The sequence below is a fragment of the Nicotiana tabacum genome, chromosome 11 (assembly GCF_000715075.1).
Source record: "Nicotiana tabacum cultivar K326 chromosome 11, ASM71507v2, whole genome shotgun sequence".
NCBI lineage: Eukaryota > Viridiplantae > Streptophyta > Magnoliopsida > Solanales > Solanaceae > Nicotiana > Nicotiana tabacum.
In genome coordinates, this window is record NC_134090.1 from 4407335 (window position 1) to 4540632 (window position 133298).

The 133298-nt window shown below is 36.5% G+C and overlaps 4 protein-coding genes, 1 long non-coding RNA gene, 1 other non-coding gene and 2 pseudogenes across 7 annotated transcripts; 6 read left to right on the top strand and 2 right to left on the bottom strand.

Annotated features, from left to right (window-relative positions):
- Positions 1–3873: 3873 nt before the first annotated feature.
- Positions 3874–4446, top strand: LOC142166476 (uncharacterized). Its single transcript, XM_075225870.1, has one exon. The coding sequence runs from the start codon at positions 3874–3876 to the stop codon at positions 4444–4446; it is 573 nt and encodes a 190-aa protein (XP_075081971.1).
- Positions 4447–35835: 31389 nt separating this feature from the next.
- On the bottom strand, positions 35836–38662 carry LOC107816593 (F-box/FBD/LRR-repeat protein At1g13570-like; annotated as a pseudogene).
- A 4011-nt stretch (positions 38663–42673) lies between these two features.
- Positions 42674–45209, bottom strand: LOC107816591 (F-box/FBD/LRR-repeat protein At1g13570-like). The gene is made up of 4 exons (XM_075225871.1): positions 45206–45209; positions 43862–44520; positions 43618–43764; positions 42674–43342 (listed from the first exon to the last, which is right to left on the bottom strand). Exons 1-4 carry the CDS (start codon positions 45207–45209, stop codon positions 43046–43048), a joined length of 1107 nt encoding a protein of 368 aa, XP_075081972.1. The 3' UTR covers positions 42674–43045.
- A 1968-nt stretch (positions 45210–47177) lies between these two features.
- Positions 47178–60038, top strand: LOC107816594 (NADH-cytochrome b5 reductase-like protein). Its single transcript, XM_016642321.2, has 14 exons — positions 47178–47435; positions 52077–52106; positions 53892–53934; positions 54509–54584; positions 55541–55600; positions 55752–55802; positions 56691–56745; positions 56866–56936; positions 57037–57088; positions 57842–57919; positions 58444–58533; positions 58622–58735; positions 59563–59631; positions 59720–60038. The coding sequence occupies exons 1-14, from the start codon at positions 47289–47291 to the stop codon at positions 59774–59776; spliced, it is 993 nt and encodes a 330-aa protein (XP_016497807.1). The 5' UTR covers positions 47178–47288; the 3' UTR covers positions 59777–60038.
- Positions 52638–52740, top strand: LOC142166705 (small nucleolar RNA snoR74). The gene has a single exon (XR_012697105.1). It is a non-coding gene; the product is annotated as a small nucleolar RNA snoR74 (small nucleolar RNA).
- Positions 60039–63605: 3567 nt separating the features above from the next.
- Positions 63606–65258, top strand: LOC142166200 (uncharacterized). The gene is made up of 2 exons (XR_012696376.1): positions 63606–63745; positions 64283–65258. It is a non-coding gene; the product is annotated as an uncharacterized LOC142166200 (long non-coding RNA).
- Positions 65259–87302: 22044 nt separating this feature from the next.
- Positions 87303–93293, top strand: LOC107781552 (uncharacterized). Of its 2 annotated transcripts, none has more exons than XM_016602271.2 (3): positions 87303–87801; positions 87928–90042; positions 90634–93293. In XM_016602271.2, the coding sequence occupies exons 2-3, from the start codon at positions 89505–89507 to the stop codon at positions 92070–92072; spliced, it is 1977 nt and encodes a 658-aa protein (XP_016457757.1). In that variant the 5' UTR covers positions 87303–87801; positions 87928–89504; the 3' UTR covers positions 92073–93293. The 2 variants fall into 2 exon arrangements, with proteins under 2 accessions (XP_016457757.1, XP_016457760.1); XM_016602274.2 differs by having other exon boundaries at positions 87303–87686.
- An 18916-nt stretch (positions 93294–112209) lies between these two features.
- Positions 112210–115122, top strand: LOC142166201 (F-box/FBD/LRR-repeat protein At1g13570-like; annotated as a pseudogene).
- Positions 115123–133298: the final 18176 nt, after the last annotated feature.

Consider the following 133298-nt stretch of genomic DNA (forward strand, 5'->3'; position numbering starts at 1 on the left):
GTGTTCTTATATATATACGGCTATACCTACACACACACACACACACACACACACACACACACACACACACACACACAAAAACACACTTCACTGTAATACTTTAACTATATATATAGCTTGTTATAGTATATGTTAGTGTGTATATATATAGCTTGTTAAAGTTTGACCATGTTTGACCTATTAATTTAACTCGTTTACTTAATACTAATAGCTTCTTTCGTTTATTTAATTTGTGATCCATATATATATATATATATATATATATATATATATATATATATATATATATATATATATATATATATATATATGTTAAAGATATTTAGTATTAATTCTTTTATTTTTCATTCATTCATCACTAATAATGCATGGCATAGCTAGATTAATCGATATAGGTCGAGACGTTTTGTTTTTACTATTAGTCGATATAGGTCAAACGTTTTGTTTTTAATATTCATCGATGCATCTAAGTAAGTTATAAGTCGATGAATCAATTTACAAATAGCATGTTATATATAGTATATGTTAGTGTATTCATTATTTCTATTACAAAAGTGTTAACGAATTACATTTATATTATTTAGATAGTAAATATAAAAGTAATTCGAAAGTTTGACCAATGTTGACGTAATAACCGACCAATTTTGGTCGATTATTTTGCAGAAAATAACAATTACCGACGAAAGTTGGTCGGTAAATGCTTTCCATATATTAACCGACCAACGTTGGTCGGTAATTTTAAATATAAATTCTTAAACTATATTAGGCGAAAAAAACAACCATATACTACTGCATCGTGTCTCTATAAAATTCATACTCATCAAGTACGACTACTTCAGTTGTATGTGATGTCAGTTAAATTTTTGTTAACTATGCCAGTACCTTGTCTCTTCTTTCATCATAGTCATCAGATGTTGACTGATCAATTAGCATCCTCACCAGCATCGAGGATTTGGTCAGTAGAAGCTTGATAAGCTTGAGTATGTGCGTGAGTTCACTATCTTAATGCTACAAATTCCGTCGTTGTTCGAGAAAGATTTCGTCTTTTATTTCATGGATGGATTGCAAAATTGGGTAAAGCAGGAGTTAAGAATACATCAAGTAGCCAACATGGACGAGGTCATAACGGTAGCCAAGTCGTTCATTGACTTCAAGATGGATCCTGCCAAGTGCAAAGAAGGCAACGCCAAGAGAGGTGGGGGGGATCATGACAAAGACAACTAGAAATGCATAGCTGGGGTATTCAAGGGCAGTGGTAAGGGGCCACCCCATGACGGATAGAGGTCCAAGAAAAATGGAAAGGGGCTGGAAAACAGTACCGAGTAAGTGCCTAAGGGAGGGTGCTACTTTTGTAAAGGATTACATCGGGCAAGTGAATGCCCAGAGTTGGGGAAGCTTGCAACAATGATCGGGAGCTTTGCTCAGGCACACAAGGGTGACAGAGAAGGGACCGCCTGCATTGGGGTATGCGCTTGAAATCTAAGCTGAAAGTAGGGGATTTGATAAGTGGGGCTTTTGACGGCTTATTAGCGCCTTTTAGCTTTTGTTTTAGTCTAAAAGCATTAAATTGTGTTCCCGAAACTAATAAAATTGTGCAAAATTACAGGAATGCTGGAAGTTAGTCTCTCGAGATGAAATCTTATTCAAAAAGGAGTAATCCGAAGCACAAAGTAATAAAAGGCGTAGAAGCACAAATATACGGACCGCAGAAGAGTTGCCTTGCGGCCGCAGTCCAGAAATGTGCGGTCACAGGTCATGGTCAAACAGACCTAGGCTTTTTATCGATTTGTAAAAATCTTAAAAACAACTATCTCTAGTCCTCTTTCTTTATTTTGCAATCATTAGAGTAACATTAGAAATAGAAAATAAATCGTTGTTGTGGAAGTGCAATCTAGATAATCCATTTGCTCAAATTGAAATATACACCCCTAACTCCTATCTTAGCTCTCAATGGATTCGACGTCGACTCTTAGTTGGATTTCTATTATTGCATACGACCATTTCATATCTCTTTAGAGGTATGCTTTGGATGTGATAAGGATTCCAAAGCATATCTTTGCACTATGCAAATAGAGCATGGTGGCAGCAAGAAAGGTTGTGCGGACATAGTTGAAGAGGATGGCGAGTTATAAAGTGATGGCACGCTATCAGACTTAGACGATGCACCAAGCAGAGGGGTCAAGTTTGCTAGCAAGGCTGGGACCATGGAGGGTAGCCAAATAGGGAGTGGAATCATGGACCCGATGCTTGAGAAGATGTTAGACTTGATTGAGTCATGGGGAGATTCAAACCAAGAGCAAGGAGAGGCATCTGATGGGCGGCAGATCCAGGCCATCATTGCTAACCGTCCAAAGTACAAATGGGGAAAGAATAAAGGTGACCAGTACCTTGTGACATGGGAAGGTGAACCGTCCCATAAAACATCATGGCTAATAGACAAAGATCTCCAACGACGCCAAGGTGAGGTGCGCGTGTACGTGTCGATGCTTTGTGTCGAGGGCACCACAAAATTGGGTGGGGGAGAGTGCCACGGCCCGCCACATCATTATTCCACGTAAGTTCCACTTGGCATATATTGTTGCCATATGGAAGGGTTACATAAGTTAAGGACTAGCTCTTGGTGGAAAATTCTAAAACTATGGAGAGTTTCTTTGGGAAATTTCTAGATATTTATGGATTTGATAGGAAGACTCTTTTGGAAAACCTTGGAATGTTCTAGTAATCTAAAAAATTTTAGAAGGTGTACTTATTTGTAAATATGAAAGGACTTATAAAACAATTATTATTTACACACTAGCCCCTAGGTGACTAGTATAAATATGGGTCATTCATTTGTAACTCATAAAGTAAAACAATCAAATTCTCTCTAAGGCTAACTTGACATAGTAAGAACATGAGCAAGTTGTGCAAGATCGCGAGCGAGTTGTCAAGTGCTGCACGTATACTTAGTTTAAGTCTAAGGACATGACAATTGGCACTTTATTTCTAAAAACTGTGAGCCTTTTTCAGCAAATTGGAGAAGATCAATTACACCTCTTAAGTTTTGTTTAAAAAATCAAACTCCCCCTCCAAGTTTAATATCATTTCTGTGTAATACTTTTTTATATTATCTAATAATATTTTTCTTATTCTAGTTATATTAGCTATGTTAGTATTATTAATCTTGTTAATGCAAAACCAAAGATTTCTTTGTGGTCCCTTTTTTCTTTACTTCTTTGTCTTTTGTGAAAGACAAAGTATCCCTCATTGGTGATGGAAAGTCTTTCCTTCTCTTTATATTGAATTGCTCTTTGTTGGGCTTGTAAAGAGCTAGTAAAAGGGAGTGTTCTCGCGCACATGAGAATTTGGTTCTGAAGGCAAAACAGGTTGATTTTCCCCCCTCCCCCCTGCACGCGAGATATACGAGAGGCCTATTCCAAATCTGGTTTTGCTAAAATTATTTCTTCATTTTTTAGCTTAACAGAATATGTCCAAATTCATTCTCTCTTGAATTGAATTTTGTAACGTTCCATTTATTTCTTTGTAACTCTCATGCTTTAGTTTCTGCAACAGTTGTGTTAATTCTTGTAACATCTGTGGTTAATTTTGGCAGTCTTCTTTGTGAATTATTAAACAAAAAAAACACCTTCAACTCTCTTCTTCTTCAACCTATATCTAGGCAATTGTCACGTGTTTGGAGGTATTGTGGAACCTTGGGGAGCGATCGATCTTAATGATTTGTACCCAGTCGGACCAAAATCGCTTTCAAGGCAGTGGCTTGCCACGACACAGTTTGTTTATAAGTTGTTCTTGTTTACTTCTTGTTCTTAGTCAATATTATCTACTCATTTTTCTTACAATTTAAAAGCGAATTTCGCCATATAATATTGACTAATGGCTACCACTATGAACAAAACACTTCCTGATCTGTCAAAACTTGAACCTTTAGATGGAAATAATTATAAGCATTGGTCCCAGAAACTTTTAATTTTCTTTGAACAGTTAGAAGTTGATTATATTTTGTTTAATGAACCACCTGATGATGTGCTTGCTGATAGTTCTAATGTTGCTACTACTGTTGTTGCTGGTGATGTTGCTAAGAAGAAAGTTGAAAAGGATAACAAAACTGTTCGAGGGCATTTGCTTAACCATATGACTAACCATCTCTTTGATTTGCTTATAACTTATAAATCTGTTAAAGTCATATGTGACAGCTTGGAGAAGAAATATGGTGCAGATGACGCGAGGAAAAAGAAGTATGTGGTTGGAAAGTGGATCAAGTTTCAGATAGTTGATGATAAGACAATCATGGGGCAGGTTCACGAGTATGAGAACTTGACTGCTGATGTTTTGAACGAAGGAATGGAGATGTGTGAGATTCTTCAAGCTAATATTCTGCTTGAAAATTTTCCACCTTCCTGGACTGATCACAGGAATCAACTGAAACACAAGAAAAAAAAACTTTAACTCTTCAATAAATAATCAGTCACATGAGGACTGAGAAAACAAACCATCTCAAAGATGTGGAGTATGAACGGTTAAGGATAAGATGAAATCTCTCTCTCTTAATTCTTCTAAAGCTAACCTTGTGGAATCTTCTAATACTTTTGTGAAAGGCAGGTTTAAAGGAAAACAGGAGAAAGGACATGTGAAGAAGCAGAATTACTTCAATAAGCCAGAGGGCCAAGGACAAAGCTCAAAGAAGGGAGGAAAAGCTCCAGTCCAAGCTAACCTTACTGAGGGTGATGATGTCATTGCTTATGTGGTCGTTGAGGCGAACATGGTGGCTAAAAAGACTGACTGGATAATGGACATAGGCGTTTTAAGGCACCTTTGCGCCAACAAGGAGTTGTTCATAACTTTGAGGAATCTGCTGATGGGGAGTGTGTCTACATGGGTAACTCCACTACAATTGGAGGTATGGGTAAAGGAAAAATTCTCCTTAAGTTAACTTCTGAAAAAACCTTAGCTTTGAACAATGTTCTGTATGTACCCTCCCTTCGTAGAAACTTAGTTTCTGGTGCGCTTCTCAACAAAGCAGGTCTTAAACTTATTTTTGAATATGATAAAGTTGTTATTTCTCGTGGGAGACTTTGTTGGGAAGGGTTACCTTAGTGGGGGTTTATTTGTACTGAACATTGCTCAAGATATCACTAATAATGCTAGTACTTTCAATTCTGCTTATATTGCTGAGTCTATTGATTTGTGACATGGTAGACTAGGTCACATTAATATTGCTTCTATTAAAAGACTTAGAAAAATGAAATTAATTCCTATAGTCAATGTTGATAATTTTTCTAAGTGTCATGCTTGTGTAAAAATAAAACATACCAAAAAGCCTTTTAAGAATGTAACTAGTAGAAAGACAGAATTGCTTGAAGTAGTGCATTCAGACTTAGCAGATTTCAAGAACACTGTTAGTAAGGATCGAAGGAAATATTACATCACATTTGTAGATGGCTTTTCTAGATACACTAAGGTATATCTTCTTAAGTCAAAAGATGAGGCTGAAAGCATATTTTTGAAATACAAGGCAGAAGTAGAGAATCAATTAGTTTACAGCAAAATCAAGAGACTTAGGTCTGACATGGGTAGTGAATATAGTACTAATACTCTAGAAGTATTTTGTGAGGAAAATGGTATTATACATGTGGTTAGTGCTCCATATACTCCCCAAAACAATGGTGTAGCCGAACGGAAAAATAGAACCCTTAAGGAAATGATGAATTCTATGCTTTTGAGTTCGGGTTTATCTGATAATATGTGAGGGGGGCTATTTTATCTGCATGCTATATTCTTAATAAAGTCCCTAATAAGAAGTTAGATAAAACTTCGTATGAGTTATGGAAAGGGTTTGTCCCTAACTAGAAAATTCTGAAAGTGTGGGGGTGTTTGGCTAAAGTTGTCTACCTGATGTTAAACAAGTAACTGTCGGACCCAAGACTTTTGATGCTATTTTCATTGGTTATGCTCAAAATAGTGTTGCATATAGATTTATGTCTTTGAATGATAGTTCTATTTGTGAATCTAGAGATGCAAAATTATTTGAGCTTGACTAATAATGCTTCTACATCTATAACTATTAATTCTCATTTTGTGCCTTCTTCTAGTGTTACTGCTAATGAGCATGAAAATGAACATAGAAGGAGTAAGAGGTGTAGAATTGAAGCTAGCTTTGATCTTGACTGAAAATATTGATCTTGATGTTTTGAATGATGAATTAGTGTCTATCTATTTAATATAAGAAGACCCTAAGACTTATAATGAAGCAATGAGGTCAATAGATGCTAGTTTTTGGAAAGAGGCCATTAAAAGTGAATTAGACTTTATAGTTTCTAGTCACACTTGTGTTACACCTTATGTTTCTGTACGTGAAGTTTCGTCGTAAGTTAATCGACGTAAGTTCGGGAATGAGATTATTTTGAGATTATAAGCATTATGTTGTTTCAAACAAGTGATAAGTAAATTCGTGAAGGTGAGAGGGTAAGCGAATCGAAGAAAATGAGTTTCGTCGAAATTTGAGAATTTGGGATAAAATATGGTCCGAGCTATAATACCCGATATTTATAGACTAGTACCATACAAGGTACCACATGACCATGATAGTAAGGTGTATAAAATGTGTTAAAAGTGAGTAGTATTTTAAGTAATTTGAGATAATTCTTAATTATGTAGATAATTGAATAATTATAAATTTTTCAGTGGGAGATTAATTTGTAAATTGGATTTTTCGGATAATTATTTGGGTGAAGATATTGGATAATTCTAAGTGGACAACCTTCACGTGGGTTTATGAAGACTTGGCAGCAAGTTAAAGTCAATTTAATGACTCTTAAATTTATGTGAAAGGTGATATTTTAAGAGATTTTTAAGTGACAAAAGTAAGCCTTATAAGTGGGGCCCATACCACTATAAAAAGGGACCTTTCTAATTCATTTCATTCATTATAAGAAAGAATATCATACGGATTTACTTTGGCAAAGTAAACTGCTTCAAACAAAATTCAAGCAAAGATTTCTTAGCATCTTAGCAACGTGGGATTTTGCAATTTTAAGAAAGTACGGTGCAATCTTTATCAAGAACATCAAACAGATTTTTCCCTACTTCGATCTGTCGTTACGTGTTTTATCACAAAAAGACATGTGTTAGAGGGATTGTCAAGAGAATCGGCTCAGGTATGTTAAGGCTATCCCTTCTTTCTTTTGGCATGATCAATACGATGCAAACGAAATGAGCAAATGCACAACTTTCATAAATGACTCTATTCATAGAAATACTAGGGGTGTCTAAGAGAGTAAAGAAGATTTTGAGACGATGTAATGTCTCGCTTGATTTTTCAAAATAACATAAGGAAATCTATGGTGAAAGCAAGTTAAAGGAAGGTTGCGAGTAGTATAACTAATATGTGTAGGTCGCAAGCTAAAGTATGGTAGAGCGATAAAGTTTTAGGAAGATATGAGTAGGGATGAGAAAAGGTGAGTGAGAAGGTGACCATAATGGATAAATCCTCGGGATTAAGCTAATGAAAATAAGAGAGTTGATGGTTTCTCTAAGTTATAAAAAGCTTAGTATAGCCTGAATGAACTCAAAGGAGTCTTAAGACTAATAGCATTGAGAAAAGATGAAATGATACCCTGGTAGTAGAATGAGGTGTAACTGTGATAGATAAAGGATGACATTTGGACCTTCGATTGAGTAATGATTTGAAGAAGAAAAAAAAAGAGAAAAGAAAGGGATTTCATGAATTGTACAGGATTAAAATACCCATATAAGGTGAATCACATTGGGATGCTATGAAATACGGTTATGAAACCATGGTATCGCCCCAGGTGGATCAGTCTAATCATTTCAGATATCTCCCGATGAGACGTGAGCGGCGGTATTACATAGAAGGTCAAGTTATCAGTGGTAGAATATAGATCAATATTGAGGTGAACCAACAATGGATGGATAAAAGTTATAAAGTATGAGATGAGATTAGGTCGTCATTCTTAAGATGAACAGTAATTAAGAAGTATTAAAGGACTTAGATTTATGCATATAGGATAAGCAACGAGAGTAACCTGGAGTTTGGTAGAAAACCTCAGTAACGAGATCAAAGTAAGAGTTATGGCAATAAGGTCATACAGATGGATAAACAGATCTATGAAATAAGATATAGCAATATTCGTAAGTTTGACAAAGTACCGAGCGAAGAACTTCGGTGTACCTATAGATGCCCATAGGGGCATCTTATCAAACTCTGTATATGTTTACAAAGTAAGGCCTAAAGATTGGCTAAAAACTGGAGGAAAAAGGAGAGAGGAATAACATGCTGCATGGTAGAAGATAGCAACAATTACGAGATTAGAAGGATTCCGACCACAAGTCATGGTGTGAGAAAGAGGCCTAAAGGGGGGAATGCCCTGACCTTCGGAATTATTCACAGTACAATTGCCTAGATGTCAAGGAGAGTACTAAAGTATTTGCAAGAGCTATAGGTAATGATAATGATAAGTGCATTGGTCAATATTCGAGGACGAATGTTCCAAAGGGGGGGGAATGATGTTACACCCCATGTTTCTGTACGTGATATTTCGTCTTAAGTTAATCGACGTAAGTTTAGGAATGAGTTTATTTTGAGATTATAAGCATTATGTTGTTTCAAATAAGTGATAAGTAAATTCGTGAAGGTGAGAGGGTAAGCGAATCAAAGAAAATGAGTTCCGTCAAAATTTGATAATTTGGGATAAAATATGGTCCGAGTTATAATGCCCGATATTTATAGACTATTACCATATAAAGTACCACATAACCACAATAGTAAGGTGTATAAAATGTGTTAAAAGTGAGTAGTATTTTAAGTAATTTGAGATAATTCTTAATTATGTGGATAATTAGGTAATTATGAATTTTTAAGTGGGAGATTTATTTGTAAATTGGATTTTTCGGATAATTATTTAGGTAAAGATTTTGGATAATTCTAAGGGGACAACCTTCACGTGAGTTTATGAAGACTTGGCAGCAAGTTAAAGCCAATTTAATGACTCTTAAATTTATGTGAAAGATGGCATTTTAAGAGAATTTTAAGTGGCAAAAGTAAGCCTTATAAGTGGGCCCCATACCACTATAAAAAGGGACCTTTCTAATTCATTTTATTCATTTTAAGAAAGAATGTCATACGGATTTACTTTGGCAAAGTAAACTGCTCCAAACAAAATTCAAGCAAAGATTTCTTAGCATCTTAGCAAAGTGGGATTTTGCAATTTGAAAGAAATACAGTGCAATCTTTCTCAAGAACATCAAATGGATTTTTCCCTACTTCAATCCGTCGTTACGTATTTTATCATAAAAGACGTGTGTTAGAGGGATTGCCAAGAGAATCGGCCCAGGTATGTTAAGGCTATCCCTTCTTACTTTTGGCATGATCAATACGATGAAAACGAAACGAGCAAATGCACAACTTCCATAAATGACTCTATTCATAGAAATACTAGGGGTGTCTATATTCTTGATTCCCCATGTGTCTTATTATTCTATCATCTATTCATGGGTCTCAGAAAATACGTAAATTGATAAAGTTTATTTCATGACATTAATCAAAGGCATAATGGTCTTATGATGTTCCGAGAGATTTTATTGACGTATTTCATATGCATTTAATTAATTTATACATGTACATTGACCCATGACTAGATGGAGTTTATACGCATATATTATATGTATATGGGATATGGAAAAAGGTTACAGCGTTATATACGCACCACCACCTGATCAACTGGTATACGTTGATGATTTGCCCACAGTGGCCGAGATGATATTATGGGATGCCCTCATAGGCTTGATGATGTTATGAATGCATATACCTAATCATGGTATGACATTTATATGCATATGCATGACATTGTAAATGCTAATGATTCACAGAGCTATTCAGACTTACATGTTAAGTCTTTTACTCTATGTTTCTATATGTCTTTTATTTACTGATTTTTATTCCTTACATACTCGATACATTATTTGTACCGACGTCTCTTTTGCCTGGAGACACTGTGTTTCATGCCCGTAGGTCCCGATAGACAGGTCGAGGGTCCTCCAAGTAAGCTATCAGCTCAGCGAAAGATGTTGGTGCGTTTCATTTGCTCCGGAGTTGCTTATTTGGTCAATATGATTAAGACATATATTGATTGGTATGGAGGGGATTTGTCCTGACCTTTATGACAATTATGTATTCTTAGAGGCTTGTAGATAGATGTCATATACGTAAAAGATTGTATGGCCTTGTCGGCCTATGTTCAGTGTACGAGTGGTTATTTTGGTCTTATAGGCCCGTATGTCTTATGTATAAGTTGGTATTACATGTTTTATTCTACATATCTCATGGCAGTCTCTCTGGCTCAGTTATCTATGATAGTATGGTACGAAAGATACATTATATCGGTACTCGGTTGAGTAAGGTATCGGGTGCCCGTTGCGGCCCATCGGTTTGGGTCGTGACAACTTGGGACTTGTCTGATTTGCCTAAAGGTTGTAAACCCATAAGTAGCAAGTGGATATTTAAGAAAACATTGAGACCTAATGGTACAATTGAGAAATATAAGGCTATACTTGTTATTAGGGGTTTTAACCAAAATAAAGGCATTGATTACTTTGACACTTATTCTCATGTGACTAAGATAGCGACTATTAGAACTCTTGTTGCTTTAGCCGCTATTCATAATTTAGTGATACATCAAATGGATGGTAAAATGGCTTTCCTAAATGGTGATGTAGAGTAAGAGATCTATATGTCTCAAACTGAGGGATTTGTGATACAAGGAAAGAAGAATAAAGTATGCAAATTGAGAAAGTCTCTGTATGGTCTAAAGCAGGCACATAAGCAATGGTATGAAAAGTTTAATAGCACATTAGTGGGTAATCTGATACTTGTATTTATTCCAAGATGATGGGATCAGATTGTGTTATTATATGTTTGTATGTTGTATGGCATGTTAATCTTTGGCCCTAATGTGAATGTTGTTAATAAGACTAAGAATTTTGTCTTCTAAATTTGAAATAAAAGATCTTGGAGAAGTGGATGTGATTTTAGGGATTAAAATCAAAAGAACTTCTAATGATTTTTCATTATCTCAATCTCATTATATTGAGAAAAGGTTGAAAAGGTTTAATTGTTTTGATGTAGCACCTGTGAGAACTCGTTATGATCCTAGCATACACTTGAGAAAGAATAAGGAATCTAGTCTAGTGTTTCTCAAATTGAATATGCTAAGATAATTGGTAGTGTAATGCTTCTCATGAATTATACACGACCTGATATTGCTTATGTTGTTAGTAGATTGAGTAGATATACTCACAACCTAAGTAGTAAACATCTGAATGCTCTTCATCGTTTGCTAAGGTATTTGAGAGGTACTATGGATTGGTGTTTGCATTTTAATAAATTTTCTGCTGTTTTAGAAGGATTTTGTGATGCAAACTGGGTTACTGACAATGATGAAGTTAGCTCCACTAATGGCTATGTGTTTACTTTGGGTGCAGGTGCTATTTCATGGAAGTCTTCAAAACAGACTTGTATAGCACGATCTACTATGGAGTCTAAATTTGTTGCTCTTGAGTTGGCAGGGCAAGAATCCGAGTGGTTGAGAAACTTATTGGCATACGTGTCTTTATGGGGAGACAAGCTTCACCAGTTTCTCTACATGGTGACTCACAGGCGGCAATTGGAATTGCCAAAAATAGTGTGTACAATGGAAAAAGAAGGCATATCTACATTAGACATAGTGCGGTAAAATAATTGTTGAAACATGGTGTTATTTCCTTGGAATATGTAAGATCCGAAAGAAATTTGGCGTATCCTTTAACCAAGGGTTTGGCAAGGAGAGTTATCCTTGAAACGTCGAGGGGGATGGGGCTAAAGCCCATGGATTGAGGAAGTATGGTAGATACCCGTTTGTGGTAAAATGAAGCCATATGAGACCTCAATATGCACTATATTTCCTATCACTATGGCGTGTGGTAGTTCTTTATAAGGTTGAGCTTATTTTGCTCTGTAACGACCCGAAATTTCCCACCGACGAGACCATGATAGCGCCTAACATTTCACTTGCCAGGCAAGCCAACGTTAGAGAATCATTAAACCAATTCCTTTTTTCCATTCATTAAGTAATAATAATTAACTAAAATGAAATATAATAAGTGTGGAATATCATAAAACTGTATTAATTACTACCACCCGGATCTGGAGTCACAATTCACGAGCATTCTAGAATTTACTATAAGTAATAGTCTGAAAGAAATACAACTGTCTGAATGAAAGAAAACAGTAGGACATAAAAGATAGACGGGGACTTCAAGGTCTGTGAACGCCGACAGATCTACCTTGAGTCTCCGGACAGCGGACCAGTAGCAAATCTCGATCAACCTGAGCCGGTATCAAAATCTGCACAGAAAGTGCAGAGTGCAGCATCAGTACAACCGACCCCATGTACTGGTAAGTGTCGAGCCTAACCTCGATGAAGTAGTGACGAGGCTAAGGCAAGGCACCTACAAATCAACCTGTACAATTTAACAGTGTATATGCAAATAACAGAAATGAAGAACTAAATAGGAAATGTCGGGAGGGGAACATACTGAGGGGAATACAAGATAAAGAACTACAATAGAATGATCACTGGAGCAGTCAATATACAATGAATCAACAGAAATAGTGAATACAGTAAGGAAAAATGCACGGCATCACCCTTCATGCTTTTACTCTCAATCTCACCATAAAATTAATAGAAACAGCACGGCATCACCCTTCGTGCTTTTACTCTCATATCATGGCACGACATCACCCTTTGTGCATTAACACTCACAATATGGCACGACATCACCCTTTGTACATTAACACTCACAATATGGCACGACATCACCCTTCGTGCATTAACACTCATATCATGGCACGACATCACCCTTTGTGCATTAACACTCACAATATGACACGACATTACCCTTCGTGCATTAACACTCATAATATGGCACGGCATCACCCTTCGTGCATTAACACTCTCCCTTACCATAATGCAATGCATAAATAACAACAGGGAGATAGAATAACAAGTACAAACCTTACTTCAACATTTGGTTCCATAATATCAATCTCAACTTTGAAATAAAAACTCAATTATCACCAGAAAAATTCGTAAACATGATAAGAACGATAAATTGAACAACACTAGTATAACACGTGTCGTGATGGCGCCTATCATGGAACTAGGCAAGCCGACTCATTTCCAAAACAACCCGATATATTCATTTCAAAGATAATTTCAAGGTAAAAACCTCCATTTAAAGAGTTCAAATCAAAGAAAAACAGAAGTGCGGAAAAGAAAAGTCTGACATCGGGGTGTCACTAGTCATGAGCATCTACTACAATCTGTTTAACAATGTCAAGGCTAACTCATGTTTAACATGAGCATCTACTACTAATGCAGGCGGGCAGCCCAGATCCACACTCATCCTCACAAATCAGGCCCTCAGCCACACTCAGTCACAAGTATGCTGCAGGCGGGTAGCCCCGATCCACACTCATCCTCACAAATCAGGCCCTCGGCCTCACTCAGTCACAAGTATGCTGCAGGCGGGCAGCCCCGATCCACACTCATCCTCACAAATTAGGCCCTCGGCCACACTCAGTCATAAATATTTCAAGCCACTCAGGCATTTCAGTAAAACAGGGCATTCGGCCCAAAATATTTATATGCATCAAAATAGAGTCATAAAAATTGAGTTATGCGGTAAACAAGCATAAACATGACTGAGCATAGATTTTCAATCGAAAACAATGAGAGGATGGTAAGAAATAGCCCCTAAGGGTCCATACAGCATTGGCGCAAGGCCCAAACATGGCATTCAGCCCAATTTACAGAAATTCTTTCTAAAACATATAAGTATCAAATGGTTTCAACAAAGTATGCAACTTTACAGTTGCCACGGGACGGACCAAGTCACAAATCCCCAACAGTGCACGCCCACACGCCCGTCACCTAGCATGTGCGTCACTTCAAAATAATAGAATGATACAAAATCTGGGTTTTCATACCCTCAGGACTAGATTTACAATCGTTACTTACCTCAACAAGATGAACCCAACATCGAGCAAGCTAATCAATACTCAGGAAATTTCCACTCCGTGCGTATCCACCTCTGAATGCTTTCTTGTCTCCTCAATTCAATGCCAACGATCCGAAACTGAAATTCACCCCTTAATGATAATACAACGATCTACTTTACTAAGCAACTTCAATCTACAATATCAACATCCATTGGGACCAACATTAGTAACCCATTCCATAGTTTCATTGTATTCATAAATTTCATCGCCAAGATTACCATTCACCTTCTCTCTTATTTTCTCAAAAGTACTATTCATGCCATGAACTAGAGTTTTATAATCCAATCTTTCAACCATTAAAACTTGTAACAAATACTTCAAATATTTCTAACTACTCATAATAAACGAGTTTGAAGCATTGGAATTACCTCTAGTAGATCAATCTTGAAAACTCACAACTTTGGTGATTTTTGTGTTCTTGAGGATTTGATGACGAAATCTTGTATTTAGATGTAAGAATGATGTAAGAAATCATGTATATTGAGTAATAATCAACCCAAAACATCATTAATAGCTTACCTTGGTTGATTGGACTTGATTTGAGCTCAAAATCATCCCTTCACCTCAAGAACCCTAACCCCCAAATACTCAAAATATCCCCCTTCCCCGACCTTGTATTTATAGGCCCAGATTTCTGGGTTTCAGATGCGGCCCTGGATGCTTCGCATCCCCACTTCACTCCTCTTTGAAGGTCGGATGCGGACCTGGACGCTATGGCAACACTTCACTGCCAGCCTCTCTTTCGGACGCGACCTCGGATGCTTCGCATCAGCAGGCTCCTCCGCCAGCCTTTGGTAATTTGGTCATAACTTCTTATAGGAATGTCCAAATGACGAACGGTTTGAAGCGTTAGAAACTAGACTCAAAGATCTTTCATTTGATAGGTAATAAACCATATAACACTTCGTATAATGAGAGTTATGCTCAATGGAATTTAGGTCTTATGCGAACTCACTTGAAACTTTAATCTTATGATATTTCCAACTTCCAAACTTCTCATTAACCATCCGCAATCATCCCGAGCCCCTCAGGACCTTAACCAAATATACCAAAAAGTCCTAAAATATCATACGAACTTAGTCGCATTCTCAAATCACCTCAAACAATGCTAAAACCATGAATTACACCCCAATTCAAGCCTAATTCCTCTACGGACTCCCAAATAATATTCCGGACACGCTCCTAAGCCCAAAATCACCATACGGAGCTATTGAAATCATAAAAATTCAAATCCGAGGTGATTTACATATAGGTCCATATCCGGTCCACTTTTCTAACCTAAAATTTTTAATTATGAGACTAAGTGTCTCATTTCACTCCGAGTTCCTTCCGGACTCGAACCAACTAACCCGATATAACCTAATATTGTTGAATAACACCAAAAGAAGTAGGAATGGGGAAAACAGGGTTACAACTCTCGAAACAACCGGCTGGGTCGTTACATCCTCTCCCTCTTAAACATCCGTTCGTCCTCGAACAGGTCTAGAAACATACCTGGAGTCTCGAATAGGCGTGGATATCTGCTCCGCATCTCCCGCTCGGTCTCCCAAGTGGACTCCTCCACAGGCTGACCTCTCCATTGCACCTTCACTGAAGCTATATCCTTTGACCTCAACCTTCGAACCTGCCGATCCAAAATAGCCACCGGCTCCACCTCATAAGTCATATCACCCTCTAACTGAACCGTGCTGAAATCCAAAACATGGGACGGATCTCCAATATACTTCCGGAGCATGGAAACATGAAACACTGGATGCACACTCGACAAGCTGCGTGGCAAGGCAAGCTTATAAGCCACCTCTCCTATCCTCTGAAGCACCTCAAAAGGCCCAATGAACCGGGGGCTCAACTTGCCTCTCTTCCCAAACCTCATAACACCCTTCATGGGTGATACCTTCAGCAAAACCTTCTCCCCAACCATAAAAGACACATCACGGACCTTCCTATCCGCGTAGCTCTTTTGCCTAGACTGCGCCGTGCGAAGCCGCTCCTGAATTAATTTCACCTTATCTAATGCGTCCTGGACCAAGTCTGTACCTAGGATCCTAGCCTCACCCGGCTCAAACCATCCAACCGGAGATCTACACCTCCTCCCATATAAATCCTCGTACAGAGCCATCTGAATACTCGACTGATAACTGTTGTTGTATGCAAACTCCGCGAGTGGCAAAAACCGGTCCCATGAACCCCCAGAATCAATGACACAAGCACGCAACATGTCCTCCAATATCTGAATAGTGCGCTCGGACTGCCCGTCCGTCTGAGGGTGAAAAGCTGTGCTTAACACAACCTGAGTACCCAGCTCTCGCTGCACAGCCCTCCAAAACCGCGATGTAAACTGAGTACCCCTATCTGAAATGACGGAAACCGGGACACCATGTAGGCGAATGATCTCTCAGATGTAAATTTCAGCTAACCGCTCTGAAGAGTAAGCAGTACCAATTGGAATAAAGTGCGCGGACTTGGTCAGCCGATCCACAATAACCCAAATAGCGTCGAACTTCCTCGAAGTCCGTGGGAGCCCAACTACAAAGTCCATAGTGATCCGCTCCCACTTCCACTCTAGGATCTCTAACCTCTGAAGCAAGCCACCTGGTCTCTGATGCTCATACTTAACCTACTGACAGTTTAGACACCGAGCCACAAACCCAACTATATCCTTCTTTATCCACCTCCACCAATAGTGCTGCCTCAAATCATGGTACATCTTCGCGGCACCCGGATGGATGGAATATCGCGAGCTGTGGGCCTCTTCAAGAATCAGCTCTCGAAGCCCATCTACATTAGGCACACATATCCGGCCCTGCATTCTCAGCACCCCGTCATCACCAATAGTCACATCCCTGGAATCACCTCTCTGAACCCTGTCCTGAAGAACGAGCAAGTGAGGGTCATCATACTGACGCTCCCTGATACGGTCATAAAGAGAAGACCTAGAGACCACACAAGCTAATACCCGACTAGGCTCCGAAATATCCAATCTGACAAGCTGGCCTGCCAAGGTCTGAACATCTAATGCCAAAGGTCTCTCTGCTGCTGGAAGATAGGCTAAACTCCCCAAACTCTCTGCCCGACGACTCAAAGCATCGGCCACCATATTGGCCTTCCCCGGATGGTACAAGATAGTGATATCATAGTCCTTAAGAAGCTCCAACCATCTCCGCTGACGCAAATTAAGATCCTTCTGCTTTAATAGATACTGGAGACTCCGGTGATCAGTATAGATCTCACAATGAGTCCCATACAAATAATGACGCCAAATCTTCAAGGCGTGAACAATGGTTGCTAACTCAAGATCATGGATAGGATAGTTCTTCTCATGGGTCTTCAACTGGCGCGAGGCATAGGCAATCACCCTACCCTCCTGCATCAAAACACAACCAATGCCTATCCTTGAGGCATCACAATACACGGTGTAAGAACCTGAAGCTGATGGCAAAACTAACACTGGAGCTGTGGTCAAAGCAGTCTTGAGCTTCTGAAAGCTCTCCTCACATTCATCCGACCACCTGAATGGAGCACCCTTTTGGGTCAATTTGGTCAAGGGCGATGCAATAGATGAAAATCCTTCCACAAAGCGACGGTAGTAACCCGCCAAACCAAGAAAGCTCCTAATTTTCGTGGCTGAGGACGGTCTGGGCCAACTCTGCACCGCCTCTATCTTCTTCGGATCCACCTAAATACCCTCACTGGACACCACGTGCCCCAAGAATGCTACTGAACTGAGCCAAAACTCACATTTAGAGAACTTTTCATAAAGCTTCTCCTCCTTCAATCTCTACAATACAGCCCTCAAATGCTAAGAGTGCTCTTCCTGGCTACGAGAGTACGCCAGGATGTCGTCAATGAATACAATGACGAATGAGTCCAAATAGGGATGGAATACACTGTTCATCAGACGTATGAATGCTGCTGGGGCATTAGTAAGCCCAAACGACATCACCAAGAACTCATAATGGCCATATTGGGTCCTGAAAGCTGTTTTAAGAATATCTGAATCCCAAATCTTCAGCTGGTGATAACCGGACCTCAAATCAATCTTGGAGAACACCCTCGCTCCCTGAAGCTGGTCGAATAAATCATCAATACGAGGCAAAGGATACTTGTTCTTGACTGTGACTTTATTCAACTGCCTGTAATCAATACACATCCTCATGGAACCATCCTTCTTCTTCACAAATAGAACCGGTGCACCCCAAGGTGATACACTAGGCCGAATAAACCCCTTATCAAGGAGTTCCTGAAGTTGTTCTTTCAATTCCTTAAACTCCGCCGGTGCCATACGATACGGTGGAATAGAAATGGGCTCAGTGCCCAGCACCAAATCAATACCAAAGTCAATATCCGTGTCAGGCGGCATACCCGGTAGGTCTGCAGGAAACACATCCGAAAAATCACGTACCACTAGAACAGAATAAATGACAGGAGTCTCTACACTAATATCCCTCACAAAAGCCAAATAAGATAGGCAACCCTTCTCAACCATGCGCTGATCCTTCAAATATGAAATCACCCTACTTGGTACATAATCTATAGAACCGTTCCACTCGACCCTCGGAATTCCCTGCATAGCCAACGTCACCATCTTAGCGTGACAATCTAGAACAGTATGACATGGAGATAACCAATCCATACCCAATATCACATCAAAGTCAACCATACTGAGCAACAATAGATCTACTCGGGCCTCTAGATCCCCAATAGTCACCACACATGATCGATATACGCGGTCCACAATAATAGTATCGCCCACAGGAGTAGATACATATACAGATGAAACTAAGGACTCACGGGGCATATCTAGAAAATGGGCAAAATACGAGAAAACATATGAATACGTGGAACCAGGGTCAAATAAAACTGAGGCATCTCTGTGGCAAACTGAGACAATACCTGTAATCACAGCATCTGAAACAATAGCATCTGGTCTGGCAGGGAGGGTATAGAGATGGGCCTGACCACCCCCTGATCTGCCTCCCTCTCTAGGGCGACCCCTAGCTGACTGACCTCCACCCCGAGCTGATTGGGCGGATGGTGAGGTAGCTGGGGCTGTAGTCGAAGGCTGACTCCTCTGCTGAGATAGACCTCCATGATGACGAGGACACTGCCTCCACATATGCCCAAGCTTCCCACACTCAAAATAACTCCCTGGTACTAGCGGAGGAAACTGAAGGGAACCCCTAGCACCGGGATGACTGGTAGAAGAACCTGGCATAGAAGAGCCCTGAACAGGTGGAGCACGGGACGAACTCTGAACTGGAAGGGCACTAAGTGATGAGTGGCCCTGATGAGAACTGTGAGAACCATAGCCAGATGATGCACCCCGAAGAAATGGCCGAGCTGACTGAGCCCGTTTGAAATGACGACCTCTACCGTGCTGGAACTGACCCCCAAAAGGAGCACCGCTGAATCCACCCCTGACCACGAGGCCTCTTGGCCTCCCTCTCAATACCCTCCTGACCGCGAACCATCTCAATCTGCCGAGCAATGTCAACAACCTCATCAAAGGTAGCACCCGAAACTCGCTCCCTGGTCATGAGCAACTGTAGCTGATAAGTGAGGCCATCAATAAACCTCATGATCCTCTCTCTATCCGTGGGGACCAACCAGATAGCATGACGGGCCAACTCAGAGAACCGCATCTCATACTGCGTCACAAACATATCACCCTGGTGTAGCCGCTCAAACTGTCTACGCAGCTCCTCTCTGCGGGATCGAGGCACGAACTTCTCCAAAAAGACCACGGAGAACTGCTGCCAAGTAAGGGGTGCTGTGCCAACAGGCCTACGCCTCTCGTAAGTCTCCCACCATCTGAGTGCAGCCCCAGAAAACTGAAAGGTAGTGAACGAGACCCCACAAGTGTCCAAAATACCAGCAGTACGGAGTATCCTCTGACACCTATCCAAAAAGTCCTGAGCGTCCTCTCTCTCTGTGCCACTGAAAGGTGGTGGCTGAAGTCTCCCAAACCTCTCCAACCTACGCTGATCATCCTCAGGCATAGCAGGAAACACATAATCCTGAGCAACAGCAACCGGATGGGCTGGTGGTGCCTCTGGTGTCTGAAGTCCCTGAATAACCTGCTCGGGTGTGCGAGCGATGGGAGTCTGAGTGCCTCCCCTGGCCTGAGAAGTGGTTGCGGCCGTCGAAATAGAGACCGCCTGAGCAAGGCCAGTACACGCTGTCAGAATCTGAGCTAAGGCCTCCTGAAGGCCTGGAATCACAATAGGCACATGTGGTGACTGAGCTGGTGCATCAACAACTGGAACTTGTTCCTGATCTGGGACAACCGGTGGATCTGTAGGTACTGCCCCAACTGTTGTACGGGCTGCACCTCTGCCCCTACCACGGCCTCTACCCTGGCCTCGGCCTCTCGCGGCCCTGGCTGGTGGTACTGGTAGCTGGCCCTCCTGACCGGTAGCACGAGTCCTCACCATCTGTGAGAGAATGAAACAACAGATGTTTAGTTACTAGAATCAACAGATTCGCACGACAAGAATTCAAGAATATGGAGTTTCCTAAAGGTTCTGCAGCCTCCTGAAGATAAGTACAGACGTCTCCGTACCGATCCGCAAGACTCTACTAAACCCGCTCATGACTCGTGAGACCTATGTAACCTAGGCTCTGATACCAATCTGTCACGACCCAAAACTAACTCTATCGTGATGGCGCCTATCATGGAACTAGGCAAGCCGACTCATTTCCAAAACAAACCGATATATTCATTTCAAAGATAATTTCAAGGTAAAAACCTCCATTTAAAGAGTTCAAATCAAAGAAAAATAGAAGTGCGGAAAAGAAAAGCCCGACATCGGGGTGTCACTAGTCATGAGCATCTACTACGATCTGTTTAACAATGTCAAGGCTAACTCAGCCTGGAAAATAGCTAAATATAACTAGAGGAAGATAAGAGGGAGAAGAGCAGGGGCTGCGATCGCCAAACAGCTACCTTACTATCTCCGAGAAAAACCTGCAACCAGAACACTCAATAATCGCTACCGTGTCCAGCTACACCTGAATCTGCACACAAGGTGCTGGGAGTAACGTGAGTATGCCAACTCAGTAAGTGACAACAATAAATAAAGACTGAGCAGTAGTGATGAGCAATAAAGCATATAACGTTCATATCAGGAAATCTCAGTAAAATACCACATGCTTTTAAAAAATCAGGATTTAAATCAAACATCTCGTTTAAACCCAGTTCCAATAAAAATCATTTTAAAGACATTTTTCCAATAATTTTTCAAACAAAGGCTCAATGCAAAGGTGAGCAAAAATGATGAAATCATAAACAACCTCTCGGGCAAACCTCACAGTCACTCTTACCACTCGGGCATACCTCACAATCACTCTTGCCACTCGGGCATACCTCACAATCACTTAGCTGTCGGCACTCGGCACTCGCACTCAGTAGGTACCTGCGCTCACTGGGGGTGTGTATAGACTCCGGAGGGGATCCTTCATCCCAAGCGCTATAATCTGTATGGACAACTCACGTGCGATAATAATAAAGTATGTTGCAGGTGGGCAGCCCAGATCCACACTCATCCTCACAAATCAGGCCCTCAGCCATACTCAGTCACAAGTATGCTGCAGGCGGGCAGCCCCGATCCACACTCATCCTCACAAATCAGGCCCTCGGCCTCACTCAGTCACAAGTATGCTGCAGGCGGGCAGCCCCGATCCACACTCATCCTCACAAATTAGGCCCTCGGCCACACTCAGTCATAAATATTTCAAGCCACTCGGGCATTTCAGTAAAACAGGGCATTCGGCCCAAAACATTTATATGCATCAAAATAGAGTCATAAAAACTGAGTTATGCGGTAAACAAGCATAAACATGACTGAGCATAGATTTTCAATCGAAAATAATGAGAGGATGGTAAGAAATAGCCCCTAAGGGTCCATACAGCATTGGCGCAAGGCCCAAACATGGCATTCAGCCCAATTTACAGAAATTCTTTCTAAAACATATAAGTATCAAATGGTTTCAACAAAGTATGCAACTTTATAGTTGCCACGGGATGGACCAAGTCACAAATCCCCAACAGTGCACGCCCACACGCCCGTCACCTAGCATGTGCGTCACTTCAAAATAATAGAATGATACAAAATCTGGGTTTTCATACCCTCAGGACTAGATTTACAATCGTTACTTACCTCAACAAGATGAACCCAACATCGATCAAGCTAATCAATACTCAGGAAATTTCCACTCTGTGCGTATCCACCTCTGAATGCTTTCTTGTCTCCTCAATTCAATGCCAACGATCCGAAACTGAAATTCACCCCTTAATGATAATACACCGATCTACTTTACTAAGCAACTTCAATCTACAATATCAACATCCATTGGGACCAACATTAGTAACCTATTCCATAGTTTCATTGTATTCATAAATTTCATCGCCAAGATTACCATTCACCTTCTCTCTTATTTTCTCAAAAGTACTATTGATGCCATGAACTAGAGTTTTATAATCCAATCTTTCAACCATTAAAACTTGTAACAAATGCTTCAAATATTTCTAACTACTCATAATAAACGAGTTTGAAGCATTGGAATTACCTCTAGTAGATCAATCTTGAAAACTCACAACTTTGGTGATTTTTGTGTTCTTGAGGATTTGATGATGAAATCTTGTATTTGGATGTAAGAATGATGTAAGAAATCATGTATATTGAGTAATAATCAACCTAAAACATCATTAACAGCTTACCTTGGTTGATTGGACTTGATTTGAGCTCAAAATCGTCCCTTCACCTCAAGAACCCTAACCCCCAAATACTCAAAATATCCCCCTTCCCCGACCATGTATTTATAGGCCCAGATTTCTGGGTTTCGGATGCAGCCCTGGATGCTTCGCATCCCCACTTCACTCCTCTTTGAAGGTCAGATGCGGACCTGGACGCTATGGCAACACTTCACTGCCAGCCTCTCTTTCTTCGGACGCGACCTCGGATGCTTCGCATCCGCAGGCTCCTCCGCCAGCCTTTGGTAATTTGGTCATAACTTCTTATAGGAATGTCCAAATGACGAACGGTTTGAAGCGTTAGAAACTAGACTCAAAGATCTTTCATTTGATAGGTAACAAACCATATAACACTTCGTATAATGAGAGTTATGCTCAATGAAATTTAGGTCTTATGCGAACTCACTTGAAACTTTAATCTTATGATATTTCCAACTTCCAAACTTCTCATTAACCATCCGAAATCATCCCGAGCCCCTCGGGACCTTAACCAAATATACCAAAAAGTCCTAAAATATCATACGAACTTAGTCGCATCCTCAAATCACCTCAAACAACACTAAAACCATGAATTACACCTCAATTCAAGCCTAATTCCTCTACGGACTCCCAAATAATATTCTGGACACGCTCCTAAGCCCAAAATCACCATACGGAGCTATTGGAATCATAAAAATTCAAATCCGAGGTGATTTACATATAGGTCCATATCCGGTCCACTTTTCTAACCTAAAATTTTCAATTATGAGACTAAGTGTCTCATTTCACTCCGAGTTCCTTCAGGACTCGAACCAACTAACCCGATATAACCTAATATTGTTGAATAACACCAAAAGAAGTAGGAATGGGGAAAATAGGGTTACAACTCTCGAAACGACCGGCCAGGTCGTTACAAATAAATTGAACAACACTAGTATAACACGTAAGAATTTGGCATAAGAATGCGACAATATAAGAAAAATAGAGAAACATGGAAAACAGGTAAATTGGCGGCGCATAAGTACTCGTCACCTCACATATACGCCGCTCACATGAATTTTATTTAGCAAGTAATCTTAGGTTCCTACCTCGCTCTCAAGGCCACTTAATTCTCAATCACAGTTTTTCCTTTGGAATTCACCTCCAAACCACTCGTATCTATTCAAAAATTATTCAATAATATCAAATATTGCTAAAGGAATTAATTACATTGCATAAATTTAGATTTCCTAAATTTTCCTCCAAAAAATCAAAAATCGACCCCGGGCCCGCTTGGTCAAAACCCGAGGTTCGGACCAAAATCCATTCACACATACACCCCCGAGCCCGAATATATAATTGGTTGTGGAATCCGACCTCAAATTGAGGTCTAAATCCCCAAATTCCCGAAATCCCTAATTTCTACCCTAACCCCTAATTCTACCATAAAAACTCTAGATTTTAGGTTGAAAATTCGAGAAATGTAATAGGTAATTGAAATAAAATGGTTTAGAATCACTTACCAACAATTTGGGGAAGAAAATGACTCTTGGAAACACCTCTACCCATTTTGTTCTTGAATACTATTGAAGAAATGGCTCAAACCCGTGTTTGAAGTCTGTTTTAAGTCACTCGACAGGTCTTCATCTCGTTCACGAGAGGCCTGCCGCGATCGCGATGCACAGCGACCTAAGGCCTTCACGTTCGCGAGTCTTTCTACGTGTTCGCGTAAGACAACTCCCCCCAAGCCTTCGCGTTCGCGACCCAGTGGACGCGTTCGTGTAGAAGAACATAACCCCCTCCCCCAGGTCCCTTGAACTATCGCGTTCGCGAAGGGTACCACCCCCAACGCTTCGCGTTCGCGAAGAAGAAATTTCCCCTGCCCCTATTTTACCTTTCGCGTTCGTGACACTACCTACGCGAACGCGAAGATGGGCACACTAGAACAGTTGCTGCAGCAAAAATCTCTGATTTTCTAAGTGCAAATCACACCGTAGCCTATCCGAAACTCACCCGAGCCCTCGGGGCTCCAAACCAAACATGCACACAAGTCTAAAAATATCATGCGAACTTGCTCGAGCGATCAAATCACCAAAATAACACCTAGAACTCCGAATTTAGCACCAAATCGAATGAAATTCTCAAGAACACTTTAAATTTTCTATTTTCTCAACTGGATGTCCAAATAACGTGAAATCAAATCCATTTCTCACCAAATTTCACAGACAAGTCTTAAATATCATAATGAAACTGTACCGGACTCCGGAACCAAAATACGGACCCGATACTAACAATGCCAAACATCAATCAATTCTTAAAAATAATTAATTTTCAAACTTTTAATTTTCATCAAAAATTCATAACTTGAGCTAGGGACCTCCGAATTCGATTACGGGCATACGCCTAGGTCCCATAAGTTGATGCAGACCTACCGGGACCGTCAAAATATGGATCCGGGCTCGTTTACCAAAAATATTTACCGAAATCAACTAAAATCAACTTTTAAGACAAACATTCTTATTTTCATTAGTTTTCAACATAAAAGCTTTCCGGAAACCTATCCGGAATGCGCACATAAATCGAAGAGGGTAAAAATGAGATTGTTTTAGGCTTAAGAACGCAAATTCGAGTTCTAAAATATAAGATGATCTTTTGGATCATCACATGCTCTTAATGATTTCATAGCCTTAAGGTGGTCTATGTGTAGATAGACTTGATGGAATCACCTACGTGAGTGTAAAGGTGCGGTCGCCTTTTATGAAAGACTTGGAATGTCTTTCTAGAGCATTCATGAGACCCAAGGTATGTGCATGACCATAAAAGCACTTTGTTAGTATCGCGGAGTTAGCATAAAATTAAGGATATAGTATGTGTTGTATGGGTCTCAACTAATGTTCATTCAGTTCAAGAGTACTTCACTTTGTGGATGTTAGTTGTTGCCTCATTTCACTACGTGCCAATTCAAATCGAAAGATATTGACACTTAAGTGCGTGTTTCTTCTTTTGCCCAGAATTGTTCTTATTCTATTTTTTTATTTGCATTAGTGGGGGATTGTTGATTTTATTAATCTTGTTAATGCAAAGCCAAAGATTTCTTTGTGGTTCCTTTTCTTTCTTTACTTCTTTGTATTTTGTGAAAGACAAAGTGTCGCTCATTGGTGGTGGAAAGTCTTTTCCTTCTCTTTATATTAAATTGCTCTTTATTGGGCTTGTAAAGAGCAAGTAAAATGGAGTGGTCTCACGCACATAAGAAATTGGTTTTGAAGGCAAAACGGATCGATTTACCTCCGATTTGTCGCCCCTCTCCCCTATGCGCGAGATATACGTGAGGCCTATTCCAAATCTGGTTTTGCTAAAATTATTTCTTCATTTTTTGAGCTTACCATAATATGTCCAAAGCATTCTCTTTTAAATTGAATTTTGTAACGTTCCATTTATTTTTTTGTAACTGCCATGCTTTAATTTCTGTAACAACTGTGTTTAATTCTTGTAAAAGTTGTGGTTAATTTTGTAATAGCTCCATTTTAATTTCTATAACAGCTACAAATTAATTCCTTCATTTGTAACTGTCCAACAACTTTGCCAATAAAAGGCATTCTTCTTTGTAAATTATTAAACAAAAAAAAAAACTTCAACTCTCTTCTTCTTCAACCGATATCTGGGCAATTGTCATGTGTTTGGAGGTGTTGTGGAACCTTGGGGAGCGACCGGTCTTAACGATTTGTACTCAGTCGGGTCAAAATCGCTTTCAAGGCAGTGGCTTACCACGACACATTTTTTTATATAAGTTGTTCTTGTTTCCTTCTTGTTCTTAGTCAATATTATCTACTCATTTTTCTTACAAGCTATAATTTGAACAATGTCATATCTTATTATAAAGTTAATTTTGAGTTCCTTAACGTTATAAATAGAATAATCATGTTACGAATTTGTTAGAAAATATACCACTACTTTTTATGCTCATGATTTCAATATATTATGTGCATCAAGTGTGTACATATGTCTCTGCGGGAGTGTGTGGTTTCTTTGAGTTCTACATTCCCCCCTATTCTTTATTGTGGTTTTTTGAGTTTTGATTATCACTAATGAAATATTTGTGATGTATTATTTATGTGAAATGTAAATAGATAACTTTTAGTGGTGGAGTTTTATAAACACAAATAATTTAATTGTGAAATTATAAATAACTCAGTATGCAAATGTTTTTTACTCTATTAGCATATAAACTTTAAACTCGTAACAATCAAGGGCGTATGTAGGTTAATGTATGGGTTCACGTGAATCCATGCTCATTTCTCAAAATCATGTATAACAATGTTATCTTTCTTCAAAACTACTAAAATATATGTGTGTGCACCCATGCTCAAAGACACTTATGGTGCAATAATTACTTGATGCACCTCTATAAGTGAAATTGGCGGTTCAAATCTCACTCTAGACGGTCTTATGTTCTACACGGAGTATGGGATATATAAGTGAAAATCACAAAAATTTCAAAAATAAAATAATTTTACGCCTATAATTTCAAATGTGTAATGGGTCATGGTAAGACATTATACGTGAAATAGGATACGAATTTTCTTTTTAAAATCGTTTCACGTAGACGTGGTTAGTGCAAGTCTTATCAAAAGATGTTGTAATCTCTTTTCCCAATTTCTGGCACAAATAATGCTTCACTTATTTAATTGAGAATATATAAGCATATGGTTTCATAAAAATTAAAAAAAAATAAAAAAGAAAGAATACTTTTTCTCAAATGTCGTTGTGAGAGGCGGATTCAGGATTTGTTAGCTATGGGTGCCACTATTTTAAAGCAAGTCGATCACTAGCGAAGGAGATAACGTTAGGGTGTACATTTAATCGATTTGATCCGTTTTCCATTAATTCGGTTTGGTTCGATCCATTTTAAATTAATTAAATTTAATTTGAAAGATTTTTTTATGCATAAATGGATACGTAATACGCCTTTTCGATCTGCATATAGTTGATTAACACCATGTCTTTGATGCATCACTCTAAAGAAATTCAAAAATTAATAAAATAACATTAGATGGTCAAATGTGGTTGTGAGAGGCGGATTCAGGATTTGTTAGCTATGGGTGCCACTATTTTAAAGCAAGTCGATCACTAGCGAAGGAGATAACGTTAGGGTGTACATTTAATCGATTTGATCCGTTTTCCATTAATTCGGTTTGGTTCGATCCATTTTAAATTAATTTAATTTAATTTGAAAGATTTTTTTATGCATAAATGGATACATAATATGCCTCTTCGATCTGCATATAGTTTATTAACACCATGTCTTTGATGCATCACTCTAAAGAAATTCAAACATTAATAAAATAACATTAGATGGGCAAAATAGAAAATTATAAAAAATTTATCCAAATAAAATTTGAAGATAAAAAAATAAAGGAAGAAACATACAATTTAAATAAATAATAAAAATGAGATTGCACAAAAAAGTGAATAACAAAGATGAAGAAAATGAGCATAAAGAAAAGAAAATAAAGGTAACAAAGGGAACAGCTAATAACCAAACAACCCAGCGAGACTCAACCGGTCGTTTTGACTTTTAGAACCCCGTTCCCCTAAATAAAACTTCTCGTATGTGCTTTAAATGATTTATAACTTGTGGGATGGTTGGTTCGGGATTTAAAAGTGTTTGGGTTGAAATCGGAACAATTGTTTCCTTAAGTTGGCTTTAAAAGGCCAAGTTTGACTTTGGTCAACTTTTTGAGCAAACAAACTCAGATCAGTATTTTGATAGTTTTGGTAGGTCCGTATCATGATTTGGGACTTGGACGTATGCCCGGAATCAAATTCCGAGGTCCCTAACCCGAGATATGAAATTTTGATTAAAAATAAAATTTAACTTCAAATAGTGACCGAATGTCGAAAGATGTTAAAATGACCCCGGAATAGAATTTTGATGATTCCAACAGCTCTGTATGGTGATTTTGGACTTAGGAGCGTGATCAAAATTTTATTTGGAAGTCCGTAGTGAAATTAGGCTTGAAATGGTTAAAACAAGAATTTAAGTTTGGAAGTTTGACCGGGGAGTTGACTTTTTGATACCGGAGTCGGAATACAGTTCCAAAAATTTTCATAGCTCCGTTATGTCATTTATGACTTGTGTGCAAATTTTGAGGACAATCGGAGTTGATTTGATAAGTTTCGACATCGAATGTAGAAGTTGAAAATTCTTAGTTTCCTTAAGCTTGAATTGGGGTATGATTCGTGGTTTTAGCGTTGTTTGATGTGATTTAGAGGTTCGACTAAGTTCGTATGATATTTTAGGACTTGTTGGTATATTCGGTTGAGGTCCCGAGGGCCTCAGGTGAGTTTCGGATGGTTAACGGATCACAAATTGGACTTAAACAGCTGCTGCAATTTTTTTTTCTCTTCTGCTGAAAATTCTGGGCTATGATCGAGCCCAAGATCAAGACCCACAATCGAGCTCCCAAGATCGAACTAGGCAGATATGTAAGTTATAAAAACAGAGGCATTCGACCTATTTGTCATTTTTGACAAACTTGAGCTTGAGCAGAAGCAACGTTTGGCAGATGTTTCAAGGAAAGACATTTGAGCAGAGTGACATGTGTCTCTATATCAAGCCGGATGTGTTCATTTCAGCATAAAAGCTCCCTATGTTGGAGTATTCGGACGTGGGATATCGTTTTATCGTCGGTTATTTCATGTAATACTATATTGTGCCGTGTGAGTTATGAAATGGCTTGATAAATTTCTTATGTGATGAGGTTCCGCATAGCGATGGTGTTATGTGAGTAGGATGGCTCTCGAGATTCAGATCATATATTGTACCTTAGTTGTGCTTGAGTTTTGTAGCGTATGGCGATGTCGGTCCTTCCAGGGATGATATTATGCACTGAGCGTGCTTGTGTCCGATATTCGGATATTTTGTAGTAATGAGCATTTTAGCTCGGTAAGTATTTTCTTATAGATTCTTTTTGTGCGGATCGGGTGGCACGCCGCCACGGGTATGTTGTTTGGATCGGGTTGCACGCAGCAACGGTATCATGTGTGGATCGGGTTGCACGTCGCAATAATGTGATGTTGAGTACAGTCTCCTATATTCTATTTTGTGTGTTTGTGTCCCTTTTTCTAAGGAAGGTTCATGACACCTTTTCAGTTGTCTAATTAGTCACGTGGGTTGAGAAATCCTTTACAGAGTTCGTTTTTCTTATGTATCGTAATCGAGTCTGTAGCTTATTAGCTCATTATGGCGACATATGAGGCTTTTTGATCGCGTCTGAGGTGGTTTATTGCCTGAGCAGCTTATACTTAGTGAGACGAGATTATTGGATTCAGGATCAGTGCGATCGGATTATATGAAGTGTAATAAATAGCAAATACCATTATTTGGTTATAATGAGGCAATAGTTCTTGTCAGAAGGAGAAACTCAATAATTGTTGACTCGGCAGTTGATTATGAATTTCTATACATTTCTTCCATCGTGGAAGCATTTCAATAGTTGGAACATGACTTATATGTATCATGAGGTGTGTTGTGAACATCAGATTCATGAAATTTTGGCTATTGTTATCGGAGGATGTTATTATAGTCATGTGAATGATGCGGTGCATGGTCTAAATTCAACAAAGGTATGCAATCCTGTATTAGTGCATCGTGTAGTGATTGTTACGACATTTATAGGTTGGAGACATGCATGGTGGAGAATTCTGGATGTTAGAATTGGGCTCTAAGGCTTATTTGCCTAAATAAATGGGAGAATATTAAGATTGGCTCGAGTTAATGTACTCAACTGGGTGTGGTAGCACGGGTAGGTGCACGAGGTGTTCAACAGTAATTTTGGATAACTCCGGAACACTCCTTAGCACGTTCGAGGACGAACATATATTTAAGTGGGAGAGAATGTAACGACCCAACCGGTCATTTTGACTTTTAGAACCCTGTTCCCCTAAATAAAACTTTCTGTATGTGCTTTAAATGATTTATGACTTGTGAGATGGTTGGTTCGGGATTTGAAAGTGTTTGGGTTGAAATCGGAACAATTATTTCCTTAAGTTGGCTTTAAAAGGCCAAGTTTGACTTTGGTCAACTTTTTGAGCAAATAGACTCAGATCAGTGTTTTGATAGTTTTGGTAGGTCCGTATCGTGATTTGGGACTTGGGCGTATGCCCGGAATCAAATTCCGAGATCCCTAGCCCGAGATATGGAATTTTGATTAAAAATAAAATTTAACTTCAAATAGTGACCGGATATCGAATTATGTATGAAAACGACCCCGGAATAGAATTTTGATGATTCTAACAGCTTCGTATGGTGATTTTGGACTTAGGATCGTGATCGGAATTTTATTAGGAAGTCCGTAATGAAATTAGGCTAGAAATGGCTAAAACAAGAATTTAAGTTTGGAAGTTTGACCGGAGAGTTGACTTTTTGATACCGGAGTCCGAATACAGTTTCGAAAATTTTCATAGCTCCGTTATATCATTTATGACTTGTGTGCAAACTTTGAGGACAATCGGAGTTGATTTGATAGGTTTCGACATCGAATCTAGAAGTTGAAAATTCTTAGTTTCCTTAAGCTTGAATTGGGGTATGATTCGTGGTTTTAGCGTTGTTTGATGTGATTTAGAGGTTCGACTAAGTTCGTATGATGTTTTAGGACTTGTTGGTATATTTGAGGTCCCGAGGGCCTCGGGTGAGTTTCGGATGGTTAACGGATCACAAATTGGACTTAAATAATTGCTGCAATTTTTTTTTCTCTTCTGCTGGAAATTCTGGGCTATGATCGAGCCCAAGATCGAGGCCCAAAATTGAGGCCCAAAAATCGAGCTCCCGAGATCGAGCTCCCGAGATCGAACTGGGCAGATCTGTAAGTTATAAAAACAGAGGCATTCGACCCATTTGCCATTTTTGACAAACTTGAGCTTGAGCAGAAGCGACGTTTGGCAGATGTTTCAAGCAAAGACATTTGAGGTAAGTGATTCCAACTCGGATTTGGTCTATATACACAAATATATCATTTTTTTCATCATTTAATTAGTGTTTTGAGATTGAAATTTGAAAATTTTTAGAAATCTCATAGAAACGAATTTTTAAGATTTCGGTATCGATTCTGAGTCGGATTTGAGTGAAACTGGTATGCTTGGACTCATAATTGAATGAGTTATCGTATTTCATAACTTTCGCCGGATTCCGAGATGTGGGCCCCACGGATGAATTTTTATTAATTTCGGAATTTTTATTAAAAATATAGTATTTTCTTATAGAATTAATTCCTATAATTTTTAGTGATTGTATCAAATTATTTTGGCTAGATTCGAGCCAGGCAGAGTTGGATTATCGTGGAAAAGGCCTTATAGTGGATTAAATTGGAGTAAGACGAGGTAAGTCTCTTGTCTAATCTTGTGAGAGGGAAATTACCTCCTAGGTGATTAAAAATTAAATAATTGTTGCTAATTGTGGGGGGCTACGTACGCACGAGGTGACGAGAGTCCGTGCGTAGCTACTATTAAATGCTAAAGTTCGGGTAATTTAGGACTCAAAGCATGCCTTACTTGTGTAGATTGTATTCTTTGATTTATTTATATTAATTGATATCTATATGAATATATTGTGAATTGTTAGATAAAGATATTAAAGGATGAAAATCTCATATGCTTAATTTTTGTTTAAATCAATTAATTGTTAAAAAAAAATTGTTCTCCTCCCAAATTTATCTTATAATAAACATATTGTCCTTCCGGAGGCACATAAGAAAATGTCCTCCTTTCTTGTGGAGCGGGCCGAACGCCTCGGCAGGATAGATGCATCTATGGATCGCGCCGCACGTCCCTCGGCAGTGTACACGACACTCTGGAGCGGGCCGTACGTCCTCGACAGAAATCGTGCTTAATAATAATAATTATTATTATACGATACTTGGACAGTTCATTACAGCTTGTAAAGTTATTTGATAAATTGAAAATTTATTGAAATTAAATTGTAGCTTGTAAAGCTATTTGATAAACTGGAATTTTTATTGAAATTGAAAGATTTACTTAATAGATTAGAAATTATTTGAATTGAAGGAATTTAATTATTATACTGAGAATTATTGGAATTGAAGGAATTTAATTACTTCTACTGGTTCAATAAATTATTGTTAATTATGTGAATCATCGTTGATATAAATATTTCTATTTTCATGATTATTTAATATTATTGACCCATAGTGAGTGTCATAGTCGGCCCTCTCATCTCTAGCTCTTCGAGATTAGGCTTGATACTTACTGGGTATACGTTATTTTCGTACTCATATTGCACTTGCTGCACATTTTATTATGCAGGTACATATATGTATAGAGGCCTTGTGGGCGCAGAGGTGTTATAAAAATTGTGGGGACATATGTGAGCTGCATTCTATATTACGATCCGCAGTTAACAGAATCTCCTTCAGAGTTATTATATTTTCCTGTCTAATTTGTATTCTGGACAGATGCTGTATTTTATTTTAATTCCCTAGTAAATGCTCATGCACTTGTGACACCGGATTTTGGGAATGGTTGTGAATTGTTTAGAAATTTAGCTGCAAAAATATTTATCATTTACTCTATCAGTTTTTATCTCTACAATTTTATTAAAAAAAATTTTATTTCAAAAATACTAAAAATGGGTAATTAAGTTAATTGATTATGGTTGGCTTGCCTGACAGTGGTGTCCGGCGCCATTACGACCTTTTGAATTTTGGGTCGTGACATTATATATGTAGAATATTTTGAGAAAAATATTAGTATATATATAAAATTTATCCAGAGTGACTAGGTAGCATCCCACCCCCACTCCAATAAATAGATCAGCCCCTGGTTGTGCCTGTGCATGTCTTGCATTAATAAATTCACATGTTATTTCAAATTTTCACCTTTCCCTATTATTCCACCGTTTTTTAATTCTTCTGCAATCTATCTTAAATGCCTATCCAATTTCATGGCTAACAAGAATAATTTAAAAATTCACAACCTGCTACCCACCACTTGACACCACAACAAATCGATTAACGTTTGACTGCTTTCGAATTTTGTTTCTATTTCGCCGGACATGCTGTGATTCACGAAATTAAGTTTGAGCACTTTTGAAATTGTTTGATTTTGAGTTGAATAGTCCTTTTTGATTTTTGAGTAGGCGGAATTATGAGGTTTCCCTACTGGGTTACTCTCTTTGTTATTTAATATTGTGATAGTTTTGCCTCTGATTTATGGGATAAAGTAGGCGACTTTGAAGATTCTCAGATTCTTGCATTTTGAGCTTTGGTGAGGAAGAAGATTGTGGGTTTTTTAATGGGATATTTTCGCTTTTAGCTCGCGCCAGAAACTATTTACATCTGGTAGCCGAAAAAGTATATAAAACTTGTATAATTTTTGTATATAATATGTATGTATGTATGTATATATATATATATATATATATATATATATATATATATATATATATATATTCTTGGATATTAGTTTTACAACGGCTATACAATGTCATTTTTTCTTTTTTTGGGTATCTTCATGGATCCCAAATTAATCTTTGGGAAAAGATGGTGAATAGTGGCGGTCATGGATGAAGAGTGGTGGTGATCGGGTGGTTGCACGATGGATATGGGTGGTTGTTTCTTCCTTTTCTTCTCCAACGTGGATGGTTGTTATGTAGGGGTGGGAAGTAATGTTTTGAAAAAAAAGGAAAAGAAATGATCATTTCACGCGCCTAACATAGGTGCAGTTCACACAAATATGTCATGTCATCATTTGTGTTTTGGAGGGGAAAAAATTATTTGTGTTTAGGGTTGACAAAATGATTAAAAGAAAACAGTTAACCACTCATATTATCCACTAAAAATGGGTTGGATAATGAACTATTTAAAAACGGGTCAAATATGGATAAAAACCATATTATCCATTTAGAAATTGGATAACCAATAGATACCTAATGAGTTTAACTTTTATTTGTAAAGCCTCAAATTAGATGTTTCTCAAGTTTGGGAGACTAGAAATTCTCCCAAAGTGATCATATTCATGAAGTCATGGATAATATGGTTACCCATATTGTCCGACGGTTAACCCATTTTTTATCTGTATTAAATATGGGTCGGGTCGTATAATTTATCCGTTTTTCACTCGTTTTGACACGTCCCATATCCGAACCAACCCACCCGTTTGCCAGCCCTATTTGTGTTTAATAGGAACACCTTTATTTGAGATAGAGTGTTCAATAGGTATTAGATTGAGTTTAAGTGGTAAAATAAAAATTAGAGCCAAGTTTAAGCAGCGGTCTAGGTATTTGGCCAAAATTATTAATAATGAATCATAACAAAATAAAAGCATGTATTTTGGGTATGTCAACTGTTAAGCACACCCTTTTCAGCATATCAAAGGGCTAACCAGCTATTTTAAAGCAGAAAAAAATCGCGTGATCAAGAGGTTATTGATTAAACCCGTGAAATAATATTGTCATATAGTGACCAATAATATCAAGAGATCAGGGATTGACCGTGAAAAGAATATTGTCGACCAACAATATATGCACCCAAATGAAGCAACGGAGAATAGTTTTGGTTCCAATCACAGCAAAATTATATTTTACTATGATAAGGAGGTAAAAGAAGAACTTGGTAAGAGCCAAATCTTAGTTTTGGCTCAGCTTTTATTTGGGATTAGGATCATATTTTATCCAAACTTGGTTTTTAAATCTAAGTTTAAATTGATTATAATTCTAACTTACCCAGAATTTATTATTGATGGTTGTTTGGAAAATAATAGATATAAATTGAGATATTACTCAATCATACTTCATTAATCTCAATATGTGCTACCACCAAAGGATGTGGTGCAGCGAATAAGGCTGTTCTTCCCTTAACCAGAGAAAAATCCTTGATATGGAACGCTTCCCCCCAAATGAGGATCTACGCGGCGCAAATTCGGATATTGTCGGACTCCAATGCGGATACCGGACACCGGGTGAAAAATCATTCATGAGTAGGTAATAGTAAATGTGTGAATCCTTAATCATGTAATGACAATATTATTACAGAACAAACTAATTGAAACATCCATCCAACAATGCCTCTGAAATAGATACAGCAAGGGAAAACACTGTTATACTGCTACATCAACACTTGTTTCTCTCTATTCAATATTAATTTCTAAGCTAAGGATCCTGATACATAAAATCTACATAGACTACTTCTGCTTTAGGTGATGCACGCAAAAAATTTGATACCTCAGCGAGTATTTTTAATCTTGTGTCAAGAGGTTCATCATCTAGAAACCGTCGATCGATTAGCATTCTCACCAACACTGGAGAATTGGCCAACAAAAGCTTTATAAGCTGCATCTCAGACGTTCTTCCTGTAAAGAGTTCTATCTTAACTTCCCTTAGGTGATTAAATGTCACGTCTGACAAATGTTTGAGTTCAAGGGATTCCTCAGTACCACTATCATCTTCACTGTAAACCTAAAAAAGATAACAAGAAGTCAACTCTCAGATTATTGAGGATCTAAGAAATACGAAAAATAGCCACTAAATAAGAAAGAAAGAACCAGTATTTCGAGATATTCTAAACATGGGAAGCTTCTTATCAAGAAAAGAGCAAATGAGAGCTTATGTGAATCCGCCAGCATAATATGAGGCAGGTAAAATCGTTTGACGCTGTTAAGAGCAAAGGGAAGCCTTGTTGGCGCTTCAGCGTAATCATCAAAGAACTAGGAAAAAAATAACCAAAATTCAAGACCAGTCAGCCCAAAAGAAGTTCCATCTGCTAAAGTGCATAACAATGAAGTCATGAAGTAAAATCTACCATGGTATTAAAGAAGTCCAAGTAGAGGTGCTCGAGAGCAGAACATGACTCGAAAACCTTGGCAAAATCAAGATTCTCTGCCCTCATATCGTCACCTACCAGAGATACTTTTACCAGAAGAGGGACATTCTTTAAGCAGATAGAACTTATATCGCCTCTGAAATCAAACGATCTCAGCATTGGGGCATTAATTTCAATAATGCTTAAAATGTCTGAGATATTCAGAACCAACTGCCCAAGCACTGGACAATGAGATATTAAAGTCTCCAGCAATACAGAAGAAATTTTGACATTACATAGCTCCAGGCTGGTTAACATATCAAATCCTTGAAAAGCTGATGGGGGAAGCATTAAGCAGTTACGAAGAGTTAGATGCCTCAGCTGCGAACAAGTGAAAAGTGAAGAAGGCAATTTGTATAGCATTTTCCACGAAAGGTGAAGAACAAGATGTTGAATGTCTTTCCTAGAGAGGAAAGATACGAAGTTGCCAATCTCAGGACAACTTTCTAGAAAACCAATGTTCAGGGTAAACTTAGTAATGGGTCCTTCATGAAGGGGCAAAAGCTGGTAGATAATCTTTGTAAATTTGACTGTAGGGCTTAGTAAATCTTTTTTTGTTACCCACAGAGATGAATCAAGCGTCAACTTTGTAAGTCTACACCAGTGATACCTCCATTTCTTCGATAAGATGCTTGTCCTCACAGCATCTTTACAAGGCAAACACATCAGAATGACATCGATTACATTATCAGGAAGGTCGCTAAGGACGTCAGGAGGTAAACTTCGACAATACTTTATTCTCTTAGGAGGCATCATATAACAACAATCACCAAGAACCTGCAGAAAATAAGCAATAATACGAAGTAAGGAATCTCCAACTATTTGGACGCTATACACATGGTCAAAGCAAAGGTGCATTCTAGTTGAAATCAGTCAATTATGTCCTCTTATTATCTATATTATTATACCGATATTCTGATTTGCCTTGAGATACCCATATCAGGCTAAGACGGCATGTATATGTACCATAAACAAATCCATGTAACATAGCTTAATATCCATTAATTGTATTCCTACAACAGGAACAAGAAGGGGAACCTTGGCGTAACCCGTGGCGGATCTAGAGTGCAGTTGTTGGGTTCTCGGGAACCAAGTAACTTTTGCTTAGACCCTGTATTTCTATTAAAAAATTCAGTAAATATTAATAAATATCTAACTATGAACACAATTATTATTGTATATTAATTTGAAATTAATCCAGGAACCCATATACTATAAATCCTAGATCCGCATCTGGACGTAACTAGTAAAGTTGTTGTCATGTCACCAGGATATCACGGGTTAGAGCCGTAAAAATAGCCTATTGCAGAAATGCAGCATAAGGCTACGTACAATATACTAGTCCGGCCCTCCCGGGACGCCAGGATAGCGGGAGCTTTGTACACCGGGCCGACTTTTTCTTTCTTCTTCCAATTCATAGAATACATTTTGACGGTTCAAAAGGAAAAATCAAATGTATAGAAACCCATAATCACATTATCTGTTTGCTTCAATCTTCTAAGCTTTTATCAACCATAATTACTAACAATAACGAGAAAAAATTAATACACAAACTTGGTCTCAGTTTTTAACTCATAAATAAACATAAGAAGCTGTTTTTGCTAGATCAGAACATCAAATTAGTAGCTTTACTATATAACTTCAGCTAGCATACAACAATTGCAACTACTATTGAAAGTTGTGAGCGTACATACCTGAAAAAACAACATTCTAAAATGAGACAAAAAGGAAAAACAAAAAACAGAAGATAATATCATCAAAAAGGGAAAGTGATGATTCTAAATAGTAATAAAAAAAGGAGAGAGATAACCTTATGAATGGCTTCAGCAGTTGAGTATTATTTGGACAAGTCTTGAATCTCAATCTATGGCTTTAGTCTTTAGAGAGAGATTTATATAGAGATATATATAGAGAGAGGGGGGAATCGGGGAAAACAGCAATAGAGTGAAGTTAAAGGGAATGTTTGGTGACCACTTCTATTCAGTATTATTTTATGCATGAACCATCGTGTTATTCGTTTCAAATGATTGAATCTATTTCTTTAACAATTTAACTTTATACATTAATTTATATTCACACAATATATATATATATATATATATATATATACTTCATTTTACACTACGAGTTCAAAAGTTTTCTTTTCTTTTTTTAAATTTTATGTCCAATTAAATAATTTACATAAAATTAAACGGTGAAAGTATTATTTTATGCTACATTAAATGTAGTATAATAATATCATAATTAGTTATAATTAAATAACTACATTAAATCAAATAAATTCATATTTATTGCGATAAACTTAAAATTATAAGCTTTATTTTTTTAAAATGAAAGAATGATAAGATATAAAATATTATTACTAAGACATTAATGAGGGAGATTAGGGATAATAATAAAGAATTTCCATTTGTTTATATTTAATTCGGTCATATCTTTTTGAGAGAAGCATAAGTCTTTGTTTGTGGGTTCGAGTTAACAAAACAGTAATAGCTCCAGAATTTAAAAAAAATAAAAGCAAAAAGAAAAAATCGAAACTTGAAAAATAAAAACTGTGCCCATAGTAAAAAGCAGATTAGCACCAAAAATGTGCCACGCAATGGACACGTGGCTCACGAATTAAACCCACCGAAGAGCTGAAGCAGCACATAGTAAAAAGCATATTATTGGTAACGTGGCTTATAAATTAAACCTACTCATGTACTACTACGGTCAACCTCCTATATAACAACCTTATTTATTTTTATATTTTTTAACTTTTATTATATATTTATAACAATATTTGATATTTAAATATTTTTTAGCTGTTAATAAATATAAATTATTCAAAAAATAATTAAATTTCTTTTTAAATATTATATATAAATAATAATAAAATTATTCAAAATTTAAAATCTCAAAAATATATGCATATTTCACTAGTTAAATATTGAAGAAAGCTAATACATTATTAATAAATTCATAACTAAACGTATAAAAATTTAAACTCCAAGGCAGAAATTTTAAAGTTACCTAAAAAAATAAATTCTTTCAAGATTGATGGAATAACTTTGTAATTGTAGCTTGTTTCGTCGATTACATTCTCTTACTAGCGATATAGCGCTTGAATTTGTGAAAATTCGTGTCCAATTTTTCAGCAAAAAAGTATCAATATCTTTCTCTTGAAGACAATCTAAGAGTTTAACAGTTAATTTTTTTTATCTAAATATTTTTTGCAATTTGTCTAATGGAATCATGTATAAATCTTCAAATCTTATATCTTATGCAATATAGAAACTTTGTTTAATGAAAAAAGATTGTGGGCATATTTTTAGAATTTGTTGGTAATAACTTTGAATATTATCATTTATAACAAAATCATTACACCTAAAGAGCACTTAAATCCAAAATCACCTTCTAGGAAGGGTGCTATGGAAATTAAGCCTCTAGACAAATACTACTTACGATCTTCTGCAGAAATTCTCTACATGTATGAGCCTTTTTTCGAACTATCTATTGTATCTATTCTCTCTATAACATCCTGCTTAGTTTGTTTTACTACTTCCTCTACATTGACACCTTTGAACATTCTCTAGCTTATAGCACTCCACGTATGGTAGAACATTGATCCAAAGATTGTAGCTATTCTTGATCTGCTTCCCGTTTTTCCTCTTTATACACTCCAAGGTCTTCCTAATGTCTCCCTCTTGTATTTGAATACCAGCCCAACTTGTAATTGCTCGTCTAGGTGTTGTGATCCAGCTACATGCAACAAATAAATAAGTGTTGTCTTCTTCTGTTCCTGCATCACATAAACAACAAGTTCCATCCTCAACTTGGATATGCAGTTTAGAATTATTATTAGTAATTTTAAAGATTCTATATAGTTGTTATATTGAAATAATTTTACAAATAGAAATATAGCTTAAAAAATTGGTTCTAAAGCAAAGTTGACTGAATGATTGTTATATAAAAATGATATTATAAAAAGGTGTACCATATTTCTCTTTCTTCCGAGCAAAAATATAGTATAAAGTAGATTAACACCAAAAAGTTGCCACGCATTGGACATGTGGCTTACAAATTAAACTCACTTGTTAACTGTTATTTTAATTTATATGACACACTTTTTTATTAATATGTTTAAAAAATGACATATTTTTACAATTAAAAATAATTTAATTTTAAACTCTTCATTTTACTCTTAATGAGAATGTTTTATAACCACACAAACTCATGACTCCACAAAAACCTTTATTCCTTAATATTTTAATATCATAAGTTTCAAAAAAAATTAACTCCATATCGAATCAAATTAACTCCATATCGAATCAAATTAACTCATCTAAATTGAAACGGAGGAATTACTACCGTCCCAACAAAAATATACTACTCCTTCAACTTAAATTTCAATTGAAATGATGGTAAAATAAAAAATTTAACGTTAAATTATATATATATATATATATATATATATATATATATATATATTAGAACATACTAATAAAAAAAATATGTAATATTATAATTAAAATAGAGAAAAGTAAAAACCAGATTAGCACCAAAATTTTGCCACGCATTTGGACACGTGGCTTACAAATCAAAACCATTTCTTCCAAGCAAAAGTCATATTCTACCATCCTTTACCCTCCCCAAGAGCTGAAGCAGCACACAAGTAGGATTCGAAGAGAAAAGGGCAGATCCTATCATCAGCAAAATCTTCTTACTTGGTAAGCTTAAAATCTTCTTCCCATTATTTTGTTTATTTATTTTGTGCTTTTTATTATCAGAAAAATTAAGTCTTTTATTTTCTGTCTCATACTTTGTTTTAGTTGTTGTTTCTCTTGGATGTGTATATGTGTATTTGTTCTTTCTTTTAAGTCAATAAAAGTGACTTTGAAAAAAAATTCATTTTGGAAGCAAATAATTAGAGAGAAGTACTATATGAAAATTAATGCCTAGATTAAACAACAACAACATACCCATTATTACCCCACACTGTGGGGTCTGAGAGGTCTGAGAGTATAGCTTGCACGCATACCTTACGGCTAACTTGTGAGGATAGATTTTCAATAGACCCTCAGCTCAGAAAAACATTAAAATTATCATATTTCTTCCCATCTATTTAGCACCTAAATATAGGTGAAATAGTATAAAATGTGAGTAAGCTAATTCAAACACCATGTTTAGTAACGAGATACAAAGAGTTCTTTTCCCCCTTAAAACGGTGATGCCCCGGCTATGATCCCACAAGTAGGGTTTGGGAGGGCGGGGTATGCAGAACTTATTCCTACCTCACAGAAAGCATGTTGTTGATAGACTATCGCTCGGCTCAAGAAAAACATAAAGAACTTTATCCATTACAGTAATATTTAAGCGGATAGAACGAAATCACCTAAATCTTGATTTGAACCCTATCTCCTATGGTTTTAGGTCTGCCTTCATTAACCGATAGGCCACACCTTGCCTAAGGAACGCATAAGGCAACACAAGTAGTTGTTCCTTCACCAAAAATCTTACGTCTTGGTAAGCTGATTTATTATTATTGTTTTATAAAGTGCTTTTAGGTGAGCCAAAAATTACATTAATCCATCATTGGTAATTAAATAGAATTTAACTTGATACTTAATAAATACTAATGTAAGTATTAGGTTATTGGAAATCTAATAGTAGCTGATTTGATGTCGAATCCAGCAAAAGTGTTAACAGCTGCTGAGCTGCTTTTAAGAGTGACAATTACCCGACACTGGTCAATTTTTTGAAGCTTATTAGCGGCAAAATACAATGTGATTCTTGTATGTGTTGTTTTGAATTTTCCTTTCCAATAACAAATCTGTATAATCCACTGTATTCTTGAAGTATTTATGGGAAGGTATTGTTGCTCTAAAGAAATGCAATTTATCGATATTAGGAGGAGATGGATGAGTGTCATTTGTGTACTATATGCAGATAATGTGGATATTACTTACCTTTGTGTTCTTGTTTATTTTCTGTAGATTCCTCTTGGCATTTATGATGCCACCTAGGACTACCGATCTACCTGATAATGTAGTCAATGCCATTCTGATGCGTTTGCCTTTGCGAGATGCTGTGAGGACAAGCATCTTATCAAAGAAATGGAGGTATAACTGGTGCAGACTTCCACAATTGACACTTGATGATAAACTTTAGCAATCTCACCAACACTGGGGACTTGGCAAACAAAAGCTTAGTCGAGCCTGTTACCGAATTGTTAAACGCAAAACAACAGAAGAAATACCATATCAATATAATGCTTTGTTAAGCTTTTTCACAACCTACAGCCTTTTAGTTCAAAAATTGAGCATGAAAATTTCAGGCAAATGACATCATATACTACTGCATCCTCCTGACTCAATTCCATTTCCTTTCTAGCTGACATACAATTTCAGCTTTACGCGATGCCCGCTGAAATGTCGATAACTCTGCAAGTATCTCCGCTCCTTTTTCTTTGTTTACCCAATATAGGTCTGGCTCAATTAGCATTCTCACAAGCATTGGGGATTTTGCCAATAGAAGCTTGATAAGCTGCATATCAAGCTTTGTGCCTGTTATTCCTTCAACTTTAACCGTCCTAACGTGATTCAATGTCACATCTGAGAAGCTTGTAGAAACTTCATCAACTTCATCATCCGATTCATCAATAGATACCTAAGAAAGATTAAGAAGATTGAAGATCTAATGAGTATTAAAATAAGGAAGCCGTCATTACATACAAAAGAAATAAAAGGACAGTCCGGTGCACTAAGCTCTACTATATGCGGGGTCCGAGGAAAGATTGGACCACAAGAGTCTACTGTATGCAGTCTTACCCTATATTTCTGCAAGAGACTGTTTTCACAGCTTCGAGTCGTGACCTCCTTATCACATAACAACAATTTTACTAGTTACAAAGGATAAAAGGAAATATAAACATCATTAATCACCTTCACTTCAAGATCTTGTAAATATGGGGAGCTTCGTAGCAAGCAAAGAGCACAGGAAAGATCATCTAGTCCATCCAGAGATACGTAAAGACATTTAAGATAGTTAAGAGCTGAGGAAAGCCTTCTTGGTACTTCAGCAACCAAGAACTACAAATAAAATGAAAAATCAAGATAACTCAAAGCCCAAAAAAGATGGTACATTCCATCAAAATGCATTGCAATGAAGTTCTAAAGCAACACTTACCTGGACACTCCCGTATTCCATGTGGAGATGCTCAATAGCAGGATGTGACTGAAAAAATTTGTCAAGATCACATTTTTCTGATTCCTCAAATGATTCTCCATACAAAAGAGAGAGCTTAGCAAGATGAGGAACATTGTTTAAGGAAATAAGTTTTAGACAGCCTGAGAAGTCGAAGGATCTCAACTTGGGAGCTTTAATTTGAATGTGGTTTACAGTATCTGAGATTTTCAATACTAAATTCTCAAGAAACGGGCTAGAAGAGATTAAACTTTCTAGTGACTTGGAAGAAATTAAGACATGACACAGTTCCAGGCTAATTAACATATCAAATCCTTTGAAGACTGGTGGGGGACATACTAGACAATTTTGTTGGGTTAAATACCTCAACTGTGAACACGAGAAAAATGATGAAGGCAATTTGTATCGGTTCCACTCCGAAAATTGAAGAACAAGATGTTCAATGCCGTTCCTAGAGAGGAAATATATCAAGCTGCCAATCTGAGGATACTTTTTCAGTTCAGACATGGAAAGGGTAAACTTAGTAACTTGTCCAGAATGAAGGGTCAAAATGTTGTACATAATGTTTGCAAACTTAATAGAAGGGGATGGAAAGTTATCTGTCGTCTTCCTAATCCATACATGGCCTCTAGATGATGAACCTATTGACACAAGATTAAAAATACTCGCTGAGCTATCAAAATGTTGGGAGCCTTGGCGTAACTGAGATTACGGTTCAAGTCGTGTAATAGACCCTTGTGGTCCGGCTCTTTTTCGGACCCTGCGTATAGCGGGAGCTTAGTGTACCGGCCTGTAATGGAGAGGTTCAACAATTGCAAAAGCGATTAGTGTTACTACTACATCGATATTTGTTACTGTCTTATTCAATTTTAACTTCCATAACATTTCAACCAAACTTCATGATTTGATTAAATCTACACGTTCATAAAATTTTACGTAGACTACTTCTTGCTTTAGATGATTGCACGCAAAAATCTTTGATACCTCAGTGAATATTTTGGTCTAACACTTCATCTTCATTGATGAGCAAGCTTTTCATGGCCAAGAACTTGAGGGCTTGTTTGGTACGACAGATAAGGGATAATTAATTTCGGGATTAAATTTAAAATGGGTTTATTCTACATTTGGTTGGAATAAAATCGCGGTATAACTAATCCTAAGATTAGTTTTTTCAGAATGATAGTGTAATTATATCACTATGAGAGGGTGGGATCAGGGACGGATTTATAGGCAAATATATGGGGCATGTGAACTCATATCTCTCCGTCAAACTAGATATTTTATGTACATATTTTTTAGAATTAATCTAATGTTATATGCTGGCACCCATCTCTAAATAGGGTAAATGGTGCACTCATTTGAATGCTGAATTATTTACCTTAAGGATTACATATCAAATCCACTTAGTACTTTTTTTTATCTTTTCTTTAATTTGTTCACCCTTGTTTTTATAAACTAGCTTTATGGTACGCGCTTTGCGCGTGTATTTATATTAATTGAATATATAATTTAAAATTTAGAACAATATTTTTGAATAATGTATTTGAGTTATAAAATAAAATTATATTATAAAATATAAATTTCAGAAAATGATAGAATATTGATCCCAATTAGCTAGATTGTCTCATGTGAATTTTATTTGTGATGGGTAAAATATCGATCAATACTTCGCGAAGAGCGCCCTTTTAGAGTACGCGCTTTGCGTATCTACCCATATCTCACATTCAATTCTTATGTGTCATTTTGAAAGTATTTGTTGGATTTGATGTTGAGCTAAATAGTATCATAATTATGAATATTTTGAGTTAGTTTACATCTAATTATAGCATTAATGTGTACTTACATTTTAGTACATAAATTATTCCTACTGAGAGTTGCACCTGGACCTAAATTATTCCTAATGTAATTATTTTTTAATAAAGCTTACAGAACTAAATTATGTGTCTATGGGAACTTTTATACCTTTCTAACCACTCAAATTGATTCTAAGGATTCACATCCCCCTTGTTCACGTTGGACCGAGTGGAACTTGCAATAGGATTGGAAGTTGGAACTCTTCCTCGCATGTTAAATGCAATTTGGTGAATACTGAATACTTACTTGAAAATTTAATTGATTTATATAAGGTAACAATATTTATTATTTTGGAATCCTAAATATTAGGACTTCATACATTCAAATAAGGAATAATTTAATGAGCAAAATTTTAGTTGATTTTAATTTCTTAAATATTAGAAAATTAGTTAAATTGACTATTTTGTCCAATATAAACTCTATTATTAAGGGATAAAAAAGACGAACGACATTTCGCTAAGAACTTTCGTGCTTTTAATATAGTACTAGCTTTAAAGTACGCGCGTTGCGCGTGTTCTTCGTATAGTATCAATGAATATAAAATTTGAAAAAATTACACAAAAATTATTAAACTATGTGATGAGTTATAAAATAAATTTTTTAAAGTAAAAGCTTAATAAGAACTATTGATCATATTAGCCAACTTAATAAAGAAAAAAATTATATCATGCAAAAGTACTCTAATACCTTTACATAACTTCGACATATGAGTGCGCATTTGCTTTAATAGCTCAAATAATGTAGAATAATATACTGACTTGTCAAATATTATGTAACTATACTATGTTCTCATAGCCTTAAGAAAATAATTTCTATTTGCTCAAAGTACCTAATCAATTTTATATTATTCCTATTGAACTCAAGTTGAAGAATACGAATGATAATAAGATACTCCATATATTGTTAGATATAATTATCGTAGAAAGAATTTTATTAGATTAGAAATATTTAAATCCAACAATATTTATTTCTAGAAAGAAATAAAATGAGTTAAAATTTGCTTAAACATTATTTTTATTGTTATTGTACTCAAAATAAGTTAAATTATTTACATTGTTAGAGTATTATTTAGCTGTTAAATCATAATGTAGGATCTGGTATTGGAGCACAAACACATAATCTGACATTCATAGATAACTCTTAAATAAAAATTTATAATTTGAGATTTTAACTAATATTAAAAATATGTTTGTACACTTTTTGTTTCGGTTATATACACTAAATTTATAAAATGTGTGCTTTTGCACGTATAGATAGATACTAAATCCGCGCTTCTGATTGGGATAACAATTCCGGGATAATTATCCTTCCAATCTATTATTCTCTTAGTTTTTCATTGTTCTTAATTTTCTTGCTTTTGTTAAGGAAATTTCCTTTTCTAGTTTATAACAAAACTGTATTTTAACTAAAAAACCGTTTTTTAGCCTGTGAGTACGGTGGACTTGACCGCGTAGGATTCTTTCATTTCGCTTCTCTACACACAAAAACCGATCACAGAATTCACATTTTCTTCATAAATCCTATAACCCTTTTTTACTCCTCCAGTGAAGTGAAAATGGCGGCGTTCTTCAGGAAGCTAGCAAAGGCGGCAGCGGCTGCACCCATCGCTGCATTCAGGAGAGAAGGCCATTATTCCAAGTCTAATTTTGCTAACCCTAGCTTCCCCTTTGGAGCTATTGCTGCCGTTGCTGGTTGTGTTTCCTACTATTACTTAGGGCTGTATTTTGTCCCGGGCCCGGGCCTTAGTGGGCCTAACGGGCCGGGCCTCGCGGTCCCGGGCTTCGTGGTCCCGGGCTCTGGCGGTCCCGGGCCTGGCGGTCCCGGTCTTCGTGGGCCTAATGGGTGGAACCGGCCCGTGACGGGCCTAAGCCCACATGGTCCTGTGCTTAACGGGCCGGGCTCGTGGGCTTCGCGGGCCTAGCGGGTTTTTTTTTTTTTTTTTAAAGACAATTTCTTGTAGTATCATGGCTATATTAATATGTAGTATATATGTATATCTAATTATTAAAGTGCTTGACGAAAAAGAAAATAACAAAACAATAGTAAAACACTAAATTGTCATGCATAAATATCACTTCTTGATATTATATTGTATCTTATGTATATATATTCTCTTATATATTTTCTTTTAGTATATATATTGTATCTTATGTATATATTGTAGCTTATAAATATATTTTCTTGTAGTATATATATTGTATATTATGTATATATTGTAGCATAATATATTTTCTTGTAGTATATTATATTGTATCTTATGTATATATATTCTCTTATATATTTTCTTGTAGTATATATATTGTATATTATGTATATATTGTAGCATAATATATTTTCTTGTAGTATATATATTGTATCTTATGTATATATATTCTCTTATATATTTTCTTGTAGTATATATATTGTATATTATGTATATATTGTAGCTTATAAATATATTTTCTTGTAGTATATATATTGTATATTATGTATATATTGTAGCATAATATATTTGCTTGTAGTATATTATATTGTATCTTATGTATATATATTCTCTTATATATTTGCTTGTAGTATATTATATTGTATCTTATGTATATATATTCTCTTATATATTTTCTTGTAGTATATATATTGTATCTTATGTATATATTGTAGCTTATAAATATATTTTCTTGTAGTATATATATTGTATATTATGTATATATTGTAGCATAATATATTTTCTTGTAGTATATTATATTGTATCTTATGTATATATATTCTCTTATATATTTTCTTGTAGTATATATATTGTATATTATGTATATATTGTAGCATAATATATTTTCTTGTAGTATATTATATTGTATCTTATGTATATATATTCTCTTATATATTTTCTTGTAGTATATATATTGTATCTTATGTATATATTGTATCTTATAAATATATTTTCTTGTAGTATATATATTGTATATTATGTATATATTGTAGCATATAAATAATTCTAAGTATAGACAAAGAAATATTGCGAAAAGAAGCTCATGGGTAGAAGCAATAAATTTTATTACCAAAAAATGACATATCTTTCTTAGTCATCCTTCCCCCAATGGAATGAGCACAACAAGGTACTAATACCACCATTAGAAGGAAAAAAACTAAGGAAGATGTGCCAAAATACAAGTTACATATTATTCTATGTATTATCTCTAACAAATCTCATAAATCCTTCAAGGTTCGGAGGAGGTTGCGTTGGTGGTGGTGGAAAAGAAGCTTGTTCATCACCACTTCCGGGCGAAGCCGAATCCTCCGTAAGTTCCGCTATCATTTCTTCATAAGCTTCATCTATCGCCGGTTGTGCTTCTGCAATTCCAAAGTTTCTTCTTTCCGAGCGGATCCAATCTCTAAACAATACTGATTTTTCCAAGCTATCCCTCATAGACGCTCTATGATCACCTATTTGCAGTCTTGCTTGACTGAAAGCGCTCTCTGATGCAACAGTTGAAGCTTGAATTGATAAAATATCCCGAGCCATCCTTGCAAGAACAGGAAAATGTTTTTCCCTTGCCTTCCACCATTCCAAAAGATCAAAAGAGCCGTCTGGATTCTCCTTTTCAAGTCCCTGAGACAAATAAACTTGAAGCTCATTTAGATGTGAAGTTTCATCATAATTTTCACCTTGAGACCCCCTGAACTCCGTCCAAGATTTAAGAGCTTTTAAGCCCGCAACTCTTTTAGAGGATTGTGAGCTAGACGAAGTAGGGGTTGGAATAGTTGGCCTAGCATGCTCTAAGGCAAGTTGATAAGCATTATAAACTGTTTGAGCGTTAATCTTAATTGAAGCTTTTGCATCTGCAAGTGTCGCAATTTCCTCATTTGAAAGATCTAAAGCCTTATAAATATTTGAATACCAAAAATGAGGACCTCCCAATTTCATTGTAGGATTTAGCATTGCAGCAAGACCATAAATAGGAGGGATAGGAAAAAATATTTTTTAAACTTTTGTTTCATTTCATTTATAGCAAGTTCATAAATATCCCCACCCTCACTAAATTCAACAAACAAATCAGATAGTGCTGCAATATAAACTAAACAGTTTGAAATAGTAGGATAATATTGCCCAGAAAATGCATTTGTTGCAATTTGAAAATGTTCTAAAAAATCTAAAAGAATTTTAACATTAGTCCAATCTTGAGTGGTAAGCATTTCATCATCATCTTCACCACCTACCCGAGAATTAAACGTTGCATTAATTGGGTTTCTATATTCATATGCTACTACTAAACTTTCGTACATACAATTCCATCTAGTCGGGCAAGGTTTAGGAACCTTTCTTTCTCTAAGGCCATATTCATCACATTTTTTAAAATACTCTCTAAGTCTACTTCTACGGTTTGAATAAAAAAGCCAATTAAGAGCCATTCTAACCTTTTCAATTTCTATGTTTAATATTCGCATACCATCACCGACAATTAAATGATAAATATGACAAATACATCTAACATGGAAAATATTAGTAAATGCAGGATTTAGTGTTGTTGTAAGCATGCCTATAGCACTGGTGTTACTAGAAGCATTATCCATTGAAATTGCCATTATTTTATCGCTAAAGCAAAAATATCTACAAATATCTGCAACAGTGTTAGCTATAAATTTACCTGTGTGACGCGAATTAATTATTCTATATGCAATTATGCGTTTTTGCATTATCCATTCTTCATCTATCCAATGACTTGTAACAGTTAGGTAATCACAATCATTACCACTTCTACCAATATCAGTAGTAATAGAAATCCGATTAGGTATATGAGTAAATAAATAACGCAAATATTGTTCATATTCATGTTTGAATTTATAAATATCACTCTTAACTGTTGCGCGAGGCCAACCTTTATAAGTAGGATTAAACACTCTTCTAATATAATGAACCCAATTAGGATTAGAAGCAAAAGTATAAGGTAAGCACATAACAGTAATCATCTTTGCTAATTCTTCACGATCTCTATTTGGATCGTAATATAAAATACCTCCAGTGACAGTGTTAATTCCTGGTTGAACTAGATTTGAACCTGTACTAGGGTTAATCGCAGAATCTACACTTGTCCCCTCTAGATGCGCTTTCATTTGAAAAAATCTAGCCTTATCTCTAGGGTGTGTTTTTATGTGCCTAGTCAAACTACCTGTGCCGCTACGGTCTCCTACATATTTATGCGACATTAATTTCCCACAAGTTTTACACTTAGCCTTATTTTTTTCTCTTACTTGAGTAAAAAAATTCCAAACTAATGATGTTTCTAAGCGTTTAGCAGGTTCTCTATTAAAAGTAGGAGTTTCTACAGGTGGGTCGACCGGTGCATCACTTGGGTTATTAAGAGGACTAGTAGGTGTATCATCTAAATCCGGTGCTTGAGTTTCATCATCATCCTCATTTTCCTCATTATTTTCTAAGATGGTTTCATTAGGATAAAGAGCATTCATAATTTCATCATCTAATCTATCACCTGGTGCAACATTATGATAAAATTCACTATCGGTAAATTGAAAACAAGGGTGATCACTATCAAGAATTACGGAAGGAGGAGGACGTCTAGGTTGGCGACTACTTTCAACTTGCTTATCTTTTCTAGGTCGGGGAGCCGGGGGAAGGGTAGTTGGTTGGCCACTACTTTCACCGGTTTTATCTTTTCCTTTACCAAACATTTTTTTCAAAGTAAATGCCATATTAATTATAATTATGCAAACTAAACCACACAAAAATATATTATAAAAACGTAAGAGTTGAAACGAGTTTACCGGATTGCCGAACAACTTCTTGAAAATTGAAAATCGTTGAACACTTGAAAACTTCAATTCAACAACTTCACAATTTTTCACGAAATTTCAACAATAAATTAAGTAATTGTAGTAGAGAGATTGAGAGAGATTGAGAGATATTGAGAGATATTGATGAATTGGTGAATAAAAATGAAAGAATGAGGGGGTATTTATAGTTGAGAAATGGGGAAAAGTGTAATTATATAAAGTTTGGGGTTAAAATAAAGTTTGGGGGCCAAATGGCCATTTTTTTAACTTAAAAAACGGTCATATTTTCAGCCCAAACGGCTAGATTTTAAATATGGCCGTTTGATTTTTTTTTTTTTTTTTTTTTTTTTTTAAAATAGCCGTTGGGCCCGCCAGGCCCGCCAGGACCGGCCCAGGCCCGCCTGCCGGTCCCGGGCCAAACGGTCCCGGGCTCGTGGGCTCAACCATGGAGACCAGCCCGTGACGGGCTCAGAGGCCCACCAAGACCGGCCCACCCAGGACCGGCCCACCAGGCCCACCAGGCCCGTTAGGACCGCGGGCCCGGTCCGGTCCGGTTCAGGCCCGGCCCACCGAGCAGCATTACTATTACTCCTCTTCTTCTCCTCATTTGGTACTTTTCCCCATCTCTCTATTTCAATATATGGTTTCATTTCCAATTTTTTTACAATGTCCATGTATGTTCTGTTTTTATGTCAGATCTTGTCCTATTTTAGCTGGCTTTTATCTTCAGCATTTTGATACTTCCCCTCAGGTGTATATGATTAGTGGTGGTAAAAATGCAGCGCGTGAGTGTAGGTTAGGCAGAAGCGGATGTAGCATAAGAGTATCGGGTTCATCCAGTACTATCAATGCGGATCATAACTTTACGTGTAAAAATTTACTAGGATTCTAACAATAGTAAATATGAACTCATAATCTTAAAAATATAATGTGTTCAATACTAAGAACCTCAAAGTTTGAAACCATAGAATTTAAATCCTGGTTCTGCCTTTGAAGTTAGGCGCGTCTCACGAATTTGAACCCATAGATATAAGTTTGGTGTTAAGTGGAGAAGAGTACCATGTTTCGAATTGTGCACCAGGTGATTGAGATTTCTAGTTATCAAAGAAATAAAAGATATATTACTATGATATGTACAAGTAGAAGAGAATAAGCTTCGCTTGTGAAATCAGAATTGCATTGTTATTGGGTGAACCACTTGACCCTTTTCATGATGGAATGGTTCAGTAAACGATGATACATATTTTAGATACTACTGTTCCTTATCAAAAATAAGCTTCTCTTGTGAAAGTGGAAAGATGTGACTCGTTAAGGATTATTTTATAAGATATGTAAATGTGTATATTGGAATGCTAATGTCATTGCACAGTACTGATCAGAATCTATTATAATTTGTTATGTTTAGGATGGAAGTAACAGGAAGTTACTATAATCGTTTGTCTCCTCTCCTTTGCTTTGAAATCGTTCCGTCCAAATATAATTGCTAATGGTGGAACAAATGAAAGAAAAAAAAGCGACTTGAAGTTGCTTGCACGCCACATAGATGTCATTACTTGGACTCTAGAGGAACAATCTGACAGGTCTCCCCTTCGGGATTTAACCATTTACTGGCCTAACGGCTTAGAATGTTAAACCTGTAAGGTGCTACATATTATTTAAGGCATATGACCATGCATCTAGAATATGCTAAGTTTTGTTAAGTTTGCGTAAGGAGATGCTTGGTGAGGATAAACTTTTCCTTATCATCCTATAATTGCTGAAGTACGTCTATGTAATATGCTTTGTACTGTATATGTTTATGTATGCATTTGTACATCTATATGTATTATAATTTATTTGCATTAGTATAGCGTAGGCAAATGGCAGCACATTACTTTCATTTTCTTTATCTAATATTTGTCTATTGCAGACCAACAGAATTTTTCTTGCTATATTTTTAAGAACTATAGCGGAAACAATGTTTGTATGAATGGTGAATTTTTGTTAAAAATAATATAATCGCTATTGAGTCCTCACCAGGTAAGAGGTAATTGGGTATGATGTTATGTTTACTAATTCTGAATTACTCAACAGTGCCCCTGAAATAAATATATACCTCATTGCAGTAAAACTGGTGAGAACTTTTTGCTTGTCTTTCCTTCACCTTAATTGGTTTGAAATGAAAATTAAATTATTAGATCCTTCTTGTTTTACAACCTAGATTATTCGTTTTCCTTTTCTTTTCAGGAGTTGATGTTGACTAGCTAACAGAAAACATATTTTCTCTCTTCATGATTTTTATTTCTGTGATTTTCAGAGTGCCTACATTAATTGATTAATTCGAGAAATTTTGTCATCTTAAGGTTAGCTGTTTTACTATATCTTAAATAGAAAGCTGAAATTTTTCCATATACAGGTGTATTTGGAGCAAATCAATGAAGATTCTGGTCAAAAAGTTGGTTAGTTCCTCTATTTACGCCTTCTGTAAGCTTATGCTTTAGTCAAGATATTCATATTTGGCTGGAACACCAACTCAATCAAAACACTATTTCCTGTTTAGCCATTAGTGCTGATTTCATTTTAGTCTCTGTGATATAAGTCTACTGTGGATGCAGTTAAGTGGGAAGTTGAAAATGCGGGCATTCATATTCATAGACTTCGATGTAATGAATTATAAGTTCTATCATTTAAATTAGTTAAGGAAGAAGGGGAACCAGAGATAAAATATAAGGAACTTTTTGGGTGTAACAGGTTAAAGGAATGACTTCAGATAACTTGTAGTATATACTTTTGTCTAAAAATTTGCACGGTTTTCTGCTGATAAGATAATTTTTTTGCTAGATCCGAGCTTTGTTGTTTCATTAATCTGTCTATATGTACCCTCTCTCTCTTACACTTCTGTTTTGGTTCATGTTTTTTGATGACCTTCCAGTTTAACTGCTTCAGTAACATCAGCTTATGGAAGATTTGTTTCTTTTGATAGTTGTTAAGATCAAGAAATTAAATTGATTTTACTGTTGTCTTCGTTTTCAGCTCTAAATCCTGATAAATGGATTGAATTTAAGCTGCAAGATCGAGCACCAGTTAGCCACAATAGTCATCTGTTCAGGTTATTTTTATCGTAATAAGATTGTGGCTTTAATGCTTTAATAGTGATGTTACTCATTCAATGATGACCTCCCTGTGATATTCCATTTTGTATAGATGATTGGGTGTTGTTCGTAGAAGACCATTTCATTTTGTAGGTTTCTTACTTTTGTATACAGGCGTTTTCTTTGCCCAAACATTAATAAAATTATTCTGTTATCAAAAAGAAAATGATGACTCTCCCTGTGATCTAAATCTGGCTTGTTTGGTCAAAAAACTGTGTAGGCAAATTGAGTTCATAAGACCACCAATTAAAATATGAAAAACCAAGCTTTCTAGCCTATCTGTATCTAAAGAAGGTGGTTGAATATGTGAACTTTAGCTTTTGGGAAGCACTATTTCCTTTTTATCCTGCATCATAACATCACCTGAATCTTGTTTTTGCATACTATTTTAGAAGATTCTAATAAAAGGCTGGGAATGCAGATTAAAGGAAAGAGTCAACTAATAAGTTTGCTTCTTCAACTATCTGTTCCTTCTCAATTTTTTTTTCCTTTACCACTCTTTCGTTAGATTTATGGGAGGGGGATTATTTAGAAAATTCTAGCTGGCTGGGTGGAAAAAAAACCTTTGCTTTTGTTGCCATCGGTTGTTTCTGCTAGTACTAAGTAGATAATTGTGGACTTCTGTGTAATTTTGCTTTCGTTGCCACACACTATGTTTACTACTAAATATATCGTGTTGGACTTTCATGTTATAACTGGGTAGACTTTACATTGTAATTATATCCAAAATTTTCTTGCTATGTGATTTATGTGATACATGGTAGATAGACTAGCCTCCCGAGCTGGGTTCGTATATTTGGTTTTATGACTGTTGAAATCCCCTTCAAGTTTTGCATTCAGATATATGAAGAGTAGTTAATGGCCGAGTTTGGTTATACTATTGATCTGCTCTTTCTTTCCTCCAATATTGTAGGTTTTCATTCGATCCTTCTTCAAAGTTAGGTCTTGATATTGCATCTTGCATTCTTACGAGGTAAGTTCCATTACATTTGAATCTCATTTGCATAGTGTCTTTGTTTCATGAGAAAGTTCAGAAGTTTTGTACTTGTGTTACAAGAATTATGGAGAATATGGTTTCTGGATCATTACTTCTGACATACTAATACATTGTTTCCTTCATTCAGGGCACCGATGGGAGAAAATGCCGAAGGAAAACCAAAATATGTCATTCGACCGTAAGTTTCATTTTTATAAATTTTCTTTCTTAGCGTTTCCTTTTCCATGTATAGCTCTACTACTTGATCCATTTGAATGCTTATTGGTTGCTCTTCAGCTGTATGAACTGAAAAATTAATCATGCTCCTTTTACATTTTTATGCTGATAACAATGCTAATTACGAAAATTATGCCTTTCACCAACACAAGTACCGGTAACTTTTTCCATTAAGGGTAAGACGAATGGAAAAAAATTACCTAGCTTTTATTTACCTCTGCTGGGATCTAAACCTTTGTCTTCCATGGTCTATTCCATTTTCATTGCCTACTAGACTACACCCTTGGGTGCTATGTCTTTCAAGTTAATTAAAACCAAAAAGAAACATCTATATGCTTTTCTTCTATTCCATCTATTCCTTTTTTTTTTCTTTTTTTTTATGACCGAGAAAGCCGTCTGGGGCCGATCCTTTGGACCAACCGCAGCCTTCGAAACTCGGTGGATAATGGGCCCTAATTTCATATCAATGTGAAACGAATTCATCTCTTCTCTTGAATGACTAAAATCTTCAGCTAATCACTTACACTCTGTGTCACAATAAGATTGTCATAAGTTAAGTGTAACTTATACCAACACTCTATTGCCTTATCTAAATGGCCAAATTTCCAACTAGTCAAATTCCCTTTAAAAGCCTCTGCCCAGACTAGGTGCCACACTTTACATTACTTCTCATTTTTTTCCTATATCTCTATGCTTTATTTTCATAGACATGTACAGTTAACACACACTAAGTTTATTGTCCCTTCAAAATTGATATTGTGAGTTTAGGCTGGTGCTTATTGTTAGATACCTCATTGGACGCTCTAAATTGAACAGCAAGTAATCTTCTTAAGTATGTTTTTGTTTTCAGTTATACTCCTATATCTGATCCAGATTCCAAGGGATACTTTGATTTGTTAATTAAGGTATATGCTTGTGGTATTCCTGCATTATATATAATCGAACTTACTGTTGACCTAACTTGCAGAACATTTTGTTTAACCTGCTTTTCTTTACATTGTTTCTCGGAACTGTAAAAAATGCAGGTTTATCCTGAAGGGAAAATGAGCCAGCATTTTGCAAGCTTAAAACCAGGCGATGTACTTGAAGTGAAAGGGTCAGTTACAAAACTTAGTAAATTCTAGCAGAGATTCTTTCTTTCGTAATCTTATTATTCTTGTAGTTTACAAGTCAACAATTGCGTTCTATATCTGCAGGCCCATTGAGAAACTGCGTTATAGTCCAAACATGAAGAAACATATAGGCATGGTAAGAGCTTGCATCTAAGTGCTCTCTGTGACACTACAATTTTAGAAAGAGTACAATATGACTAGGTTGAAACTCTAATTCATGGTCTTGATTAGGAAGTTATGTACAAATAACTCACTTTCTGGGATGAGTTTTAAAGGTAGGCAGAGTACTCAGCAGAATTAGTTTATTATGCTTATTAACAAAAATAAAAACAGCAGCAGAGAAAGTACTATCCCTACTGAAAGTTGAAATTGGTGTAAGGCATGTTCATATTCTGTCCAGCTTTGAATACATGGTGTCCTTTACGTGATATTCTTTATGCAATGATGTCACTGAAGCATGGAACTCATGGTGATTACAGGAGGAGTCAGATGTGAAACTTGTGAAGAAGAAGAACTATTTGCTAAGTCTAGTTATATGCAGCTTGTTGATATCAAAACTCAACTTTACCTGTGAATCATAGTGTATCAAGGACTTGATAGTTTAAACTGTTAAATACTCTGGGATCTCTCTGGTAGATAAAGCTTCTATTGTGAATATGAACATTAAGGTTCTTTTGATTGAAAATGTGGGTTGCTTTATCATGTTCCAGTGATGGTTTGAATCAAATCTCCTCTCCCCATTGGGCACACTTTAATTTATAATTCTCACTGTTTGTACAATTCTCAATAGATGTTTCTATCAGATGCTGATTATGGTTGAATTATATTATGCTTCTATTCATGTGTGTCTGAAATATAATAGAATTCAAACTCATTCTTCCAATGCCAGATTGCAGGGGGCAGTGGCATCACTCCAATGCTCCAGGTGATAGAGGCCATTCTTAAAAACCCTGACGATAATACTCAGGTATGTTTATTGATCCAATCTTTTAGTGCGTCGTCCACAAGTCAGTATGCAAGGGGTGTTTATCACTTTGTACTTACCAAGTAAATCGACCGAGTTTTCCATTTTAAATATTTTGATTTTCTGGTTCTAAGGCAAAAACACCGAAATCTTCACAAAAGTTTCCTATTTACTTATTCTAAAAACAGTTTGTCCAAAAATTATTGTAAGTTAATTTTGATTGGAGAGGGCGCGGCAATTAATTTCTACAAATCTAAGGCCAAAAAAAATTTGTATTATGAAGCAATTGATCAAAAAGGCCCAAACTGAAACCAAACTGATCCTATATTGGTTCAGTAATCGGTTTACCTGTCTATTGAGTGAACTTACTAAATTGAACTCAACAATTCAAATTCAACTGAACTGACGAATTCAATACCCATGTAGTAAAGATGTACTTTGCTGGCAGCATTTGCCCCTGTTGTTTTCTGAGTTGGTCTTTTATCAATAAATATACAAGAACACTCATGGGCCTTTTTTTCTTTTAGGTCTCGTTGATTTATGCTAATGTGTCACCTGATGACATACTGCTAAAGAAGAAGCTTGATGTACTTGCGGCAACTCACCCGAATCTCAAGGTACTGGCAGAGTTAATATGAAATGTTGTTCTTCTGCCCTCTCCTTTTCCTCGTTAAACCAACATGTTCTCTATATGGCAATATCCAGGTATTTTACACTGTAGATAGTCCAACCAATGATTGGAGAGGCGGCATCGGTTACGTATCGAAGGACATGATTGTGAAAGGACTACCTCCGCCCAGTGATGATACACTTATCCTTGTAAGTTTTCTGAAAGAGGTTTAATTGTCAGTGCCTCAAAGGCCAACAATTCAATCTTTTGTATGACGTGAAAGTGGATTTTCATGCTTGGACGTTTGTCTCTGCTTTCTGGTCAAGGACTATATAGTAATTGAGAACACAATACCTGAGAATTAGCAAGAAGGAAGATAGCGTCCTAATTGTATGTTCCCTTTCTATTGGCTTCAGTCTGACTGGTAGCTGGTGCAAACCAATAGTTGCGCTATGAAAAGGTGCAAGTTCATGAACTAATAGTGCTATGCGTAAGTATGTGAAAGATGGTGCAGATGGGACATGTAATCAATATAGTAAAATGTGCAACTTTACTTAAAGCAGAAGGGGTGAAACTCTTTACCTGGGGTTTCCATTTGTTAAAGATTTGCAAAATGGAATGTACACTTTGGAGATGTTATAGGTTTGCATGGAAAAGTGGGGATTTCACTTATATGGAAGAAGTTTCCTATAGAGAACTTGTTCTTTCACTTTTCCTTTTCCCTTCAACTTATGTTTACTATGCGTTAGAGGGGCCTTCACGCAGAGGTGCTACAAAGGCAGCTCTCCCGTATGCGGTAACTTTTAAGGATGTAGCTGTTAGTTGGTTTCATGTAGAATATTTTGCTCTTCATGATAATTGAGGGGTGGGGGTGCGGACTGCTATAGAAAAGTTGTTACTCGGTGTAGAGTTGACTGGATTAGGGTAAGTGATCTGTGCCATACTCGGTGCAAGAACAATCACTGATATTCTGAATTTGTTCTGCAGTGACATTAGATTTATGTGGAATCATCCGAAACTTTCTGTTTGTGTCCAGGTATGTGGCCCTCCTGGGATGATGAAACATTTATCTGGCGAAAAGCCAAAACCTCGTGAGCAAGGCGAGGTACTTGTTCCATCTACCAAAAGAATTTAATTACCTGTTTCTTAGTATTGCTTTGCCTCTAATGATGTTTATGTTTGCTTTGTAACAGCTAACTGGACTACTCAAGGATGTTGGCTTTACAGAAAACATGGTTTACAAATTTTAATTAGTTTGTTAACTTTACATCCCCTTATCTTTTTATTGAATAAAAGAATTTTGAAGAAACACAATATCCTACATTAACATAATCCGAGGGTTTGGACGAGCATTCAGGATGTTTTTTCCCAGAACATCTAGAAAATACTTATTTTAGGGGGAAAATAAAAAAAGCTTGATATCTGTCCACTCTTGGTTACCCACTGTAACTGAATTTGTGGAGGTAAATTTCTCTTTTATTTCTTTATATTATACGTCTTTTTATAATTTCACATATGGGATTGTGTACATAGTAATTGTTGAGCATATGTTTGGTTCGACGATTCATTTTATCCCTCCCCTAAACCTAGCTTTGTTTTAACCAAAGAGTAGTCAAATTCTAATATATCATCACCCATGAACCACATGTAGGCTCAGGGTCGGGTGAATCTAGAATGTAATATGTGGATTTACGTGAAGCTAGTAAATTTTGACGTAGATCTTATATTATTAAAGAATTTATTAAATATCCATAAATATTAACTCGAGATTACTATAGTAACTCTAAATTTAAATTCTGTATTTGTTTACTTGCACCTTTTTATTCACGGTTTCAAGAGTCGGTCAATTTGAGGTGGGCATCATTATCTTTCTCCACAAGAACAAAAAAGAGGTAAGAAAACTACAAGAAAGTGAAACCCGGGTGCCAAGCAAATAAAGCAAATTAATGGACTATGCGGTCAAACTTTTTGTTCCCACCATTTCCAGCTATAAATTAATTCAACTTCTTCACATATTCAAGAATCACTTGCACTTGCCATATTCAAACCCTTCTACTAGTTTCATTTTGTGAATTAACTGAATCAACAGCAAGCTGCATCTTCAAGAATTCCAGTTTTGGGTTGTGTTATGGGTGCCTTTTCCAACTCAGCGACATATAAAAGGGGGTTGAGATTATCAACTATTAAAAAAAAAAAAAAAAGCAGCCCGACGCAATAAGCTCTCACAGTGCGCGGGATCCGGGGAAGGGTCGGACCACAAGGGTCTATTATACGCAACCTTATCCTGCATTTCTGCAAGAGACTGTTTCCACGTTTCGAACCCGCAACCTCTTGGTCATATGGCAACAACTTTTTGTGCCAAGGCTCCCCTTCATTTCGTGTAAAGCATTATCAACCATTTAATGTAAAGCATATGCATATTAGTTGACGTGCACGCAAGCTGGTTCGGACACTATAGTTATTAAAAAAAAATTAAGTGTAAAATCATAAAGTATAATTGTATAAACAATTTCTCTGTACTTTTTCTGTATTCTTCCACAGACCCCACTTATGAGATTAAACTGTAATTTTTTGTTGTTCTCGTGGATTGTGAATTAACTACTGAGGAAAGTCATAACTGCTGCAAGACTTATGTCTATCATATGGTTTTGAAGAAGAATTTTGTTAAACGTGCTTATGAATTGATCATTGTACTTCTCACTATCCTTTCTTGACTTCTTTTCTAGTTATTTAAATTTATTATGATTACATTGATGACTAGTGAAACAAATATATAATATCCTCAAGAACCTTGATTTTTCCTTCCTCTTAATACGGCAAGGCAAAACAAAATATTCTTACTATATCGACATTCGTTTCTATCTATCCAATTTTAACATCCAAAATATTTCAGCCAAAGTTTATGTTCTGATTGAATCTACGTGATCTTAAACGCAACAAAATTGGATCAAGTTTGCACCTAGTGTAAATCTGAAATTCTCAAAGAAGCATTTACTCTCTCTGTTTAAAAAAGATTACTATTTGAAGAGTCAAAAAACAAGATTTTATTTGATTTTGCAAATTGTTATAAATAGTTTAAATTGTTTACTAGTGGACAAACTATAAAGATCGTACCAATACCAAATATCAATAGCCCACTTCGAACTTATTTGGGACTAAGACATAGGCCAGGCCGACTTTAACTTGTTTGGGACTAAGGCATAGTTATAGTATGATATCTCCGTGGCTCTAACCTATAAGCATAGCCGAAAAGAAGTGCTTCAAGCTTGCCATATACAAGGAATTACAGGTAGAGAATTGACACACTGAGCCACAACAACAACAACAACAACAACAACAACAATAACAAAAAGTTCAATGAAATTCTATACGTGGGGTTCGGGAGGATAATGTGTACGCAGATCTTATCCCTACCTTGTGAAGCAAGAAATGTTATTTCCGATAGACTATCGGCTCAAGAAAAGTGAAAAGGACACAATGAACAAATAATTACAATGGCAAGGAAATAAGACAACGGAAACAAATGGCACAACGTGTAATAACAAAAATCTAGGAATACGAAGCTAGAAGATAAGTGTGAAAACTACCGGTAATAATGACACATCGTGTAACAACAAGGAACTAGCAATAGGAGAATACAAGAATAGTACTAATACTACTAGTACGACTAGAAGAGACACTCGACCACCTGTTAACCCACAAACCTAATTCTCAACCTCGACACCTTCCTATAGAGCCACAACATAATATTGAAATAAAACCACCACAGTATCAATTCAAGTGTATGTCACATTCCATAAATCATTCATGAGCAGGCACTAAATGTAAGAATCCGTAAACATGTACCAACAATGTAATTACAGAACAAACTAATCAAAACATCCATCTAGAAATGCTCATGTTCCCAAACAAATATACACTCGTCTCTTTATCTTATATTACGGCACAACAAAACACAATGTTATACTGCAACATCGGCGTTTGTTTCTCTTTATTCAGTTTTAACTTCCAAAACATTTCAGCCAAATATCATGATCTCATTTTAAGACTACAATCTATGTAAACTACTTCTGCTTTAGGTGATGCACGCCAAAATTTTGATAGCTCAGCCAGTGTATCTAATCTTGTGTCAAGAGTTTTGTGATCTAGAAACCATGTATCAATTAGCATTCTCAGCGACAGTGGGGACTTGGCAAATAAAAGCTTGATAAGTTGCATCTCAGGCGTTGTTCCCCTAAAGCATTTTATCTTAACTTCCCTGAGATGATTAAATGTCACATCTGAGAAACGTTCCATTTCGAGACATTCTAGAGCAGTAATATCATATTCATTGCCAACCTAAGAAAGAAAACAAGAAGTCAACTCTCAGATTAATGAGGATCTAATTAGTATGAAAAAAGCCATTAAATAAAAAAGAAAGAAAGAAAGAAAAGAGTGAAAGCACTAAGAACCTCAATTTCGAGATATTCTAAATGTAGGAAGCTTCTTATCAAGCAGAGAGCACGAGCGAACTTATATGATCCCTCCAGAATAATCTGAGGCAGGTAAAATCGTTTGACAGAGTTAACATCAAAGGGAAGCCTTGTTGCTACTTCGTCTTGTTTGTCAAGAGCCATCTAGGGCAAAAGAAATACCAAAATTCAAGATGAGTCAACCCAAAGAAGTTCCATCTGTGAAAGTGCATAACAATGAAGTCATGAAGCAACATCTACCTCGTTATAACTGTAGTTGAAGATGAGGTGCTCGAGAGCAGAGCAAGACTCGAAAAACTTTACAAAACCAAAATTCTCTGCCTCCATAGAAGACTCGTCACCTATCAGAGATACTTTTTCCAGAAGAGGGACATTCTTTAGACAGATAGAACTTACACAGCCCGTGAATTCAAAGGATCTCAGCTTCGAGGCATTAATTTCTATTCTGTTTACAACTTCTGGGATTTCCAGCACGAATTGCTCAAGCAACCGGCAATGAGATATTAAACTTTCGAGCAATTCAGAAGAAATTGTGACTCTACATAGTTCCAGGTTAATTAACTTATCAAATCCTTTAAAGGCGGATAGAGGATAATATGGCAAAATAACCGCACTTAATCTCTGCAAAAATTCTCCTAAAATTTTTTCACAAATCCCAATTGATTTTCTATCCCTTTCAAGTTCTAGTTGGAGGTAAAACCTAGAGTTTGAAGAACCAAGATAGGAGCTGAGTTATCCAACAAATAGGTAAGTTTACTGCTCTCTTCCATCCATTTTTTCCTGCTGTAGATGCATAGTAAGTTGTTCTATATTTGTAAGAACTCACGGGACGGCGATCGGAAGCCGTGAGTTCAAGTTATTCACTTGTAGCAGACTGTTTTGTGGACTGTTTGGTGCTGCTGTTGGGCTGCGTGATTTACTATTGTTTTGTGGAGTTTTGGAGGAGGAAGGGTGTGGAGAAATACAACATAAATGCAGGATGTTGGGCTGGTCGTCGTCGTAATATTTTCGGGTTGTTGACACTACTACGACGATCGTTTTGTGTATGAAGAGATTGGGGTGTGTTGGGCTGTTTTGTAGTATTTTATGGTTTACATAAGGTTGAAAAATAATGTATATATGTTTTTATTGTTGTTTTTGGTGTTGTTGCTGTTATCTTGAATTTGGAGGAAGTAAGGATTATAGGGGAGATGATGTCCGTTTTAATACAAAATAAGCATGTCGTTCGTTGTGCGATAGTTGTACCTTCACAACTTAATGATACTATTATTATCGTTGTTGTAGATTAAGGTGAGAAGATGCGAGTTCAACTTGGTGATTAGAAAGATTATGATAAGGTATGTTAAGGCTAAGCCCTTCTTTCATTTTGGCATGATCCCGTAGCTACATGTGTTGATAATGAGACATAAAGAGAAGTTCGTATTCATGAATTTATTCACATTATTCTAGTCTCATAAGTTACAGTATTATTCCTTATCAAGACTCTATATTCAATTTAGTATTGTCTTATTCCAGTCAAGAGAACAGAGGGTCTATATATATATACAGTATTACAATATTTTTACCACCATCGAGCTATAATCGGTGGGCAGGCCTCTATTGGGCAACCTCTGATCAGATGGTAAGTTATATATACCGAGCCTACTGTGGTCGAGCGCCTATGAGAGAGCCCAGGATGGCCGAGATACAGAGCCTAGTATGGCCGAGCGCCTATGAGTGAGCCTGCTACAGCCGAGCAGTTACATGTACTAAGCCCTATAGGGTCGGACATTTATTTTACTTACTATATTGAAGAAGTTGAGTCAGTATAAGCAGGTAAGTATATCTCCAGATCATCTTTGACTCCTAGTTACTTTCAGTTATTATATTATCAGTTCAGTTTCAACTTTCAGTTATGTTATTGCCTTATATACTCGGTACATTATTTTGTACTGACGTCCCTTTTCAGGGGACGCTGCATTTCATGCGTGCAGGTTCAGATAGACAGACAGGTAGACCTCCTCAGTAGGTGTTTCCAGAGTTCAGCCTGATCGGTAAGCTCCACGCCCTTCGGAGTTATCGGGTCTAGGTTTTCGTGTACATCTTCTGTATGTATGTATATATGTTATGGGTAGGTCAAGGCCTTGTTCCGATTACAATACATCCATCAGTAGGTGCTTTTAGACATATCCTGTCAGTTAGTGCAGTATGTTGGGCTTGTAGACCTGGTATGTATATTTTGGTGGTTTTTCAGCTATAGTAGTTATGACGGCTTTGTCGACCCAGCTTTATATTGATGTATAGTCAGCGCTAGTTTCCATTTAGTTTTATATTTTGCTTCGCAAATTGTCTTGCAAGGTGGCCCCATGGCCAAATTATGACATTATATGTTCAGTGTCCCTTAGTCGCAATTTGGTACGCTAGGTTAGGTGAGGCACCGGGTGCCGATCTCGCTCCTAGGTTCAAGGCGTGACAAACTTGGTATCAGAGCAGTTCTGTCCTTGAGAGTCTACAAGCTGTGTCTAGTAGAGTCTTGTTTATAAATGTATTGTGCACCACATTATATAAGCAGGGAACTACACGGAATTTAGGAGTTGGTAACCCTTCTTTTAAATCTAAATCGTGCTGTAGAACTGAGTTATAGGAAATTTGAGTTAAACTTATGTGTTGGTGTTTGCATACACAGATGACGGTGACTAGGAAGACTACGACTATCCAGAGGGGAGATACAGTGTCATGACCCAAAATTCTAACCCGTCGTGATGTCGCCTATCTCAATACTAGGCAAGCCGAAATCTCAATGAACCACAACTTCTATTTAAGGTTGAAAATATAATATTTAAATACAATACAAACACTCCCCAAAACCTAGTGTCACTGAGTACATGAGCATCTAATTATGAATACAAGTCTGAAAAATACGGTCTGTAACAGTCTGAGACCAAGTATAGTAAATAAGGAGATAGGAAAGGAGAGGCAAGGTCTGCGAAACACGGTAGCTACCTCAGAATCTCCGGAAAATCAACTGCGTGAAAGAATCAACACTCGCTATGTCCGGGAATACCTGAATCTGCACACGAAGTGCAAGGTGTAGTATGAGTACAACCAACTCAGCAAGGAACAATAATAAATAAGGAGTTGAAGATAGTAACGAGCTACACAGTTATGGCTCATTTCCAGTAATTCCAGCAAAGAATAGACATGCTATCAAATCTGGCAGTTTAATGTCAAATCAATTTTTTTAATACAGTTCTTGTTCATGTAATCCGTATATCAAAATCTTTCAGAGATTTCACAACAATGACATATAGCAACTAAGTGCAACAACAAATGAAAATCAAGTACAACCTCTTAAGACAACAATCATTCATTGGGCTCCCAGCCCTCATCACTCACTCTCAATTGGTACCTGCACTCACTGAGGGTGTACAGACTACGGAGGGGATCCTACAGCCCAAGCTCTATAATCTGCACGGACAACTCACGTGCCATATTACAAATATCTGGATCCGCACGGCCAACTCACGAGCTGCACGGCCAACTCATGTGCTCTAGTATAAATATCTGGATCCGCACGGCCAACTCACGTGCTGCACGACCAACTCACGTGCTGCACGGCCAACTCACGTGCTGCACGGCCAACTCACGTGATGCACGGCCAACTCACGTGCTGCACGGCCAACTCACGTGCTATAGTATAATATAAGGATCTGCACGACCAACTCACATGCTGCACGGACAACTCACGTTCTATGATATCAATATCTCACAATCAGGCCCTCGGCCTCTCTCAGTCATAAATCTCTCCAGTCTCTCGGGCTCTCATTAATCATGAAATCAACCCAAATAACAATGATATGATGTATCAATAATAATAACAGAGACTGAGATAAAATGTGCAAGTAAAAACTGAGACTGAGTACATATAGCATTTAGCAGGCAATTCAACAAGTACACGACCTCTGCGGGTCCCAACAGTACTATCACATAGCCTAAGCATGATTTCTAACATGATTTACAGTCAAATTTTATCAACACATAGAGAGCATATAGCTAACAACAAATTATTAAACTTTACAGTTTCTCGGGACGGACCAAGTCACAATCCCTTCGGTGCACGCCCACACGCCCGTCACCTAGCATATGCGTCACCTCCAAAATAATCATATGATACCAAAATCCGGGGTTTCATACCCTTAGGACTAGATTTAAAACTGTTACTTACATCAAAACTTGAAACTCTTTACTCTGTTATGCCTTTACCTCACAAATCGACCTCCGAATACCTCGAATCTAGTCATAAATAATTCGTTTCAGTCAATAAAATTCATTGGAATTAATTCCATAAGAAAATAATATTTTTCCATAAAAATCTGAAAATTATCTCAAAAATCGCTCGTGGGGGCCACGTCTCAGAACTCTACAAAAGTTACAAAATCCGAAAGCCCATTCAACCACGAGTTTAACCACACCAATTTTATCAAAATCTGACCCCAACTCGACCCTCAAATCTTCAATTTAAACCAAGAGGGTTTTCAAACTTTCCGAACTCAATTCACCAATTAAATGCTAAAAACAACCATGGATTCGAGTAATTTAACCAATATTGAGTTAAGAACACTTACCCCGTTGTTTCCTCTGAAAATCACCCAAAAATCGCCTCAATCCGAGCTCCAAATCGTCAAAAACTGAAAATGGGACGAAGTCCCATTTTCAGAACTTAAACTCACTGCCCATGCTTTTCTTCTTTGCGAACGTGGTCAGTGCCTCGTGTTCACGAAGTACAAAATAGTTCCCATCCGAATTCCTCATTCGCGAATGCGACATCACCTTCGCGTTCGCGAAGCACAAAATGCCCCTGCCTCAATGCCTTCTACGCGAACGCGATGCTTCGTTCCCCCTCACTACGCGAACGCGACACCCCCTACGCGAATGCGTAGACCAATTTCCTGGGGTCCTTAGCTGCTTCCTCTTTTCTTCGCGAACGCGTAACACCTCTCGCGTTCGTGATGCACACCCAGTCCACCCTTCGCGAATGCGTTCTTCTCTTCGCGAACGCGAAGAGCAAATATTGCCAGCCTCTCAGTTCCTCTTCGTGAACGCGAGGCTTCACTCGCGAACGCGATGAAGGAAACCAGATGGTGCATCAGAAAAATTCCAGCACAGTTCCAAGTCCAAAATCCAACCCGTTAACCATCTGAAACTCACCCGATCCCCTCGGGGCCTCAACCAAATATACCAATAAGTCCTAAAACATCGTACGAACTTAGTCGAACCCTCAAACTATCTAAACAACGCTAAAACCATAAATTACACCCCAATTCAAGCATAATGAACGTTGAAATTTCTAATTTCTACAAACGACTCCGGAACCTATCAAATCATGTCCGATTGACCTCAAATTTTGCACACAAGTCATAAATGACATAACAGAGGTATTCTAATTTTTCGAATCAGATTCCGACCTCGATATCAAAAAGTCAATCCCCCGGTCAAGCTTATCAAAAATTAAACTTTCGGCATTTCAACCCTAATTCCAATACGGACCTCCAAATAATATTCGGACACGCTCCTAAGTCCAAAATCACCATACAGAGCTATTGGAATCATAAAATTTCAAATCCGAGGTCGTTTACACAGAGGTCCATATTCAGTCCACTTTTCTAACTTAAATTTTTAATTATGAGACTAAGTGTCTTATTTCACCCTGAATTCCTTCTGGAACCGAACCAACTAACCCGATAAGTCATAAATAAATTGTAAGGCATAAATTGAGCAGTAAATTAGAGTAACAGGGTTATAATACTCAAAACGACCGGCCGGGTCGTTACATACAACAACAGGTGAGGGGACCAACAGGGTACCCCCAGTAGATGGGTCCCAGTCTGAGGCCCAAGGCGAGACCCCTACTCAGCCATTACCGGCTCCTCCACCACCTAAGGAGATTCCTAGCGATACCGCACATCTAGTTCCCCCTCCACTTCTATCTTATCAGGACTTGAGGAGTGCAGTGCATTTGTTGACACAATTGGTAGCTACCCAGCAACAAGCTAGGGCATCAGCTAGTGCAGGATCTTCTGAGGGGTCTGGGAGTTCAAGGGTCCGAGATTTTATTGCTTTGAGTCCCCCAGAGTTCACAGAGACAGATCAGAGGGAGGACCCACAGGATTTCATAGATCAACTTCACAGGATCTTCCGGGTTATACATGCCAAAGAGAAGGAGGCAGTTGAGCTAGCAGCTTTTTGACTCCGAGATATAGCCATCATTTGGTACGAGGGATGGGAGAGGTCCAGGGCACGTGATGCACCTCCATCTAGTTGGGAAAATTTTTCAGATGCCTTCCTTAACCAGTACTTACCGCGGGAGATCCGACAAGCTCGGGTTGATCAGTTTTTAGCCCTCAAGCAGGGCAATATGAGTGTTCGAGAGTATAGTCTCCGTTTTGACTCATTAGCCAGATATGCACCATCCATAGTTGCTACTATGCGTGACAGGATCCACAGGTTTATAGCAGGGTTAGCCCCAGAGTTGACCGAGGCATGTGCCACCGCTGCATTGCATGATAATATGGATATCTCTCGGATTTAGGCATTCGCTAAGAATATAGAAAAGGGTAGGCGTCGACAGCAGGGTACAAAGAGAATTGAGCAAGGGCATCGTAAGAGGATGAGATTTCCCAGGTCTCAGGAGCAGTCTCAGGGTAGTTATAGGCCCCGGTACTTCGGACGGTCACCTAGGCCTCTTCCACCTCAGTTACAGGGTTACAGGTATGAGCGTTATACTGAGTCAGGACCAGGTGAGAGCTCACGGGCATCAGATTTGCAGCGACGGCGAGGTTCAAGGCAAACATGGTCATTTTTGCCGCGGTGTGACATCTGTGGTAGATGACACTTTGGCCAATGCCGAGAAGGTTCTTATGCTTGTTATATACGTGGGTGTCCGGGGTATATGATGCGAGATTGACCAAATAGAGATTCAAGGGGTATGGCACAACCAGCAAGTTCAGCAACAGGATCATCTATGTCTGTGCATCCTTCAAGGATGTGATGACCCAAAATGTCATCTTTAAATTTAATAAGTAATTCTGTGTTCTAAGACCTCGAAAAGCACCATTTATCATTCCTCGACTTGCGTGCGCAATCCGTACATTTTTCCGGAAAGTTTTTATGTGAAAAATGGATTAAAATGGGAAATAGAGCTTTAAAACTCAACTAAGTTGACTTTGGTCAACATTTTGAGCAAACGGCCCCGGATCAATGTTTTGAAAATTTCGGTAGGTCCGTATCATGATTTGGGGCTTGGACGTATGCCCGGAATAGAATTCCGAGGTCCTAGCCCGAGTTATGGAATTTTGATGAAAAATTAAAAGCTTGAAAGCTTAATGATTTCTAAAAAATTACTGATGTTGGATTTATTGACCTCGGATCCGTATTTTGGTTCTGGAGCTCGGTATAGGTCCACTATAATATTTATGACTTGTCTGCCAAATTTGATGAGAATCGGAGTTGATTTGACGTGATTCGGACGTCCAGTTATAAAAATATAAGTTTTAAAGTTTTCTTGAAAACTTCCTTTGATTTGGTGCCCGATTAGTAGTTCTAGGTGTTATTTTGGTGATTAGATCGTGCGAGTAAGTTCGTATAATATTTTAGAACTTGTGTGCATGTTTGGTTTGGAGCCCCGAGGGCTCGGGTGAGTTTCGGATAGGCTACGGGTGTTTTGGACTTTGAAAATCTGGTATTTTGCTGCAGCAGGTGTTCTAGCATGTTCTTCTTCGCGTTCGCGAAGGTACTCTCGCGAACGCGAAGAGTAAACTGGGCAGCTGAATTTTTCGTCTTCGCGAGCGCGAAGGCTTGGTCGTGAAAGCGAAGCGATGGGGGCATTACCTTTCGTCAACGCGGCCATCTCCTCGCGAACGCATAATGTTAGGCACACCTGGGGGAGGGTCGATCATTCCTTCAGCACGAACACGGGCTATGCATCGTGAACGCGAAGGCCAGGGAGGGAAACGTTCACGAACGTGATGGAGGACTCGCGAACGAGAAAGCCACAGGTCTACTCATCGCGAACGCGACAGGCCCTTCGCGAACGCGAAGAAGGCCTGACCCCTGTGACTTAAAACAAAATCAAAAACGGGATTTTTCCCATTTTTCACAAACCCTCAATTATAACTCTCGACTTAGGGGCGATTTCAAAGGAGTTTTTCACGATTTTGGACTACGTAAGTGTTCTATATTCATCATTTATTTCGGATTTAGATGGAAAAAATTGGAATTTTTGAAACTTTCCAAAAACGAAAAATTAAGATTTGAAGGTCCATTTGATATCGGAATTAGACAAATTTGGTATGGTTCAACTCGTATCAGAACGGGTGTTCGGATTTCGCGAGGTTTTTCGGGATTTGAGACATGGGTCCCACTGCCGAATATTTTAATAAATTTCATATTTTTATCCGGAAAATTTGTAAATTCATATGGAATTAATTCCTATGATTAGTATTGAATATATTGAATTGTTTGTGAATAGATTTGAAGCTTTCGGAGGCAAATTTAAAAGGAAAAGTTATGGTTGAATAATTGATTGGAGTTTGCAAATCGAGGTAAGTGTCGGGGTTAACCTTAACTTGAGGGAATAGAACCCTTAAATTATTTGTTATGTGAATTGCATGTAAACGACGTATAGACGAGGTGACGAGTGTCTATACGTCGTCAAATTAATTGTTTGCCTGCTTACTTGAAAAATCATAAATTATTTTTAATTATAAATTAATTATTATAATAATTATTTCTCTCTTATTCTTTGCAAATATAAATTCTTGAATTTCTGCATTAATTGTTACATGCTATTTGAATTATGTGCCTTAATTGTTATTTGACATTTAGCATAATAAATATTAATCTGTCTATTTGCTCCCTGATTTCCATAATAATTTGTTATTTGTCATTGTTTTCTTCATAATTAAACCATAATTATTGTATGCTTGTTGTCTTGTAATTTTATATTAATTGTTACATTTATTGAGAAAATTTCTTCTATAAGAATTGGTAAATAAAAATGTTGGAGGAGCGTGTTGCACGCCGCAACTTGATTGATTATAATGAATATATTGGAGGATCGGGTTGCACGCCGCAACAAGCTTATTAAAAGTCAATATTGGAGGATCGGGTTGCACGCCGCAACAGAGTTATTAAAAGTCAATATTGGAGGATCGGGTTGCACGCCGCAACCGACTTATTAAAAGATAATATTGGAAGATCGGGTTGCACGCCGCAACAGACTTATTAAAAGTTAATATTGGAGGATCGGGTTGCACGCCGCAACAGATTTGTTAAAAAGTTAATATTGGAGGATCGGGTTGCACGCCGCAACAAACTTGATTAAAATGAATATGTTGGAGGAGCGGGTTGCACGCCGCAACAGAACTGAATAAAAGTCAATGTTGGAGGAGCGGGTTGCACGCCGCAACAGAACTGAATGTGGATATATTGTGAGAGCGGGTTGCACGCTGCGACAAAAATAATGGAAATGATAATTGGTTATGACTGCTAAGTTGCCTTCAGTTATTATAAATGGATTACCTGATTTATTCTTATTATTGTTGTTGTTACTAATATTGCGTACATGTTAATGTAAGTGAACCGCCTTAGCCTCGTCACTACTTCGTCGAGGTTAGGCTCAATACTTACCAGTACATGGGGTCGGTTGTACTGATACTACACTCTGCACTTCTTGTGCAGATTTTGGAGTTGGTCCCAGTGGCGTACCATAGACTTGCTCGGATTTCAGCTATCAGAAGAGACTTGAGGTATAACTGCATGACGTTCGCAGTTCTGAAGTCCCCGTCTATTGTACTTTAGCTGTGTGTTTATTTCGAGACAACTTTATTTTATTCAGACCTTTATTTGTATTTATTCTAGAAGCTCGTGCACTTGTGACACCAATTTTGGGATGGTATTTAGACACCGTAATTATTATGGATAATGTTATTCTAACGTTGGCTTGCCTAGCAAGTGAAATGTTAGGCGCCATCACGGTCCGGAGGTGGGAATTTCGGGTCATGACAATGGCGCGAGCCTCAGTCTTCGGCTGGTAGAGGTCGAGGCATAGGTAGAGGTTCCAGTTCAGGTGTTTATCATATCAGCTGGAAACATATCTGGAAAGTCCCTCACTACTAGAACTGACTCAACTGTAGGGGTATCAATACTGACATCTCTCACATAAGCGAGATACGCGTCACACCCCTTCTCAACCATTCGTTGAGCTTTAAGAAATGAAATAACTCTGTTGGGAGTATACTCTAAGGTACATCTCCACTCTAATCGCGGAAGTCCTGACATAACCAGTGTCACGATCTTAACGTGACAATAAAGAATAGCATAATGGGGCGACAACCGGTCCATGCCCAAAATAATATTAAAATCTACCATGTTGGGCAATAATAAATCGGCTCTGGTCTCAAAACCACTAAGAGCAATCAAATACGACCGATACACGCGGTCCACAACAAGAGAATCTCCTACAGGAGTAGACACATAAATAGGGAAACTCAAAGAATCCCGAGATACGCCCAAATACGGGGCAAATTAAGAGGACACGTAGGAATATGTAGAGCCTGGGTCAAATAATATCGACGTATCTCTATGACAAACCGAAACAATACCTACAATGACAGAATCATAAGAAATTGCCTCTATACTAGCAGGAAGGGCATAATATCTTGCCTGGCCTCCCCCTCTAGGGTGACCTCTACCTTCCCGACCTCCACCTCGGGCTGACTCAGCAGGTGGGGTGGAAGCTGGTGCTGTAATCATAGCCTGAGGACCCGGTGGAGCACGCTATGGCTGAGAAGTATGTGGAGGTGTACCCCTCCTAAACTCGGGGCAATCCCTCACCATATGGCGAGTGTCGCCATACTCAAAACAAGCTTTGGGAGGGCGTGGCTGTTGTGACTGGCTCGGGCCAGGTTTGCTGGACTGGCTGCTAGGAATACCCCGTGTAAGAGGAACACTAGATAATGGCGGTGCATAATAAGGCTCCTGGGGGCCTAGAAGGAGCTGGAACATCGCTGGCGACTGGAAGAGCTGAATGAACGGGGCGACTCACATAACCCCTACCATGGCAAGCTGCTGGGGCACGAGCACCAGAATAAGAACCAGTCTCTTGAGACCTCTTGGCCTCCCTCTCCACTCTATCCCGGGCAAGTATGCCCTCCAATCTCCTGGCAATACTCACAACCTGCTGATAAAAAATATCCATATCCAACTCCCTGGCCATACTAATTCGGATACTGGGGTGGAGTCCCTAAATAAACCGTCGAACCTTCTCTCGAATTGTGGAAACTAAGGCCGGTGCATGTTGGGCCAAATCACTGAAATAGACTACATACTCTGACACAGTCATGGATCTCTAGCGTAGCTGCTCAAACTCCGCACGCCATGAGTCCCTGAGGCTCTAAGGGACATACTCTCTCAAAAACATGTCCGAGAACTGAGTCCATGTAAGTGAAACTACCTCATCCGGACTGCTCAGCTCATAAACACGCCACCACTGATAGGCTGCTCCTCTAAGCTAGAATGTAGTAAAAGAAACCTCGCTCGTCTCCGCTACGCCCATAGTACGAAGAATACGATGACACTCCTCCAGAAAACCCCGAGCATCATCTGTAGCCAATCCGCTGAAGGTAGGTGGGTGGTACTTCTTGTACCTCTCAAGTTTGTGCTGCTCCACCTCAGAAGTTGCTGCCCTAACCTCGGGTTGAGCTGGAGCTACCCGTTGCATTGGTACAATCTCTGGAACATGGTCGACCTAAACCCGCTGCTCTGGAGTACCCGCGATGGGAGTCTGTGCTCCTCCCCTGGCCTGAGATATGGCAGGAGCAAGTGGGATCAATCCAGCCTGAGCTAAGGTGCTGAACATGCTCAGAAACTGGGCTAGAGTCTCCTGGAGAGCTGGTGCAGAAACAGGTACCTCAGGTGTCTGCCCTCCAGCTGGATCTACTAGGGGCTCCTCTGTAGCAGCTCGTGCGGGTGCCCTGGCTGCACAACATGGACATCCTCGGCCTCTACCCCGGCCTCTCGCGGCTCTAGCATTGAGTGTGGGTGCCTGGTCATCAGATCCACATGTACGTGTCCTCACCATCTGTGAGAGAATAGAATACTGAAGTTTAGAATTTTTGAAGACAACAATTTTCGCACGACAAGGAATCAAAGTAGTGAAATTTTCCTAACAGTTCCACAGCCTCCCGAAGATAAGTATAGACGTCTCTGTAACGATCCGCGAGACTCTAAAAAATCGGCTTGTGAAACATGACACCTATGAACATAGAGCTCTGATACCAACTTGTCACGGCCCAATTTTCCCTCCGTATGACGCCATGACGACACCTAGTCTCTATGACTAGGTAAGCCTAACAATATGCTGAATAAATAAAATAAAAACATAAATTTAACAAGTAACTGTAGCAATAACACTATAACTGATTACCATGCCACTTGGCATGTACAATAATCAACTCCTCAATATACTACACAACATTCCCAAACCCGGAACATCGTGAATCACAAACTACAGAAGGAAAATCTAGTGTCCATATACATGAGAGTCTAACAAAAGAATATACCGAAGATAATGGACATAGGGAAAAGTAGAAGGGGACTCCGAGATCTGCGGACGCGGCAGATATACCTTGAAGTCTCCAAAGCTGTCTCGGCTCACCGACAGTGCGATTGATAAGGAGCACCTGGATCTGCACACGAAAAACATGTGCTGAGAGTAGCATGAGTACACCACAATCGGTACCTAGTAAGTGCCAATCCTAACCTCGGTCGAGTAGTGACGAGGTCAGGTCAGGACCCTACTGGTATATAAAATAATAAAGCAAGGGAGGAATAAAATATCGCAGTAAAATAAAGACTGAAATTTAACAAGAAAGAATTCATAGAAGGTAACAACTCAGTACACAGACATACAACAGGGGATCTCGCAAGATACCGTCTCGTAGTCCCAAACGTAAATGTGTAGGAGGATCTCTCGGAATACCGTTCCGTAGTCCCAAAGTAAATATGAAAGACAGGGGGATCTCCCGAAATACCGTTCCGTAGTCCCAAAAGAAATATTCAGTACAAGGGGATCTCCCGAAATACCGTTCCGTAGTCCCAAAGTAAATATGCAAGACAGAGGGATCTCCCGGAATATCGTTCCGTTCCCAAAATAAATATGTAGTACATAGGGATCTCCCGGAATACCGTTCTGTAGTCCCAAAGTAAATATGCAAGACAGGGGGATCTCCCGGAATACCGTTCCGTAGTCCCAAAAGAAATATGCAGTACAAGGAGATCTCCCGGAATACCATTCCGTAGTCCCAAAGTAAATATGCACCTCAACTAAAAGAAATAACAGTTACAGCAGGAAACACTACAATTGAGACTAAGTTCAAGTCAAGGAAAAAGAGGAATTTCACTAAAACATGCTGCACGGAGTTCAGATAAACAATTAAGTCAACTAGGCATGCTATTTTAGTCTAACAAGATACTACACATGTTGATAAGACTCAAATAAGAAGGAAAAGCAGGTTATTACTTAGTGGAAATCAGGTTTTTACAACAATTAGCTTGTGTACGTACTCGTCACCCCACGTACACGGTGCTCACATATCACAATAGTTCCAAATCTTAAGGGGATTTCCTCCACACAAAGTTAGGCAAGCCACTTACCTAGAACCAAGCTCAATCAATCGGTAAGAATGCCTTTTCCACGAATATCCTACTCTGAATGGTTCGAATCTAGCCAAAAATAATTTGATACAGTCAACAGAATCATAGGAATCGATTTCATAAGAAAATACTATATTTTTCAATAAAAATTCCGAAATTAACTCAAAAATTGCCAGTGGGGTCCACATCTCAAAATCCGACAAAACTCACAAAATCTGACAACCCATTCAATTACGAGTCCAACCATACCAGCTTCACTCAAACCCGACTCCGAATCGACACCGAAATCTCAAAAAATCGTTTCTATGAGATTTCTAAAATTTTCCTAAATTTCTATCTCAAAACACTAATTAAACGGTGACAACAATGATATATTCGTGTATATTGACCAAATCCGAGTTAGAATCACTTACCATAATATTTTTCCTTAAAAATCTATCAAAAATCGCCTCTCCTCAAGCTCCAATTTGTCAAAAATGGCAAATGGGACGAAGTCCCCTATTTTATAATTCTGCCGAAGCAGCCCTCGATCCTGCCTCGATCCTGGCCCTCGATCATGGCCTCGATCCTGGCCCTCGATCATGGCTTCGATTATGACCCACGATCCTAGTCCTCGATCATGGCCCTCGTTCCTGGCCCTCGACCCTGGCGTTCGACCCTGGCTCAATTTCTGGGCTTCGATCCTGGGTTCGATTTTCTGGGCTCGCTTTCTGCATTTCCAGCAAAAGAAAATTTGTAGCAGCTGTTTTAGTCACTTTTGATCCGTTAACCATCCGAAACTCACCCGAGACCCTCAGGATATCAACCAAAAATACCAACAAGTCCTAAAATATTATACGAACTTATTTGAAACCTCAAATCATATCAAACAACGCTAAAATCACAATTCACACCCCAATTCAAGCTTAATGAAACTTAAGGATTTTTAACTTCTACATTCGATGTCGAAACCTATTTAATCAAGTCCGATTGACCTCAAATTTTGCACACAAGTCATAAATGATATAACTGAGCTATGAAAATTTTCGGAACTGGATTCCGATCCCGATATCAAAAAGTCAACTCCCCAGTTAAACTTCCAAACTTAAATTCCTATTTTAGCCATTTCAAACTTATTTTAAGTACGGACTTCCAAATAAAATTTCGAACACGCCCCTAAGTCCAAAATCACCATACAGAGTTGTTGGAATCATCAAAATTCTATTCCGGGGTCGTTTGCACATAAGTCGACATCTGGTCACTATTTGAACTTAGGCTTTAAAACTTGGAACTAAGTGTTCCAATTCATTCCAAAACCTCACCGGACCCGAACCGACTACCCCGACAAGTTACATAACAGTTATAAAGTACAAAATGAGCAGTAAATAGGGGAGTGGGACTACAACTTTCAAAACGAATGGTCGGGTCGTTACAAATACATCTCATTATTGTTCTTATAACTAACTAAAAAATGAGAGTTCATCTCTTTTGGTTATATATATGTAGGTAGATAAGTATCCTATAAATGCAAAGCTGATTCAAAAAAAGAGAGGAAAAAACATAATTGTGCAATATTTTAACAAAATTTACAAAAGTTTAGAAGTATGACTTAATTAACAAATGTGGCAGCTACATATTTGCATGCCGCAACATCCTAAATAACTCTTTCCTACTTTTTTGCCCGGCCCATAACTTTCTTCCTAAAAACTAGCCCCCGTAACTTTTTTCCTAAATATTTCTTCCTAAGAACTAGCTAACATAACGTTCTTCCTTTTCCATTATATCCGATAGTGTGTATGTATTGTCAAAACACATAAAAATGATTACTTCCTTCTTAAATAGTTAAAAAGTTACAATTATACATATTTTATGCATATTTGTTTATAACAAATATACAATATTTAATAGATATATAATAATGTATTCCAGACGTTTCAGATATATTTATGAAAATGATATGGATATTTTATACAGATAGTATAATGCTAGTATAATAATAGTATTTTGATGTTCAAATGTGTTATATAAAGTATTTTGCAAATTATAATTTTGGTATAATTATAACGGAATTTTCTTTTAGATGTGTTTTTATGTAAGTTAATTTCTAATGTTATACATGGGATAATAATTATATAATTATAGTATCATGATTCATGGTGAAGGCTACTTCATGTGTTTTTATATAAGTTAATTTCTAATGTTATACATGGAATAATAATTATATAATTATAGTATCATGATTCATGAGTTATGCATGGATTGTTTTAGATATAAAAGAATTTAGACCATACATATACTTCAAATATATATTTTATATGTACTAACATATTTATTCCATAAATTTACCATAAATATGCAAATGTTATCTTATTTATAACAAGAAATATAACGATAAAGATCAACATTAAACAGAAATATAACGATAAAGATCAACATTAGCCGTAATTATATCATGAGTTGATAACTCTTTGATTCAAATCACTAAAGCAGCCTGATCTAATCCCTTCCCCAGAAAAGAGAAAACAAAAAGGATAAAAAAAGATGAAAAAATAATCTATATATTATTAAAAGAAGAGGAAAAAACTCTCTCCTTAAGCCAAGTGGCAGCCTAGAAAAAAGTCTCATGGCATAAGTAGTTAATAATTAGTTATTGGTTATTGGTTATTGTTTTTGAATTTAAATATCTATCTATCTATATATTATTAAAAGGGGAGGAAAAAGCCATCTCCTGAAGCCAAGTGACAGCCTAGAAAAAAGCCACATGGCATAAGTAATTAATAATTAGTTATTTAGATAATAATTAGTTATTGGTTATTGGTTATTGTTTTTGAATTTAAATATCTATAGAATAATAAAATAAAATATTTTATAATAAAAACAAAAATTAAAAAAAACTGTCCATTCAAATTGGAGAGTAGTTTCAAGTTGGAGGTTTTAAATTATTTTAAAATAAAAAACTAAAATTACAAAAAATAAAAAAATGCCAATTCAAAATTTCATTGTTTTTTAAAATAATTTTTGTTTTTATTTTTAAAAATAAAAAGTTTATTTATTCAGAAAATGTTATTGAGAATAATAGAATAAAACAAAAATAAAAAACCCTCTCCTTAAGCCAAGTGGCAGCCTAGAATAAAGCACATGGCGTAAGTAGTTAATAATTAGTTATTTAGCTAATAATTACTTATTGGTTATTGATTATTATTTTTGAATTTAAATATCTATAGAATAATAAAATAAAATATTTTATAATAAAAAACAAAAATTAGAAAAAAACTGTCCATTCAAATTGGAGAGTAGTTTCAAGTTGGAGGTTTTAAATTATTTTAAAATAAAAAACAAAAATTACAAAAAATAAGAAACTAACCTATTCAAAATTTCTTTGTTTTTAAAATAATTTTTGCTTTTCTTTTTAAAAATAAAAAGTATATTTATTCAGAAAATATTATTGAGAATAATAGAAAAAACATTATATCTTCTATTATATTATAAAAAAAAAGTATCATACAAAAATTTAAATAAAGCAATATGCTAATAAAATTTTCTATTAACAATGCAATAATACTAAATACCGGATAATATAATAAAGAAAAATACATAACAAAATAATTATTAAATGACTATACAACTCTCTTTAATTTAATAGAAATTTTATTCATTAAAATTCAGATAATATTATTGAGAACAACAGGATAAAAGTTAAAATAAAAAAATATTTCAAGAGTTATAAAAATTATATCTTCTATTATATTATAAAAAGAAAGTAGCATACAAAAATTTAAATAAAGTAATATGCTAATAAAAGTTTCTATTAACAATGCAATAATACTAAATACCGGATAATACAATAAATAAATATACATAACAACAAAGTTATTTAATGACTATATAACTCTATTTAATTTAATAGAGTTTTTATTCATTAAAATTCAGATAATATTATTCAAAACATTAGAATAAAATTTAAAATAAAAAAATATTTCAAGAGTAATACAATATATATCTTCTATTATATTGCAAAAATAATAGTAGACAAAAATATTAAACAAAGTGATATGCTAATAAAAATTTCTATTAGCAATGCAACAACAACAACAACAACATACATAGTCTTATCCCACACCATGGGTCTGGGGAGGGTAGTGTGTACGCAGACCTTACCCCTACCTTGTAAGGATAGAGAGGCTGTTTCTATTAGCAATGCAATTATATTAAATATTTGATAACATAATAAAGAAAATATATAACAAAAAAGTTATTCGATGACTATATAAGTCCGTTTAATTTAATAGAGATTTTATTCATTAAAATTCAGATAATATTATTGACAACAACAAAGTAAAATTTAAAATAAAAATATTTCAAGATTAATAAAATATATATCTTCTCTTATATTACAAAAAGAAAGCGAGCAGACAAAAATATTAAACAAAGTAATATGCTAATAAAATTTTCTATTAACAATGTAAAAATACTAAACATTGGATAATAGAATAAAGATAGAAAAAAAATATTATTCAATGATTATATAAGTCTCTTTAATTTAATAGAGATTTTATTATTGGGTATATCATATTTACAAAAGTCTACAATTAAAATTTATTAAAGCAATACGATCTAATATGTTTAAACAGGCACGATCACAATTTAATTTAGTTAATATTTTCGCGCATCGCACGGGTATGATTTCTAGTACAATATAAAAGGAAAGAAATGGAAATCGACGGTTTTCTTTTTTTGCTTTGAGAAGAGGAATAAGATAATAAATGCAATCCCTAATTTTGTGCAAGAGAGATAAATGAGTTATTAGTTACGTACTATTTAACATAAATGATAGTTTATTTGAATATGCTGCATTTGTTGTAAAATCTGCTATTGAAATAATAAAAAATGGTAATATAGATATAAATATTTTTTATTAGTGACCTACAATGTTAAAATCTCGAATATTATATTTCTAATAATATTAGAAATTTATTTACAAACCACTATTGTTTAGTAGTTATTAGCTTGCTATAGCTATCATTTACTAAATTACTTCCTATAGTTATGTTTTCAATTGTTATAGACTGTGTTCAATGTATTTTAGCTATTGTATTCATGAATACAGTAGCAAAATTCGGCGAAAAACAGGGGAGTCCAGCTAAGCAGAGAATGTATTCGACTGTATTCGCGAGCTGTATTCATGAATACAGTAACATAAATCTGCGAAAAAGGGTCCTTTCAGCTGTTTAAAAACGGTAAGTGAATCACTTAACACGATAAACTCCTAATATAACTCAACTAACTCAATTATAACACGCATAATTTGTATTTTCAGTTATAGAATATTCTCAACCGAAAATTACCCCAAAACAGAGCAATCTCTAGAGGTTCAATCATGCCTTTCTTTGTTGATATCATTCGTGGAAGTTCTGTTTACTAAATAAACATATGACTACAAACTACAGTATATATACACTACAATCTGCTGAATACATATGAATAAATAATGCTTAATATATAGTGGACTACATACGAATACATATTGTAGATATATTTGAATACATATGAATACAAACTGCAGTATATATACACTACAATCTGCTGAATACATAATGCTTAATATATAGTGAAATACGTATGAATACATACTGTAGATATATTTGAATACATATGAATACAAACTTCACTATATATACACTACAATCTGCTGAATACATATGAATACATAATGCTTAATATATAGTGAAATACGTATGAATACATACTGTAGATATATTTGAATATATATGAATACAAACTTCACTATATATACACTACAATCTGCTGAATACATATATGAATACATAATGCTTAATATATAGTGGAATATATATGAATACATACTGTAGATATATTTGAATACATATATACATCTGATGAATACATTCCATAGTTTACTAAAGGATTATTTTTAGTAAACTGCTGAATACATACTGTATGTATATTTTGAATACATATGAATACATGCTGCATATATATTTGAGTGCTTTGGTCGGTATACCTCTGGTAACTCTCTTGTAAGGAGTTTGAATCAGCCATTGGAGAAGAAATTTCGAGATTTCTGTAAAAACATAACAATGGTGATTATTTCTAAAAAAATAGTAAAGAGATGCAAAAGAATACAGGTGCCAGCGGAAATCTAACAAGTTTAACACTTACCATAACTTTTTGGAGCAATCAATTTTGATATTTGAGAGAGAAAATGGAGATGAACCAGTTGATAATGGTGGTTGTATTCGTGGGAAAGATACTGGGTTGGGAGAGAGATAGTGGAGAGAGATCATGGGTTTAGCAAATTTGTATACTATACGTGTCATGACCCGAAATTCCCTACTTCGTACCGTGATGACGCATAATATTTCACTTGCTAAGCAGGCCGATGTTAGAATAATATTAACCAATTTTTAAATAATTTTTAAATTATTAATAATCAAGGAAACAAAAGCGGAACCAAAGTTTGAAATATAGTGAATAATCCATAAAAATAATGGTGTCTAAATACCATCCCAGAATTGGTGTCACAAGTGCATGAGCTTCTAGAATAAATACAAATAAGGTCTGAATAAAATAAAGCTGTCTGGGAATAAACACACAGCTAAAGTAAAATAGACGGGGACTTCAGAACTGCGGACGCCATGCAGTTATACCTCAAGTCTCCTCTGGTAGTTGAAATCCGAGCTAGTCTATGGTACGCCGCTGGGACCAACTCTAAAATCTGCACAAGAAGTGCAGAGTGTAGTATCAGTACAACCGACCCCATGTACTGGTAAGCGCTGAACCTAACCTCGACGAAGTAGTGACGAGGCTAAGGCAGTTCACTTACATTAACCTGTATGCAATATTAGCAACAACAATAATAATAGAAATAAATCAGGTAATTCATTTATAATAATTGAAGACAACTCAATAGTCATAACCAATTATCATTTCCATCAATACTATTGCAGCGTGCAACCCGCTCTTACCATATATTCACATTCAATTATGTTGCAGCGTGCAACCCGCTCTCACAACCTATTCACATTCGGTTCTGTTGCGGCGTGCAACCCGCTCCTCCAATATATTCATTTTAATCAAGTCTGTTATATATTTATTTCAATCAAGTATATATATAGACTTTTTAATAAGTCTGTTGCGGCATGCAACCCGATCCTCATAAGTCTGTTGCGGCGTGCAACCCGATCCTCAAATATTAACTTTTCATAAGTCTGTTGGGGCGTGCAACCCGATCCTCCAATATTAACTTTTAATAAGTCTGTTGCGGCATGCAACCCGATCCTCCAATATTAACTTTTAAAAAGTCTGTTGCGGTGTGCAGCCCGATCCTCCAATGTATCCATTTCAATCAATTCTTATAGAAGAAATTTCCCCAATAAATACAAAAATTAATATAAAATTATAAGACAACAAGTATACAACAATTATGATTTAATTATGAAACAAACAATGACAAAAATCAAATTATTATAGAAATCAGGGAGAAAATAGGCAGTTTAATATTTAATATGCTAAATATCAAATAACAATTAAATCACATAATTCAAATAGCATGTAACAATTAATGCATGAATTCAAGAATTAATATTTGACAAAGAATAAGAGAGAAATAATTATTATAATAATTAATTTATGATTAAAAATAATTTATGATTTTTCAAGTAGGCAGGCAAACAATTAATTTGACGACGTATAGACACTCGTCACCTCACCTATACGTCGTTCACATGCAATTCACATAACAAATAAATTTAGGGTTATATTCTCTCAAGTCAAGGTTAACCACGACACTTACCTCGCTTTGCGAATTCCAATCAATTATTCAACCACAGCTTTTTCTTTAAAATTTGCCTCCGAAAGCTTCAAATCTATTCACAAACAATTCGATATATTCAATACGAATCATAGGAATTAATTCCATATGAATTTATAAATTTTTCGGATAAAAATCCAAAATTTATTAAAATATTCGGTAGTGGAACCCACGTCTCAAATCCCGGAAAAACTCACGAAATCCGAACGCCCGTTCCAATACGAGTTCAACCATACCAAATTTGTCCAATTCCGATACCAAATGGACCTTCAAATCTTATACCTTTTTTGAAAGATTTTATAAATATCTAATTTTTCTTCCATAAATTCACGGATTCATGATATAAATGAGTATGAAATCATGAAATATAATCAATATAGGATAAGGAATACTTACCCAATGTTTTCCCGTAAAAATCGCCCAAAATTCGCCTTACCCGAGCTCAAATGGGAAAGAATTAAAAATGGGTCGAAACCCTATTTCCAGAACTTAAGTTCTGTTTCTGGGATTTTTACCCTTCGCGAACGCGGTCAGTGCCTCGCATTCGCGAAGCACAATTATGTGTTGTCAAATTTTACTCTTCGCGAACGCGATGCATGCCTGGCTTGGCCTTCGCGAACGCGAGATGCCCTTCGCGAACGCGAAGGCTAATTTTCTTGGCCAGTCTCTTTCCCTTCGTGAACGCGAGGCTTCTATCGCGAAGGCGAAGCTTTGGACCTCAAGCCTTCGCGAACGCGAAGCACAAAATGTGCCAGCCCAATTTTCTCTTCGCGTTCGCGAGAGTACCTTCGCGAGCGCGAAGAAGAACACACCAGAAGCCTCAAGTCTGCAGAAAACCAGATTTCCTAAGTCCGAAATCATCCCGTAGCCTATCCCAAACCCGAGCCCTCGGGGCTCCAAACCAAACATGCACACAAGTTCTAAAACATCATACGAACTTGCACGCGCAATCGAATCGCCAAAATAACACCTAGAACTACGAATCGGACACCAAATCAAAGGAAGTTTTCAAGAAAACTTTAAAAGTTATATTTTTACCACAGGACGTCCGAATCACGTCAAATCAACTCCGATTCTCACCAAATTCGGCAGACAAGTCATAAATATTATAGTGGATCTATACCGAGCTCCAGAACCAAAATACGGATTCGAGGTCAATAAATCCAACATCAGTAATTTCTTAAAAATTATTAAGCTTTCAAACTTTTAATTTTTCATCATAATTCTATAACTCGGGCTAGGGACCTCGGAATTCGATTTCGGGTATACGCCCAAGTCCCAAATCACGATACAAACCTATTGAAATTTTCAAAATACTGATCCGGGTCCGTTTGCTCAAAATATTGGCCAAAGTCAACTTAGTTGAGTTTTAAAGCTCTATTTCCTATTTTAATCCATTTTTTACATAAAAACTTTCCAAAAAATTGTACGGACCGCGCGCGCAAGCCGATGAATGATAAATGGTATTTTTCAAGATCTTAGAACACAAAATTACTTATTAAATTTAAAGATGACATTTTGGGTCATCACAATAGGGTGTTATTGTGAGAGAAAGAATAGAAAGTAGGAGAGAGAAAATTATTTCACAGCGTATTTAAAGGCTTATCGGTAGGAAGTGACCATAAATAAATAATTTTCTATAAAACCTAAAAGGTAGCTATAAAAAATAATTATTTTAAAAGGTATTTATTTATAATAAATAACGTGTAAATGTTTGGTATAAGAGGTAAAATTTCTATTTATTCATCATATTATTCTTGTGAAGCCCAAACTCCAAAGTTGGCCCAACACCATCTTCGGTCATGAAAATTAGGGGTGGGTATCGGTCGGTTCGGTTCGATTTTATAGAATTTCGGTTCGGTTAATTCGGTTTTCGGTTTGTGATTTTAATAACCAAAACCGAACCATAATAATTTCGGTTCGGTTCGGTTTTTTCATGTTCGGTTAGGTTTAATCGGTTCGATTTTCGGTTCAAATTCATATAATTCCCTTTATGATAATCCTTGACTGAGCTAAGACAAAACAGAAGCAGCAGTGGCAGTGGCAATGGCAGTGGCAGTGGCAGCACTATAGGAGAAGCATTGGGTGTTCATTTGCTCCAGAACCAACTCATTATCTCTTAATCTTTTATTAAGAGAACCACTCCAATAAGCTCTCGCGGTCATCAATTGTGTTGGAACACATAGCAAATATGTTTTTGCTTTGGTACATCCTGGATGATGAAATTCGAACGTTCAGCAATGCAGACGAAACACTGTTTGATGTTGTCTATTTCCTATACACGGTACACATATTGCTACAAAAAATATCCAACATGTACTATTAGCTAATAAACTATATTAGTGATAGTAAAAATAATAATATTATAATGTGATTTTGTTCCAAGGCTAATGTACAAATACATTGACTATTTTAACACTTGGTTTCTTTATCGGTTCTTTGGTTTTTCAGTTTAACCGAAAACCGAACTATAAAAACCGACCACCGAACCGAACTCTGAAATTTTTAAAATAATAAACCGCAAACCGACCGAATAAACCGAAAAACCGAAACCGAATAAACCAAAATTTTTGGTTCGGCCGGTTTTTTCGGTTCGGTCGGTATTATGCCCACCCCTAATGAAAATATCCCTTTTCCGCTGACGTTTGGCTAGGCCTGATCAGAACGATCGACGACAGAGATTAAACCTCAGCCTAGGTATAAATTTGGTTAGTATAACGGTATAGTAAATTTGGTGGATAACGGAAATTAAATATAGAACACATGTCAAATTAGAGAGTTATATTTGGCCCTTTTCTTTTTCTGCGCCTCTCCTTTCACTCTCATTCTCTTAAAACGCTAGCCAGCCGCCTTTGCCCGCCTTTAGATTCAGGACTCTCTGGTCAGAATCTTAAGCTGTTTTTCCTTTCTCCGGCAGCATTTTCATTACTAGCATCCAGCGTCTGCAAAATTACTTAAGAGAAACCTTAGCAAGCATTTCCAATCCCATAAAAGACGAATCTTTTCAATCAAATCAATAGGAGAAGAAGAAAAGTCGTAGCGCAAATAGAGAAGCTTCAAAGATGACAAAAAAGGCTAATATTTTCAATATGGAAACTCCAAAGATGACAATAATGGAAAATCTTCTCAGATGCCAACTGCAGCAGCAGAAGAAGAAATCACTACTTCCCAATCGAATTCGCTAAGGTATCTGTTTCTCTCTTTCAGTGTGCGCACACGCGTTTATTTATTTATTTTTTAATTAATTTCAAGGAAGAGAATTGTGAAGCCGTCAAAGCAGATGGATATTGTTGATCATCAGGTTAGTTCTGATTTCACTCTCGAGTTTTGAATTCTAAGCTAGTTTCTGTACCTTTCTTTCTTTAATATTTGTTCTTGTTGTGTGTATGTAAGCTACTAATTAAAGCACTTGCCTTGTCCTATCTAGGCCACTGGAATTCAATTCCAAGACAAATAATTATGGAAATCCTCATCATGTTACCCGTGCGGTCTCTTCTTCAGCTCAAATGTGTTTCGAACTCTTGGCAGGCATTAATCTCTGATCCTTACTTTAAGATGAAGCATCTCAATCATGCCAAGAATAACCACAAACTTCTTGTTTGCCAGTCATCGCTTGATAGGGTTGATATGGAATGTACCATCAAGTTTAGCTTCTATTCTTCTCCTTTATCGGATGTACAAGAACTCAATTGTCTTTCAAAGTATGTACAAGAACTCGATTGCCCTTCAACCTACAAACCAGTTGAGTGCCACTTATTTTGTTTTTTTCAATGGGTTGGCTCTTCTCGGATTTGTTAGTATATTTAATCAACAACTTTTTTTGTGAACCCCTCCACAAGAGAGTCGACACTTCTTTCCCATTCAGAATTTACACGACTGCGTACTATGTTCGGATTGGGATATGACGCAATGAGTGATGGGTACAAGATCCTTAATTTGGACGTGCATGGAGGTGGACAACCATCTGTTGAAATTCTCTCACTAAAAAGTGGTTCTTGGAGAAAAATTTGTTACTATCCAACTGCCATTTGCCCTAGGTGGGGACAGAAAAATGTGATATATCCTTGCCAAAATTGCGGTCTGTATGTGGATATTATGGTATTTGTTCATGGAGCATTTCATTGGCTTGGTAAGACAATATCAAGAACTTATCATGTGGTTTTATTTACTGCTTCAAATGAGGTATACGGAGAGATATTGTTATGAATCAAAATGACCAAAAGACTAAGGCTGTGGGCACATTTGGAAACTTAGCAAATTACATTTGGGATCCCGGTTAGATGGAGCATATACCTATATATACAATTGGAAATATTCTATTAGGGAAAGCTATGAACTTGGTTTATTTTATTTTACTTAGTTTCTTAGAGGATAGATGTGGAACCTCCCTCCCTTCTCCCTTTTTCATTTCTTCTTCCTATGGAAGATTTGGTTACTTGTTTTAAGCATTTGTAATTATTTGAAGATGAACTCTTATATTTGTGTATGTGGTTCCCATAATCCATTTCAATATAATATGGGTTCACTACATTGGTGCTCTCGTTGCTCGTACTCCTTGCCTTTGGACTCTCATGCCATGATCTATACTTCCATCAATACCATACGGGATTTAGTGAAGGAGATGCAAGAGAACAACACTCATATGATCTCTTCTATTTGCCGTATGCAGTCAGTGCTGCACGAAATGCAATTAGACTCCACGGAATTCGTTGATGCTCCAGAAATTTCAGATGCTACAGCTATCACCTTTGCACTAGACTAAGTTGATACAAACACCAAGGTGGCCAATATCGTGAAATCACATCTCGATTCACAACTTCCTGTTTTTGCTGTCGGAGATACAATACCCAAAACAATAGTTCTCGACGGTGTGTTCTATGCTTATATTTCCGTATCGCAGCTTCAATCTTCACCTCTATCATTCTCAGTTAAGCGATCGAGTCTTCCACTTAAAGCCTGCGGACAGGAGCTTGACATGGAGTTTGGATGCAAGGTGTTTGACATATGCCGAAGAGGGATATATTTGCACATTTTTATGGTAATAATAGAGCTATTAGTTCGCTTCCATATGATTTTGGCTTTCACGACTGCAAGTGGGTAGATACTGGGCAAGTAAGGGCTTCATATGATGCAAAAATAGATGAGATCACTCTGAAAGATACAATGGATAGTGCTGCGATAGACTGTACCAGCGACAATCGTTCTGATTTGATTGTCGAAAACTCACTCTTGTTGGACAATTCTAAGGCACCTTCTGAGGTGTTACAAAATCCCATGGCAGATTCATTACCGGGATATTCTGCAATTCTTGGACACCAGCTGTTCGATACAATGTCCAATAGACACTGCTACTCCAAGTCTTGCGAAGTTGTTTGTGCTGCGCTTAGCATTGATTACTCTGACCGATATGGTGATTTTTCATTCCAGCTTAAGAAACTCACTATCTATTATAGCGACATTCGGGGTGTTGCGGAGGTACAAGATGAACTAAAAGAAATTGTTCACTATCTACATGACCCCAAGCGTTGCACTCGTCTTAATGGTCTGTTTGCAAATACAGTATTGTTTACTTGTTTCCTTGAAACTGGTAACACCATATTGGCTAGAAAAATAAACTTGGGTTTTATTTGGCAAACACATGTTTGGCCATAGATTTTGCCTAGATTTTGGCCAAATCCCAAGTCCCAAATCCTAAATCCCAAAACTAGCTGGGCCAAAATATCACTATTATATTTTTTAAAAATTGCCCCAAACTTTTATATTTTATAAAAGAGCCCACCATTTATTATTTTGTAATGATGTTGCTTCATCTTCTTGGTCATCTGATAGTGTATCATGTAGTTTATTATAAAAATGATAATTTTGTATCAAATTTATTTATGTTCACGACTATGGTTTGCGATAATATAATAAATGTTATTAATAATGGTATTGTTGGGTATTTGTGATAGTTTTTAGAACTTGTGGGTATAAGTCATGTTTCATATTTTTTTCAAACCAAACTTCACCCAAAACATATGTCCAAACACATTTTCATCTTCAAACCAAACTTCACCCAAATCAGATTTTTCAGAATAAATATGGGAATCTATGGCCAAACACTAACTTAATTTTCCATTTGATCTCGGTTCAGATGATGGACTCTCACATAACATCACCAAAATGTTCGATAATAGTTTTCAATCGGATCTCCCATTAATTGGATGCCCGACGAGTGAAAGTAAATTGATTGGTTGGTTCTACCTTGTAAAGAGGTTGGCAGCTGGTGAGTGGGTCACAGTTGGAGTTCCTGCTTGTGGACTCTTTCATATTGCTTACTCCAATGCCTCAGATATGTTGACGGTAGACCTCCTATCTACTTACAGTCAAATGCGTCAAGAGGATATGCCCATGGTGCGAAGGTTGGTTGCGACACACTTGGGGAAGTTTGTTGCTAATGTTGCACCTACTTACCTCAAGATTGACATCACATCAATGTTTGATTATCTTACACATGGTACTAAGATTCTTGTACGTGTAGTAGCCCTCGACATTCTATATACCAGGCTGCTATTAGCCTTTGGAGTAAAACCTTATTCTGGAATTTATGAGAAGACTTCAGGCTCACTGAAAGACCAATTGGAAGCTATCACACCAGCACTTGAAAAAGTTTCAAATGCTCTGGGTTCCATTAAAAATTATGATTTCTTGGAGTATTTAAAGAAGTTCCTGGACTGGAGTGTGCAAAGTGAAGCTGTTAGCAATACTGGTAGCTTGATTGGTTGTAGTGTAAATGACCTCGTACTAGCTTTATCAACATATCACATTCAAGTCGGCAATGGCAAGCGACAAAAGAGGGGAGAGCCTTCTGTGGAGATTAGCGAAGAAGACTGTGTCGACAAGGTTAATGTGATTTTTGAGAATGGACAGCAATATACAGGTGCTCTTTTGGTTGGCGTTGATGGTGTATGGTCTGAGGTGTCCGAAATGCATGCACGGATATGCTACAAAGATGGAAGTCCTTTCCAAACTGATTTACACAGGGAACCTGGTACCTGTATTACAGATAACAGAGGCTTGAATGACACTGAATTCACAGACACTGGAGAAAGACTCGAGTATAGTAAGTTATCTCTAGCTTTGTTTGTTAGCATTATGATTGATATACATATGCATGTTAAAAGTAGTTGGCTGGACAACGAGAGAGGTGTATTCGATGATATAATTGGTAGGAACTCGCTCGCCGCGCTTAGAAAAAATTCCACTCAAGTTCTGGCTGTTAAATTTGATCTCTTCAAGAATTGGCAATTGCTGGCCAAATCTCAGATTTCTCATTCTATTAGGCCAGAGTGTCACATTGAGATATTTTCCTTTGTGGAAAAGGTCCATTTGGAACCTCGTGCTACTTGGATACATACAAAGGTTCTATCTGTTGTTGGGCTTCGACAAGATGAAGTCGATGCCGTGGTGTCTATCATGAAGGTTGAAAAACCTCCTTCAGTGTTATATGCTGATTTTGGTGGATCAGACGCGCAGAATAAGGAGATTAAAGAAGTCTTTGAGTGTCCTTTGCCTCACCCCCAAGCTTTCTGAAGACATTGGTATCCAGCCTCTTACATGGATCGTTCTCTCTAGAGAGCCTGAAGTTGGCAAAATAATATTTACAAAGACAGTTGCTCAACCTTACAAATTAGTCCAGCTTCATGCCACAAAAGCTGCTAAGAATACTAATGTGGTTTGTCCATTGTTGCCAATTTGAAGCTATTGGCATCAGGTGCTAGAAATCCTATCCTTGCATATGTGAAAATACTGATATAATTAAGATAAGTGAAGAGGAGAATTACTTTTTGGCACAAGGAGAAGATTCACATTATAACGTTGTTGTTCCTAAGTTGTGCCGTCCAAATCTGATGTTACTTCTTGTCATAAAAGGCCGTAAAGTTTGTTTTCATTATATCAAGGAATTATGTGGACGAGTTAAGGTTTTAAAGCTGGATTCTGTGGACATCTTCAGTGTTGGAGATGTTTTTGTAGCTAGAAGATTGTTACAACTAGTATATGATATCTCTCTGCACCAGGATGACAACAAACTAAGAGAGGCCCTCAAGTTTAACTTTTCGTTTGATGTGCTCAAGAAATTTCATCATGTACTTTGTTAATTCAAATGTCGTTTCTTGACTAAATTTCCATTGGATGTACCAGTAAAGATTCTGGAAGATTTTAGCAGCATTGAGGAGGCAAATCAACTTATCATTGGCACATTTGATGTTACGCACAAACCAAGTGAAAAGAGAGTTCACAATGCTAATGTCGCTTTGGATTCCTTGTTGAATGTTATCATTGTCAGGCGGATATTTCTATATTTCCTCCGTTGGATTGACCAGGAAGACAATGATGATATTTCTCTTGTTGCAACAACTCTCGACAAATGTTTCAGTCTTGACAAATTCAGTTGTACTGTTTTGCAGCTTGGCACTACTGAGATACTCACATTGATCCACTCGAACCTTGAGGACAAGGTTCTTTTTGAGGGTGGAGGAATTGTTATGAATCAAAATGACCAAAAGACTAAGGCTGAGGGCACATTTGGGAACTTAGCAAATTACATTTGGGACCCAGGTTAGATGGAGCATATACCTATATATACAATAGGAAACATTCTATTAGGGAAAGCTATGAACTTGGTTTATTTTATTTTACTTAGTTTCTTAGAGGATAGATCTGGAACCTCCCTCCCTTCTCCCTTTTTCATTTCTTCTTCCTATGGAAGATTTGGTTACTTGTTTTAAGCATTTGTAATTATTTGAAGATGAACTCTTATATTTGTGTATGTGGTTCCCATAATCCATTTCAATATAATATAGGTTCACTACAGATACCTTTGCTAGAGCAAATGCACATAACTAATGAAGATGTGTTGTCTAATTATGGACTTTCATTAGTGAAAGGATTGGTTTGCGTTTATTCACTCATAAACATCAAGGATGGGGCACTTTTAAGTTATGGATAACTATGGTGTCAAAGAATCTTGGACTGTATTGTTTACCATACGACTCAACAATATTGTATATGCCAAATTGAAATATAGATTTGCGAATGGTGAAGTGCTACTATATTTATTTGAGACTTTAGCAAATATACCTTGGAGCGACCGTATGATTACATTTGCATATACTGCACTTAGGACATCCACAGGTCCATTTGGATTCTGGCCTCGATGATTTAGAGTTCATGATGGAATTGCTTATACAGAAAGTTTGATCTCTCCGAAATCAATTATTTAATATTTGCTTATCTATGCAAGAAACTTTTTTATTTCTTCTTTTTGTTTTTTCCGGAAATCATGTAAGGACCTAAAGTATTGTCCATCGCTTGCAAACTTTTGGTTCCGAAATGTATTCATTTAAGTTATCAGCTTATTTTATGTTCTCACTGAACCGACAACCATTTCTTGTACAAGGAAATAAGTGACTGAAACCACCTTTCCTTTTACCTATTATGCTTGTTTTTAAAAAAAATTGTTTATTAACTTCACATTTTTATTGCTCGTCTAATCTATATATTAACGATATACTTGAGCCAAAACATGGGACAAAGAAAATAGTTCCGCGAGAATGATTGGAACATAGGGATGTAACCAAATTTTAATTGATTAAATTTCGTTAATTTGGTCTTGAGCCGAGGCTTTATGGGAAACAGTCTCTCTGCATTCATAAGGTATAAAATCTTTGTCCATACTACCCTTCCCATACGCCACTTGTGGTACCGCACTGAGTATGTTGTTGTTAAGATAAGAAAATGAAGGAGATTGATCAATAAATACCAATATTTTGAATGCGAGAATAGACGTGATAGCTAGTGCAACATACATACCTCCTCTAGTAAAAGTGTTTGAAGATGGTATGAGATTCTTGAATATGTGAAGAAGCTAAATTCATTTATAGTTGAAATGGTGCATATTTACATGGGATCATGAAAGCATAGTCCATTAATTTGCTTGACACCCAGGTTCCATTTTCTTGTCATTTTTCTCTATTGATGAAAAAAGATATTTTTTTTAAATTTTAAAATGACTCTTATCATACCAAATTTTTTAAAAATGACTCTTATCATACCAAACACACGTAATCAGATAATCTTATCGGCTAGTTAGTAACTTAACCCAACTTTGTTTGAACCAAAGCATAGTCAAGTTCTAATATGTCTATCACCCATGAACCACACATTAACCCCTACAAGGTTAGTCTGGGGGAAGTATCTACCATGTAATATGTTGGATTAACATACGTGCATTAATTTTTGCGCAAGTCCTATATATATATATAAATTAAAAAATTTATTAAATATCCATAAATATTAATCCGGGATTGCTAAATAACTTTAAACTTCATATTTTATGTCCGCCCTACTTCGTCAGTTTAAACTTTAAAAGTCAGTCAATTTAAGGTGGCCACTATTATCTTTCTCCACAAGACAAAAAAGAGGCAGGAAAATCACAAGAAAGTAGGACTTGAGTGCCAAGTAAATTATTGGACTAAGCTATCAAACTTTTTGGTTCCACCATTAATCCCAACTATAAATTAATTCAACTTCTTCACTTATTCAAGACACACTAGCTATTCTTCAAACTCTTTTACTAATTTTCATTGTGTGAATTGCCATGAATCTACAGCAAACAGCAAACATTCTTTCTAGAATTCCAATTTTAGGGTGTTTTATGAACACCCTTTTCCAATTTCTTTGTCATGAGAGCTTTATAAATGAAAATCACGACACTGAGACACAATTAACTGACAGGGAAATCAATGAGGATACAGCAAATGCTAGCAATATAGCAGCTCAGAAGCATTTTCAGCAAGTTCAACATATCAAAGGGTGTTAGGGAGCACTTTACCATCAACGTAAGACTCTTCTCGGCGTAAATTCGAATTTAGTTGGGATGTAATCCAGCAATCCGGGTACCGAACTTCGGGTGAAAAACAAAAAAAGAAGGGGGCTTGAGATTATTAACTACCAGGCTATTTTAATGCATACGCATATTAAGTGTACAATCATAAAATAAAAATAGTTTCTCTCTCTTCTTTTTTCTATTATTCTCTTAGGTTTTTAACCGCTACGTTCTTCTTGAGCTGATCGTCTTTCGGAAACAACATCTATCCTCCCTCGAGATAGGAGTAAGGTTGCGTACTCAGTACCCTCCTAGACCCCATTTATAGGATTTACTAGGTACGAGGAAGTCATAACCAGTGCAAGACTTATGACTATTAGTATATTGTTTTGAAGCAAAAGTTTGTTAAACGTGCTTATGAATTGATCAATCTACTTCTCATTATCCTTTCTTGACTTCTCTATTAGTTCTTTAAATTAATTTTCGTTTGCTCAATTTTCAAATTAACATAAGAAAGAACTTCAAGGTGATCAAATAATATGCAATAGTTTACTTGGCAATATTTGAAAACTGGTACAGAAAATAATGTAGAAATAGAGTTGTGGAATATGTCACTTCCTAATGTTTACGTCAACCCAATGGTACCATGTGATTTTACGCACTGTTATTACATCAGAGTAATATAATTTTTACCTAAACGTCAAGTGCGAATACGTTTTTTCTTGAAGACCGTTTGCAGTATTTATGATGGTGTAAATAGTTGGAGGATCAAACTCAACATTAACCTCCTCGGCTTTGTTTTTCTTCGGGCCTCGACCGAAGAGAAAACCTGTGTTTCCAAAGGAGGTGGTGTAAGAAGCCATGGTGGAAAAGGGTTAAAGAAAAGTTCTTGCTGAGAAAAGTTGAAGGTTATGAAGATGTTCCAAGCAAATGCACAGAAGGAGAAAGATTTATGAAAGTAGCGAAAGTTAAGAATTAAAAATGATGAGTAGCAGAGAAGTTATAGAAGGCAAAAATCATGGTCATGCTTACCTCGAAAACCGGAGAAAATATTTGCTGAATCACGGAGAAACACGTGTTTGAGATATTAAATGCGAGAAGACGTGCTTCCTTTCAAGTGTGAGAAAATGTTCAAGAACTTTCTCACCAAGAAAGGGATCTTCATCTACTTCTCGGTAACACTAAGTTGTGTCACCGGAAAGTAGGTGAACTATCTGTATGTGGTAAATTGGTTGATAACAGCTGGTCGAATGGTAAAATGACACGTGGAACCACTACTAGAAATCCGGTAAAAACTAACCAAAAAAACTGACCAACGTTGGTCGGTAATGGCCAAAAACCAACCAAAACGCGACCATTTACGTGTGGACGGTATTTTTGTGGTCGGAAAGGCATACTGACCAAAGTTGGTCGAAAATTACCGACCAACTTTGGTCGGTCAATTAAATTCAAAAAAAAAATATTGCAAAAAAAAGCCGACCAAAGTTGGTCGGTATTTTAATTGTGTAATAAAAAGATTCACCATCTAGGAATCGAACCGGGGTCTATACTATGGCAGGATACTATTCTACCACTAGACCATTGGTACATTTTGTTTTAAGACTGTCTTTTATTTGATTTATACTCTTTAATTATATTTTCGCACGAAAATAACCGACCAAAGTTGGTCGGTTTTATTAAAAAATAAAATTACCGACCAAAGTTGGTTTTTTTAAATGACCGGCCGAATTAACCGACCAATTTTTGTCGGTTTTTTAATATTAATTTTTATTTATTTTAATTGAAAAACCGACCAAAGTTGGTCGGTTTCTTGAAATATAAATTTCGCGGGACTCAAAAATAGTTTTTCGCATTTTTGCGCCAAAGAAACCGACCAAAGTTGGTGTGTTTCGTAAAAAAAAAATTAAATTTTTTTTTTTTGAAAAACCGACCAACTTTGGTCGGTTTCGGTCGACCTTGGTCGATTTTTGCCGAATTTCTAGTAGTGAACCAATATAGGCATAAGATGAGTCGGGAAACAACTAATACCAGATGTAACGTACGTGACCGATACTAGACGGATTCTGAAGGGAACATAGTCAGTGGTAGAAGTTCAAAGGCTCGACATTGGATAACATTTATTTAGCAGTCATTATAAGGAATCTTTGCTAGCATTCAATAAGTAATTGTTACGCAGAATATTTGCATTCAAAGCATGCCGTTATATACTCATCAATGATACTTTTATTCTCATTTAAGAGGAGCTTGATCATAGGATCTTGTCTCCTTAGGTGCAACTATAAATAGCAGAGTTAACTACCATTGTAGAGACAGGAAAATTTCAGCGCACAAAATCTATATTTTACTATTTTGCTTTCAATCTAACATTTTTATCATCGCTTCATCATTACTTTCACTTCTGCTATATGGAAAGGCCGAATTCAGAACCGGGCTTGTTATCTTATTTAATTTCAGTCGCTAAATCTTATTCTTTTTTGTCATGTTTCTTTATCATTTTTAAATCAGATCAATTCACTTGTCTATAAACCACGTTACTGTTTATCCGGAAAGTCAGATATAGTTAAATTTATAAGTAGTTCTAAGGATATGTGATATAACTTGACATAAATCGTACATAGAAGTGAAAATATTTAGATTCTTGGCTATAAAAACGGGATATAAATTATTGAACAAGAAGAGTGAGTATGCTGAGTAAAACTAGCTCAAGAGATTTATTCTTCAATAAGAGAAGTAGTCTTTCCTTACAATGTGTCAACCTGCCCTGTGCTTACAAGGTTTTCCCACTTTATAGTAGATGGATCTTACTTTATTTATAATAAAAAATATATAGTAGAGAACCCATGATGAATTATCTCCTCCTCGATTCCCGCTAAGATTCTCTCCCCTAGTGTGGCTGCAACGGCTCTTGTCTGCGAGCTCGATACTGGCTCGAGCTCGGTATTGGGTCGAGACCTCGGCCTTGGTTTGAGTTCTACATTAGGGGTGAGTGTCAGTCGGTCTGTGCATCTCCGACAACCTTCATGTTTCCTTGCGGTTCGATTTGGTCATGGGCTCGATAACGATACCGAGCTGATTCCTCAATCTGTCTTAGAGCTCGAAGCTTGTTTGTACTATCTTCGAAACTCGTCTTGAAGTCTCACTTCGATCGCTTACCATTCTAACTCAATCAAACGTACAAAAGCCAAAATCTATTTTGACTGTATACAGATAGTCCCCTCGTTTCTCAGGAAGAATGTGGTGAGAAGCGATATGATTTTCAACGGCTCAATCGGATTATAAGCTGACGTTTTCACTGGGCTCGATCATGACGTACGTGATAGCTGTCCCGTCGATTTAGTCTTTCAAGGTACTTAATGCACGTCAGACGGTGGTCGACCACCGCTGATACTGAACCGCCACGGTATAAACCTATAAATACAGCTTCAATATCCCAAATTATCTTACTCTTTCTGCCTCTATTTCGCCGCTTGTAGAGCCACCTTCATCACCGTTTGGGACCATCAACCTTTCATCTTCCTTTGATTTTCTTTCTCTTATATCAATGGAAAAAACATCAAAAATCATAACTCAGAAGGAGAAAGCTTCCTCTTCATGGCCGTCCGACGACAAGGCGTCGGTGGAGCCGCCTCCCCACGAGTATGTTCCTGGCCCGTATACTCTAAAGATTGATTTTAAGGTTGAAAATCCTTCGTCGGTTCCGGGTCGATGTGAGCATGTGTCGATGTACATGTGCTCGATAACAGAGGGCCATCTCGAGGTTGTGAGGAAAGACTGCAACTGGGGTCCCGAGGTTGTGTTGCAAATTCCCTCTCCCAAAGAGAGCGCCATCACTCATGTGGAGGGGTTTTAAAGTGTTTACACTTACCCCTTCACGTTGGGTCCCGTCGACCTAGTGATCATTGATTTTTGCAAAAGATATCAGGTCACCCTCATTCAAATTCATCCTTCCCTATAGCGCATAGTATCCTTACTTCGCTTCTTCTCCAACAAGGCCCGGGGGGCTGGATTTTACCCTAAATCATCTCATATGATTGTATCGGCCTCAAATCTTTCGAGGACTAACCGGGCTACATCTTCGGGCATCGAAAGATTTAATGTCGAGCATCGACGAAGATAATTATCGGGGTTGGATGGGCTATTATATTCGGGTGAGGAATCGTGTCCTTATCCCGGAAGAGAAGATGTCGTTCCCCGAGGAATGAAATTTCGACCGTAAGTGATTTTCATAAGGCATTGCTTTTCGTATCTTTCTCTGATTCTATCTGATAACTCCCTCCGATATACAACTGCCCCTTGGATGCCACAAGCGAAACCCAACCTCGAGGATTGGGTTCGGAAGTTAGCCTCAACTTTCTCTTATGCCGAATGCGTTTTGCAGGTCACTTCTCATGTTTTTCGAAACATGTTTTATGCTTCATTCGTTACTGACTTCCTTTCATTCAGGCGTAACCAAGGATGTCGTTTTGAGGCTTTCGAGTGGTGAGGAAGGAACCAAGTCCCCGGCCCCGAAACTGGGGAAAGATAAAAATCGAAGAGTTGTCTCTTGGTCAGAGGACCTCAAGCCTAAAACTTAAAGGGTGAGGAGTAAGGCAATCGCTCTTCTGATGGACTTGGTCCAACGACTGAGAGAAGAAGAAGAAGAATAAGAAGAAGAAGATGCTTTGGCTTTGGTGGTCCGATCCGCGAAAGCTATCGAGGTCGCCAGACCTTCTTAGTCGATGACGGCAACATCGGTCGGAGCCGGTTCCGATACCCCGAGTCTCGATCAGAACGTCCTGAGCGATTCTCTGGGGACCATGATAGTGGGTCATTCACCTTCTCTTCCAACCTTTTCCGAGGAGGCATTAAAGGAAGCTCGAGAATTGAAGACCCCTGATATGGGCGGAGGCTCTAGTGTAGGGGATATTTTTCGGGATTGCTTTACTGGAGTCGGTGATGCCTTTGATATTAGTGATGCTTTTCTTCTCCTAGAAGAGGCCCAACATTTCATTTCTCGGGTAATGATTTTACTGCGCTTGGTTTCTTTGTTCTTTTCTAAACATGACTTGTGTTTTTTTCCCTTATGTGTAGGCCATTAGCAAGTTTCGAGCCGACCTCAGCCAGTGTGAGGTCGAGATTCAGAAGGTCTCGGGGGAGAGAGATACTCTGTGGCTTCTTTGCGGCCAAAAGGACGAGGTTATAAGGGATCTCCAAGCAGATTTGGCTAAGGCTCGTGAAGAAGAGGCCGAACGAGATAATCGGGTGAGCCTTGTTCTATTAGAGTATGGGTTTGATCCAACTATGGAAGCTAACCCTTCATTATCTCAATTGCAGCAAAAGGTTGACAAGATTGGGTTGCTTCGGGAAGAAGTAGATCAAATAAAGGCCGAATGTGATTGGTGGAAGGAGACTATCGACCGCCTGGCTGCAAAAAAAGAAACAATTTTGGCCAAATTATCATCGGCCGATGTTCAGCTTCGAAACGTCAAGCAAAAAGGTTCGGCTCAGGCCAAGAGGATCGAGGAGATTGAAACAAGGCTTGCTGAGGCCAAGGCGGAGATTGAGTCATCGAAAGTCATGGAGGACAAGTCTATTATTGTGTATCGAGCCGATGCCGAGGCTGCTCAAATGGAGGCAAGAGAGGCAGCGGATACTGCCGACACTCAAGCACATTGGGTTGCTGAACTTGCTAAGTGTCGATCTCGGAGAGAGACCCTCGAGGTTTCGATCTTACTGAAGAGATAAAAAGGGCCAAAGAACTCGAAGCTGATACTGAAGCCTTGGCTTCTGATGGCGACGACGACGACGACGATGGTGATGATGGTAGAAAGAGCGGGTTTGATAATGGGAGGGAACCCGGTGGAGAAGAGACCTCTCTCGATGATAACCCAGAAGCTTAGCCCTTAGCTTATATGTTGCATTTATTCATGTAAACAATCTTTGTATATTTATACTAATATCTTTTTCTTTTACTGACTTGCTTCTACTACTTGCCTTGTGAAGATTTTATTCATGCCTTACGAATGTTTTCATAAGGATTTAGGCGATTTCATCGAATTCGACCTTCGTAGCCTTTATGGCCGAGTGAGTGTTTGCTAGAACTCAAAATAAAAGTATCCCACAGGCTTAGTAGTCGAGTGACCATTTCGAACTCTAAGTAAAGTAGCCCGTAGGCGTAATGGTCGAGTGGGTGCTTTCTCGAACTCGAAATAAAAGTGGCACGTAGGCTTAACAGTAGAGTGAATGATTCGAACTCGAACTTAAAGTATCGTAACCCATTGGCTTTTTATGATCGAGTAAGTGATTGCTCGAACTCGAAGTAAGATAGCCTTTAGGATTTAATTATTGAGTAAGTGATTGCCTCAAACTGGACGTATCATAGCCCGTAGGCCTTTTATGATCGAATGAGTGATTGCTCGAACTCGAAGTAAGATAGCCGTTAGGCTTTAATAATTGAGTGAGTAATTGTTTCGAACTCGAATTCAAAATATCTTAGCCTGTAGGCTCTTATGATCGAGTGAGTGAGTGCTCGAACTCGAAGTAAGATAGCCCATAGGATTTAATAATTGAGTGAGTGATTGTTTCGATCTCGAACTCAAAATATCTTAGCTCGTAGGCTTTTATGATCGAGTGAGTGATTGCTAGAACTCGAAGTAATATAGCCCGTAGGCATTAATAATTGAGTGAGTGATTGTTTCGAACTAGAACTTAGAATATCTAAGCCCGTAGGACTTTTATGACCGAGTGAGCGATTGCTCGAACTTGAAGTAAGATAGCCCTTAGGCTTTAATAATTGAGTGAGTGATTGTTTCGAACTCGAACTCAAAATATCTAAGCCCGTAGGCTTTTCATGATCGCTTGTATCAAAAATCCTTTTGATGGTGGTTGGACTTTAAGCATGTTTGAATCATGAAGCAGGAAGATCTTTTCAAAGTGTGAGATATCTGAAAAAAGAAGTTCTCCTTTATAAGTCATTATACATGTTTTGTTTCTTGTGCTAGAGTTCGAGCAAAACTACGTGGGCATGGTTCGTTTTGACCATTTGGCCCTTACACTTTTCTCTATCGAGGCCCTGTTTGACATGAGTTTGATATGAAACAACTTTCTCATGCCGAACTTGATTTATTCAATTGGTAGCCCCCCAGTATTCAAGGTTGATTACGAAGGAGCCTCAGATACTATTGATTTGTCCCCGGGTAGCACATAGTTGTTGTCTCGTTAAAAACCTTGCCGGAAAAACCCATTTGGGATAAAAGCCAAACTTAAGGGGGGAAAAGTATAACGCGTGCTTTGAAACCAGAGGTCTTGGTGTTTTTTGTCGAATTCCTGCAATGAGTTAGTGTCGAATATACGTATATAGACGATAGAGAAGAGAAAATCATACCTTTACAGTAATATCGTTTGAGAAACGATATGTTCCAATTGTTTGGTAATGGTTTTCCATCCATTGCTCCAAGTTTATAAGACCCTTTCCCGACTATATCGAGGAATTGATAGGGTCCTTCCCAATTTGGGTCGAGCTTCCCTTCATTAGGATCTCGAGTGTTGATTGTGACCTTCCTTATGACCAAGTCCACAGTTTTGAAATGGCGGAGGTTGGTTCTTCTATTATAGTACCTTTCGATTCTTTGTTTTTGTGCAGCCATTCGAATCAGTGCCGCTTCTCGTTTTTCATCTAATAATCCGAGGCTAGTATTCATTGCCTCATAGTTCAATTCTTCCGATGTAGGTCAGAACCTTGCGCTTGGTTCCCCGACTTCGATCGAAATTAAAGCTTTGGAGCCATACACTAAGGAAAATGGGGTCCCTCTTGTACTGGATTTAGATGTTGTCTGATATGCCCAAAGGACTTCGGGCAAAATTTCTCTCCACTTTCCTTTAACTTCATTCAATCTTTTCTTTATGTTTTGGATGATAATCTTGTTCGTTGATTTGGCCTGTCCGTTTCCGCTAGGATGATATAGTGTTGGCAGTATCCTTTCTATTTTATGATCTTCGAGAAAGTTTGTCATTTTACCGCCGATAAATTTCTTACCATTGTCACATGTTATTTCTACTGGTATACCAAATCTACACACGATGTGATCCCAGATGAAATCTATAACCTCTTTCTCTCTTACTTTTTCGAACGCCTGCGCTTCAACCCATTTAGAGAAATAGTCAGTCATAAACAAAATAAATTTAGCTTTACCCGGGGTCGATGGTAGAGGGTCGATAATATCCATTCCTCATTTCATGAATGGCCATGGAGAAATGACTGAATGAAGCTGCTCTCCGGGTTGGCGGATCATTGGTGCAAACCTTTGACATTTATCGCATTTTCGAACGAACTCCTTAGTGTCCTTTTCCATGATATCCAGTAGTATCCTGCTCTGATAATTTTGCAAATTAGTGGTTCGGCGTCAGAGTGGTTTCCACATGTGCCTTCATGGACCTCCCGTAAAACATAATCAGTGTCCCCTAGACCCAAGCATACTGCCAGTGGTCCGTCGAACGTCCTTCTGTACAATGTTCCATCTTCAACTAACGTAAATCGAGCAACCTTGGTTCGTAGAACCCTCGATTCTTTAGAGTTCTATGGGAGTTTTCCGTTTTTAAGTATTCAATATACTTATTTCTCCAATCCCAAGTTAAGCTTGTGGAATTTATATCGGTATTCCCTCCATCGATTATAGATCTCGAAAGTTGAACGACAGTCCCCGAGTCAATCTTATCTTCTTCGATCGACGACCCCAGATTTGCGAGTGTGTCGGCCTCACTGTTTTGTTCTCGAGGCACATGTTGTAGGGTCAATTCTTTGAAACGGTGTAGAGTTACCTGTAGTTTGTCAAAATACCTCTGCATCCTATCTTCTCGAACATCGAAAGTTTTGTTCACTTTGTTCACTGCTATCAAAGAGTCACATTTGGCTTCAATGACTTCTGCTCCCAAGCTCTTAGCTAGCTCGATACATGCAATCATGGCCTCGTACTCGGCCTCATTGTTTGTTAATCTAGTAGTTTTGATGGATTTCCTAATAATGCCACATGTAGGAGGTGTTAATACGATGCCAAGCCCGGATCCTTTCGCATTTGAAGCACCATTTGTGTAGAGGGTCCAAACCCCCGATGGCGTACCTGATTTTAACAAGAGTTCCTTTTCAACTTTGAGTGCGAGGGTTGGTGTGAAATCGGCCACGAAGTCTGCGAAAATTTAGGACTTGATGGCTATTCCAGGCAGATATTCAATATCGTACCCACTGAGTTTGACGACCCATTTGGCCAGTCGGCCCGATAGTTTGGGTTTGTGCAAAATGTTTCGAAGTGGGCAAGTTGTTAAAACGCATACGGGGTGACATTGAAAGTATGGTCTTAACTTTCTAGAGGCGTTTATGAATGCAAATGCCAATTTCTCTAAGTGTGGGTATCTAGTCTCTGCCTCTCCTAAGGTCCGACTTACATAATAAACAGGAAACTGTGTACCTTGCTCTTCTCGAACTAGGATACCACTTACCGTGATTTACGATACCACTAAGTACAAGTAAAACTTCTTATCTGTCTTCGGAGTGGGAAGTAATGGTAGGCTCGATAGGTACCGCTTTAGTTGTTCAGGTGCCTGTTGACATTCTGGGGTCCAGGTGAAATCGTTCTTCTTTTTTAGCAGAGAGAAAAATTTATGGCTTCGATGTGACGACCTTGAAATAAATCGGCGTAAGGCAGATATCCGTCCGGTTAGCCTTTGCACTGATTTCACACTATCCACGATGGTAATGTCTTCGATGGCTTTGATTTTGTTGGGGTTGATCTTGATCCCCCGATCCGACACCATGAACCCGAGGAACTTGCCCGATCCAACCCGAAAGCACATTTCTCGGGGTTGAGCTTCATGTTGTATTTCCTTAAAACCTTGAACGTTTCCTTCAAATGAGTCAAATGGTCCTCTGTGCGTAAGGACTTAACTAGCATGTCATCAATGTAAACCTCTATCGATTTGCCTATTTGTTCTTCGAACATTTTATTCACTAGGCGTTGGTACGTAGCCTCCGCGTCTTTTAGTCCGAATGGCATTACATTATAGCAATAGGTTCCATACTTAGTGACAAATGAAGTTTTTTTTGTTCCTCCGGGTTCAAGCTAATTTGATTGTACCCGGAATAGGCATCGAGAAAAGTGAGGATCTCGTTGCTAGCTGTGGCATCGATCAAGCGATCGATGCTAAGCAGTGGAAAAGAATCTTTGGGGTATGCTTTGTTTAGATCTTTATATTCTACACACATTCTAAGTTTGTTCCCTTTTTGGGGGACTACAACCACATTCGCTAACCATTCAGGATATTTTACTTCCCAAATTGACCCTATTTTGAGAAGTTTAGTTACCTCATCTCTTATAAATGTGTGTTTTACCTCGGATTAAGGTCTTCTTTTTTGCTTTACCGGTTTGAACCTAGGGTCCAAGCTCAGCTGGTGTATTGTTATCGACGGTGGGATCCCTGTCATGTCTAAATGGGACCAACAAAAGCAATCTATGTTACCAATAAGAAATTGAATAAGTTTTTCCTGAGTTCGGGGGTCAACCCCGTTCCCAGGTATACATTTCTCTCGGGCAGACGTTCGATTAATATAACCTGTTCTAGTTCTTCGATCGTCGACTTGGTGGCGTCGGAGTCATCAGGGACGATGAGAGCTCGAGGTGTCGGAAACTCTTCCTCGTCTATATTTCATGCTTCACCGATTCGGACGAGACTGTTGTTGTGATTGCTATTTGGATTCTCGCCTATCTTTTGTGCTCGACCTTTCTGAGGCCGATAACGTTGGTATCAGTGTTATCTCATTGACCGCAAATATTTCCTTCGCAGCATGTTGCTCCCCGTATACTGTCTTCACGCCGTCCGACGTAGGGAATTTTATCACTTGGTGTAGAGTCGAAGGCACTGCCCTCATATTATGGATCCATAGTCTTCCGAGTAGGGCATTGTACCTCATATCACCTTCGATTATGTGGAACTTGGTATTTTGGATGGTTCCAGTCACATTTATGGGCCGAATAATTTCCCCTTTAGTTGTTTCAGTGGCCATATTGAAGACGTTTAAGACCCGAGCTGCGGGCATGACTTGATTTTGTAAATCGAGCTTCTCCACTACACAAGATCGGATGATATTCGCAGAGCTACTTGGATCCACTAAAACACGCTTAACTTGAACTTTATTTAATAGTATAGAAATTACCATAGCGTCGTTGTGAGGTTGGGAGATGCCCTCGGCTTCTTCAATTCCGAATGATAAAGTGCCCTCGGGTACATAGCCTCGAGTTCGTTTTTCCCCTGTGGCTGGTATCTTTCCGTATTTGAGCACGAGCCCTTGTGGAGTATCGACACCATCGATGATCATATGAATGATATGCAAAGGTTCCTCTTGTTTATCTTTTTTGCTGGCGTCCCTTTCTTTGAAGTGATTCTTGGCTTGGTCACTGAGGAACTTACGAAGGTGGCCCTCATTAAATAGACGGGCTACCTCTTCTCGTAATTGTCTATAATCCTCGGTCCTGTGGCCATGCGTACCATGATACTTGCACATCGAATTCGGGTTCCTTTGGGAATGGTTCGTTTGCATGAGTCTGGGCCACCTACTATCTTTGATTCTTCCGATCGCCGATACAATGCCTGATGCGTCGATGCTGAAATTGTACTCCAATAGTCGAGGTGCCTCTATAGGATCAGCGTATTTATCAAAGCCACTCTTGCTAATAAGCCCCCGAGAACTTTGTCCTCGATCACTTCTTCGATTGTTCCGAATAGCATTGCGCGTTGAACCCTTGTTCATTCGATCTGCGAGTACGGTTGATATCGGTCTCTGTTCGGCCTTTGCTCTCTGTCGATGTCCCTCTAGTTTTTAATAGCTATCCTATTCTGATGCATGGATCCGGAAGGAGCTCCTAACTGGTCGTCTTCGACCCTAATTTTTGACTGATATCAGTTGTGTACATCCGCCCAAGTTATTGCTGGATACTCGATCAAATTTTGCTTCAGCCGACGTGATGCTATTGAACTTTGCTCGTTCAACCCTTGGGTTAAAGCTTGGACGGCACAGTCGTCTGTGACTGGTGGCAATTCCATGCGTTCCATTTGAAATTGGGACACAAACTCCTTCAGCATTTCATTAACCCTTTGTTTTACTTTGAAGAGGTCTGATTTCCTTGTTGCAGCCTTTATGGCACCAGCATGTGCCTTTATAAATGAATCCGCTAATATGGCAAAAGAATCGGTGGAATTTGGTGGCAAATTATGATACCAAATCATCGCTCCCTTCGAGAGGGTCTCTCCAAATCTTTTCAATAACACGGATTCGATCTCATTGTCTTCCAAATCGTTACCATTGTTGGCACACGTGTAAGAGGTGACGTGTTCGTTGGGATCGGTCGTACAGTTATATTTGGGAATTTCGGGCATACGGAATATTTTGGAGATTAGTTTTGGGGATGCACTCGAGGGAAAAGGCTTTTGAATGAATATTTTCGAATCCAGCCCTTTTATCATTGGTGGATCTCCCGGGATCTTATCGACCCTAGAATTATATGTTTCTACTTTTTTATCGTTGGCTTCAACTCGTTTTGTGAGTTCCTTGAGCAATTTAGTAATTTCGGGAGTAGTCTCTAATTCTTGATCGTTTGACTTCACTATGGCTGGCTCCGTTCTGTTTGTGATTTCTCGAAGCGGATCAGGCTCCGACCTACTTTGTACCTGAGTTTGGCTTTGCAACTGAGCTATCGCTATTTGCTGGGCTTGTAACATCTCGAAGATCATCCGTAAGGTGACTCCGATCTCCTCCACATTATGGGCGTCTCGAGCTAACGATCGAGTACCGCCCTGAATAATTTTTTCCGGTTCGGAACGTTGATTCGCCTCAAGAGCCACTTGTGAATTGACATCTAACGGTACTTCGACTCGAGCTTCAGTGACATCGTTAAGTGGACTTCCGGCCTTGGGTATCAAGTTGTTGGTTTCATCTTGAAGGCCGGCTTCGTGGTCGATAGGTAAAGCCATCAATCGAGGGTTTGCCATTGCTGATTCGGAGTTGTAAACTGGTGTGTATTGCGGATTTGTATCAAACAACCATTGTTACCATTAGCCCCATGGTGGGCGATGAAAAACTGTTTACCCGAAAAATCGGATATAGTTAAATTTATAAGTAGTTCTAAGGATATGTGATATAGCTTGACATAAATCGTACGTAGAAGTGGAAATATTTAGATTCTCGGCTATAAAAACGGGATATAAATTATTGAACAAAAAGAGTGAGTATGCTGAGTAAAACAAGCTCAAAAGATTTATTCTTCAATAAGAGAAGTAGTCTTTTCTTACAATGTGTCAACATGCCATGTGCTTACAAGGTTTCCTCACTTTATAGTAGAGAGTTCTTACTTTATTTATAATAAAAAATATATAGTAGAGAACTCATGATGAATTGTCTCCTCCTCGATTCCTGCCAAGATTCTCTCCCCTAGTGCGGTTACAACGGCTCTTGTCTGCGAGCTCGATACTGGCTCGAGCCCTCGGCCTTGGTTCGAGTTCGACATTCGGGGTGAGCGTCAATCGGTCTGTGCGTCAATCGGTCTGTGCGTATCCGACAACCTTCACGTTGCCTTGCGGTTCGGTTTGGTTATGGGCCCGATAACGATACCGAGCCGATTCCTCAATCGGTGTTGGAGCTCGAAGTTTGTTTGTACTATCTTCAGAACTCGTCTCGAAGTCTCACTTCGATCGCTTACCATTCGAATTCGATCAAATGTACGAATGCCGAATTCTATTTCGACCGTATACAGTTACAAATTCAACTATATTGTTTTACGGGTAAACAACTATAGTAATGTCATTGAGGATTTTGGAGATGAATCGAATGTTGTTTTTTTTGTTGTTTGGGGTAATTTTAGGAGAAGATGAAGATCGGCTAACCGTGATAGATGTAGTTTCCAGTCAACGTAGTAGGAAAAAAGGTGGCCAGTGGTGGCTGAGAGAAATCAACAAAGTACTAGTTTTTGTGTTATGACTGGTAGCTATGGAAGTGGGATGACATTGAGGCGTAGCTTGTGTATAGAAAGTATAAGTGTGTGAATTAAGTGGTCGTTTGGACATAAGAATTGTAAATTTTCGTAAAAATAAAAATAAAAATTAAGTGAAAATGATATTTGAAAATTAGAGTTGTGTTTGGACATGAATATATTTTGGGTTGTTTTTGAAGTTTTGTGAGTGATCTGAGTGAAAATTTTGAAAAATAGCTTTTTGGAGTTTTTCAAATTTTCGAAAAATTCTAAAATTTATCTAGAATTGAAAATTTGAAAGTTTATGGCCAACACTGATTTCAAAAAAAGTAAAAAAAATTCGAAAAAGAATGTGCAATTGTGTTCATGGTGGGATTTTGGGTGTTACAGAGGTCGGAATGTGGTGGTGACTTGAGAAAATGCTCAAATATACGAAATGGTCTTACATATGCCACCCGTAAAAGGAATGAGAGGGGAGGGAGCTGATAAATACTGGATGATTTAAATAATGCCACGTGGCAAAATTTGATATTCCTTTTGTTTCAGTTTATGTGAACTTGTTTGATTGGATACGAAGTTTAAGAAAAAATGAAGACTTTTGGAATTTGTTGTCCTAAACAAGTCAAAAAGGGATCCAGAGTATTTGTGTGGTCATGAAAGCTTCTCATTAAAGGTAAAATTGAAAGTTTAAGCTAAATTATTTCTAAATTTAAAAAGAAATCATTTTTTTTTTAAACAGACAAAAAAAGAATAGGTCCAGTAAACTATACTACTTATTAGACAAAATGGGGTTCCTTTAGTAGATAATGACATGTATTACCCAAAATGATAGCGATTGGGGCAGTATTCAAGACCAACTATTAACTTGTGGCATATGTGAGCTATTTTCTAATGTTCAGTGGCATGTTTGAGCCTTTTCTCGATTGAAAATAAGGTCTAAGCCTTTTCAGAAAATTCTTACATTATTTCAATTTTCATATAATTCATACCGATAAAATTTTATAAATGAATCTTACTATTATGTAATACCATCTTCGATATGAGATAACAGTCTAAGGATTACGATACCTAGATAAAACTCTCAAAATGATAAAGTTATCCTTTTTGAGGTAATCTTATCCTATTATTTTAGAAATGCTAATATGAAAATTTAAAAAAACATTAAAATCATAATCATAATTTAAATTATATACTCATATATCACATTTTTTTTATTATAAATAAACAAACAATAATTTTCATCCAAAGATTACTAATTCTAAAATTACAATGCAGATATGTTTTTCTTATCACTAACTTTTACATGGAGCACTATAAGATCATTTAACTATATTTAATAGCCTATTTGACCAAGTTTCTTTAGAAGTCAAAAGTGCTATTTTTTTTTTTTTTTTCAAAAAAGTGCTTTTTTCCTCAATTTGAAGTGTTTGGCCAAATGTTTTTTTAAAAAAAAAGTATTTTTTGCTAAAGTAGCTTCTCCCAAGAATTAGTTTCGACTGTTTTTCCTACCAAAAATACCACTAGCAAAATATTATATATACCAAAATAACCTTACTTAAGTTAAACTATTAAATAATGGGAGAAGTGCACAGTTAGCCACTAATTAGAGATGTCTTTACTCTTTAGTCACTGTTTAAAATGTATTTACTCTTTAGCCAGTGCTTTATAATTTTTTTACCCGTCTGGACGAAAATACCCCTGTGCTAGACATGGGTGTTGTGTAAATATTAAGGACACGGTATCCTTAACTTCATGAATGCTATGTACTAACTATTAAGGACAAAGTGTCCTGTATTTGCACCTTCCGTTGTTAAACTTTAGGACATCATGTCCTTAACTTCATATGTGTAGTGTAAATGTTAACGACATGACGTCCTTAACTTCATGTGTACAGTGTAAATGTTAAGAACATAATTTCATTAACTTATATTTGCACCTTATGTTATTAAACTTTAGGACCTCATGTGCTTAACTTCATATGTGCACTGTAAATGTTAAGGACATGGTGTCCTTAACTTTATGTGTGTAGTGTAAGGACATGGTGTCCTTAACTTTATGTGTGTAGTGTAAATATTAAGGACATAGTGTCCTTAACTTTGTGAGTGTTGTGTAAATATTAAGGACATGGTGTCCTTAACTTCATGAATGTTGTGTAAATATTAAGGACAAAACGTCATGTATTTGCACTTTTCGTTGTTAAACTTTAGGACATCATATCCTTAACTTCATATGTGCGGTGTAAATATTAAGGACACGGTGTCTTTAACTTCATGTGTGCAATATAAATGTTAAGGACACCATGTCCTTAATATTTATACAGCACACATGAAGAAATGGTAAAAACGTCTTTTCGTATTAATTTTAATAGATTAGTGGCTATTTTTGCTCAACATTAAAAATACTGGATAAAAATTAAATACCATATTAAAAAGTGGTTATCTCACGCCATTTCTACTTAAGTAATACATAATAGCTTTTGGGATTAACTTTCATAAGTAATACATAATGGCTTTTGGAATTAACTTTCATATTTATAAAATATTTTTTTGATATATTTAAATTATCTTGAAAGAATAAAATACTTTTCAATTTTATTTTTATATTTTACTTAAATAAAATAAAAAAATTAATTATTATCTTTAATAATAAATATTTATAATTATTTATCTACTTCTATAATATTAACTATTAAGTAAATTTTTTCATGTTCTTGTTCGCAATTTGACACTTAAAAATACTTTTTGAAAATTATTTTTTTTTAAAAGTATTTTTTCGAAAAACACTTTTAAAAAAAATATTTACTCAAAATGCGGATTCCAGTTTGGCCATACAAGCTAGCTCAAATATCACTCTCATTAAAAAAATAAATTTTACTCTTACTTTGTTTTTTCTCTTTCCCCTTCGTTAACCAAAATCTCTTTCCCAATTCCTCTCTATTCCTAGAAAGAGATTGTAGATCTGAAGAATCCAAATATTGCCCTACAGCTGAAGCCATAAAGGTATTTGACCAAAGATTCCAATTCCCCTTTTTATTAATACTCATTTTAGAATGTTTCTTTGTTAAATAGGTTCTTAGGGTTTGCTAATCTTAATAGTAAGAGTGTAAGATTACTAATTGCATGCTCAAAGTCTAGCAAAATCTGGTGAAACAGCTTCTTAAGTTTATTATTTTTATGAGTTAAAAATGACCAAATTATTTTATCTCCTTACTGTTAGCTATGATGGTTGATAAAAGCTTAGAAGAAGAAGCAAAGAATTAATTTGATCATGAGTTTCTATACTTTTGATTTTTCCTGTTGAAACCACAAATGTATTTTATAAGGTATTTATGGAAGTTGTTCTTGCTGTAAGAAAGCAATTATTGGATATGTCAAGTTTTTTTTTTCGCTTCTAATTTTTTGCTCTGCACGAATTTCTTTTCAACGTGCTGAGAATTATTTTTCTTGAGCCGAGGTTCTTCGCCTCTGTACCTCCACAAGGTAGGGGTAAGGTCTGCGTACACATTACCCTCTCCAGAACCATCCGTAGTAAGTTGTTGTTTTTGTTTTTGTTTTTGTTGTAATCTACACGAAACATCCAAATTATTATTATACCTGTTTGATATGGGTCTCTCAAGGCAAATTAAGTATTCGTATAACATAAATATTTTTAGGAGATAGTTGACCGATTTGATTTCAATTCGAATGCACCTTTATTCCATATGTTGATTTGACAATGCGAATAGTCGTTCTGTCCAGATAGTTTGGGAATTACATACTTCATAGTATTGTTTATTTTCTATAGGTTCTTGGTGATTATTGTTATAAGTGATCCTTACGTTCTTATGTTGATTTGACAGGTGAATTGCAGTTCTGTCCCAAACTTTTGGAGATTCTTTACTTTGTATTATTGCTTAATTCCTACAGGTTCTTGGTGAATTATGATGCCTCCTAAGGGAAGAAAGCATTGTCGAAGTTCAGCGCCTGACGTCCTTAGCAACCTTCCTGATAATGTAATCGATGTTATTCTGATGCGTTTGCCTTGTAAAGATGCTGTGCAGACAAGCATCTTATCGAGGAAATGGAGGTATAACTGGTGTAGACTTACAAAGTTGGAGCTTGATAAATCTCATTGGAGAACAAAAAATGATATACTAGACCCTACAGTTAAATTTAAAAAGATTATCTACCAGTTTTTGACCCTTCACGAAGGACCCATTACTAAGTTTACCCTCAAGATTACTAGTCTGGAAAGATGTCCTAAGATTGACAACTTCATAAATTTCCTGTTTAGGAAAGACATTCAACATCTTGTTCTTCACCTTCAAGTATGAACTATACGAATTGCCTTCTTCACTTTTCATCTGTTCGCAGCTGAAGCATCTAACTCTTCATGATTGCTTAATAAACCTTCCATTGGCCTTTTAAGGACTTGATAGGTTAATTAGCATGGAACTCTGTAGGGTCACAATTTTTTCTGAATTTCTCGAAAGTTTGATATCTCATTGCCCGTTGCTTGAGCAGTTGGTGCTGGATCTCTTAGAAAGTCTTGACATAATTGAAATTAATGCCCCAATGCTGAGATCTTTTGATTTCACAGGCAATATAAGTTCTATCTGTCTAAAGAATGTTCCTCTTCTGGCAAAAGTATCTCTGTTATGTGACGACGGTTTTTCTATGGAGTCAGAATATTTTGGTTTTGCAAATTTTTTTGAGTCGTGTTCTGCTCTCGAGCACCTCCTCTTGAAGTTCGAGTAGGATGAGGTAGATGATGCTTTATTACTTCACTGTTATGCACGTCCACAGATGGAAGTATTTTTTTTCCTAGCTCAATGAACTAGATGATGTAGCAACAAGGCTTCCCGTTGATATTAACTGTGTCAAGCATTTTTGTCTGCTTGATATTTTGGTGCTGGAATCATATAACGCTCTCGTGTGCTCTTTGCTTGATAAGAAGCTTTCCATATTTAGAGTATCTTGAAATTAAGGTTCTTAGTGCTTTGACTCTTTTCTTTCTTATTTAGTGCCTTTTTATCATACTTCTTAGATCCTCAATAATCTGAGAGTTGACTTCTTGTTATCTTTCTTAGGTTTACACTGAAGATGATTTTGGTATTGTGGAATCCCTTGAACTCAAACATTTCTCAGATGTGACATTTAATCACCTCAGGGAAGTTAAGATAGAGCGCTTTACAGGAAATACGCCTGAGATGCAGCTTATCAAGCTTTTGTTAGCCAAGTCCCCATTGTTGGCGAGAATGCTAATCGATACATGGATTCTAAATGATGAACCTCTTGACACAAGATTAAAAGTATTCGATGAGGTATCAAAATTTTTCCGCGCATCACCTAAAGCAGAGGTTGTCTACTAGCGGATCACTTAGTTTTTATCAGATCATGAGACAAATGTCGATGTAGGATAAAACTGTGTTTCGCCTTGCCAAAGAAAAAAAGGCAGCCCGGTGCACTAAGGGGAACCGGGGAAGGGACGTACCATAAGGGTTTATTGTACGCAGTTTTACCCTGCATCTCTGCAAAAGGAAGGTTCCCCTTCTTCGCCTTGCCAAAGAGACAAGTGAATATCTATTTGGGAACATGAGCAATTTTGAATCGATGTTCTTAGTTAGTTTGTTCTGTAATAACATTGTCATCACGTGTTAAGGATTTTTACATTTAGTTGCCTGCTCATGAATGGTTTATGGAATGTAACATACACATAAAGCTTACTGGATTAGATCTTATCAAAGTAATAAAGAATTTTGCTCCTTTTCCCTTTTTGGTCAAAAGGTGGGTTTACCTCAATTGATACACACTCCCTACATTTAAAGTAACTCACAACAGGGAAAATTATAGGTGAATCTTTGAGAATCTCAGGTTTATATTAGGTGCAGTTTGCTGCAGATACATGGCAGCTACTCACAAAATGAAGAGAAAGTGTTTGAAGATGGTATGTGATTCTTGAATATGTGAAGAAGCTGAAGTCATTTATAGTTGAAATGGTGCAGATTTACATGGGATCATGAAAGCATATAGTCAGTAACCGGTAAAGTTGTTGTCACGTGACCAGGAAGTCACAGATTCGAGCCATGGAAAGTCTCTTGCAGAAATACAGGGTAAGGCTGCGTACAATAGTCTCTTGTGGTTCGGTCATTCCTCGAACCCCGCGTATAGCGGGAGCTTAGTGCACTGAGCTGCCCATGAAAGCATAGTCCATTAATTTGCTTGGCACCCAAGTTCCATTTTCTCGTCATTTTTCTCTTTTGATGTAAAAAGAAAAATTATTTTTATTTATCATCAAAAGGAGAAAACTGTCTTGCTCATGAGACATGTTTTCTTAAAAAAAATGACTTTTATCATACCAAATACAGATAATCTTATCGACTAGTTAGTACCTTAACCCAACTTTGTTTAAACCAAAGCATAGTCAAGTTCTAATATGTCATCACCCATAAACCACACATTAATCCTTACAAGATTAGTCTCGGGGACGAATCTACCATGTAATATGTTGGATTAACATACATGATTAATTTTTGCGCAGGTCCTAAATATATAAATTAATTTTTTTTATTAAATATCTATAAATATTAATTCGGGTTGCTAAATAACTTTGAACTTCAAATTTTATATAGTCCTAGTTAGTCTTCCACCTCGGTTTAAACTTTAAAGGTCAGTCAATTTAAGATGGACACTATTATCTTTTTGCACAAGACAAAGAAAATCATAAGAAAGTATAACTTGGCAAATTATTGGACTAAGCTATCAAACTTTTTGGTCCCACCACTAATTCCAGCTATAAATTAATTCAACTTCTTCACATATTCAAGACTCACTAGCCATTCTTCAAAGTTCAAACTCTTTTACTAATTTTCATTGTGTGAATTGCCATGAATCTACAACAAACTGCATATATTCTTTCAAGAATTCCAATTTTGGGTTGTGTTATGAGCACCCTTTTCCAATTTCTTTGTCAGGAGAGCTTTATTAATGAAAATCAAGAGATTGAGACACAATTAACTGACGGGGAAATCAATGATGATACAGCAAATGATAGTAATATAGCAGCTCAAAAGCATTTTCAGCAAGTTCAACATATCAGAGGGTGCTAGGGAGCGCTTTATCCGGCGGCGAGGCGGGATTTTCGCTAATAAGTTCAAAAAAGGAAAAATCAAAAAAATTAAAAGAGATTGTGGCATGTGGGAATTGAACTAGCAATCTCACAAAGATTTTGAATCCTCTTGACCACTGAGCAATGCTTTTGAGCTTTGTGAAAATTCAAAATATAATATATAGAGGTACAAAACAGATTTTGTCTTATATATATAGTGTAATTTTCTGGCGAAAGGGTTTCACCCGAATCCCCTTTCGCCCCCCTAAATCCGCCCCTGGCTTTACCCTCAATTGAGACTCTTCTTGGCGTAAATCGAATTTAGTCGAGCTTCAATGCAGCAATGCGGGCACCGTATTTCGGGTGGTTCGGGTGGAAAAAAAAGAAAGGGGGCTTGAGATTATTAACTACTTAGCTATTTTAAAGCATATGCATATTAAGCGTAAAATCATAAAATAAAAATAGTTTCTTTCCGTTCTTTTTTCTGTTATTCTCTTAGGTTGTTTACTAGCTACTGAGGAGGTCATAATTGCTGCAAGATTTATGACTATTAGTATATTGTTTTGAAGCAAATTTTTGTTAAACGTGCTTATGAATTGATCATTGTACTTCTAATTATCCTTCTTAACTTCTCTATTAGTTCTTTAAATTAATTTTCGTTTGCTCAATTTTTAAATTAACATAAGAAAGAACTTGAAGGTGATCAAATAATATGGAATAGTTTACTTGGCAATATTTGAAAAGTGGTATAGAAAATATCACAATTTCATCCATAAGCCAAATTAATGTAGAAATAGAGCTGTGGAATAAATGGAAAAAACCTGTCACTCTCAATGTTTACGTCAACCTAATGGTACCATGTGATTTTACATACTGTTATTACATCATATTTTCAGAGTAAAATAATCTTTACGCAAAAGTCGAGTGTGAATAAGTTTTTATTGATATCAGCGGTGGCCCGTCCATAAAGCGGATTAAACAATTGCTTTAGGCCCCACATTTATGAGGGCCCATTTTTTGGTTATATCTAAATTATATATATATATATATATATATATATATATATATATATATATATATATATATAATTTTAAAAAAACTATAAAGTGAAACGGGAAGTTTGAACACAAATTTGAGATAGTGGACCACAAGTTCATAACTTTCTCAAACAAAACTTTGTTGAGCAAAGTGAAGACAACGTGTGCACTAATAGCTATGTCACTATATTATATTTTATACTTTGTTCTTACTCCATTCTTCAACTTCAATAGCCAACATTATTGTGGAGCTGCTATGCCTGCTGAAGTGAATACAACGTGACTTTGTCGAGCAAAGTGAAGACAATGTGTGCATTATTCTATATTGCTTATAGAATATATGTTAACAATTTCAGTTACTGTTGCTTCAGCGGAAAGAAGCTTTTCAAAATTAAAATTGATAAAATCTTACCTAAAATCATCAATGTCTCAAGAGAGATTAAATGGGTTAGCTATATTGTCAATTGAGAAAGACTTATTAGGAGAAATTGATTATAAGAAAAACATTAGTAACTTTGCATCTAAAAAAGTTAAAAAAAATGACTTCAAATAATAATAAAAAAATTAAAACATTAAGGCCCTCATTAAAATTTGACTTTAGGCCCCAAAATACGTCGGGCCGCCCCAGATGGATATACAAGGTGTCACAAAATTCAAACCATATGTTTGGAATATATCGATCAAGTCACAATCATGTTGACTCGACGCATAAACCTCAAACAAGGAGATTATAAGCTTTCTTTCGCAGAGTATTATCCAACTTGGACTTTGAATATCAAACTAAGAAGTTCAAATTTTCTAAACTCCAGTCAAGGTAAAATATGATGAGTGTTTTCTAATTTAATTCAAAAATTCCTGAATTAATTGCTTGAAAAGTCTTATTGTTCTCTGAGCAAGATTTTCCCTTCATGACTATATTTGCCAAATCACGTCATCACGATGTATTTAGTGTTAAAAATCTTAAAAGTAGAATCCATCACGTTTAAATCCTCGATTTGCCTCACTCATGCCCCAAAAGTAGACTTCTTGGACAAACTTTAGGCAGAAAATTATGTTATAACAGAATAAATTGACAATGCCAAAATAAACCTTATTATGTTGCGTAGCAATGTACAAGTAATAAAATAATCATACAACAAAGATGAACATAAATTGCTGTGGAAGAGTGATTTCTGCGTTCTGCTGTTACAACATGATAATGATGGAATTCAAAAGACAAGTTTGTCAATTTTCGATTAAGGAGAGTTTTGAGTGGTTTGAAAAATTACGGTAATTTTCTAAACAGAATTTCGTCCATTTTGATTTTGTGATTTGGGTGATATTTGGTCGAAAATATCTGTAATTCTGGCTTAAAAATCTTTTTTCATTCTCACAATGTCTGTGGTATCCCGAAGTCGAATCTCTTTTTTAAACATCTTTCATGTCTATTTTTCTATTTTGAATATTATAATTTTTCTTGATATCTTGAAGTTTATTGTTAGAGAACATTAAACAAACCGATCGGATTCTTGTGAATATTACTATTTTCTTTCCATCTTTAGCTCTCTTGTTGGCTGATTCATTTGAAAAGTACCGTGGTTCGCAGTAAATGAAATTTGACCGGTGATTTGGTTTGCTGCACTGGTTTTAGTTGGTTAGGCTCATGTATTGTAAGGTCTTATTTATTGTTTACTCCATCCACATGCTAGATGTTGTCTTACCCCCCGAAAAAATCTCTTAATTTATTCCATTTCAGTCTCTCTGTTTTTACATTGTTTTAGGAGTTATTGGAGTTTTTCTACTTGTTGTCATTACTCATTTTCATCCTTTCTCCGTCCAAGAGTTTATCAGAAATAACATCTCTACCTTTCAAGAGTTAAGAGTAGGGTAAGATTGCATACATCTTACCCTCCCTAGACCCTACTTGTGGAAACTCACTGAGTTTGTTGTTGTGTGTTGCCTTTGATAACACTAGGTAACTCTTGTAGTGATAGACTTGAAACTTGGGGAACCTCTAATTTTAGAAAATCCCTAATTTGTTTAAAAGACAATGAAATAGATCTGAATTGTAACTAATGTTGTTCAGTTGCTTCTAGTCGTTGGGGTTTGATCCCCGATGGTAGCGTTTTTGGTGTGTTATTAACTTTATTTGTTTAGTGTTATCAACACGCAGTTAAACGAGCTGACTGAAAAGGTGAATGTCCAGAATGCAGAAATAACAGAGTTGATTGAAAAAGTGAATGCCCGGAATACAAGAGATAACAGAGTTGAAGAAACTGGGGAAGGCCTAAACTCATTAAGAAGACGAGTACAAGTCATACTTCTACTGGCCTTACTATTTATGGAGCTCCTATTACTATTGGAGTTCCCACTGCTTCTATTTCTCCTCCACTCAGTTCTTCAGGTCTTACTACAATTAGCACTTATACTTCTTTATTTGCATCTCGTGCTTCTGCAGTAGCACTTTCTGGTACTACTACTACTCCACTCATTTCTTCAGGTCTTACTCCAGTTGACACTTATATTTTAACTTTTTTATCCACTTTTTCTACTTATGCAACTCCATCTGCTTCTATTGCAGCTCATACTTCTTCAGAAGCAGGGTCAATGTCACACCTTTACCTCCATTTAAAGACATAGATTTTGGTGCCTCATTTGGTAAAAACATTGCTTACCATGATGATGACATTGATAATCGTGGAGAGGAAAATGATGATGAGGAACAAGCTACTTCTGTCCCTGGCAATTTGTCCCCTTTAGCACCTACTACTACTACTACTACTACTACTACTACTACTACTACTCCTGCTACTCCTGCTACTACTACTACTACTGCTGCTACTACTGCTGCTGCTGCTACTGCTGCTGCTGCCGCCGCTGCCGCTGCTGCTGCTACTGCCGCTGCTACCACTGCTACCACTGCCGCCACTGCCACTACTGCCGCCACTACTGCTACTACCGCTACGGTCTACTACTACTACTACTACTACGACCACTACTACCACTGCTACTGCTACCGCTACTACTACTGATACTACCGCTACTACTACTGATACTACTACTGATACTACCGCTACTACCGCTACGGTCTACTACTACTACTACTACTACTACTACTACTACTGCTGCTGCTGCTGCTACTACTACGACTACTACTGCTACTACTGCTACTGCTACTACTACTGCTACTACTGCTACTACTACTGCTACTACTACTGCTACTACTACTGCTACTGCTACTACTACTGCTACTGCTACGACATTGATAAATAATTATATGGTGGGATCGGGTTGCGCGCCGCTACTACTACTGCTCTTGCTGCTGCTGGTTGCTGCTGCGGCTGCTTGCTGCTGCTGCTGCTGCCGCTGCTACCGCCGCTGCTACCGCCGTTGCATTCATGGTTGGTAAGCGGGTATTGCTCCGGGTTTCGCCTATGAAGGGTGTGATGAGATTCGGGAAGAAGGGCAAGTTGAGCCCTAGGTATATTGGGCCTTTTGAGATTCTTGAGAGAGTTGGAGAGGTGGCTTACAGACTTGCACTACCACCTAGTCTTTCTGCGGTTCATCCGGTATTCCATGTTTCTATGCTTCGGAAATATCACGTCGATCCGTCTCATGTGTTAGACTTCAGTTCAGTTTAGTTGGACAAGGATCTATCTTATGTTGAGGAACCAGTGGCTATTTTAGATAGGCAGGTTCGAAAGCTGAGGTCAAAGAACATTATTTCCGTAAAGGTTCAGTGGAGGGGTCATCCGGTCGAGGAGGCGACTTGGGAGGTCGAGCATGATTTACGCAGCTGTTATCCACACTTATTCACCAGCTCAAGTACTTTTTCTAACTCCGTTCGAGGACGAACGTTTGTTTTAGAGGTAGAGAATATGATGACCCAAAATGTCATCTTTAAATTTAATAATTAATTATGTGATCTAAGCACTATTTACCATTACTCGACTTGCGTGTGCAGTCCGTAAAAAATTTTTGGAAAGTTTGCAGGTAAAAAATGGATTAAAATGTGAATTAGATGTTTAAAACATAATTGAGTTGACTTTGATCAATATTTTGAGCAAATGGACTCGGATCAGTGTTTTGACAGTTCTGATAGGTCCGTATCGTGAATTGGAACTTCGGCGTATGCCCGAAATCAAATTTTGAGGTCCCTAGCCCGAGATATGGAATTTTGATAAAAAATTTAAAGTTTAAGTTCAAATAGTGACCGGATGTCGAATTATGTGCAAATGACCCCGGAATAGAATTTTGATGATTCCAATAACTCCGTATGGTAATTTTGGAGTTAGGAGCGTGATCGAAATTTTATTTGAAAGTCCATAGTAGAATTAGGCTTGAAATGCTGAAAGTTGAATTTTGGGAAGTTTGACCGAGGGGTTGACTTTTTGATATCGGGGTCGAAATCCGATTCTGAAAATTTTTATAGCTCCATTATATTATTTATGACTTACGTGCAAAATTTGAGGTTAATTGGACTGGATTTGATAGGTTCCGGTGTTGTTTGTAGAAATTGAAAGTTCAAAGTTCATAGGTTTTGATTTGAGGTGCGATTAGTCGTTTTGATGTTGTTTGATATGGTTTGAAGCCTCGACTAAGTTCGTATTGTATTTTGGGACATGTTGAAATAATTGGTTAAGATCCCGAAGGTCTCGGGTGGAATTCGGAAGGTAAACGGAATGGATTTCGGACAAAGAAGGTTGCTGGAAATTTGCAGAAATTTCGCGGCGAAATTTCTGGTGTGTGGAGCCAACTTTGGAAGCTTATATCTCATAATTCATAAGGAATCGGAAAATTATCAAAACATGAGAGTTGTAGTTGTTTGTTTATAGTTTTCAGAATATTAAACCATTCATTATTTGGACAAATGTATAGAAAGTTATGATGGATTGAATGAAGGCTGGTAGAGCAGTTTCGCCAGAAATTCTGATGCATGGAGCCCAATTTGGAAGCTTATATCTCGCAATTCATAAGGAATCAGAAAAGTTGCAAAACATAAAAGTTGTAGTCTGTTGATTCTAGTTTCCATAACGGTAAACCATTTGTCATTTGGACATTTGTACATAAAGTTATGATCAATTGAAGGAAGGCTAGTAGAGTAGTTTCTGGTGGACTTTTAGTGACGAAAAAATGGACTTCTAGTGACGGAAAATGGACTTTTAGTGACGGATTGGCAGAAACTTAAGGACCAAAAATGGTCATTTCATTCATTTCGTTTTGGATTTTTGGAGCATGGTTCTTGGGCGATTTTTGGGTGATTTTCACGGAAAAACATTGGGGTAAGTGTTCCTTATCCTATATTGATTATATTTCATGATTCTATACTCATTTACATCATGAATCCGTGAATTTATGGAAGAAAATCAAGATTTTTGTAAAATTTTTCAAAAATAAAAATTTAAGATTGGGAGGTCGAGTTGTTATCGGATTTTGGTAAAATTGGTATGGGTGGACTCGTAATTGAATGGGTTGTCGGATTTTGTAAGTTTCGCCAGATTCCGAGATGTGGGTCCCACGGGCAAATTTTGAGCTAATTTCGGATTTTAATGAAAATATAATATTTTCTTATGAAATTGATTACTATAATTTTTGTTGACTGTATCGAATTAATTATGACTAGATACGAGTCGATCGGAGTCGGAAAATCGAGAAAAAAATATAATACTTGGTTAAATTGGAGCAAGTCGAGGTAAGTGACTTGTCTAACCTTGTGTGGGGGAAATTTCCCCTAGAATTGATATTAATGTGATTATTGAAATGTGTTGAAAGTCGTGTACACGAGGTGACGAGTGTGTACACGGGCTAAATATGAAAGATTATATTTTTAAATTGTGTAGATCACTATTGCGCATTTATTAAATTATTTTATCTTGTTATATTCTTCATCATTGATCTGAGATATATACTTCAAATTTGTTTGATCTTTTCTTATTAATTGTTTTACCTGTTTAGTTGAAACTTGGTTTCTTTTATTCTGTGCATTATTTGAAGGTTGATTTTCTTTAAATTAAATATTATTAATATGAAGTATTTGACATTTTTAAACTTGATATTGAATCAACGCATTAAAAATTTTGAAATATTATTTTTCTAAATTATTTACTCCTGAATATTTTTATACTCATTGTGATGGAGCCGTGAGCTCTTTATTGTGGAAGAATATTATTGTTGAATTATTAAGACATGAGCCGTGAGCTCTTTATTATGGAAAAATATTATTGTTGAATTATTTTGACATGACCTGTGAACTCTTTATTGTGAAAAAATATTGTTGTTGAATTATTTTGGCAAGTTAAATTATTTGAGCACCTGCGGTGCAAATTGTGATATATTGTGATATTGATACGCATGCGGTGGTATAAGGTCTGGGTGTTAAAACGCATGCGGTGAGATAAGGGTGGCTTGATACGCGTGGCTAGTAGGGGAACTACTAGAAGTCATGCGGTGTGATAAGGATGGCTAAAATGCGGGATGCTATTTCGGAAAAAATATTTTCTTTAAAATAAATTGTGAAGGCTCCCGCGGTGAGATAAAGAAATGAGATATTGTGAATTTGTTTATGATTTGGAACTACGAGACGGTACCTCGGGAGTGCCCTTGTTGATATTGATTTATGGCCGCAGTTGCCTTTGATTATTGTTGTGATTTTCTTCAAGTTGGAAATAATTCTGTTTTGTTTCCATGAGGTATTTAATTACCATTATTTGATGTAATTAAATGTGACATACTACTTGATTCATTTTCATTGTCATTTTATCTTATAATATTATTTAAATATTTTACCATGCCATTATTTATTCTCCAGTAAGGCCTGACCTGACCTCGTCACTACTCTACCGAGGTTAGGCTTGGCACTTACTGGGTACCGCTGTGGTGTACTCATACTACGCTTCTGCACATCTTTTTGTGCAGATCTAGGTATATCTTATCAGACCAGGCATCAGTAAACTAGTTGTACGAGGAGACTTCGAGGTATATCTGCCAGCGTCCGCAGACTCCGGAGTCCCCTTCTATCTTACTATGTTGTCTTCCTTATTTGCTTTAGACTCTAATGTATAGAGACATAGAGAATAAATTCTTAGAAACTTGTGACTTATTTCTACCGGGTTTTGGGGGTTGAAATTGTTTGAATTGTAGTTTATTTATTTCAGATATTTATTATTATTCCGCATTGATAGGCTTACCTAGTCTTAGAGACTAGGTACCATCACGACATCCTACGGAGGGAATTTGGGGTCGTGACACATTTGAATTGTAGTTTATTTATTTTCAGATATTTATGATTATTCCGCATTGATAGGCTTACCTAGTCTTAGAGACTAGGTGCCATCACGACCTCCTACGAAGGAAATTTGGGATCGTGACAGTATAACTAATTCTTGCATAACTAATGCATAGATTCAAAAAGTGTACCAAACATGGTATTATTAATACACAAAGCTAACAAATGCATTACTTTATCTAATGTATCCTACCAAACGACCCCTAAAGGCAATGAATGTGTCATTCAATTATCAAACGTGAATGAAACTCGTTGAACAACACGTTCATGGTGGGGTGGTGGTCTGCAAATAGTTATTGATGCAATTAAGGGTTGCTTAAGGGAACTGGTGGCCTACAATTAAAATATATAAAAAGACTCTGAAACTTCTTTCATAAAATTCATATAATATTGAGACAAAAATTACTTACATAACTTTGATCTAGTGGTGAGAGCGCAACACATTATGTGTGGGTTAGGTGCATGTCATATGGTATTGAATTCCCCCTTAAATAAAAATAGTAAAGGGGTGAGCCCATTATCAATCGTGTTTTGAACATTGCGACACTTGTCTCGAAAATGTCTTAGTTATAAAAAGATAAGACATAAAAGAACTTACTTTCTGATGTATGGATCAATCAAATGTGACAAAAAAGAATAGTCCATTTAGACAATATGAGTTTAAATTAGAAAGTAAAATCAGGGGAAACATGAAAAATTATTATACATAACCGAAGAAAGATTGAATTAATGAGAAAAAATACATATATTATTTAATTTAGTGAGAGAAAAAATTTATCCTATTAACTCACTCAATCCTACCTGTACTATTTTAGAAAACTAGTCTTACGATACACGCGTGTCGCTTGTACCCTATTATTTTATTAAAAGTTATGTTTAAGTTATTATAAATAAATGTGTAAGTTGGTGAACATGAGGAATATTAATTCTATATACCTAACTCAATAAAGGAAAAAAATTGCAGTTCTCAACCATCGATATATTAAAAATATAAGTTAATATACAAATACTGAAAAGAAATCAAAAGACCATTATTTATAAAAAGGATATTTGTTCAAAAATTTGGTTCTTGGGGGATGTAATTCCTATTTTTTTTAATTTTTTAAATCTTAGATTTTCTATCATGAAATTTTTATCTCTAAATTCTCCATCAATAGTTTTTCAATTTCAGTGAACATACTTATTAATATATGACAAATGTGGAAATTTATTTTTTCATTAATATGTTTCTCAAACTATCTAACTGAATTGATAAAAGATTAAGTTTTTGTGGATATGTAAATATATAGCCTCCATTCAATATTACTTTCTATCTCTTTATTTTTTTGTAAAAAGTGGGTCAAAATTATCACCCATGGACTTGTTCTTTGGATCCACGCAAGATAATATAAAAAGGACTCTTAAATCTAAAAGAAATTGAATTTGGGCGAAGTTTTTAATGTGATTTTTATGTATTATTATTCTTCTTTTCATAAACTGGTTATATTGCATAGTTTAAATAAGAAAGGATTTATTACACAAAATCTAGTTGATTTTGAATTCCTAAATATTAGCAAATAATTAAATCTCTATTCCTAAATATTAGAAAAATAACTAAATGGCTATTTAATCTAATATAAAATTAATTTTTAAAGGGTATAAAAGGCGAACAATATTTTGCTAAGAGGTTTCATGAATCGATTCTAGTATCTATGAACGTGCGTTGCACGTTAATAATGGCACGTGATGATTTAAATATTTATTGATATGAAAGAACAATAAAATTTAATTAATGAGAGAAACTTTATGTATAATAATACAACAATCATCTAAATGCCGAAAAATATTATTACATTAGCATAATACATAAATTTAAAATAAAAGGACATCATCAAAACTTATACAAATGATCAATTTTGTCATGTTAGTTAGATAATTATATATTATAGTTTAAATGTATTTAATGTAATGGTATCATAACGAACACTTCTTTGTGGACAGTATTTTTTTGTGTATGTTTCCTTCTAATGCGTTGGTTGCTCTGCCTTAACCAGAACTCTTGTTGTCGATCTTGATATATAGGGGTGGGTATAATACCGACCGAACCATAAATTTCGGTTCATTCGGTTTCGGTTTTTCGACTTATTCGGTCGGTTTGCAGTTTATGTTTTCTATAATTTCAGTGTTCGGTTCGGTGATCGGTTTTGCAACTTTAATTTTCGGTTAAACCGAAAAACCGAAATTTTCTTATATGGGTCTTAGCCTCTGGGCTCCTCTTAAGTTGTCTAGCCCAACTTTTTCACATATTTATATTATAAAATTTGAAGCCCAAACCCAAATAAAGTCCCACATTCTAAAAACTGTCCATTTTTGTTTGCCAATGCATCTTTAATCTTTGTTTGCTTGCGCGTCGCCGATGTTGCTGTCTACGAGATATTTATATTGTAAGTAATATTTATCAAATAAATTTTTGTAATATCGAAATTATCCCATACTAATGCCTTAAATTCAGTTCCTTACAAAATTCAGTTTCCCCTTCCTGTATTGGTTGAGCTTCCATATTTTCCGTTTCGCCTGCCCATGACTGCTTCTCTCCACTTGACTGTGGCTAAGTAGTATCCATCTATTCTAGCAAACTCTCATTTGCAACGATTGCCTTATATTTAGCTGGACTCATATTAGTATGTTCATGTTTTACAGTTGTCTTTGCAGGACTGAGTCTTCTCCTGGTTCATATTTAATTTATATTTCCTACATCAACTAAATGATTTGGCTAATCATATTATAAGTATCGTATTTTCGAGTTTTAATTACACTAAAACATGAAATTAAACATATTTTTTAGTAGAAAAAATCCGATAGAAAAGCTCAATATGACAAGACCAAACCGACCGAATTGAACCGAAAATCAATCGAACCGAATTAACAAAAATCGAAGAAATCGAACTAATTTTGGTTCGGTTATTGGTGCACCAAATAGAAAACCAAAAACCGAAAAAACCGAACCGAACTTCATGAAAACCGAACCGAACCGGCCGACGCCACCCCTATTGATATCCCTCTTGAAAGTGCAACATACAGTTGTTTGTGCAAGAAAATATATTTGCGACAAATATAGTCCAATATTTAGGATATTTGTCTTTGTGATTTATTTATTATATTTGCAAAACATACACATACTAAAAATTATTTTCACACAAATTTAAAAGGATATTCCTTAGTTTCGAAAGACGAAAGTTGAATTCAGAGAAAAGAATATACTTAGAAGTACATTAACCAGTATCATAATTTTTGTATGTATGGCGTTATTGTCAAAACTTCTATATACCATTAGTGTGCTATTACATAAGCTATTCGGCGTATCTAAATTTTTCAGTAGCATGACAGACATATTTTTCTTCAAAATTAACCTATATACAATGGAAGATCAATTTTAACTTAGTCTATTATATATACGTGACACTAACATACATAAGAAATAAGAAACTTGACAACAAACATGTATGGTAGAAGACCATTTGGTATTAAAGTATTTAAGTATTCTTCTTGGTAGTAATTATTGGTATTATTTTCTGCTGAGTGAAAAAATAAAAAATATTTTGTTTTTACTATAAAATTTTACAATCAACTTTTTATTTAGTCGATCAACATATTCATTTCTTCTAGCTAAGATATCTTTTTAATTCTATCATGCGATTTGCACAAATTACGTTTTTAATCTAATGATAGAAATATTTCTCTTATTTAAATACACTACTATTACCATTGGAATTGATAACCAAGTATTCAGGAAGAACCAAATCATCTTTTATTGGATGCTCTTCTTTGTTTCCGACATGAAGCAAGAAGACACTTAATACTTTATCTGTTCTTACTTTATATTTCTTGTTAGTTGAATCTTTTTCGTTTGAGGCCAGAAGTATAACTTTGGCAAGTTAGCTTTTACAGTCTCTGCTTTTGTCGATTTTGAAACTACTGGTAGTGCTTGACAGAAATCACCTCCCAAACCATTAAATGTTTACCCAACGGTTCATCTGTGAAAGCTAGCTTGCCAAAGTTATACTTCTGGCTTCAAATGAAAAAGATTCAACTGACAAGAAATATAAAGTAAGAACAGTTTCAGTATTCAGTGTCTTCTTGCTTCGTGTCGGAAACGAAGAAGAGCATCCAATAAAAGATGGTTTGGTTCTTCTTGAATACTTGGTTATCAACCCCAATGATAATAGTAGTGCATTTAATAGAAGAAATATTTCTATCATTAGATAAAAACACAATTTGTGCAAATTGCATGATAGAACTAAAAAACTATCTTAGCTAGCAGAAATGAATATATTGATCAACCAAATAAAAGGTTGATTGTAAAATTTTATAGTACAAATAAAATATTTTGCAGCTTTTGACTCAGCAGAAAATGATACCAATAATTACTACCAAGAAAAATATTTAAATACTTTAATATCAAATGGCCTTCTACCTTACTTTAATCTTCCATTGTTTATAGGTTGATTTTGAAAAAAAAAACATGCCTTTCATGCTACTGAAAAACTTAGATACACCGAATAGCTTATGTAATAGTAACAGATGGTATATAGAAGTTTTGACAGTAACGTCATACATGCAAAAACTATGATATTGGTCAATCTGCTTCTAAGTATATTCTTATCCCTTAGTTCAACTTTGGTCTTCCGAAACTAAGGAATATCCTTTTAAATTTGTGTCAAAATAATTTTAGTATGTTTATATCTTGCAAATATAATAAATAAAGTATAAGGACAAACATCCTAAATATTGGACTATATTTACCGCAATATGTTTTCTCGCACAAACAACTGTATGTTGAACTTTCAAGAGGGATATCAAGATGCGACAACAAGAGTTCTGGTAAGGCAGAGCAACCAAATCATTAGGAGGAAACATACACACAAAAATATATCATCCACAAAAAAGTGTTCGGTAAGATACCATCACATTAAATATTTTTAAACTATACTCCCTCTGGTCAACTTTAAGGTTAATATGGCCAATTACTAATATCTATCAATGTGCGTTGCACGTTAATAATGACACGTGATGATTTAAACATTTATTTATATGAAGGAACAATAAAATTTAATTAATTAGAAAAAATTTATATATAATAATACAACAATCATCTAAATGCCGAAAATATTATTACATTAGCATAATACATGAATTTAAAATAAAAGGACATCATCAAAACTTACACAAATGATCAATTTTGTCATGTTAGTTAGATAATTATGTATTATAATTTAAAAGTATTTAATGTGATGGTATCTTAACCAACACTTCTTTGCGGATAATACTTTTTTGTGTATGTTTCCTCCTAATGTTTTGGTTGCTCTGCCTTAATTAGAACTTTTGTTGTCGATCTTGATATCTCTCTTGAAACATATAGTTATTCGTGCAAGAAAACATATTGCGGTAAATATAGTCTAATATTTAGGATGTTTGTCCTTATGCTTTATTTATTATATTTGCGAAATATAAACATACTAAAAATTATTTTCACACAAATTTAAAAGAATATTCCTTAGTTTCGAAAGAAGAAAGTTTAATTTAGGGATAAGAATATACTTAGAAGCACATTGACCAGTATCATAATTTTTGCATGTATGACGTTATTGTCAAAACTTCTATATACCATTTGTGTGCTATTACATAATCTATTCGGCGTATCTATATTTTTGAGTAGCATGACAAATAACCTTTTCTTCAAAATCAACATATATACAATGGAAGATCAATTTTAACTTAGTCTATTATATATACGGTGACACTAACATACGTAAGAAATAATAAACTTGACAACAAATATGTATGGTAGAAGGCCATTTGGTATTAAAGTATTTAAGTATTCTTCTTGGTAGTAATTATTCATATCATTTTCTACTGAGTCAAAAGCATAAAAATATTTTATTTTACTATAAAATTTTGCAATCAACTTTTTATTTAGTCGATCGACATATTCATTTCTGTTCGCTAAGATATTTTTTTAATTCTATCATGTGATTTGCACAAAATTGCATTTTAATCTAGTGATAAAAATATTTTTCTTATTAAATGCACTACTATTTCCATTGGGATTGATAACCAAGTGTTCAGGAAGACCCAAATTATCTTTTATTGGATGCTCTTTTTCGTTTCCAATACGAAACAAGAAGACATTGAATACTGGATCTGTTCTCACTTTACATTTTTTGTTTGTTGAATCTTTTTCATTTGAGGCCATAAGTATAACTTTGCCAAGCTAGCTTTTGTAATCTCTTCTTTTGTCGATTTTGGAACTACTGGTAGTACTTGACATAAATTACCTCTCAAACTATTAATTTTCCATCAAACAGTTCATTAATATCTAATATATCTCTAGAACTCCGGACAATTATTTCGATCGTTTGACACTTAGCCATAAGTGTTTCATTCCATATTATCAATTTTGCTTTTCTTATAAGGTTAGCATCCTTGCTCTACTTTGATATATTTGTGATGGTTATTTAAGTTATTTGAAGAGGTATATCAAATCTAAAGTTGGTGGTCTCACAATAAAATCGTTGTTGGTACACCACTTGCTATTATTGCTTACGGTGTCATGCCTATTGATATGATATTTGCAAGTAATGCATGACATAGAAATATTATTTCGATTCCACCAGAGGCATCTACAAAGAATAATCCCGCTATAGCAGAGTCGACTCTTTACATTACAGTCTTGAAAGCTTATTCTTTTTTAGGATTTAGTTTTGATTGTGCTTCTTCACACACTTGTATAGCATTTTGATTCTTAATAATATACTAACATTTTTACTTTGTGTTCTAATGCTCTTTTTATGGAATAAATTTATGTACCCTAAGAATTTTTTAACTTGAATAAAAATTTTACTCATATGATGAATTTAAAAAATAATTGAATTGGATTCTCTTGCTAAATAATTAATTAAAAGATTTAATTATTAGTTTTAACATAACAAATAATTTATTCTATGTTGATTCAAATTTTAATATTAGTTCATCTCTTGTTTTGAATATTTAATCTTAAGTATAATTTTATACACCATAAATTTTATTTTCAAAGAGTAAAATATTGATATGACATTTCACTTTTAGATCTTTATGTCAGTAGAATCATTAGTGGTATTGACTCTTACCACCATTTTTTTTCTCTTTCTCACACATTTATATTCTTAAATATTTTTTTAGTTATTGTTTAATAATTGGGTATTTTTTAATATTACACGAAAAACAGATAAAAATAATTATTTGAGTAGGAAAATAGTTCAAATATAATATAAAAATATATTATCGTGGGGGTATTTGTTTTCCCTCAATTTCAACTCTTTATGCGGTCCATTTAATATATATTTATTTGTTTTGGTATTGGATATTATGGAGTAATAATGTATTGCCAATACAGAGGATTCTTATGAAATTTATTTTATTAAACCTTACTACATAATTTTAGTAAGTATTCAATCGACCAAATTTTATTAATTTTAAAATCTTAAATATTAAAAATTAGCATAGAAGGTATTGTAGTCAGTTATTGCAGTTATGTTCTTTCTCTATGAGTTTTTTCGTTTAATATTTTAGGGCTAATTTGGTATATTAATATTGTATTTATACTTTTATAATAATATATGCGCCCTTTTGTCTAAATGGATTTGGACAATATTATGCATTCTCAAATTAAATTAGTAATAGGACGTTATAATACGTTTTTCAAATTAAAATAGTAATAGAAATTTTTAAGAAGCATATCCTAAAAGTAATAGGATTACATGACTAAAGATATTCACTTGTAATTTTATATGAATTAGACAGACCGAAAGTAATTATACTAATAAGATTCCTAACGTGTAGTATTATGTCCTAAAACTAATAGGATTATAAGGCTAATATCTAGAATTCTAATTATGACCTTTTATTATGAGTTATTATACTTAATATTATAAGGTTATTTTTATAAACCGATAAGTTAGGTTACTTATCATTAGGACATGACATTAGCTTTGAGTCACGATGTAATTTTTAAGAATTTTTTATTTACTTACTATATTTCAAAATATATGAAAATAGAAATAAGTAAGGATAGATTAATCTCGGTATGCGCATTGTGTATGTACCCCATCAATAACTATTCAATGTTGAAAACTCACGTAAATTTTACATTAAACAACTGTTTGATTTATGAGATGAAAAGTAAATAAAATTTTCTGTAAATGTTAAATTTTGATTATATTTAAATAATTAAAGATAGAAAAAATCATGAAGATCAAACAACAAATAAATTAAAATAATTTTAAAACTAATTTTAATTAAAATCGACATAAAATGCAACTACAACTTTTATGAAGGAACTGTATTTTGTTCAAAGTAAAAAAAATATTCCTTCAATTTCTAATATAAATAAAGAAGGTAAAATATATATACTATTATTAGTGTTATTAAACGTTGAGTCAAAGTGGACTCTTGAGTTTATAATCTTTCGATTTTTTTAACTCCAAATTTTTTCAAAGCCTTTCCATACGTATTTAGACCTTCTCTCTTTAAGTTCTT

Coding starts and splice junctions, on each gene's coding strand:
- LOC142166476 (XM_075225870.1), top strand. CDS start 3,874: ATGGCTACCACTATGAACAAAACACTTCCTGATCTGTCAAAACTTGAA.
- LOC107816591 (XM_075225871.1), bottom strand. Junction 43,765..43,861: donor TGGAATACGGGAGTGTCCAG/GTAAGTGTTGCT, acceptor TTTTATTTGTAG/TTCTTGGTTGCTGAAGTACC. Junction 43,343..43,617: donor TACAAGATCTTGAAGTGAAG/GTGATTAATGAT, acceptor AATCTTTCTTAG/GTATCTATTGATGAATCGGA.
- LOC107816594 (XM_016642321.2), top strand. CDS start 47,289: ATGGCGGCGTTCTTCAGGAAGCTAGCAAAGGCGGCAGCGGCTGCACCC. Junction 47,436..52,076: donor CCGTTGCTGGTTGTGTTTCC/TACTATTACTTA, acceptor ACCGAGCAGCAT/TACTATTACTCCTCTTCTTC. Junction 54,585..55,540: donor CACAATAGTCATCTGTTCAG/GTTATTTTTATC, acceptor CCAATATTGTAG/GTTTTCATTCGATCCTTCTT.
- LOC107781552 (XM_016602271.2), top strand. CDS start 89,505: ATGCCGAAGAGGGATATATTTGCACATTTTTATGGTAATAATAGAGCT. Junction 90,043..90,633: donor GCGTTGCACTCGTCTTAATG/GTCTGTTTGCAA, acceptor ATCTCGGTTCAG/ATGATGGACTCTCACATAAC.